Raw genomic sequence first — 139536 nt, 5'->3', positions numbered from 1 at the left:
CATCACTCTCTTCTGCTTTCTAAAGTTCCCTCTGGACCAGCATGGACTGGATCCTCTCTGTATTTCATATCATGTGCAACCTCTTGACCTCTTCATGTCCCCCTGAACGTGATCACACTATAGAGCGTATTCACTCACGTGACCACAACAACCTTTGGCGGCCATGTTGGGGTCCCACCACGGCATTGTTTTGCTTGTTTGTATGCCGCTCTTCCCTTAGAAATGACCATTATATCCTGAAGGAGACACGATTTCAGTTCAAAGCGGTGTGCCTTGTGATTATGGTCCTGTGCCTTATTGTTGGATGTTTATCAGCTCAACAAGAGGCTGTTACTTCAACTTGTCATGCATCTACTTCGGCTTCACTCGGCGTCTGAGCGTTAGGACTGTTCTCATGTGTTTCTGTTGATGCATCGGGTTGTGGGCACGTTTCCATTGACACTCTCGTCAATAATCTCTTTTTGCTTTTTCGCCGAGCGAAAATCAATGTTTCACTTGCGCAAAAGGAACTGTGGATGGAAACTTGGGAGGAAGCCATGAACATGGCAACTCCGTCGGGCGATGTCTGCCTTTACTCTGTGATTCATTTCAAGGTAAAATAAAACACTGTCTCCATGGGAACAGCATCAGCACGGCCACCAAACAGTCACTGCTGGTCCTGAAGGAGCTGGAAGCGCTTCATCAAACACTCGTCCTGGAGGCGGAGCTGCGACTACGGATCATATATGAACCAGACACGGGGCGCTTGATGTCCGACATTTGTGGTATTTCCACAACAAGTATAACGCAGAAATAGTTGTTAATGTCCCATGGTCGATAGCGGAAATGAAAACTGTTTTACAGGAATGTGACCGGGCTATGTGCTGGTAACGAGCGAATTAACCACAAAGTGTTGAGCGAGTAAAATCAGGTAAAAAAGCGTTGCAAATATTCAATTCCAACCGCTGAAATCTTTCTTTAGTAATGCAGAAGGACATGAGGTTGCTGGGCTCTCGCATAATCAAACAGAGGACACGATAGGTCAACTTCTTCTGACATTTAATAAGTGGACCCCAAGATGGCGCGATTGAGATTCTGACGTCACGTGAATACGCTCTATAGACTGTAACAATGTAGTGAAACAATGTAGTTCAACAAAGTAGCGCAACAATGTAGCGCAACAAAGTTCAGCAACAATGTAGTGCAACAAAGTAGTGCAACAAAGTAGTGCAACAAAGTAGTGCAACAAAGTAGTGCAACAATGTAGTGAGACAATGTAGTGCGACAGTGTAGTGCAACAATGTAGTGAAACAATGTAGCGCAATAAAGTAGTGCAACAAAGTAGTGCAACAAAGTTCAGCAACAATGTAGTGCAACAAAGTAGTGCAACAAAGTAGTGCAACAAAGTAGTGCAACAATGTAGTGAGACAATGTAGTGCGACAGTGTAGTGCAACAATGTAGCGCAATAAAGTAGTGCAACAAAGTAGTGCAACAAAGTTCAGCAACAATGTAGTTCAACAAAGTAGCGCAACAATGTAGCGCAACAAAGTTCAGCAACAATGTAGTGCAACAAAGTAGTGCAACAAAGTAGTGCAACAAAGTAGTGCAACAATGTAGTGAGACAATGTAGTGCGACAGTGTAGTGCAACAAAGTAGCGCAACAATGTAGTGCAACAATGTAGTGAGACAAAGTAGTGCGACAATGTAGTGCAACAATGTAGTGAAACAAAGTAGTGCGACAATGTAGTGCAACAATGTAGCGCAACAATGTAGCGCAACAATGTAGTGCAACAAAGTAGTGCAACAATGTAGCGCAACAATGTAGCGCAACAATGTAGTGAAACAAAGTAGAGCGACAATGTAGTGCAACAATGTAGCGCAACAAAGTAGCGCAACAATGTAGTGCAACAAAGTAGTGCAACAATGTAGCGCAACAAATTAGCGCAACAAAGTAGCGCAACCATGTAGCGCAACAATGTAGCGCAACAATGTAGCGCAACAATGTAGTGCAACAATGTAGTGAAACAAAGTAGAGCGACAATGTAGTGCAACAATGTAGCGCAACAAAGTAGCGCAACAATGTAGTGCAACAAAGTAGTGCAACAATGTAGCGCAACAAATTAGCGCAACAAAGTAGCGCAACCATGTAGCGCAACAATGTAGCGCAACAATGTAGCGCAACAATGTAGTGCAACAATGTAGCGAAACAAAGTAGAGCGACAATGTAGTGCAACAATGTAGCGCAACAAAGTAGCGCAACAAAGTAGCGCAACAATGTAGTGCAACAAAGTAGTGCAACAATGTAGCGCAACAAAGTAGCGCAACAAAGTAGCGCAACCATGTAGCGCAACAATGTAGCGCAACAATGTAGCGCAACAAAGTAGCGCAACAATGTAGCGCAACAATGTAGCGCAACAATGTAGCACAACGAAGTAGTGCAACAAAGTAGTGCAACAATGTAGTGCAACAATGTAGCGCAACAATGTAGCGCAACAATGTAGCGCAACAAAGTAGCGCGACAATGTAGCGCAACAATGTAGCGCAACAAAGTAGCACAACAAAGTAGTGTGACAAAGTAGCGCAACAAAGTAGTGCAACAAAGTAGCGCAACAAAGTAGCACAACAATGTAGCGCAACAATGTAGCACAACAATGTAGCGCAACAATGTAGTGCAACAAAGGAGCGCAACAATGTAGCGCAACAATGTAGCGCAACAATGTAGCACAACAAAGTAGCGCAACAATGTAGCGCAACAATGTAGCGCGACAATGTAGCGCGACAATGTAGCGCGACAAAGTAGTGCAACAATGTAGCGCAACAAAGTAGTGCAACAATGTAGTGCAACAATGTAGCGCAACAATGTAGCGCAACAATGTAGTGCAACAATGTAGCGCAACAATGTAGTGCAACAAAGTAGTGCAACAATGTAGCGCAACAAAGTAGTGCAACAATGTAGCGCAACAATGTAGCACAACAATGTAGCGCAACAAAGTAGTGCAACAAAGTAGTGCACCAATGTAGTGCAACAATGTAGTGCAACAATGTAGCGCAACAATGTAGCGCAACAAAGTAGTGCAACAATGTAGTGCAACAAAGTAGTGCAACAATGTAGTGCAACAATGTAGCGCAACAAAGTAGCGCAACAAAGTAGTGCAACAATGTAGTGCAACAAAGTAGTGCAACAATGTAGTGCAACAAAGTAGTGCAACAATGTAGTGCAACAATGTAGCACAACAATGTAGCACAACAAAGTAGCGCAACAAAGTAGCACAACAAAGTAGCGCAACAAAGTAGCGCAACAATGTAGCCCAACAATGTAGCACAACAATTTAGCGCAACAATGTAGCGAAACAATTGAGTGCAACAATGTAGCACAACAATGTAGTGAAACAATTTAGTGCCACAATGTAGTGCAATAATGTTGTGCAACAATGTCGTTCAACAATGTCGTTCAAAACGTAGCGCGACAACGTAGCGCAACAACGTAGTGCAACACTTTAGCGCGGCAATGTAGCGCGGCAATGTAGCGCAGCAATGTAGCGCAGCAACGTAGCGCAGAAACGTAGCGCGGCAACGTAGTCACTTCAGTTGTCGGACCTTGCTTGTTCTTCTTCGCCTCTTCTGTCATGTGACCTCTGAACCTCAACATGCATCCCTGTCACTCTCCTTTGCTGTGTCTCCTACCTCACTATCTTCTCCTTCCTCTACCCTCCTTCTCTTTCTCTTTAGTCTTTTCCATCCATCATTTTACTTCCTCTGTTCATTTCTGCCTTCCGACAGACTCCTTATTGAATATTATTTCACCTTCTCTCCGTTTGTAGGCCTACTTCTGGTTGATTTCCATGATAACACCCTCCGCCTCTCTCCCTTTCTCTTTATTTCTTTCCGCATATTTTTAGCTCAGTGGTCGTCAGGAATGTGTATTTCATTGTGCCCTGTGAACTTGATAGCACTTTGTGTGTGTGTGTGTGTGTGTGTGTGTGTACCATCATTGTGAGGACATTGTGACATTTTGGCTGGTCCTCGCTTCTTCAAAGGCCAAATGGAGGATTCTGATTTGGTTTTAAGGTTCAGGTTGTAATTAGGTGACGGTTAGGTTAGGGTACGGTTTGGGGTTAGGTAATTGGTTGTGATGGTTAAGTTATGACATCAGAGGCTAGGAAATGAAGCATTTCAATGAGGGTCCTCACTCAGATAGAGGTACAGGAATGTATGTGTGTGTGTGTGTGTGTGTGTGGTCTTCATGCTTTCAGACATTCAGACCAAGTGGTTCACATACAGTCATACAGAACACACACACACACACACACACACACACACACACACACACACACACACACACACACACACACACTTAGTGAGTCTGAGTATGCAGTGGAAGTGAATGGGCGCCTTTCTTCTGTATCCTGGTAGGTGGTCACTTACTGTACCACACACACACACACACACTCACACAGATGCCACCATATGAACATGGTTATGCATGGTTATGTAACTATTAATATCATCTCCAGAGGATCCAATCAGCTTTACTGAAACATAAACTCTAGATTTGTAATCTATGTTGTTGATTTTATATATTTAGTTTGGTTTGAAACTCTTATTTCTATAACTTGCGTCCTACTTCCTGTGGACTGGATCATAGTGTGTGCAGCTGCTGCTGTAGAGCTCACAGTGCAGGTAATACGGTATTCCACCGGGAGCCAGCGGTTGTTGTGTCATTATTTCCCCTTGAAAACGGGCGAGCGGGTCCGGCTGCGTTCATTAGAAACCACGTGAGCTGCAAGCCGTGGAGCAGAGTCCATCAACGGGTCCATTAACCCCTCCTGTGCTGGTCTGCTTTGACAATGTGCTGGGAGACGGGTTCATTATTTTGTGTTTGGAGTGAATATTCAGTGATCTGAGAACAGAGCGGACTGGAGGGGAAACTTCTCTCCGTCTTCTTAAAGTCCGCTCACGGTTTGACGGGAGTCTCTGCGGCGCTCTCCGACACGAGGACGGTCTGGTCCGTGTCCTGAGGTTCACCGGCATCTGGCTGGGGCCGGTTTTCCACCCGAGGGTCCTTCCAGTGGCTGAAGGACGGCTTCCAGGAACCAACCCCAGAAATACTGGTAACATCAGGCTGGACAGACGGAGGAGAAGGAAAGGAAAAGAAAGAGGCGGGGTTCCTACGGTCATGGAAAAGCTGGACGTCATGGAATTTTTAAATGGTTATTTTCAGGCCTGGAAAAACCTTGAAACAAATGAAATCCCCAAAAGTTTTGGAAAAGTCATGAAAATGTGTTATATATATATTAATATGTTGATTTACGCTGAGTTTGAAATAAGTAATATGCTTTTAAAAGAAAGATGCTCAAAATATAAGCCGGCCTACACTCTCATACCAGTGAACACACCCTAACTGAAGTTCAGGGTTCACTACAGATTTAACCAGGCTACAGATGGAAAAGTACTCATTGTTAGTTTAAATACTAAATGTTCTCACTTTTTCGTGTATACATTGAGATTTCACAAAATATTTGGTCCTGGAAATCCATTGGTCAACATGTGGATGAACCCAGAAGGGAGAAAGAGGCCGGAGGTTATTCACATTCATCTTTTTGTGAAATAGTTTATTATAAATTAACAAAACAAAGAGGCAAACGTGTGTTAAAGCAGTTTAAATCAACCTTGTCTTGAGATTTCCTGAAAGGAGCAATGTTTGAAAATGGTCGTGAATGAACGTCAATGGTCGATGGAGCATTACCGGCTTCCACGCGATCAATGTCGGCCTTTTTGTCGGTGGTCAAATAAATTGGCTGCAGAAATGTTGGCAACACAACATTCTTCTTCTTTCCAATCCTTTTCAATGACGGTAGACATGAAAAGTAAGAAAAGGAACAGACTTCGTTGCGAAAATTTACAGCAACAGTCACATTGATTTTCACTAAATATTCATTAAGTTATGTTTTTGTGTGAAATTCGCTTTTTTGTTGCTTTTGTTATTTGAACACAGTGATTTTGTGCACTAATAAAATATATACCTGTGTTTTGAAGAAATCATATTTTATTTTTCCAATTACGAAGGGTTCGGCATTGATGAAGCTTGCAGGGTTCAGTTCCTCCAATAAGGTTAAGAATAATAATAATAATAATCATTTATTTTATATAGCGCTTCTCAAGGCATGCCGACATCCCGAAGTCGCTTTACAGAGTCCAGTAGTCACACACACAGTCATCCCGGTGGTGGTAAGCTACATCAGTAGCCACAGCTGCCCTGGGGCAGACTGACGGAAGAACCACTGTGTACACACACACGTACCTCCACTCTACAGCGATCGCCCTTCATGACAAATAAACGTGTGAGCCGGTGTGCTGTGAGCTGGTGCTGTTGAATCTTTCAGAATGGGATTATTAAACGTCTTCAGAAGAGTCGGTGTTCACATGGAGAGGTGGGCAGCTGGGAACTCGTCATACTCATCAGGTCTGGATAGTGGAATATGCCTACTACCAACTACGCCATGGCCCTGCTGAGACTCCGCCCACTCCTCCTCTCTACCTCCATCTGCCTGATGGATCGTGGAGATCATCGTGGAATATGCCGACTACCAACTCTTCATCCACTCTGTGGTATTCATTGTGTTGTTACTGTGTTTTAATTTGTGTGTAATGATTCCTTCTGGTCACATGACATCTATTGTTCTGTCCATCCTGGAGAGGGATCCTCCTCTGTTCTCTCCTCAAGGGTTCTTCCCATTTTTACCCCTGAAGGGTTATTTGGGAGTTGTTCCTGATCCAATGTGAGGTCAAAGGTCAAAGGTCAGGGATGTCTATGTGTACAGATTGTAAAGCACTCTGAGACACATTTGTAATTTGTGAAAATGGGCTCTACAAATAAACTGAATTGAATTGAATAGTCATTTCTCATCGGCAGTCTAATTATGCAAAGCATCAGGAATGCATCGTTTTTTTTACCAGAGCAAACTATCCATTTGCGAAAATAGATAAATATGTGAATACATTTATTTTTACAAACATTCATATGACTCCTGGGGTTTCGTCTTTTTCCAAATATCAACATATTTTCCGTTAAGCGTGACTTTGGTGTGTATAAAAAAAGCAGCAGGTCAACATACAAACACATTCAGACTGATCCACAGTCGTTCTCTCACTTCCTGGGAGATGCCCGGTATCCGCGGACGTCTCCTCTCAGTAAGCGAAGATGACGTCGTACGTCATCTGACGCCCGTTGTCCCACGCGTACAGCTTCTTGTCGAGCGGGCAGTAGGCCAGCTGGGCGGTGTGGGCGTGCGCGTTGGTGAACGCCAGGCTGGGCACGGTGTGCGTGAGCGTGTGCGTGTCGAAGGCGTAGGTGACGTTGGCGTCGCGCCGCTCCATGCTGTTCACGGCGTAGAGCACGCCGCACACCAGGAAGCTGTTCCCGAAGCGGCCGCGCCGGAGTCCCGTCCGGAAGCTCTGGATGGGCTGCAGGTCTCGGTGGCGCAGGTGGATGAGGAGGGTCACTTCCTGGTGGAAGCCCTCCGTGTCCAGAGCCGGGTAGAGCAGCCACAGGCCGGACTCGTCCACCGCAAACTCCAACTGAAAGACAGAGGCGTCGCTTCAGGTTTAAGAAACTAAGATACAATCACATGGAATGTTTCATTACCGGAACATCGACAAAAAAGTTTGGGGTCACCCAGACAATTTCGTGTTTTTCATGAAAACTCACTTTTATGTTTCAAATGAATTTCAAAATGAATATAAAATATTGTCAAGATATTGACAACAATAGAAATAATGATTTTTACTTGAAATATACATTTTGTTCTTCAAACTTCAAGCTCAAAGGAAAAAATCAGTTCAGCACCAAATGACAGAAAGGGACTATATGAGCGACTAGCTAAACCAAAAACAGCATTGATCAACTCAAGAGCCTCAGCAGGAGGTGGAGACCAGGCACGTCTCTAGGATTTGGATATATCCGGGGCTTAGCCAGTGCGAGGGGGGGGGGTGCTAGTGAGTTTTTCTCGTGAGAGTGTGCTCACCTGTGTGCGCGGATGTGTCGGCGCGTATCACGGCAGAGCGATGCGCGTTATGGGAGCGGCGGCGCTGGGTTTAGCCCAGAAGAGTGAAGCAGCGAAATTTGTAGACATAGAAACACTCTCAGACAGCAGCTTGCTGTTACGTGCGCCTGCTGCCAGCCTGACTCCGCTGCTTTGGGTGAATGACGTCACGTGCGACCTGGAGGTGTTAACCACTTGTGTACCAAATCGTTTTTTTTTTTTGGTTGAAAACATTCGGGGCTAATGAAAAAACATCCGGGGCTTTAGCCTAGGGACGCCACTGGTGGAGACCAAAACGGAGCTAAAGGACGGTGAATACCGGGCGTACGTTCATCAGGTGGACAGAAACTCCCCTAGAAATTAATGATAATAATACTCTAAAATAGCTAAATATGCTAATAAGTTTGTTGTTTAAGTTCCTCTTATCAACTTAAAGAAGATATGTCTGTGTTATGTTCACATCTTGTTTCTGCTCCCCCCTACTGGACAAAAAGAGTAGTTTTTGCACGTTTTCTTCAATTTTTATTTCCACGTTGGGTCTGTAGAGAAACTGAAACCTGGGCTCGGCAGCTGTGTCTGGCAGCCCACGCTGTGAACACGCCGTTGTTCCTACTCCTTCTCCACTTGACCTTTTGAACTCTCATGATTTGCAGTGTTTTTGTTCCCCTCCCTGACCTTTCAAAGGGTCCCGAGTGAACATTCCACTCGTAAATCACCGTGCAGTGTTTTCCGTACAGTTGAATCCCAGTTCAGGGTCTTACTTCCGTCTGTGTCCGGTGAGCCTGCTCCTCCAGGATGGCGTCATGCAGCGTGGTCCAGGCCGCCACGTATCTGTGTCTCAGGTCATATCGGATGACGTCCCTGCTGAAGGCCCGGTTGTAGTAGAAAGCTCCATTGAACACGACGTGGCCGGTCCCAGTGAAGCTGTAGGGCAGCTTGTATGAATTACTTGCCTGACCTGAGCAGGAGGCACACACAGAGAACATCCATGCAACTGGTCAGGCTCGCAGTTCACAGCATGACCTTTGGAACTCGTGTAACCGTGGCTGTGTCTCAAGGTGTGACCATCCAGCAGCTATTGAAAGTATTTTTGTCGTGATATTTATCTGGCTCTTTTTTTAACGGCTGTTCCAACTTTAGAGCGGATATAAGAAGTGGCAACATCGCTCATTGGTTTGTGGACTGACGTTCTTGAAGCCTTGAGTTCTGCATTTTGCCGGTCGCCATCTTGGTTTTTGCAACCAGAAGTGACACGAGAGGGCGGAGCAAAGTACAACTGATCGCTGAGTCAAAACATTTTAAGTGGCAAAATTGTTATGCTTGTTATGTTAAGAAAAGGACCTTAAATTACTTCTGCTGTAATCTGGCGCGATAGAGAAAATTACAGGGGGGCGGGCGGAGATATATATTTTTTCAACTCAAAATTGTCTGGGAGCCATCTGCCGTCACCGGAAGAGCCAGATATGGCTCGCGAGCCATAGGTTCCCGACCCCTGCCCATACTCTATGGTCTATTTGTCTCTAAATGGACAATAAATAACTAAATGATGACATCATGCTATATAGAAGAAGACTTGAAACTAGAGATTGTTTACAATGTTTACTGAGGGAATACATCAAGAGAGAAGTAGAGTAACTTTCTCTATAGACTTCTATACAACCAAAGGAGTCGCCCCCTGGTGGTCAGGAGAGTGAATACAGCCTAAAGGCACTTCCTTGACTTCACTTTCCAGACCCAGACATTGCCTTCCAAACACACAGTCATACACACACACACACACACACACACAACTCCCATACCTGATTTGAAGGTGTCCATGTCTCGGAACTCTAAGAGAGTGTTTCCATAGTATCCATTAGTCAGGTAGATGACGTTGCCATGGCCGCGCCCATCTCTCATCCAGGCTCCGTCACTCAGGCCGTAAGAGTTCCTCTGAACTGGTTCAGAGATGCTGGCTACTGTGTCCTTACACACTGCTGAAGAACACACATGGAGGTGACACTATGAATACGGACTTGGCTGTAATACGTGCATCTCTATCAGATAAATGACAGTACGACATGTATCTCTACCAGGCTTTCTCGTGGTCTTTGGTTGGTCAGCGGGGCTCTCCGTCCAGCTGAGTCGACTTTTGGGTCCCGAGTCTGCTATGGAGGACTTATCAATGGGTGGAGCGGTACTGGTATCTGAGAGTGAGGTGGTATGCTGATTGACATGCGGGGTGGTAGCCCGAACAGTAGGAGAAGTTTCGTGGGAAGTAGTTATCGGTTTGGTTGCCATTCGTTTTGGAGCCGTCTGTGGGATGTTCGTGGTGGATTCAGTCGTTAGTTTGATGGTGGTGGGAGGTGGGTTGGTTGTCGTTGTGGTTCGTTGGGTGGTGGGAGGTGGGTTGGTTGTCGTTGTGGTTCGTTGGGTGGTGGTTGCCAGTTTGGTCGTCGTTGGTTTTGAAGTTGTCGGTGGTAAATTAGTGGTTAATTCAGTTGTTAGTTTGATGGTGGTGGCAACTGGTTTGGTTGTAGTTGGGGTTCGTTGGGTGGTGGTTGTTGTTGGCTTTGATGTTGTCGGTGGTAAGTTGGTGGTTGATTCAGTCGTTAGTTTGATGGTGGTGGGAGGTGGTTTGGTTGTAGTTGTGATTCGTTGGGTGGTGGTTGCCAGTTTGGCAGTCGTTGGTTCTGAAGTTGTCGGTGGTAAGTTGGTGGTTGATGTGTTCTTTAGTTTGATGGTGGTGGGAACTGGTTTGGTTGTAGTTGTGGTTCGTTGGGTGGTGGTCAGGGGAGCAGTTGGTTGCTGGGTGGGTGCAGGTCTGCTCAGTCTCCTCGGTAGTTCCTCTAAGTCTAGCTGTGTGCTCACGTTGGTTGAAGGTCCTGGACTCCTGGTGGGGGAAGTCCTGGTAGGGGGGAGTGACTCAGGAATTAGTAAGTCCACTGAAACATTTGTTGTTCCAGTTCCTGCAAAAGAAGCAACAAGAGAAGTAGAAGTGAGGACATGTTGTGGACAGTTAGAGAGGATCTGTGTCTGAACCTTGTCCTCTCACTACTGGGGTCCCTCAAGGCTCCGTCCTGGGTCCCCTCCTCTTCCCTCTGTACACTAATTATCTCGGCTCCTGCTTTTTGGTTTTTACTTTTAATTTATTCATCTGGTTGATGAACATGTTTTTGATTTGGTAGGTCATAGCTATGCTGATGACACCCAACTGATCCTCTTGTTTCCCCAATCTGAGGGGGGGGGGGGGGTAGTTCAGGTTGTTGCCATCAGGTGGACACAGAGTGATACAAAGCATCACAGTAATGTGGGTATGCTCGACTTACTACTCTTCCCTTTTCCTTTCTTGTCCTCCTCTTCGTAGCCCTCTCCCTCCGCCTTGTAGAAGGTCACGCCCCTGATGGCCATGCCGCTCTTGTCTGTGATAGGCTGCTTTGGCTCGGGCTTGTCTCTGATTGGCTTTTGAGTCCCCGTCTTGTTCCTGGTTGGCTGCGGCTTCAGTCCATCTCGCTGTTGGTCGTTCTTCAGCGGACCGTCGGAGCTCTTCTGCAACGGAACACGACATTCATTCCCGTCTAGTTCCTAAAGAATACAGGGTTTGCAGGTGAGATCATGTCTCTGATATTGATAAGTAAGACCTCATATTTTAAAGGTGGTTAATACCTGCTTGTTGCCGTGGGCAACGGCTCCACTTTTTGGCCCCGAGCGCTCCAAATCATTCGCTTTCTTTTTCTTCTGCTGGGCCTTCCTCTCCTTCTCCTTTTCTTTTGCTCTTTCCTTTGCGCGTTCTTTCTCTCTTGCTCTCGCAGTCAAATTACGGGCAGACTGGAGAACACACACACACACACACACACACACACAAGCACAAGCACACACTCCATCCTAAGCTGGATTCACAAAGGGCTTACTTCATTGCAAACTACTTAAAGAATATATTTTAGAAATATAACAAATACTATAATTTATATAGTTTTTTTAAATTCCACGTACTTGTTAAAGGCACCAGTTCCAAAAATGTAAACAAATATAGGAAAAGAAGCTTTTCACTTTACCAATACACAGGATGTGTTATCATAAAAGCCCACAGTGGGTTTCTCCTAAACTCCAAAAGTACATCCATTGTCCAATTTAGCTATAATTATGAAAATGACAAGTATGCATTCTGGGAGGAGCTTCAGTCGTTGGCTGAAGGAAAGCATCCGTTCAAATCCTTTAGTCTTCCTCAAACAAAGCAGATTTGTTCTAAAGTGACATTAATATAAAACCATTATAGCGGATGACTATGGGGTCAGATCAGTCTCAATAGTTGCAAATGCACCCATCTGATTGGCTACAGGTAGGTCTGTGTTAAAAGAAACGCATTTGCGAATAGAGGGACAGGGGAGTCTCAAAAACCCAAACAAATGTGTAGCGATCAACAAACAAACACATGGTAATGTATTCATGTGCATTGGAATGTATTTGTGAATCTGTTTTTTTGCATTTTTGAGTCTCTCTGTGTGCATTTTCAATTATTGAAGCTGATCTCACCCCGTAGAGCAGGGCTGTCAAACTCATTTTCACCGTGGGCCACATCAGCATCATGGCCGCCCTCTTAAAGGGCCGGTGTAACTGAAACACGGTATCAACTACTACTGCCAAATATAATGTTAAATAACTCTATTTGGATTTTATTATTGTTATTTAAGTGTAGAAATATTACATATTAAGAAAATGTCTCTAATATTACAAAATAAATCCATTTAATTTGAAACCTTCAAAATAAAAGCACATGAAAATATGTCTTTTCAAGCTGTCAGGCGCCACATAAAATGACGTGGTGGGCCGAATTTGGCCCGCGGGCCTTTTGTTTGACACCTGTGCCCTAGAGGATTGTCCTGTGGATGTGAGTATGAGTGTGTGAGTGTGTGTGTGTGTGTGTGCTGACCTTCTCCATGTTGTCCACCCTGGTGAGCAGCTTTGTGGTGACTGAGTGGAGCTTTAACAAGTCCATTCCGTACAGAGAGCCCTCCAACAGGTCGATGATAGTCGCCAGCTGAAGGGTCAGAACCAGGAAGTGACACACAGACCAACAGGAAGTGACACACAGACCAACAGGAAGTGACACACAGACCAACACGAAGTGACTCATAGACCAACAGGAAGTGACTCATAGACCAACAGGAAGTGACTCATAGACCAACAGAAAGTGACACATAGACCAACAGGAAGTTACACATAGACCAACAGGAAGTGACAAACAGACCAACATAAAGTGACACACAGACCAACAGGAAGTGACACATAGACCAACAGGAAGTGACACACAGACCAACAGGAAGTGACACATAGACCAACAGGAAGTGACACACAGACCAACACGAAGTGACACACAGACCAACAGGAAGTGACAAACAGACCAACAGGAAGTGACACACAGACCAACAGGAAGTGACACACATACCAACAGGAAGTGACATACAGACCAACAGGAAGTGGCACACAGACCAACAGGAAGTGACACACAGACCAACAGGAAGTGACACACAGACCAACAGGAAGTGACACACAGACCAACAGAAAGTGAAGCACATGGATTGGTCCTCTGGGAGTCGTCTTTGCCCAGAGGTCAAAGCTCGTGGAGAACCCGTTGTCCTCGACAACAGGAACACTCGTTGTGAAGCCGCTCCCACCTTGACGTCGTCTCTGCCGGCCTCCTGCAGCTTCTTGAAGCGGTACTCTCCCTCACAGGGGTTGACGGCGGACGCCGGCGCCATGCACACACACGTCTTGCAGTCCGTCCCCTTGGTTACCGTCTCCACGGTGTAGGAATCCCAGGACGGCGGGCCGGACGCCGCCGGGTCGGCGTCGTGGACGCGGCTGCAGTCGGAGCGTCTCATTGGCCGGACGATGCAGCGGCACAAGCAGTCGGAGCCCGAAGACACGGTCTTCACTTTGTCGTAGTCGCCCAGCAGCTGCAGGACAGTCGAGTTAGACTGAAGCGTTAATGAGCGAACACACACACACACACACACACACACACACACACACACACACACACACACACACACACACACACACACACACACACACACACACACACACACACACACACACACACTTCACCTCCACGTCTATTTGATCTTATTAGTCCTAAATATTAACAGACAAAGCGTGGCAGCGTTGGTGATGGAGAGCTGCCTGAGAAGAAGATACAGGCTCTTTGAGGCTGGAGCACTTACACACACACACACACACACACACACACACACACACACACACACATGCACACAGACAAATATACACACGCACACAGACACACACACACACACATGCACACACACACAGACACATATACACACGCACACACACACACATGCACACACACACAGACACACACATAAGCATACACACATGCACACACACATACACACACACGCATATAAACATGCACACACACAAATATACACACACACATAAACATAGGCATACACACATGCACACACACACATGTCCACACACACATAATCATACACACATGCGCACACACATACACACATGCACACACACACATGTACACACACATACAGGACTGTCTCAGAAAATTAGAATATTGTGATAAAGTTCTTTATTTTCTGTAATGCAATTAAAAAAACAAAAATGTCATGCATTCTGGATTCATTACAAATCAACTGAAATATTGCAAGCCTTTTATTCTTTTAATATTGCTGATTATGGCTTACAGCTTAAGAAAACTCTAAAATCCTATCTCATAAAATTTTAATATTTCCTCAGACCAAGTAAAAAAAAGATTTATAACAGCTGAGTGTTTGTCAAGGCTCAGGAAACCCTTGCAGGTGTTTCGAGTTAATTAGACAATTCAAGTGATTTGTTTAATACCCTACTAGTATACTTTTTCATGATATTCTAATATTTAGAGATAGGATATTTGAGTTTTCTTAAGCTGTAAGCCATAATCAGCAATATTAAAAGAATAAAAGGCTTGCAATATTTCAGTTGATTTGTAATGAATCCAGAATGCATGACATTTTTGTTTTTTTAATTGCATTACAGAAAATAAAGAACTTCATCACAATATTCTAATTTTCTGAGACAGTCCTGTAATCATTCACACATGCGCACACACATATACACGTGCACACATTTACACACACATGCACGCACAAGCACATGTACACACACACATGTACACACACGTGCACACACGTCATCTGACCGGAAGTGATCAGTTTATTGAAAGCGTCTCAAAGTAAAACTAGAACGGGCACTCGGTAGAGCGCATACCTTCGCATATCACAAGATTGGGCATTGAATTATGAACATTTTGGCATTAGTTGCATGCCAATTGGACAAAAATGTATCGTGCTTTGGTAAAAAAAGATGTTGACCTTTTCATGACCTTGACCTTGACCTTTGACCCGATTGAGCCCAAAATATAATCAAATGGTCCCCGGATAATAACCATTCATCCCACCAAATTTAAAGCGATTCAAGAAGATTTTGACCTGTTCATAACCTTTGACCTTGACCTTGGACCCGATCGATCCCAAAATCTAATCAACTGGTCCCCGGATAATAACTAATCATCCCACCAAATTTCATGCGATTCGGTTTAATACTTTTTGAGTTTTGTGAATAACACGCATACAAATAAATAAATAAATAAACTAGAATGGGCACTCGGTAGAGTGCATACCTTCGCATATCACAAGATTGGGCATTGAATTATGAACATTTTGGCATTAGTTGCATGCCAATTGGACAAAAATGTATCGTGCTATGGTAAAAAAAGAGTTTGACCTTTCCATGACCTTGACCTTGACATTTGACCCGATTGATCTCAAAATCTAATCAAATGGTCCCCGGATAATAACCAATCATCCCACCAAATTTCATGCGATTCAAGAACAGTTTGACCTGTTCATGACCTTTGACCTTGACCTTTGACCCGATCGATCCCAAAATCGAATCAACTGGTCCCCGGATAATAAACAATCATCCCACCAAATTTCATGCGATTCGGTTCAATACTTTTTGAGTTCTGCGAAAGATTTTGACCTGTTCATGACCTTTGACCTTTGACCCGATCGATCACAAAATCTAATCAACTGGTCCCCGGATAATAAACAATCATCCCACCAAATTTCATGCGATTCGGTTCAATACTTTTTGAGTTCTGCGAAAGATTTTGACCTGTTCATGACCTTTGACCTTTGACCCGATCGATAGATTGCATTCAAAATTAAATACAAATAAAGAATGTAAATAAATAATAATGATCCACTCCTGGGTGTAGTATTGTTCTGAGTGTGCAGGTATGACGTCACCCACCTGGCTGATGATGTTCTCCTGGTTGTCCAGCTCCTCGTCCAGAGGCTCGGCGGCGGCAGCAGGAGCGTCCCTCCCCGGGGACTGCTGCTCCGCCCCCCGCCGGCCCTCCGGGTCTCTAGCCCCGCGGGGGGCGTCCCGGTCCGGCTCCAGAGCCCCGAGTCCGGTCACCGCCCAGCAGGCGACGAGCAGCGGCAGCCGGAGCCACATGTCTGCGCCTCGAGGAGTGAAGACGCACGGCCAGACAGTCCAGGTTTATCCAGAGGTCCTCAAACGCGTCTTGACGTGTCGCTCAGTGAGTTGAGCCTGAACACAACAGACTCCACTGGGATGGAGTCTGTCAGGGGGAATGAACAATGTGGTAATTGCAAAGTTTAAAAACTATTTGGTTCCATGTGACGTGTCACGAGGTGGAGTCACGAGGTGGAGACGGACGGGACTTGGACCTCCACACGGGACCCGGTCCAATGCAGGACTGGCTGTTGAGAGAGAGAGAGAGAGAGAGAGAGAGAGAGAGAGAGAGAGAGAGAGAGAGAGAGAGAGAGAGAGAGAGAGAGAGAGAGAGAGAGAGAGAGAGAGAGAGAGAGAGAGAGAGAGAGAGAGAGAGAGAGAGAGAGAGAGAGAGAGAGAGAGAGAGAGAGAGAGAGAGAGAGAGAGAGAGAGCCAATCATCCCTTAAAGCTACAGTCGCCCACATTTTAATTCTCCATCATCCAGGCACACCGTACAAAGCCCAGTTGGAGATATAGTGCCACCTAGTGGTGAGTTTCAGATTGCACCCAACTGAATATCCTCCCTATGGAAGGCTGTTGGAGTTCAATTTACTTTACAACCTGGTTATAAACATAATCTATTGACTTTTGTTTTCTTTGAGTGAAACATCCGAAGCCAATAACATCATGAGGCATCACGCATCATGACAATCAATCATATTTATTCTTTTTAAACACCCTTCAGTGGACCTTGATGGAGTTACCACCCAGTAATAATATAATAATAGCACCACCCGTGCTTCCTCTATATCAGGGGCGTCAAACTCATCTTCACCGTGGGCCACATCAGCATCATGGCCGCCTCTTAAAGGGCCGGTGTAACTGAACATACTGTTAGATAACTCTGCATTTGATTATTGTTTATTCAAGAGTAGAAATATTGTACACAAGAACATTTCTCTAATATTATAACACAAATCCATTTAGTTTGTAACCTTCAAAATAAAAGCACAAGATATAAAGGTGATCATATGTCTTTCAAGCCGTCAGGGGCCGCATAAAATGACGTGGTGGGCCGCATTCGGCCCGCGGGCCTTGTGTTTGACACCTGTGGTCTATATCATCACGGCCATCATCATTCACCTCAACCCTTCCCAAACTCTGGCTCGTGACCCACCGGTGGGCCAAAGGAGCTTGTATTAGGGTCGCTAATAAGTTTGAAGAATTTCTATCATAATCTTTTTATATAAAATGTGTATCTGCAGTTCTCCTTTGAGCCACACGAGGAACCCTGGATGTTTGGATTGTTCCGATAATTGTAACCCGTACGTATGATATTGAATCGAATATAAAAAGGCTGGCGTACATTTTGGTTGATTTATTGACGTGGAGAGGAAACAATGGATCTTTAACTCTAATTTATATCTATATATTTATACAAAATAAACTGAATATCTGATAAGTATTGACCATGTGACAAAGTGATCACAGCTGCGTGCCATTGAAAGTTATGAGTAATGTCTTGATATCATTGGGTGACTGTGGGTCGGGGGTTAGCAGGTCTGTCTTTCAATCGGGGTTGGCGGTTCAATCCCCGCCCTAATCAATGTGTCCTTGAGCAAGGCACTTAACCCTGAGTGTCTCCCTGTTTCTGGTGTATGAATGTCACATGACTGTAACTCTCTTTGGTTGTATGTGTTTTATTGTTTAATTGTTAACTTCTCTTTATACATAGAATCTGAACAATTGAAATATGTGGATGTGAGATTCTGAACACTAATAAAATATAATAAAAAATAAAAAAAAGTAAACAAAACAAAAAAGCAGTTAACATTAAAGTCCTCCTCCATTAAAAATAAATAAAAATAAAGTCTCTTTGAATTAAAAGCTTCAGCTAAATGTAAAGTAAGACACAAAGGTTACATTTGACACATCTTAACCCATCCGAGGCCTTTTATTGTTTTTTACCTGTATTTTGGTTAGGCCGCCTCCCCTTGTTCTGAACCACCAATGAGCCTCCAAGCAACCAGTTGACGTCCTTGTGGGTTCTCGGAGGCCTTTGCCTGGATGCTCGGGCACCATCATTTCACCACAGGTAAAAACAGAAGCCCTGGCACATCGCTCGTGTCGAGCGTCGGGCCTCGCGGTTCGGTTCTGTCCTTCCTTCTCGTGGACAGAGAGGTTGACCACGACAATGACGAGTCAAACACGGGGGGGGGGGGGGGGGTGGCCACAAAGAGCGTTTATTCAGAGGACGGAACCACCTCATGCACGCCGGCGGGGGGGTTTACACTTCTGGTTCATCTCTCAGCTCGACCACTCAAAGTATTCAAGAAGAAAAACTCCCGAAACAAATATTCCTTTTTACTTTTTTACATCTTCTTCAGGTGACAAACCCGTCCTACGCGAGTTCACATTCGCCCAATCAAACGATCCGCTTTGCAACCACGAACGCAACGACGAGCGTCTCCTGTGAATCCGTCGATACAACGCGTGTCGGGTTAGAACATGTCAAGATTATTCAGTTTGACACATTCCATGAAACGTAATGGAGACCTGGGGGCGTCCATCCTGGAGTGAGTGGGGTCACATTGCTGGTTCACTTTTAACCGTGGTAGGGTGGTGGTGGGGGGGGGGGTTGGCACGGTAACCGTGTGCCGCATGGCTCCGGAGCGGATTCAGTTTGTGAGGATCCGATGTAAACGACGTCTGATTGGTCGTGCTGCTGTCCATGTCTACAGGATGCAGGACCCGCCCCCCTCGGCTTCTGATTGGCTTGCGCTTGATATTCTTACACTAACCCACTACTGCTTTAGTCCAGTCACACAACGCCCCCAAACAAGACGAGGGGCCAAGGCCACGCCCACTTCAGGACAGGAAGTGGACAGTGTAATACGTCATCTTTGTTCCAGAGCAACTTTGACCTCACCCAACACATGTTGCTACGAGCCAATCAGAAGCAGAGGGAGGCGGGTCATGACTTGCTCCATCCTCAGAAAAAGAAATGTACTGACAAAATATGCAGATTTTACAATAGAGTGAAGAGTAATGAAGATCAAAGGAGAGATTTAGAGTTCCATGATAGGTGTCACATCTAGTTGGACACTGATCTCACTGATTTCACCGATTTAGCTCCCAGTAAATCAAAACATTGCCAAATTGATGTTGGTCAGAATACCTTCGTAAAAAATATATCATCTCCACTTTTTGCTGTTTATTTAATTGTTAACTGTCTTTTAAAAATGAATTTCAGCTGCATATCTCCTGGTCTTCTTCTTGTCCTTTATGAATTAATCTGCCATTTTCTGGAGCTCAGCGCTGGATCAGTTAACCAACAGCATCCAGTCAGAGCTTCAGAGATCAGTGGAACACAAGTTCATATTTACAGACCCACAACACAAAGGAAGCTGCTGCCGCTTCAGTGTCTTTCAGCTGAGTTGAAAAGTCAGCATGCAGGAAACAGGAAGTGATCCGTTACTTCTTGCGTGGCACCTTGTCGCCGAGCGGCACTTCATCCATCAGTTTCTGCAGAGGGACACGAAGAGATATCAGTGTATAATATATATATATATATATTTCTATATAAATATATATATATATATATTAGGGCTGTCAGCGTTAACGCGTTAATCTATGCGATTAATTTGGCCGCGTTAACGCACTAAAATATTTTAACGCAATTAACGCAACTTTGTTTACTTCCGGTGTTCGTTGACGTTTTTTCACTCCCCTGAATTTCAAAACGCGGCAGTACGGTTTGACACCGTTTCCGTTTTTAAAACAATTATTTCTCCGCGAAAATAAGGATCATAAATCAGTTTAACTCGTGGATGAATCAGTCGGGTTTCCTCCTGCTCCTCCTTCCTCCCGTCTCCCCCTCCGATACACAGAGGAACGAAGGGGCGACGTGTCGGGTGACGCGGCGCGGAAAGAACGCGACACACGAAACCTTCAACGTGATTTGTCAATCCGTTTGTCTGTCAACATTTTGCGAAAAAAACAACCAATGAACACTCAGTAAATCACAAGGACCTCCCACCTCACAGGTGAGGCTCATTAGCAGCCTGTCAGTCAGAGAGCAGAGAACACGACACCAGGACAACTGAGCCTCATTGAATAGAGCTGAGATTGTTCTGGAATGTTTGATGTAGAACACGTGGGTATGTCTCATATGCAAACGCCTTTAAAAGGTGAATTTAATTTTTTTTGTAAAATGTATAAAATGAGCCCAGCCTGTGAATGTCAGTCAGTTACCAAGGCCACTGGTTCTGCTGTTCAGTGTTAAAGATGACAGGACCAATGGGGTCTCAATATACTTCTTTTTTTTTACTAATCTGATGTTTCACTGAAGAAACAATTTATCATCCACGATATTAAATACCTCGCTGGCACTTTATAGGTAGGAGCCTCTTTGAAAACACAGCTCTGTGTGAAGTTTGGTCTTTAAAAAGAAGGAAAAATTCATTCATCGCGATGAATGAATTTCAAAATGTGCGATTAATTAGTTAAATTTTTGTAATCGATTGACAGCCCAAATATATATATATTTCTATATCTATATATCAATATTAAAGTTCCAGAAATCCACAACAATTGTAAAAACAATATATGACCATTTAGGAAGAAGATCATGAAATCATTATCGAGTGCAGAAAACGCCAGAGAATATTCAGGTTTTTAAAAATATTTTTACATTTGTTTATGCTGAATTCTCTCTCCTGACCACCAGGGGGCGACTCCTCTGGTTGTATAGAAGTCTATGCTTCATGTGTTAAAGCTGCATTCTCTCTACTGACCCCCAGTGGTTGACTCTTCTGGTTGTATAGAAGTCTATGCTTCATGTGTTAAACCTGCGTACTCTCCACTGACCACCAGGGGTTGACTCCTCTAGTTGTATAGAAGTATATGCTTCATGTGTTAAAGCTGCATTCTCTCTGCTGACCACCAGGGGGCGACTCCTCTGATTGTATAGAAGTCTATGCTTCATGTGTTAAAGCTGCATTCTCTTGAACTGACCACCAGGGGTTGACTCCTCTGGTTGTATAGAAGTATATGCTTCATGTGTTGAAGCTGCATTCTCTCTCCTGACCACCAGGGGGCGACTCCTCTGGTCGTCTAGAAGTCAATGCTTCATGTGTTAAAGCTGCATTCTCTCTCCTGACCACCAGGGGGCGACTGGTTGTTGTAAAGACATTCCCGTGTGACCCCCCCCACTGACCTGGAGCAGCTGGCTGCAGTAGGTGGCGCTGTCCTCCCCGTCCCGCCGGCCGTCCTCCACCTTGTACCTCCTGCAGGCCAGCAGCAGCTCGTTGGAGCTGAAGAGGCGGGCGGGGTCGATGGAGTGGCTGTTGATCAGGCTGACCAGGTACTCCCGGTAATGCTTCCTGGACGCCAGAACAACGCCGCGTTAGCATGATGATATCTAAAAATATATGTATATATATATATATATGTATATATATATACATATCTATGTATATACAGTATATACATAGATATAAATATATCTTTGTATATATACATATACAGGGGTGCACATAACTGGTACGCAGGGGCGAAAATAATCAACAATGCGTAATGCCACTTGTGTTACTTTGCGTACTGACCGATCTGATGTTGGTCGTCTCTAACCAGCAGCATGTCACTGTCTCTACGTGTCGCGTTAAAACTTCTCGGCTCTCCGTTTCGCGCGCCGCATAGCTCCGATGCCGGCGTGTGCGGGCACATCGGGACTAAAAAAAGTCACTAGCACCCCCCCCCCCCATCAACAACTCCTCTCAGCCGCGATGCTCGCACACAGGTGAGCACACTCTCACTGTATATATATACATAGATTAAATATATCTATGTATATATATCAGGCATGAAAACGGGTCAGGGGTGAAAAAGGTGAGGAGGATGGGGCGCGGGGGGGGGGGGGTGCTGGTGGTGACTTCCACGAACATCGATGTTGGACGTTGTATGATAATCTGTAGGTCCTCCATTCTGACACCAAGTCAGTGATCGGGCCCTATAATACTATAATAATAGTAATATTGTGTATAATATGGTCATTCATGAACCAACTTCCTTTTTGTTGTTTTTGGCGTGAACAAGTCTTCAAGTCTTGAGCTCTGCTGAGCCATGAGTCTGTTCCATGAGTCTGTTCCTCGAGTCTGTTCTGCCTCTACCTGGTTGTCACGATCTTCTATACCATACCTGCCATAAATATCATGATACAATACCATAAAAACAGTATACCATAAATACGATACTGGTATATTTATCTATAATAGTAATAAATAAAATATCTGTATGGTTCACTTTTTACCAAATTTTTCAACACTTAACAAGTGACAGTAATATTAGTATGAATACAGCAAGATATTAATGAAACTACATGGAGCCGTCATAGCATTGATCAATGATTATACACTATGAGGCCGTTAGTCTCTGACCAGAGGATACAGAGTTCATCAGGAAGAGCAGCTGGAGAGTTACACAACTTTACAGACTGAACTTAAACATTTCACTTCTGGCATCTTTTTTTAATTTGTATTTTTAAAGCCGAAAATTCCGCCACTTAACGCCCCTCGCTGTGAGCGCTGCGCTGCGCGTACAAACAGCTCGATACGGAGCAGCGCGTGCGCTCTGATCGCTCTTTTAATGAAGTATTGAGACTAAAAATATGCTAAATCACATCGCTCTTAACGTACGGGTACTTTGTTAGCATCGCTCCACCGTGCAGCGCGACAGCAGCAGAAGTAGCGGCTAACATTCAAGCTAACCTAAACCACCAAACGCTGAAGACATCTTGACGCTGATTGGCCGAGACGCGACACGTCCCATCAAAGTTGTTTTATTGCGAAGAGCAACACTTCACACTTTCTCCGCGTCCCACTCCAATCTCATAAACGCCGGCCGGCCAATTGATCCCCCTACCCCAAAACAAAAACTCTTCGGATCTACACGATTCACGTAAGTCACCTATTTTGGTTTCAAAACGGCGAATTTCACCGAAAGGTGAGGGATTCTCATGCCTGATATATATATGAATATATATGTGTATATGTATATATAAACATATATATAAATATATACGTTCATATGTATATATATATATGTATATGTACACTACCGTTCAAAAGTTTTGGGTCACTTAGAAATGTCTTCATTTTTCAAAGAAAAGCACAGTTTTTTCAATAAAGATAACATTAATCATAAATACCCTCTATACATTGTTAATGTGGTAAATGACTCTTCAATGTGGAAACGTCTGGTTTCTAATGAAATATCTCCAGAGGTGTATAGAGGCCCATTTCCATCAACTATCACTCCAGTGTTCTAATGGTACATTGTGTTTGCTAATCGCCTTAGAAGACTAATGTCTGATTAGAAAACCCGTGCAATTATGTTAGCACAGCTGAAAACAGTTATGCTGGTGATTTAAGCGATACAACTGGCCTTCCTTTGAGCTTGAAGTTTGAAGAACAAAATGAATACTTCAAATATTAATCATTATTTCTTACCTTGTCAATGTCCTGACTATATTTTATATTCAATTTTCAATTCATTTGATAAATAAAAGTGAGTTTTCATGGAAGACACAACATTGTCTGGATGACCCCAAACTTTTGAACGGTAGTGTATGTGTATATATATATATATGTATATACAGGACTGTCTCAGAAAATTAGAATATTGTGATAAAGTTCTTTATTTTCTGTAATGCAATTAAAAACAAAATGTCATGCATTCTGGATTCATTACAAATCAACTGAAATATTGCAAGCCTTTTATTCTTTTAATATTGCTGATTATGGCTTACAGCTTAAGAAAACTCCAAAATCCTATCTCATAAAATTTTAATATTTCCTCAGACCAAGTAAAAAAAAAGATTTATAACAGCTGAGTGTTTGTCAAGGCTCAGGAAACCCTTGCAGGTGTTTCGAGTTAATTAGACAATTCAAGTGATTTGTTTAATACCCTACTAGTATACTTTTTCATGATATTCTAATATTTAGAGATAGGATATTTGAGTTTTCTTAAGCTGTAAGCCATAATCAGCAATAAATCAGAATAAAAGGCTTGCAATATTTCAGTTGATTTGTAATGAATCCAGAATGCATGACATTTTTGTTTTTTTAATTGCATTACAGAAAATAAAGAACTTCATCACAATATTCTAATTTTCTGAGACAGTCCTGTATATACATACATATAAATATATATATACATATACATATATATATGTATATACATATATATATATATATGAATGTATATATATATATATTTATGTATATATATATATGTATATACATAAATATATATATAAATATTTATATATATATATATATATATATATATGAATGTATATATAGAGGAGGTTTTCATAGAGGAGAAGGACTTTTATATAGCAGTTAAAAATCAAAGCCACAGAGAGTAAAATGTGACCGGAACAAAGAGAGAAAGAATAAATAAACCACTTGAGGGTCAGAGGGTCAACCTGGCTGGAGCGGTACCAGAACACAATGCATGGAAACCAGCCCGTATCCATGGTACCTCGTTATTCCACAGCCTTCCCTGAAGCCCTAATGACTGAGGGTTGATCACCATGGAAACAAGTGGAGCGTCTTCTAAAGGTCTACAGCAGGGCTATAGGGCTGCCACAAGGAGAGATACAGGAGAACATTCCTGCCGACGGCTATGAGGCTCTACAACAGTTCACCTCTTGCCAGATCACCCTAACCCTTCTTATATTTTGTGTTTTGTTCTTTTTATTCTTGTGTGTTGCTGCTACTGACTCGACAAATTTCCCCTTGGGGATTAATAAAGTATATATCTATCTATCTATCTATTCAACTTCAGTAGCAAGTGGGCCGAATAAGAAAATCACGGGGGGTGTGAGGGCCGCACAGGGGGGGGGGGGTGCTAGTGAGAGTCGCGCGCGAGCCGAGAAGGATTGTTGACGGGGGAGGGGGGGGGGGGAGTGAAACTCGATGGCTCTGGATTAGATGTCTCAATGTATAAAAGAGGCGTGTCCGTCAGTTTTATTTTTTCTTACCAAGCTATAGTGATTTGCAGGCAGTCTTGCGGGCCGTAGTTAAACTCAAACGGGCCGCTAGTTGAATAGGCCTGGTCTACAGGAACACATCAAGCCCCGCCCTGTCTGGACATGCGGTGCCGATCATAGAGCATAAAGTGTGAAGTGGTCTTACTCGCACAGTTCGGCGTGTCCGGGCTGGGTCTGAGCCCCGCAGGCCGAGTCCGGCTGCTGGCCGCCCTCATCCTTCTGCTCCACGACGCCACACAGACCTGCAGACGGGGACCGGCAAGAATAACAGAAAGACATATACATTTACATATATATATACCGTACATATATATAAACATATATAAATATATTTATATAAATATATATATACATAAATATATATATATATATATATATTGTGTTTCTAATTGTTGTTTCAAAGAGACTTGTGTTCACTGTTTCTATTGTTTCTATATCTATACTCTGTGTTCGTCCTTTTCATCCTGACACAGTGAATGCAAAATGCATGAAATGAATTACATATTGTACATACCATGTGTTGCATCTCACCTCATTTGATTCTTCATTTGGGCATTTTAAATACTCAATATGGTCACGTGTACAACTGAATGTCTGTTAATGTGTGTCCATGTGACTCTAGAGGGCTGAACCAGGTTCACCTGGTCCAGGTCTAGAGATGCTGCTGCAGGCTGAGAGGCTGAGGGGGACGCTGAGGATACACTGAGCTCCTCTCTCCTCTCTCCTTATGGACGCTGAGGATACACTGAGCTCCTCTCTCCTCTCTCCTTATGGACGCTGAGGATACACTGAGCTCCTCTCTCCTCTCCTCTCTCCTTATGGACGCTTAGGATACACTGAGCTCCTCTCTCCTCTCCTCTCTCCTTATGGACGCTTAGGATACACTGAGCTCCTCTCCTCTCTCCTTATGGACGCTTAGGATACACTGAGCTCCTCTCTCCTCTCCTCTCTCCTTATGGACATTTAGGATACACTGAGCTCCTCTCCTCTCCTCTCTCCTTATGGACGCTTAGGATACACTGAGCTCCTCTCTCCTCTCTCCTTATGGACGCTTAGGATACACTGAGCTCCTCTCCTCTCCTCTCTCCTTATGGACGTTTAGGATACACTGAGCTCCTATCTCCTCTCCTCTCTCCTTATGGACGCTTAGGATACACTGAGCTCCTCTCCTCTCCTCTCTCCTTATGGACGCTTAGGATACACTGAGCTCCTCTCCTCTCCTCTCTCCTTATGGACGCTTAGGATACACTGAGCTCCTCTCTCCTCTCCTCTCTCCTTATGGATGTCTAGGATACACTGAGCTGCTCTCTCTGTCTCTCTCCTTATGGACGTTTAGGATACACTGAGCTCCTCTCTCCTCTCCTCTCTCCTTATGGACGCTTAGGATACACTGAGCTCCTCTCCTCTCTCCTCTCCTTATGGACGCTTAGGATACACTGAGCTCCTCTCTCCTCTCCTCTCTCCTTATGGAAGCTTAGGATACACTGAGCTCCTCTCTCCTCTCCTCTCTCCTTATGGACGCTTAGGATACACTGAGCTCCTCTCTCCTCTCCTCTCTCCTTAGGGACACTAGGATACACTGAGCTCCTCTCTCCTCTCCTCTCTCCTTATGGACGTTTAGGATACACTGAGCACCTCTCTCCTCTCCTCTCTCCTTATGGACGTTTAGGATACACTTAGCACCTCTCTCCTCTCTTCTCTCCTTATGGACGCTTAGGATACACTGAGCACCTCTCTCCTCTCCTCTCTCCTTATGGACGTTTAGGATACACTGAGCACCTCTCTCCTCTCCTCTCTCCTTAGGGACACTAGGATACACTGAGCTCCTCTCTCCTTATGACGTTTAGGATACACTGAGCACCTCTCTCCTCTCCTCTTTCCTTATGACGTTTAGGATACACTGAGCACCTCTCTTCTCTCCTCTCTCCTTAGGGACACTAGGATACACTGAGCTCCTCTCTCCTTATGACGTTTAGGATACACTGAGCACCTCTCTCCTCTCCTCTCTCCTTATGACGTTTAGGATACACTGAGCACCTCTCTCCTCTTCTCTTTTTGGATGAATTTTGCACATTACTAACTCTGCTTCCTCCCCGGAGTCTTTGTGACTCCAAGTTGGCTGGGTGAGTTGGGTTTTGTCGAGCCAGCTAACTTAAAGGAAGCCTGACTTTGTCCAACCTGCTAGTACAACGTACCCGTCTGTGTTCCAGGAGGCGGTTCAGTGTTGAAGGCCACGCCGTTATTCTGAGAGACACAAAGAAAAGGAGAACACAGTTAACACAACAAACCAGAAGAAAACACATTTTGGAAAATATGACCACAAAACAGAAAACACAGGAACATAATAAAATATTACAAAAAATATTAAATATTAAAACAAAACAGAAAACACAGGGACATTTTATAAAATAAAATATTACAACAACATATAAAATATAAAATATTATAAAACAAAACAGAAAACACGGGCACATTTTAGAAAATAAAATATTACAACAAACTATAAAATATTAAATATAAAAAAACAGAAAACACAGGCACATTTTAGAAAGTAAAATATGATAACAAAATATAAAATATTATAAAATAGAAAACACAGGGACATTTTAGAAAATAAAATATTACAACATATTAAATATTAAATATTGCTACAAAACAGAAAACACAGGCACATTTTATAAAATAAAATATTATAACAAAATATAAAACATAAAATATTATAAAACAAAACAGAAAACATGGGCACATTTTAGAAAGTAAAATACAACCAAAGATAAAATAAAAAACATTACAACAAAAAACAGAAAACACAGGCACATTTTAGAAAATAAAATAGTACAACAAACTATGAAATATTAAAAATTAAAACAAAACAGAAAACACAGGGACATTCTAGAAAACTAAATATTACAACAAAATATAAAATATTACAACAAAACAGAAACAGGCACATTTTTTGAAAATAAAATATTACAACAAAATATAAAATATTACAACAAAACAGAAAATGCAGGCGCATTTTAGAAAATATTACAAAAAATATAACATATTAAAACAAAACAGAAAACAAAGGAACATTTTAGAAAATAAAATATTACAACAAAATATAAAATATTACAACAAAACAGAAACAGGCACATTAAAAAAAATAAAATATTAGAACTAACTATTAAATATTATAACAAAACAGAAAATGCAGGCACATTTTCTAAAATGAAATATTACAACAAATATTAAATATTAAAAGCAAACCGAAAACACAGGGACATTTTATAAAATAAAATATTACAATAAATATAAAATATTTGTAAAAAAATTTAAATATTACAACAAAATATTAAATATTACAACAAAACAGAAAAAACAGGCACATTTTAGTAAATATAATATTACAATAAAACAGAACACAAAGGCACATTTTATGAAATAAAATATTACAACAAAATAAAAAATATTACAACAAAAATGAAATTTCAGGGACATTTTATAAAATAAAATACTACCAAAAAATATTAAATTTGTTTACAAAACAGAAAACACAGGGACATTCTATAAAATCAAAATAATACAAAGAATATTTAATATTAAATATTACAACAAAACATAAAAACACAGGGGCATTTTATAAAATTAAAATAATACAACAAATATTTAATATTAAATATTACAACAAAACAGAAAACACAAGGACATTTTATAAAATAAAATATTACAAGAAAATATCAAATATTACAAAAAAACAGAAAACACAGGGACATTTTAGAAACCACAATAAAATAAAATCTAACAAGTTGTGTTATTGTGACATAAAAAAAGTAAACTAATGCATCTACTTTGGAACAGTTTCCAACTAGTTTGTTTTACTAGCAAGAAGTATTCATTCAATCAAACCCATTATACTGGGTGAAGGTTATCAAAATCACCTAAAAATGACAGCATATTTGTAAAAAACATTTATTCAAATATCAATAATTGCACCTCATGTCCATGAGTGTGAGTGAAGCAGCACTCTGTGTGTATGTGTGTGTTTATGTGTATGTGTGTGTGTATGTACCTGTAGTAGAGCCTGCAGTCTGCTGGGTTCCCAGTCTCTCAGGTAGAAGAGGCAGTCTCTGGGATGATGGGCGTGTAGTCCAGACACACTGCACTCGTCCACCGCACACGTCTGATTGGACGACAGGAGAAGAGACAGCATCGCTATATATTTATATATATATATATACACATATATATATAAATATATTTATGTATATATATATTATAAATATATTTATGTATATATATATATATATAAATATATTTATGTATATTTATATAAATACATATTTATATGTATTTATATATATATATACATATAAATATATGTATACATAAATCCTTTTTTTAATGAAAAAAAAAATATATAGGAGTTTATAAATCATCCAACCCAATCGAGCCCAGTGTTTTCCAATTAAATTAGCAGGTAGGTTGACATGTATGACAAATATTTTATTGATTGCTGTCTGGATGTAACGAGAATTTAAAGCATCACAACATGTTGAAGAAGAGTATCTACCCTGCCTTAAAGTCATAAACGGGGCAGAGGTCAGATTTAGGAAATCTCTTTTTTTATTTTCTCCTTTGCCTCTCTGGGCTTCCGTAGTATAGTTTTTTGGGGATTTGACACTTATTTGAGACTTTCATAAATAAATGAATGCATTCTATGTGATATTTGATGATAACCTCTACAGGCAGAACATTGTTAGTCCAACACATTGTGATAACGGCCTCTGTGTGGGGGATTCAGGCATTTTATTATGCTGGTTATCAATCGACTGAAAGGCATAATAATATTCTCTGGGTAGTATTAACAGTTCTATATGGACCACTATGACATCTAATGACACCAGAGTGTATATATATATATATATATATATATATATATATATGTGATGCACTCACCGTGTGGAAGGGATTGTTGCAGCCGCTGCAGAACTGGTAACGACACTGAGAGCAGCAGAAGTGCATACAGCCTCCTTTAGACAGAGCATACTGGAAACGACAGTTAGGACAGGCTGGAGGGAGGAGAGGAGGAGAGGAGAGGAGAGGAGAAAGGTTGAATGGTGAGAAAGAGGAAGAGGGTAAACAGAGAGGAAGAGAGGAGGAGAGGAGAGGAGAAGAGGAGGAGAAGAGTAGAGGAGGAGAGGGGAGAAGAGGAGAAGAGAGGAGAGGAGGAGAGGGGAGAAGAGGAGAAGAGAGGAGAGGAGGAGAGAGGGGAATGGTTGAATGATGAAAAAGAGGAAGAGGATAAACAGAGAGGAGGAGAGAGGAGAAGAGGAGAGGAGGAGAGGGGAAGGGTTGAATAGTGAGAAAGAGGAAGAGGATAAACAGAGAGGAGGAGAGAGGAGAGGAGGAGAGAGGGGAAGGGTTGAATGGTGAGAAGGAGGAAGAGGATAAACAGAGAGGAGGAGAGAGGAGAGAGGAGAGGAGAGAAGAGGAGGAGGAGAGGAGGAGAGAGGGGAAGGGTTGAATGGTGAGAAGGAGGAAGAGGATAAACAGAGAGGAGGAGAAAGGAGAGGAGGAGAGGAGAGGAAGGGTTGAATGGTGAGAAAGAGGAAGAGGATAAACAGAGAGGAGGAGAGAGGAGAGAAGAGGAGGAGGAGAGAGGGGAAGGGTTGAATAGTGAGGAAGAGGATAAACAGAGAGGAGGAGAGAGGAGAGGAGGAGAGTAGAGGAGGAGGAGAGGAGGAGAGAGGGGAAGGGTTGAATGGTGAGAAGGAGGAAGAGGATAAACAGAGAGGAGGAGAGAGGAGAGAATGAGAGGAGAGAAGAGGAGGAGGAGAGGAGGAGAGAGGGGAAGGGTTGAATGGTGAGAAGGAGGAAGAGGATAAACAGAGAGGAGGAGAGGAGAGGAGGAGAGGAGAGAAGAGGAGGAGGAGAGAGGAGAGGAGGGGAGGAGAGAATGAGAGGAGAGAAGAGGAGGAGGAGAGGAGGAGAGAGGGGAAGGGTTGAATGGTGAGAAGGAGGAAGAGGGTAAACAGAGAGGAGGCAGTACATGGAACATGTCAACATGGAAGCTCATTTCTGCCAGGAAAAGAAATGAGAGGAGAACCTTTCTTTATGGTAATAAAGGCATCCCAATGTAAAGTCATAATTATGAGATAATACGACATATTATGAGATGAAAAAGTCAAAATGATGATATATTGACTTTATGACAAAAATGTGATGATTTAATTATTGTACTGCTTCCATAAAGCCCCGTGTGCATTTCAAACTTTCAAGACATCGTACAAACCCTGCATCTTGACTCCGTAAAAGGTGGTTGATTGTTAATCAGCCCCAGCTGGGGCTAATCTGTGTGTGTGTGTGTGTGTCTATCCTTTATGGGGATATACACACAAACACACTCCTCCTCCTCTCCTCTTGTACTGTTTTGTTTCCTCTCCTCCTCCTCTCTTCTTGTAGTGTTTTGTTTCCTCTCCTCTCCTCTTGTACTGTTTCCTCTCCTCCTCCTCTCTTCTTGTAGTGTTTTGTTTCCTCTCCTCTCCTCTTGTACTGTTTCCTCTCCTCTTGTACTGTTTCCTCCTCTCCTCTCCTCCTCTCCTCTCCGTTCCTTTCTTGTGTGCTCATCCTCAAAAAAAAAGCACCAAAGGATGAGCACTCAAGGAAGATATTTGGTAATATCTCTTTATTTATTTGCAGACTGAGCCTTCCCCCCCCCCCACTCCACCCACTCTGCAGCTGAGCCTCACCACCCCCCGCGGCCACACACACATGAGCTAACGTAGAGCCGAGCGGCTAACGGATGACTGATGGCGGGTCAGAGCGCTCACTGATGCCATTGTCTCGCAGGTATCCGGCCAGGCCCTGCCTCTGGTACTCCGGATCGTTCTCTCTCTTCCAGGACTGGTACTGGTCACATGACAGACCTGCATGCTGGCACTCCCACTGCAGAGACCACACACACACACACACACATTTACACCAATCACCATGGTTACCAAACATCCTCCTCCAAAAGGGTAACTCAATTTAAAGTTTTAAGTTTAGTATCATTGTAACAACTCTAACAAACTATTCAGTGTAGTTCAGTTGACTTGACATGAATGAACTGAAGAGTTGTTTACACTTTGATCATCAAGGACAACAATCAACAATCAACACTTTATACTTACAGGCTTTTTACACTGAGCACAGAAACTGTTGCGGCACTGAAAACAGGTGACTTTAAGCTGGTCTCCATCATAGATGAACCCATACGAACACTGAGGAGAGGAGAGGAGGAGAGGAGGAAAGGAGAGGAAACAGTACAAGAGGAGAGGAGAGGAAACAAAACAGTAAAAGAGGAGAGGAGAGGAAACAGAGGAGAGGAGAGGAGATGAGACAGTACGAGAGGGGAGGAGATGAAAGGAAACAGTACAAGAGGAGAGGAGAGGAAACAAAACAGTACAAGAGGAGAGGAGAGGAGACAAAACAGTACAAGAGGAGAGGAGAGGAAACAGTACAAGAGGAGAGGGGAGGAGACAAAACAGTACAAGAGGAGAGGAGAGGAAACAGGACAAGAGGAGACGAGAGGAAACAGAGGAGAGGGGAGGAGAAGAGAGGAAACAGTACAAGAGGAGAGGAGAGGAAACAAAACAGTACAAGAGGAGAGGAGAGAAGAGGAGAGAGTACGAGAGCAGAGGAAAGGAAACAGTACGAGAGGAGAGGAGACAGTACAAGAGGAGAGGAGAGGAAACAAAACAGTACAAGAGGAGAGGAGAGGAAACAAAACAGTAAAAGAGGAGAGGAGAGGAAACAGAGGAGAGGAGAGGAGATGAGACAGTACGAGAGGGGAGGAGATGAAAGGAAACAGTACAAGAGGAGAGGAGAGGAAACAAAACAGTACAAGAGGAGAGGAGAGGAGACAAAACAGTACAAGAGGAGAGGAAACAGTACAAGAGGAGAGGGGAGGAGACAAAACAGTACAAGAGGAGAGGAGAGGAGACAGTACAAGAGGAGAGGGGAGGAGACAAAACAGTACAAGAGGAGAGGAGAGGAAACAGTACAAGAGGAGAGGAGAGGAAACAAAACAGTACAAGAGGAGAGGAGAGAAGAGGAGACAGTACGAGAGCAGAGGAAAGGAAACAGTACGAGAGGAGAGGAGAGGAGACAGTACAAGAGGAGAGGAAAGGAAACAGTACGAGAGGAGAGGAGAGGAGAGGAGACAGTACAAGAGGAGAGGAAACAGGAGGAGAGACAGAATAATTATTTTTAGCTATGAATACTGCAGCTTTAAGAACACACGAGTGATGTCATTGAACCTGACGACAGAATAAAGCGTACAGGAAGTGAAGGAGTTCAGGTTCCTGTAGCTCGGAGAACAATAGAGAAACTATACTGGATGAACTGTTATCCATTGATGAACACATGTAGTGGGAAGAAGAAGATATCTGGACATGGTAGAACAGTGTAAACACTCGGAGCGCTGCCGACTGCACGGCCACGGAAGAGAGACGTTATCTCTCTCGAAGTGTGTGAAGTGTGTGAAGTGTGTGAAGTGTGTCTCCTCGTGTCCTTACATGGCAGCACCAGAGGAACTTGGGGTCCTTGATGAGCGCCTGCTCCGTCAGCTTCTTGTGGAACAGCTCGTAGACTTCAGGCTCCAGACACTCTCGCAGCTGAAGAGCACAACAACAACAACTAGAACGGGCACTCGGTAGAGCGCATACCTTCGCATATCAAAAGATTGGGCATTGAATTATGAACATTTTGGCATTAGTTGCCAATTGGATAAAAATTGCTATGGTAAAAAGAAGATTTTGACCTTTTCATGACCTTGAACTTTGACCCGATCGATCCCAAAATCTAATCAGATGGTTCCCGGATAATAACCAATCATCCCACCAAATTTCATGCGATTCAAGAAGATGCTTACCTTTTCATGACTTTGACCTTTGACCCGATCAATCCCAAAATCTAATCAAATGGTCCCCGGATAATAACCAATCATCCCACCAAATTTCATGCGATTCGGTTTAATACTTTTTGTATTATGCGAGTAACACGCATACAAATAAATAAATAAATAAATAAATACACGGCAATCAGAAAAGGTAACAACAGCAGGGCCCAGAGGTCCAGCCTGATCAAGCCGTTCACACCTGAAGTGCTGCACATTCTCATAAAGCAACACGGACGAACAGAGGAGAGCGGTTGATGGACTGAAGTGTCGCCTCTTTCACCTCAAGTTGAAATATTTAAACGAGTTGTGAGAGCCAATCAGCATCGAGCTGCTCCTCCGGTGGTGAATCTATCTGCTGCTCTAGTGGAGCTGAAGAGACATTCAGACTAGAGGTGGAAGTCACCGAGCTGTGTGAGCCTACGGGTGATGTCATGTATAAATATATATATATATATATTAATGGTATGAACCCAGACAAGAGGGCATTAGATGTTCCTGTGTGTGACGTCCTCAACAAGTATGAAGCAGAACTAGTGGTTAGTTCTTCATGGTGGATGAAGGAGATGATAACCGTTTGAAGCCACAGAGATAAACCCCGCCCCCTCTAAGCCCCGCCCCTCGCGCGAGTGACGCGAAAAGCCACAAAGAGTAAAGCTTTGAGAATATTTGCAACGGTTTTGTTGTGAACGCAGCTTGAGAGGCAGCAAGAACCCAATCAACATAAACATGTATGTGAAGTAGACGGGAACGCAAGAACACAGGTTTTATGAAACTACTTGTTTATGATTAATAATGAAACTACTTGTTTATGATTAATAATGAAACTACTTGATTATGTTTAATAATGAAATTATGTGGTTATGTTTAATAATGAAATTATGTGGTTATGTTTAATAATGAAACTACTTGTTTATGTTTAATAATGAAACTACTTGTTTATGTTTAATAATGAAACTACGTGCTTATGTTTAATAATGAAACTACTTGTTTATGTTTAATAATGAAACTACTTGTTTATGTTTAATAATGAAACAACGTGGTTATGTTTAATAATGAAACGACTTGTTTATGATTAATAATGAAACTACTTGTTTATGTTTAGAAATGAAATTACTTATTGATGTTTAATAATGAAACTACTTGTTTATGTTTAATAATGAAACTACTTGTTTATGATTAATAATGAAACTACTTGTTTATGTTTAGTAATGAAATTACTTATTGATGTTTAATAATGAAATTACTGATTGATGTTTAATAATGAAATTACTTATTGATGTTTAATAATGAAACTACTTGTTTATGATTAATAATGAAACTACTTGTTTATGTTTTAAAATGAAACTACGTGGTTATGTTTAATAATGAAACTACTTGTTTACGTTTAATAATGAAACTATACTTGTTTATGTTTAATAATGAAACGACTTGTTTATGATTAATAATGAAACTACTTGTTTATGTTTAATAATGAAACTACTTGTTTATGATTAATAATGAAACTACTTGTTTATGTTTAATAATGAAGCTACGTGGTTATGTTTAATAATGTAACTACTTGTTTATGATTAATAATGAAACTACTTGTTTATGTTTAATAATGAAACGACGTGGTTATCATTAATAATGAAACTACTTGTTTATGTTTAATAATGAAACTACGTGGTTATGTTTAATAATGAAACTACTTGTTTATGTTTAATAATGAAACTACGTGGTTATGTTTAATAATGAAACTACTTGTTTACGTTTAATAATGAAACTACTTGTTTATGTTTAATAATGAAACTACTTGTTTATGATTAATAATGAAACTTCTTGTTTATGTTTAATAATGAAACTACGTGGTTATGTTTAATAATGAAACTACTTGTTTATGTTTAGTAATGAAACTACGTGGTTATGATTAATAATGAAACTACTTGTTTATGTTTTATAATGAAACTACTTGTTTATGTTTTATCATTAAACTACGTGGTTATGTTTAATAATGAAACTACTTGTTTACGTTTAATAATGAAACTATACTTGTTTATGTTTAATAATGAAACGACTTGTTTATGATTAATAATGAAACTACTTGTTTATGTTTAATAATGAAGCTACGTGGTTATGTTTAATAATGAAACTACTTGTTTATGATTAATAATGAAACTACTTGTTTATGTTTAATAATGAAACGACGTGGTTATGATTAATAATGAAACTACTTGTTTATGTTTAATAATGAAACTACGTGGTTATGTTTAATAATGAAACTACTTGTTTATGTTTAATAATGAAACTACGTGGTTATGTTTAATAATGAAACTACTTGTTTACGTTTAATAATGAAACTACTTGTTTATGTTTAATAATGAAACTACTTGTTCATGTTTAATAATGAAACTACTTGTTTATGTTTAATAATGAAATGACTTGATTATGTTTAATAATGAAACTACTTGTTTATGTTTAGTAATGAAAATACTTGTTTATGATTAATAATGAAACTACTTGTTTATGTTTAATAATGAAACTACTTGTTTATGTTTAATAATGAAACTACGTGGTTATGTTTAGTAATGAAACTACTTGTTTATGATTAATAATGAAACTACTTGTTTATGTTTTATAATGAAACTACGTGGTTATGTTTAATAATGAAACTACTTGTTTACGTTTAATAATGAAACTACTTGTTTATGTTTAGTAATGAAACTACTTGTTTATGTTTAATAATGAAACTACTTGTTTATGTTTAGTAATGAAACTACTTGTTTATGATTAATAATGAAACTACTTGTTTATGTTTTATAATGAAACTACGTGGTTATGTTTAATAATGAAACTACGTGGTTATGTTTAATAATGAAACTACGTGGTTATGTTTAACAATGAAACTACTTGTTTATGTTTAGTAATGAAACTACTTGTTTATGATTAATAATGAAACTACTTGTTTGTTTTATAATGAAACTACGTGGTTATGTTTTATAATGAAACTACGTGGTTATGTTTAATAATGAAACTACTTGTTTACGTTGAATAATGAAACTACTTGTTTATGTTTAGTAATGAAACTACTTGTTTATGATTAATAATGAAACTACTTGTTTATGTTTAACAATGAAACTACTTGTTTAGGAAACTAGGTTCTTTGACATGGTTTATTGTTGTCTTATAATTGCAGGTTAAAAATGTCATATCTGTGACCATGTTCAACTTTCTGTGAAGTAGTCGTTGGCTAAAGGTCCAACGCCACCTCTCTCAAGAGAAAGACACATCCTTTGTGTGACCTGCTCCTTCCCTTTTCCTCCCTTGTGCATTGCGTGGTTGCCGTCCTACCTGGATGTCCAGGGTGGAGAAGTAGCTGTTGAGGTGTTCGGGGTCGTTGATGTCCGGCTCCCAGCAGACCGGACACACCATGTCTCTGATGTGTTTGTCCCTCACAGCGATGGTGAAGTGCTGCTGGAAGCAGCCGCAGCACACGGAGCACTGGCACGACGTCAGAGACTGCATCTGAAAGAGAGAGAGAGAGAGAGGGCGAGAGAGCATGGCGTGACATGAGAGAGATGCTTCACCGCTGCAGCGCTCACAGACATATGGGCGCCGCCTCGGTACCTTGCTGTGGGGGAAGACGGAGAGGCAGATGGGACACTCTTTAGCCAGCACTCGCTTGATGAACTCCCGGTCGTGGGACTCTCGCACAGCCTGCACCACGTCCTCCAGTGAGTAGGGGGCGCTGTGCTCCAGGAGCAGCGACAACGCCAGCTCACAGCGGCCCCAGCTGGGGAGGTCGTACACCGCGAGTAACCGCCGGCATATGCGCTGGAGGAGAGAAGGAAGGAGTTATGGAGGAGAACGTCAACGAGGCCAGAAGAAGATGCTGAAGACTTGAAGCGGGATGAAAGGATAATCACACGGAAGGATGAGCGTGGAGCCGCTTAATGAACACGTTTTCCTCTGGGTCTGGGAGGATGTGGGTAAAACTCAGCAAAATACATGACATCCGTCGCGTCGTTTTTAGAAATTGTAATGCAGGTTTTTTTTCTCAAATTTCCCAAATGTCTTTTGTGCAGAAAATAGCATACATCCTAAAAAAAAAAAGTTTAATTCCTTAAAAAATTGGAAATCAATGGACTCTATATCCCACATGTTCCAAGTGTTCACAAGTGTTTATGTCATGATTTTGTCAATCAGGTCTCCTGATCTGGTTTAACGTAACAATTTATTTATTTAAGTGGGACATGTAGAATAAAATGTTCAGAAATTAAACATCACAATGTATAGCTTCGTTTTGGCGTTTCTAAAAAAAGTGAGCTTTATACATGTGTTCAAGTACTGTCGGAAAGATGGCAATCTGACGTCAATGACAGTTTTCACAGCATTTAGCTTGAAAAATGTGTCATATTTGCCATCGTTGAAAGGAAACAAGCATTTTTATTTTCATAAATTAATGAATGTCCAATAGAGAATAGATCACTCCGTAGGTATACATTGTTTTCTTTGTTTCATTCTGTCTCTTTTTGTTGTTGTTTATCCTATGTTGTTTTACACTTCTCGCTCTTAATATGTAAAACTAAAATGAGCATCATCTAAAAGTCTGCACATGCAATGTCAACTGTCTGAAGGACATCTGTAAATGTCTAATTGATGCCAACATTCAATAAAATAAAATAAATCAATGAAAGTAAACATGCTTTTAAATCCAGCCGGCAGGTTTTTGGGGAAGTTACCATGATAAAAGAGAGAAAGATGAAGAACTATTCATCACTCTGCCAGACTCATTGAATGTGTTGTAACTCTGAAATGATTCCTTCTGGTCACATGACATCTATTGTTCATCTGGTCACATGACATCTATTGTTCATCTGGTCTCATGACATCTATTGTTCATCTGGTCACATGACATCTATTGTTCACCTGGTCACATGACATCTATTGTTCATCTGGTCACATGACATCTATTGTTCATCAGGTCACATGACATCTATTGTTCACCTGGTCACATGACATCTATTGTTCATCTGGTCACATGACATCTAGTGTTCATCTGGTCACATGACATCTATTGTTCATCTGGTCACATAACATCTATTGTTCACCTGGTCACATGACATCTATTGTTCATCTGGTCACATGACATCTATTGTTCATCTGGTCACATGACATCTATTGTTCATCTAGTCACATGACATCTATTGTTCATCTGGTCACATGACATCTATTGTTCATCTGGTCACATGACATCTATTGTTCATCTGGTCACATGACATCTATTGTTCACCTGGTCACATGACATCTATTGTTCATCTGGTCACATGACATCTATTGTTCATCTGGTCACATGACATCTAGTGTTCATCTGGTCACATGACATCTATTGTTCATCTGGTCACATAACATCTATTGTTCACCTGGTCACATGACATCTATTGTTCATCTGGTCACATGACATCTATTGTTCATCTGGTCACATGACATCTATTGTTCATCTGGTCACATGACATCTATTGTTCACCTGGTCACATGACATCTATTGTTCATCTGGTCACATGACATCTATTGTTCATCTGGTCACATGACATCTAGTGTTCATCTGGTCACATGACATCTATTGTTCATCTGGTCACATAACATCTATTGTTCATCTGGTCACATGACATCTATTGTTCATCTGGTCACATAACATCTATTGTTCACCTGGTCACATGACATCTATTGTTCATCTGGTCACATGACATCTATTGTTCTTCTGGTCACATGACATCTATTGTTCATCTAGTCACATGACATCTATTGTTCATCTGGTCACATGACATCTATTGTTCACCTGGTCACATGACATCTATTGTTCATCTGGTCACATGACATCTATTGTTCACCTGGTCACATGACATCTATTGTTCATCTGGTCACATGACATCTATTGTTCACCTGGTCACATGACATCTATTGTTCATCTGGTCACATGACATCTATTGTTCTGTCCATCCTGGAGAGGGACCCTCCTCTGTTCTCTCCTGAAGGGTTCTTCACTTTTTTCCCTGTGAAATGTTTTTTTCTATTTCTTGAGAGTTGTTCCTGATCCGATGTGAGGTCAAAGGTCAGGGATGCCTATGTGTACAGATTGTAAAGCCTTCTGAGGATAATTCAGAATTTGTGATGTTGGGCTATATAAAATAAACTGAATTAAAATGTGATTGAATGCTCAGGATGGTGACAGCTGATGAACCTGCCGGTACGGCCTCACCTGTTTGTCCGGGTGATGGATGTCCACGGCCGGCTCAGGCTTGTCACTCCAGATGTGCTTGTGGAAAGGCTCCAGCAGCGGCCTCTGCAGCAGGGCCAGAGCCCCCCTCACCTCCCCGCCGCTCTGCCTCAACACCTCGTGGCAGCGGGCCTCGTCGCTGAAGCCCAGCGCACACAGCTCCTTCACCTGAGAGGAACACACACACACACACACCATCTCTAGAGGCGGTCACAACCTCGCCGTGATTCTGGGAAACGGTTCGCCGCGCTGACCTTGGCGAGTCGGTCCCTCAGAGCTTGCCTGGCGGCTCGCTCGGTGGCGCCCGCTGCTGCCAGCCAGGCCTGCTTGGCCTCCGCTCTGGACAGCTGGACGGCGCTCGCGGTCGTCTCCGCTTCTTTCCCGGCGTCCTCGGCGGGAGCTTCACGCGGCCTGCTCTGTGTTGGAGGGAGGTCAGTACGCGGACGGAGGAGCAGAGCTGCCTCGTGACGGCACGCAGAGACGCAGACTGACCGCCAAACAGGATTTTGAGTTTATAGAAAAAGTTAAACTACCGGTCAAAAGTTTGTGGTCACTTAGAAATGTCCTTATTCTTCAAAGAAAAGCAATGTTTTCTCTACTTTGTTAATGTGGTAAATGAAATGTCTCCAGAGGTGTATAGAGGCCCATCTCCAGTGTTCTAGTGGTACATTGTGTTTAAAGAACAAAATTAATATTTAAAAAAAGATGATTATTTCTAACTTTGTCAATGTCTTAACTATATTTTCTTTTCATTTTGCAATTCATTTGGTGAATAAAAGTGTGAGTTTACATGTAAAACACAAAATTGTTTGAGTAACCCCAAACTTTTGAACGAAAATATATTAACAATAATTTTAAATTAATAGAAATTGGGAACAGGGATAAATAATCGCAAATTATCTAATAAACAAAGCAATTGGTAAAATACTTAGAATTAACGATCCGACATGGGAAATGGGGGCGGAGCTAAAATGCCACCGGAAGTAACGGCGGGGCGCTTTTTAAACCAGACCAGGGGAAAGGAGCTTTGCTTCGCTGTCTGGTTGATATGAATGACTCGGAGACGGCAAGTTGTTGTGTCGTGAGTGGAATCCAGTTTTAAGTCTGTGTCGATCACTCATGTCCACCGTGAGCCACATAGCATCATGGCCGCCCTCTTAAAGGGCCGGTGTCACTGAAACGCTGTGTAAACTACACTGTATTTAACATATTGTTAAATAACTCTTTTAGCATTTGATTATTCGTGTGTAGAAATATTGTACATAAGACAATTTATCTGATATTATAACATAAATCCATTTCGTTTGAAACCTTCAAAATAAAAACACAGGATATTTTTCGTGGTTTTCTTTAAGAATAGGTGATCCGTGATGTTTTTCAAGCCGCCAGGGGCCACATTCACCGGATTTGGCCCACGAGCCTCGAGTTTGACAACTGTGATATAGAAGGATCAATTCCTCTCAAGTTGGGAAATTGCAGCGGTTTATAAAACGTAAACTTGACACTGACTGTGCGCTCGCAGGCGGACTGAAGGGCCGCCGCCGCCGTGCTGATCTGGTCCAGCAGCAGAGGGAGCTCCGTCTTCAACCACTTGCACGGCAGGGTGCTGCTGTGGCCCGCGACCGTCCTGCTGGTGTACACCTCCTCTGGACTCACTCCTTTCTTCTCCCCGTCCTGACACACACAAAGGACAGACGCAGTAGAATACAAGACGCGGGGTCTAGTTGCCATGGCGATGGACGAGGCGACGGAGGTAACTTGCTCTGATCAGCTGAATGAGCTTCAGTCCCTCGTCCTTCATCAGCCTCTGCCTCCAGGAGTCCAGGTCTTCGGGGGCGGGCTGTTTGGGTTTGATCGGCAGCGCCGGGACCCGTCGGACGGGGGAGGGGGGGCGGAGCTTCGTGGGCAGGGGGGCCGGCTCCGGGCGAGCCAGGTCACACATCTCACACACCGTAGCGGGAGAGTAGTTCAGATAGGTGCAGAACTGACACACCCACTGGGCAGAGAGAGGAGAGAGAGAGAGCAAGGGGGACAGGGAGAGAGAGAGAGAGAGACAGAGAGAGCGAGAGAGACACAGAGAGAGAGACAAAGAGAGAGAGAGACAGAGACAGAATATCCAGATATTATTTTGAAGTCATAACTAACTAAAAAAGACCAAAATCGATGACCATCACTCACACGCACACGCACACACACACTGACCTGGCTGTCAGGGTCACCGGGCATGCCCAGTACTGGTGCTGGAGGTCTGGGGGGGGTGATGGGCGGGTGTGACGGGGTCACTGGAGGTCGCGTGGCCAGACGAGGTCTCTCACACACGTTGCACAGAATACTGCTGGCTGCGTTCACCATGGTGCAGCTTTTACACTTCCACTCTGTGTATGTGACACACACACACACACACACACACACACACACACACAAAAGGTCATATGAGCTGAAGTGGTTTATTCAAAGAAAAATAAAGTATGGGCTATTACGCTCATTATGATGTTGGAAATGAGAGTCAGTTCATTCTATACAAATTATCATCAGTAACAAGCTTGTCCTCAACTTAAAAGTACATATATATATATACAGTATATGTATATATATATACATTCATATATACACACATTATAAAAATATATATACGGTATATATATATACACAGTCTATGTATAACGTTATATCTACACACAGTATAGGTATATATATATATATATGTATATATATATACACAGTATATGTGTATATATATATATACATATATATACACACAGTAAATGTAGACTTTTATATACCACTTGGCTATCACAGCCTCTGTACTTTTAAGTACATGTGTATATATATATATATATATATATATATATCACTTAATCTAGTATTCATGTGCTTTTATTGCAGTTTCCATGCTAGTGATAAAACTATAAAGTAGTAGAAGGAGTGGGGTTTGTTATTCTGGGAATGCTGTGGGATGCACCGCGACACAACACAGACCAGTGATGGTGGCGGGCTGAGATTCATCTGCTTTGGAGCTGCTCAGCTCCAGCCGAGGCCGCTCACACTCCTCACACAGCACATCCTGCAGGGAGTTGACTTTGGTGCAGTGAAGGCAACGCCAGGTGGAAGAACTGACAAGAGGGGACAAGACTGAATGAACTGCATATCCAAACACAACCAATGTGTCCACACACTTATCATAGTCACACTAGCACTTTGACTTGCGCTGCATTGCAACTGCGACTAGATTTTGTTGTGATCAGCTTCAACATCGACCACATTCCTGACTAGCAGTGTTTATATATTATGTGACAAAAAAAAATATTACATATTTTAAATGACTTCCTAAAAAGTGCTTGATTGAGGTATTTAATTGCGGCAATTCAAAAGATCAGTTGCATTTTGCTTTACAATTGACGACCTTCAAAAGTCCAGACTTTTGAAAGTCCCGCCCTACGAAAGTCCCGCCCTTCGAAAGTCCTGATTTTCGAAAGTCCCGCCCTCTAAAGTCCCGCCCTTGAAAGTTCAGATTTTCGAAAGTCCCGCCCTCGAAAGTCTTTCCCTTCGAAAGTCCCGCCCTCGAAAGTCCAGATTTTCGAAAGTCCCGCCCTCAAAAGTCTTTCCCTTCGAAATTCCCGCCCTCGAAAGTCCCGCCCTCTAAAGTTCCGATTTTCGAAAGTCCCGCCCTCGAAAGTCTTTCCCTTCGAAAGTCCCGCCCTCGAAAGTCTTTCCCTTCGAAATTCCCGCCCTCGAAAGTCCTGATTTTTCAAAAGTTCCACCCTCGAAAGTCCCGATTCTTAAAAGTCCCGCCCTTTGAAAGTCTCGTCCTCGAAAATCCCGCCCCCGAAAGTCCCGCCCTCAAACGCAGACTAGCAAATCGTAGCGTAGCATCGGTCATATCTGCTCCATAGACTCTCATTAGTGGTTCCAGATGTTCTTCAAGCTGCTTCAGTGCATCTGAAGCTCGTCGTGGTCAAACATTGTGTGATAGTGATGCTTGTTACCCAGAGAGGGTGGAAGGAGAAATACGTTTCTAAAACGTTACGTTTTTACTAGGGCTGTGAAACGATTACAATTTTTAATCAGGTTAATCACAGGTTTCTGTGGATTAATCATGATTAATCCCATATATACATTCAGGGTTTTTCCTGGGTCAAAATGGGTCTTCGGTGCACCGTCTGTTCGTTGAGTGAGTGATCAGCAGCTGGCCGCTCGGTCCATTCGCGCACCTCACAGTTGCGTATTGATCAGACAAGAAGACACGCTTATCAACTCCAGTGTTTCCCCTCCTATTATAACAGGGGGAAATCTCCACCCGTCACCCTGTAATTTTCGTCTACCCCCCCCCCCCCCGTCAACAAAAGCGATGCGCGCGCCGGCATCGAAGCTCTGCGGCGACCACGATCGACATATTGAGCACCCCTGCATATTGAGCACCCCCTGACTTTTTTTCGTCCCGATGTGCGCGCACACGCCGGCCTCCGAGCTCTGCGGCGCGAGAGACGGAGATCGGAGTCGTGTTTACGCGACACTAGAGACAGAATGACATGCTGCTGGTTAGAGACGACCAACAACAGACGGATTGGAAGCTCATTCTGCGCATGCGTTAAATGCGTTAAAAAAATTAAACTAGTTAAACCTGTAATTTAATGAACTGAGTTAACGCGTTATTTTTCACAGCACTAGTTTCTACATTAAAAACCTGTGTAGCTAATGTTAGCAGAGTATGTTAGCACATCATTAACACACTTTAACACTTCTTTGCTCCGCTAGTTGGACATCCTTGATGTATCCTTCAAATGCATATTATAGACCCGTATGTCTGCTTCTCTCTGAATCACTCTTTCCAAAATGTGAAAATATTTGGAGTGCAATTAGTGACAGTGTGGCTCTACGGTAGCTCTGACAGCTTGACAGAGTAGCAGCACGGGGGCGGGGCTTAAGACAAGGGTCAATTGAATGGAAACACAGCTCCTGTCGGAGAGTCTTGGCAGGTTGTTTCCACCGTTATTTAGTAGAAATCAGCAATTTTCATTTTATTTTCATCTATCTGAGCCTACATGAATATAATTGAATGATTAACTTCCTGTCTGATCAGCAGAGAAACAAAAACTGATCTGCACCAATCCACAGCTGAGTAGCAATGCTGACCTACACCTGCTGAGAACCTTTAGCTCAGATCAAGTATTCAGAACCATCCCTGGCTCTGGACCAATGGGATCAGAGTATTCCTATTTTATATGTCCCACCTTTGACTCCTCTTGTTCTGGGACGAGGTCGTCGACGATGACGACGACGACGACGACAATGACGATGACGAGACGGCTGTTCGCCGGTGGTTGGCCCTCTCGGGGTAGGAGTGGTACAGCCGGTCACACTCTGAGCAGAGCCCCTGGAGGCAGGTGAGGCAGTGGGCAGAGATGCGGAAAATCCCACAGATAGTGCAGTTCTCTGAAACAGAGAGATTCATTTGCGGAACCGAACACTGGTCATCATTATGAAGTTGTGCCGAATCACAGATTATATTATCACAAAATAAAGAGACTTTTCTGGATGCCAATTAGGTGTTCCACAACTCTATGTCTACAGTACGTCGTCGAAGTGTATCACAAACTGAAAAAGTGCATTTTCTGAAGACAATTTGTTTGAGAAACATAATGTAGAGGCCCTAACACTTTAAAGCCACTAGGGGGCGAACGGGAGAACATGTTCTGACTAGGTTTGGGTACCGGAAACCGGTGCCAATGTGGGCACAGGTTCCAATACAACCGGTATTACCCGGACCGAAACGCAACGCACATTCCGGTGCTTCCTTCCGGTGCCTGAGCAGATTAAAATTGAAAAAAACTATTGTTGTGAACTCCTCTGGTGACTCCGCCCTGTCAGCAGGTTACGAGCCTCTCATATGTAACTCTGACAGCGGAGGCTGCGCCGTGTGTGACTGTGAGGCCGTGTGGAGCACACCAGCGTCAGGCTGGGCGCGACGGGGAGACGTCACCGGTCCCCTGAACACGTGGAGACCAATGATGACGAGCAGCCTGAACTTAGATTAGTACTGGAACGTTTATTGCAAGTCTTGCATTCATAAAAGTAGCCCAAGAAATAATAAATTAGCCATTATAACCATGTTTAAACTAGCTCGTAGCTAACACGAGCTACGAGCGTGACAGTCTGCTAGCAGATGTGTTGGTGTCCAGCGGTCCCGGCTGTATACTCGGTGTTACCGGGAATATAATGACGGAGGAATAAAGACCGTGGGGCATCACTTTGTTTCAGTGTAACTCTCGCTGTCAGAAGCAAAACTGTATTTGTCACGTGTCATCTTCAGTCCCTCTGATTGGTTGTTCTCTTTGCCCATCAATACAGTGACAGGATTAACCCTATAAGGTCTGCACATGACTACATATCACATCATATAATGGAGAACATGTATTGTGTATGTTAACAGTCTGATATCCGTTGTGTGTCGGTGCTCCATGATAACGGCTTCTACAGGGAATATGGCCAAAGAGGTTTTTAATGTCCTCATTGTGCGTTTAAAAAAAAGTATCGGTTCAGGCCCCGTTTAGGCACCGGTATCGTTTTAAAAGTGCCGGTTTAGTATCAGAAAAAAAACAAACGATACCCATCCCTAGTTCTGACGCGTGTTCTGCCACAAACAAAGTTCACTGTCCAGTGCGCTGTCTCTTTCAATGCTTTTAATCCTGGCTCTGAGACACCGTAGCATAACATTAGCAATGTCCAATACTGTTGCAACACATTACATGTTGGTTACGGCACATAATTTATACATAAACAAGCATATATCAATATATCGCTAACCACGATAGTCAACGCAGTGGAAGTGTGTTTTTCTCTCCTCACCTGGGTGCTTGTTCGAGGAGGTGGGCAAGACCTGAATGGACTTGAGACCTTGGTGGTTGGAGGACAGGGAGAGGCCACGGCCGCTCTCCCTGGAGGAGTGATGGTGGAGGGGGAAGGCCAGAGACTTGGTCTGGCCGCCTGAGTGGCACGGGGGCGTCGGGGAGAAGTGGCAGATCACAGCATCGGTGTTGAGACCCACATCCTAAGAGAAGAGAAGAGGGGGGGAGAGAAGCTGACCTCTGAACAATCGGTCCTACGGGTCATCGGTCACTTCAAAATAAGAGAGGGCTGTGTTCAGTGTGATGTAACACTATTTCCAACATTTCACCGGACATAATCGTCTTTTTCCCCTGACTGACAATTTTGTATGTGAAATTGTATTTTGCTGCATTATCTCTCCTGACTACCAGGGGGAGACTCCTCTGGTTGTATAGAAGTCTATTCTTCATGTGTTGAAGCTGTATTCTCTCTACTGACCACTAGGGGTCAACTCCTCTGGTTGTATAGAAGTCTATGCTTCATGTGTTAAAGCTGCATTCTCTCTGCTGACCACCAAGGGGCGACTCCTCTGGTTGTATAGAAGTCTATGCTTCATGTGTTAAAGCTGCATTCTCTCTCCTGACCACCAGGGGGCGACTCCTCTGGTTGTATAGAAGTATATGCTTTGTGTGTTAAAGCTGCATTCTCTCAACTGACCACCAGGGGGCTACTCCTCTGGTTGTATAGAAGTCTATGCTTCATGTGTTAAAGCTGCATTCTCTCAACTGACCACCAGGGGGCGACTCCTCTGGTTGTATAGAAGTCTATATAAATGACTCTATTTCTCTCTTGATGTATTCCCTCAAAATAAGAGAGGGCTGTGTTCAGTGGGATGTAACACTATTACCAACATTTCACCAGACACAATCGTTTTCCCCCCAATTTTAAAAGTGAAATTATATTTTTACGGCTACAGGACAGCGCTTGATCACCTGAAATGTAGACAACAATAAATCTTAACTTTAATATAAATGGAACATACTAATCAGTCGTGGACATTATTGGGATCTGACCCCTCAGATCCTCAGTGGTACGTTCAACAACTGAAAACAAGCAGTAGATAAATAGATAATGAAAAAAGCCAATAAAAATACATTTTTATGATGTATTATAGGTGTAAGTACACAATTCCTGGTTAGATTTTACTGCCCATGTGATTCAGTTTTGATTCATCCCGTAATCTGATGTATTCTTTACGTTAAAGATGGAACTGAAGATAGTTATGATGGTAATGTGAAGGACTCTACCTTGTGTCTCAGTGTGGGAATGATTCTCTCGTAGAACTCAGGGTGGGGATGAGCCTCCTGGGATCAGAGCAAATACGTTATCATGAATGCAGAATACGTTATTATTAATGCAAAATATGTTACCATGAGCGTAAAATATGTTATCGTGAATGTAAAATACGTTCTCATGACTGTAAAATGTTATCATGAATGTAAAAGACGTTATCATGAATAAAAAATATGTTATCATGATTGTAAAATTCGTTATCATGAATGTAAAATACGTTATCGTGAATGTAAAAGATGTTATCATGAATGAAAAATTTGTTATCGTGAATGTAAAATACGTTATCATGAATAAAAAATATGTTATCGTGAATGTGAATTACGTTATCGTGACTGCAAAACACACACACACACACACCTTAATAAGCATTTCGAGCTCCATCCTCAGACTCATCACTTCTAGCGTCACCGCAGCAACGCAGCCCACGTTAGGATCCATGACATCATCGGGGAAGCTGAGCCCATCTGGCTGCTGATTGGAGTAGCCATAGAGACAGAGCACTGCTCGTCCTCCCTGGAGTGGAGAAAGAAACGATGGAATGTGACCCAAACCGCCTTTTGGTTTCCAGTTCCCACGCAGTGCAGCGGGCAGGCTCAACACTACAAGTATGGAGTCACTGAGGACGGCGAGGAGGATGCTAGTATCACGCAACAGAATCATATGCGTTATCTAATGGCATCGTAACCCTCAGAATCAGAATCATAGTGTAGAAACCATAGACTGTGACTAATAGTACGAGGTTGTAAACAGGTTTATTTCTGCAGGACAGGTGAGCATTTTAACATTCAGGTATATGGGTTTTAAATGGGCGGCAACCTCCATGTTGTAAAAAGTCCAACGACGAAGTGCCTAAAGCTGCATTCTTTCTACTGACCACCAGGGGGTGACTCCTCTGGTTGTATAGAAGTCTATGCTTCATGTGTTAAAGCTGCATTCTCTCTCCTGATCACCAGGGGGCGCCTCCTCTGGTTGTATATAAGTCTTTGTTTCATGTGTTAAAGCTGCATTCTCTCTCCTGACCACCAGGGGGCGACTCCTCTGGTTGTATAGAAGTATATGCGTCATGTGTTAAAGCTCCATTCTCTCTACTGACCACCAGGGGGCGACTCCTCTGGTTGTATAGAAGTCTATGCTTCATGTGTTAAAGCTGCATTTTCTCTCCTGACCACCAGGGGGCTCCTCTGGTTGTATAGAAGTCTATATAGTGACTCTACTTCTCTCTTGATGTATTCTCTCAGTAAACATTGTAAACATGAGTTTATGTCTCAGTCTCTAGTTTCAAGTCTTCTTCTATACAGCATGATGTCATCATTTTGTACTTTATGGTCATTTAGAGTCAAACAGACCATAAAGCAGGGGACGCTTTAGGGGCGGGGCTAGCAGGTGATTGGCTTGTTGCTGTCTCTACATAACTCCTCCCCATTCCAAATTTGGTCCCTTCCCTTCAAAAAGTCCAGATTGCTGTGGCCGTTACCCAAGATGCTGATGGACAACTTGCCGATCTTTGGGCTTCATAACGCCAGTCCACAAACCAATGGGTGACGTCACCACGACGACATCCACTTCTTAGGTTCAGTTCACAGCCCTCTCCTGTCTCCTCCACACATCACACCTCCCAAACACCTCCCCCTCTGTCCCCCCTGCTGAGCTGCATCCACGAGCCCTCAATAGCAATGGGCTCCTCAACCCTCCCAGCTCTCTCTGTGACGACTGACCAGGTGAGAAGACAGCTGGAGAAACTACACCAGCGCAGAGCTGAAGGTCCTGATGGCATCAGCCCCAGGGTCCTAAAGACCTGCGCCACCCAGCTGTCTGGTGTCCTGCAGCGCCTCTTCAACCTCAGCCTGAGGCTGGGGAAGTCAGTGCTGTGGAAGACGTCGTGCCTGGTCCCTGTCCCAAAGTCAACACCATCTGGCCTCAACGACTACCGACCGGTCGCCTCACCTCCCATGTGATGAAGGTGCTGGAGAGGCTGGTCTTGGCCACCTCCGGCCGCAGGTGAAATCGTCGCTGGACCCTCTGCAATTTGCTTACCAGCCTCATGTGGGAGTGGCGCGCCATCATCTACCTGCTGCAGAGCTCAGTCGCACCTGGATGGAACCGTGTCTCTGTGACAGTCACTTTCTTTGACTTCTCCAGTGCATTTAACACCATCCAGCCACTGCTGCTGAGTGAGAAGCTGCGGTGGCGTGTGGCGCGTCCACCATCTCCTGGATCACTGACTACCTCACAGGCAGACCACAGTTTGTCAGAATGGGGCGTGTGCTGTCTGGAACGGTGGTCAGTGGTGTTGAAACCCACAGGAACTGTTCTGTCTCCTTCCTCTTCACCCTGTACACCAGTGACTTCCAGTACAACACGAGTCATGCCATCTGCAGAAGTACTCTGATGATTCTGCAGTGGTCGGTGTATTAGGGATGGACGGAGGAGGAGTACAGGGCAGTGGTGAGTGACTTTGTAAAGTGGGCGATGAGAACCACCTGCGGCTGAACGTGGCCAAGACCAGAGAGATGGTGGTGGACTTCAGGAGGAAGGCGACAGCTCCTACACCTCTGAGTGTCCTGGGAGTGGGCGTGGACATGGTGGAGGAGTACAAGTACCTGGGCGTCTCCATCGACAGCCGACTGAACTGGAAGGCCAACATCAACGCTGTGTACAAGAAGGGATGAGTCGACTCTTTTTCCTGAGAAAGCTTGATCCTTCAACGTGTGCAGCAAGATGCTGGAGTTATTCTACCAGTCGGTTGTGGCCAGTGTGCTGCACTTTGCCATTGTCTGCAGGGGAGCAGCATCGGCCGTGACACCAGCCGTCTCAACAAACTGGTTAGGAAGGCTGGCTCCATCATCGGCTGCCAGCTGGAGCACCTGGAACAGGTGGTGGAGAGGAGGACGTTGAAGAAACTGGTGTCCATATTGGACAACCCGGACCACCCTCTCCACCACCTCCTACAGGGACAGAGGAGTACTTTCTCCAGACGTCTCCTCACGCTCCGCTGCCACAAGGAGAGATACAGGAGAACATTCCTGCCGACGGCTATGAGGCTCTACAACAGTTCACCTCTTGCCAGATCACCCTAACCCTTCTTATATTTGTGTTTTTTATTTTTATTTTTATTCTTGTGTGTTGCTGCTACTGGCTCGACAAATTTCCCCTTGGGGATTAATAAAGTATATATCTATCTATCTATCTATCTATCTTATCGTACAGTCTGTGGGATTGACTCACTTCTGCCAGCCAGCCTCAAGTGGCCATCTGAGGAACTGCAGTCTTTGGCACTTCCAACATTGGCACCAAAGGGAACATGTGCTCGATAGAGACGCATTGGGGACTCAAGTCTCTGGTAACTATCGTAATTTATTACTGTCAGTCAGTCAGTATAGTTGACTTGGGAATACAAGCAGCTGGTAGACTGACTTCACATGCCACCAACGTGTGATGAAGGCTTGTCCATAAAGGTGTACTCAGTTCTTGGAATGACTTCCCTGCGTTGCCAGTTCCTTTGACCCCCGGTATGTTTCCACAGAGCACTTCCTCTACTCCACTTGTTACTGTATATTACCTGAATGGCGTCGACGGTGGCCCTGAACACAGGGTTGTTGTGCTTCACAGTCCTCCAGTACTTTGGCCTGTTGGGATTTGTCAAATTACAGCCATACTTCTCCAGGATGTTCAACGCTGTCGACAAGTGCTGGAGAGATGCCAGAGTCTGAGGAAGAAACACAGGAGTCCACAAGTTAAAAAGATGTATGGCTCCAATTCATAGAATAGAAGCATGCAGTAGTGCCACACTGAAAAAGGAAGACAATAGTTATAACCCCGGTGTCTTGTACAGGACATATTGTACAGTGTATTACTATTGAATTGGGATACCTCCAGTCAGACAGAGTGACTGTAGTTGTAACCGACCATCAGAGGTTGAGCGATGTGGGATTTCCAATGTTGAGAGGCACAAAGCAGCCAATGGCCATGTGGGATGCCAACTTCAGGTTTTTATTTTTATTAAATGTGTATCTGATGATATTCAACATTGACGTGAAATTCGGAAAAATTGCTAAATATTATTTATCTGAACTGTCGTCTGTTTGCTGAAGTAGATCTGCACACACTGTGCAGTGGTCTTATTTGACATGAATTAAAATGTAAAAACTAAATGTCATGAAGTCATCAAAAAAATGCTTTACGGAAAAAAGAAAACGTTTGAAAGAAAGAGAGTATACTTTAATTTAACCCTGTTAGTTATTAAGGAGCAGTGGGCAGCAGTGAAGCGCTCGTGGAGCAACTGGGGGTTCGGTGTCTTGCTTAAGGGCACTTCAACATGCAACTAAGTGGGAATCGAACCGGCTACCTTGTGGTTAGGGGATGACGACTCTCCCCCATGAGCTCCAGCTGACGCCTACTACAGTCGGCAGATAGGAGCATCTCCACCTCCACACATATATTAAAAATGTAATATACTGAATAAATAAACACCTCCTTCCTGTTGCTGCCCAAGCTGTTTTCCATCACCATGGTTTCCGCGGTGATGTGGCAGTATTTGGAGCAGGGCGGCAAGGGCAGATTTGCCATCGCCATCACCCCGACCCGCACCTCCACCACCCTGCCGCCGGAGTACAGACACACTTCAGTCCGACTCCGCACCTCCTGCAGCTGCTCCGACAGAGATGGCATTCTACACACTCACACAGACACACACACACACACACAAACAAACAAACACATATCCATCAGTTAGTCACACGCATTTATAAAGGTTCATGTTATCCAAGGCTACATCCACATTCATGTTTTCGTTTTAAAACCAAAACGGGGCATTTTAGCGTTCTTGGCTCGGACCGACCACACGGTGGAACTGTCGCTCGGTCATGTGATCGGGGCGTGACGAATCAGGGAAGGGCACGTCATGACTGCGAAGACCCAATCGAGGAGCGAATGCGGGCGTCTACGTCATCGTTTCCTAACTTCTATGTTCTAGGACGTAACCCGAAGTTTTCAAACGTATCCGTCTACGTCATTATTTCCAAATTCCTTGTTTTCCGGTGCTCTAAAACTCCGACATAGCAAAATATTTGCATATTGAAATGGGAAGCGGTGTCGACGTGGCCGAAATGTCAGAGAAATGAGAGTTCTCACATCAAGCATGCCGATGTGCACACAACAACAACAACAACAAAAACACACAACTGTGTAATTAGTTTTGCAGGTTGTTTGGTCGTAACCAATCAAATTGAGATTTTGACCTGAGGAAATGTTAAAGGCGTGCTTCTGTATTTCACAACCACGGGCGGGCGGTCCGTGATCGTGTTGAGAAAGAGTATTTACTGTCAGAATAATAGGGGTTAAAACCAGAAACTCGGTTTAAAAAAATCTCCGCAATAATAACACATTTTAATTGTATTTTATTTTTAAATTGATTTCTGAAAATAAATATGAAATATTATTAAAAAGATGATATAAATATAAACAGGTCAAATTCCACGTACTAATAATAATAATGTGAGGTGTGTAAACCAGCAACTCGGTTGAAAAAATCTTCCGAAATAATATTTTTTCATACTATCAATAAAAGATATGATTAGAATATTTAGAAATTGATTTATAAAAATACAAATAAAATAAAAAAATTATACGATCAAGCAGCAAAATGATAAAAAAATATAAACAGGTCAAATTCCACTCTCTAAATAATAATGTGAGGAGTTAAAACCAACAACTCGGTTTAATAATATTTTTTCATATGATCAATCAAAAATATAATTTTTATATTTATAAATTGGTTTCTAAAAATAAATATAAAATAAAAAGATTATATGATCAAGCAGCAAATCAATAAAAAATATAAATTTAATATTTATAAATTGATTTCTAAAAATCAATATAAAATAAAAAAACTACATGATCAAGCAGCAAATCAATAAAAAATATAATTTTAATATTTATAAATTAGTTTCTAAAAATAAATATAAAATAAAAAGAGGATATGATCAAGCAGCAAAATAATACAAACTATCATTTTAATATTTATAAATTGATTTCTAAAAATAAATATAAAATAAAAAAAATTATATGATCAAGCAGCAAATCAATAAAAACTATAATTTTTATATTTATAAATTGATTTCTAAAAATAAATATAAAATAAAAAATATATATGATCAAGCAGCAAATCAATCAAAAATATAATTTTAATATTTATAAATTTGTTAAAAATGAATAAATTATACGATCAAGCTAAAATTATCAAGCTATAAACAGGTCAAATTCCACTCTCTAATAATATTAATGAGAGGGACACGTGTCTAATAGATGAGCCCCTCTGCTAGGCCCGATACCTGCGCATCATGACACGGCATGTGATAAAGTGGCCCGAACACAGCGTTCACTTGTCCAGGTACCACCGGGCCGTGCGCGTGACCGGAAGGAGGGGTTCTTCTTTCTTCTCCTTGAACGCAATGCGTTGTCATCATATATACCTGAGATGACGTGTGTCAGTCATCGCTGCCGGACCACACGTCCCCGCTGCCCGATGCGGACGCGCCTCGCGGGGACACGCTGGACCAATCATTAGCCGCCTAGCTAGAAACCGCGGAACGTTAGCCTCGCGACCGACACTCGCGTGCACGCGACGCTCACCGGATCCCGGTCGGTTGTGTTGTTGTTGCCCACCTCTGGTCTGCGGGGACGCAACGCTGAAACCCCGGGGCCGCTCTGCGCCGGTCCTCCTTCGGGCGCGCCGGTTTCATTCACGCCCAGCTCCGGCGAGCTCCGGTAGAGATAACGGGAGCGTCATGCGAGGCGGCGCAGCGGCAGTAACGCGACCACCGAGCGGCGGTGGAGGATGTCCCGCGTACGTGAGTGAGGAGCACCGGGCTCTCTCCCCTCGAGCTGGGGCCAAACATGGTCGCAGCGAGGGTTACGTCACCCTTTAGTTTATAAAGGGACGTTTGTATTATGATGCCACTTATCAATGTGAGCTTGTTTAATTATATTTAGCCAAGCTAAAACATCTGCGACATGTAGTTATATTGGTCGTATTTATATTTTTATATTTTAGATATTGTTTAATGAGTTATAACTGAATACTACAAACAAAAAAGTACAAAATCATACATTTTCTTTAATTTAAATAAAGAATATAATATTAGATATATAATATTTTGTATTGTACAATATCATGAACCTTATATTTTTTTATTTATATAAAAAATATTATACATATATATACTCTTTTATTAAAATTAATTGACATATAATATATATATATATATATATATATATATTATTTATTTAATTAAAATTAAAGAAAATTCATGATTTTGTACTTTTTTTGTTGCAAAATTATATTAAATTAATTTTGTTTAGCCCTAAATCATAGATTTGCCTCAGTCAGCTTTACAATCTTCATACTTATGACATCTTCTGTCCCGGAGCCTCACATCAGTACAGGAACACATCTTTAACCAGGAGGACATTGTCGGAGTTTAATCTTTTCACGATTTATCATTTTATATACTCATCGTAGGTAGTCTATGTAAAGTATGAAGTAGTGGCCTATACTTTATTCATGTGTGTCCTTATAGTTTACTGAAACAAATATGAATAAATGTGTAATCAAATCTAATTACCAACACTATAGGGCCCACGTTGTCAAGTTTCCTGCATCCACACGCACACACACACACACACACACAAACAAACACAAAAACACACACACACATACACACACAAAAAGTAGGTCACATGAACACATTTATTTGTCTTGGTGGATGAATCAAAAGTCCCTCTCATTCACTATCATTATGTTGTCTCACAAATAATGTCACTGACTAATCAGCGCACAGTCTACTGTTAAACAAAACAAAAGTAGATGAGGATGGAGGAGGAAGAGTGGAACATTAGAGAAACCATGAAAGAAGGAGAGCAGGCCAGAGAGATGGAGACACGTTTTTAGAGTCCGGTTTGTGTGAGTGTGTCTCACTGTACAAAACCCAAATAATTACAACCAATACAAAAGGGGGGGGGGGGAATTTTTTGGATTTTGATGAGGTTTCTCAAAGGAGAGCCACAGCAGTGTTCATAGAAACAGAGACAAAGACCCCTATTGACTTCATGTTGAATGAAGGTTCGTCCGCTGTAGTATGTGACAGAAAAAGGCCTAAAAAAAGGCGTCTATGGTTGCAATCATCCACCAACAGAGCAAAGGACCCGGATCTAAGTTTAAACAAGCCCCCGAACCAAAGAACTGAGGACACGGGCAATAAGACACGAGGCATCATCATCAGAATGGGAGACGCTGGAATCCCGACACTCGGCATGCAGCGAAGCGTCGCGTCCCAACAGGACTTTTAGCCTAACTGTATTTCCGTGATCATTTTGACAACATATACGACTTGTGTCATCGGGGATAACGTCACGGTAGAACGCCATGCAGTTTGGTGTTTGCCAGTGAATTAACCAACTGTTACAGCACAAAGCTAACCTGTCACCATCATCCTTTGAAGGTCGACATATTGAGCTAAAATAATCCTTTGACGTGCTGAAAGGGCTCATTCTGGCAGTCGTTCCCCCCCCCCCCCCCAAGCCCCCCCCCACTGAGTACGATGGTCTCTGTCTCTATATCCCCTGGCTTGTGAGAAAGCGACACGTTTTCCGTACCACAGAGCCACATCCGATCAAAACAAAATGTCGTGACCCCCCATGGAAGAATTTATTAAGCTTATTTTCTGGTTTTCCGCGTTTTGTTTGAATGTGACAATAGCCGTCAGAAAGGGTATAGCATTTCTCACTCTTAGCTACATTGTGCTTCACAATGTCAAAATTATTCCCCATTGTCATATGAAGGGATTTCCAGTGAGGACTCCCATCTCATCAACAGCCTCCACCGACCTGCACAGTGTGAATACAATTAGGGATTCGCGCTCCTCAACACTTCCACTTACAGGACCTATGAGAAAAGGAGTCATGTTTTTATGTTATGCATCTCTAAAGCTACTGTACAGAAGCCGATGTGGTTCGCAATCGTCCCTATCGTGATAGTTTTCCACATGTGGCAACTTTCTTAGTTGTGGTTTCCAAACACCTATTAAATGCCACTGTGTCCATTGAGTTCAGCGCTGCCGTATATGCAGTATGGATCCAAGCTGAAGTCGCTACGAAGCTTAACCGAAGACACCGCTTTCCACAAAAACTTTCATTTCCTGAAAAAGAAAAATGACATTGTGGCACAGTGAGGTTAGAACTGTCAGCTATGTTGCATGAAAACTAGATGACTGACTGGAGTTGATTAGAGAACCCAAAGCAGTAAAGGTATGCAAAACCTGAGGACCAGAGGATTTGCATATCAACATTTCATCTAAACAGAGATAAACGAGAGAAAATAAGAGAAAAATTAAACAAAATCTGGCCATATTGTACAGGTTTTTCTTCATCTTCTCATAAATTGTCTTTTTATGAAAAGGCACCCTTTTTTTATAAACTGAGATGTTAACAATACACAGCTCCAAGTTTCTCTTATAAAAGTGCAATTAATTTGTTTTAACTACAAACAAGAATATGACATATTCAACTAGAAAGAGTAAGTATACTTGGGAACACAGTTAGAATTCATGTTTCACAAATTCCCATGACTGGTCTCTCTGCACTGTGTGTGAAAAATTGACCTCCCAACTAAATGCTTGTTTGAACCTGTCAGCATGCATTCAAATTAATGCACAACAGATCAAATACAAATATATTCATTAAATAAGATTACACAGTGCTAAAGAGGCGTCGGTCTTTTCATTCAAGTGCCTGAAGGATGCCTGTAGAGGGCACTCTTACACTACCATCACAAGATAATCAGCAGCCATACAAGCCACACAGACACACTCCCCCCCCCCCTCACCCAGTCCTCATATGTGAATATACGCTGGAAGGAGCAGTACAAACTGTGTGGAGTCCCTTCAATTCAGAGGCCACCTCCCTCAGTGGGTTCAAAAGGTGTAGACTGAATGGCAATCAGATGAACCTGCACCTCCTCCCTCAAAGGATAGTGTATTTGTGTACCACGTGGTCTTATATCGGTAGTTTTATCCATCTTTTCTTTTGGTTACAATAACATACTCACCAAGTTACTGGGAGCATGGCGACACTGCTAGAACTAAGTCTTGACAAGTCGATAAAAACACAGATGTCCCACTTTATTTGGAGGTCAAACTGAAAGCGAAAGTCCTGCTGAAATCAAGCTGACAGTCCTTTATTGTGCAGGAGAACCGTGTGCGCACGGTGACGGGTTCATGAAGTATTGCCTGGAAGAAACGGGTTTGTACAACAAAAGTGTTTTCTCCTGTTCTGAATGGTCACACTAGAAGGCAGGGGGGTAAAGCCAGCCAAGAACTCTTTCCTTTTCAGGTCTTTTTCTATCCTCACTGTGGAAGTGATTGTCGGGTTGACAGTGAAAGAAAAGTTACCAGAATGGTTGGATGCAGCCTCCCCCTCGTTTAAGTCAGACGGGTACTCTGCTTGAAGCATACCGAAGGCCTAAAGCTGATCTTGTGCTTGACGCATCCGCAAGTCAGTACGCAAAGGGTCTGCTAGGGTCGCTGTGACGTGATTTATATTACAGTCTGCGGGGATATCCGCTATACCCCCAATGTACAGCGCAGACGCGACACTATGCTGTAGGTGGTAGCCTAGTGACCTTTAGAAAGTAGCATAAAGAGAACTACCACGCGTCCGATTGGGAGTATAACCAAGGCTTACACGTGGTCTGTGTTTGTGTAATATCTTGTCTTTGTTTCTAGATCCAAATAAGTGTGACGAGAATGTTGGTTTATTTCCATGATGATAGTTTGAATCGCTCGTGTTTCTCGTCCCGTTGGTCTTTTTCATCAATGTCACCGTGTTCCTAGATCTCAGCAATTGAAATGGAGAGTGTCGTGTTTTATTGTTACCGATAGAAATTAAGGTCAAAACAAGACCCGAGTTGTATTAAACCTGAATTATCCTTTAATAAGACAGCAGTCTCACAGAGACTAAAACAGATTGTGCATTGGGGCGCTCTTCGCCAACCTCCTGAATTCAGGAGGGCTGCCTGAACACACCATTAAACAAGAGGCCATTCAATATTTCAATGAACGATGACCAAAGAAGGTCACATGTTTGGAGGTTCCTTTGGAATGGTCAAGCCACATCGGCCTATTATGACACATTTAGTGTATAAATACATTCCACTGAAGGAGGAGGCTCTGGGCTGGGACTTGAACTTGTCCACTGTCCCCTCTGTCTTTATATCTGATCATTCCACCTGTCTCCCTATGAGTATATAGGTCTGCTTCCTAAGCTGTTTTTTTTGTTTTTTATTCAAATTCTAGAAGTGTGTGCAAACAGTGTTCTCACAGTAGATAGGATAGCCTTTGCATCTCTATTCTATTCCCTTTTCACCTTCAAGATCCTGTTTCTGGTATTGTAGAAAAAGGAGAGAACATCCAAAAATGGGAACACATTGAAGCACTGAGACACACATGAGTGTTTTGGATACAGCAGATGCATATGTCCTCTTGCTATATGTCTCCAATGAAGTGATAAGAGTGCTGTGTTTGACCGGGGTGGCATTACAATGACGTAATACCTAGATTGAGGGAATGGTGAGTAAACCATAATCATAATACAGATTAAAGACTAAAGAATTGTTTTTTTCAAAGTCAAATTGGCTAAGATAATTAGAAGAAATGTGACTTCTTTCCACCCTCTGCCTTTCCTCAATGTTATTCGTCCATCATTAGAAATATCCTAAATATCAAGCAATAGGAAACTACCGAGCTGTACACAAAAACTCTCAGGATAGTCGTCAATATCCTCATTCATACAAGGCTTCGTCTATGCCCACATCTGAGCCCTAGAAGATGTATCAGTTGTCACTGTTTTGCACTGCAGCATATCAGTCTGGTCTAAAAAGAATATGTCCATTATTACTGACACGAGACAGTGTCTTTCAGATAGTACCCAGACAGTGGGCATGTGCTTCTGACTTCCTCTGCAGAGATGTCTACGATACTGGACGGCAGTGCTTGTCAAAAAAATAGATGAGAGCCCAAAAGTCTTGTGGGATGAAGTGCATTGCTCCAGAAAAACAATAACAACTGTTTTTGTGTGTTTCCAGTTTCCACATTGTCTTTGTCAACAGGTACAGTCCCCACACTAGGCAATCTTGGTTGCGGTTCATTCTGGATAGTTGCTGTCATCCATCCCGTCAACCTTTTCCTCAAGTTAACTATTTGGCGTCCCGGTCTGTGAGCAGTTCTCTGGCTCACATGCTTGTTTCACACGGTGGTGTCACACTTCTTTCCAGAACAACGTGGTTTTCTCCACTCTGTTCTCCAGCCCCCCTTCCTTCTCCTTTCTCCCCAGCTTCCGTAGTTCCTTGCTCCTGGGTGCAGTTGAGCGGGCTGGTTTTAGACGACAGTGGGCTTGCACTGCTACCTGACCCGACAGCAGACCTTTCCTTGTGATTCTTCCCCTGGTGGCTTAGGCCCGTGAGCTGCCCTTCACCTTCTAAGCTCCTGGCTGCTAAGCCCTCACCTCCCCCCTGGGAGTTAGGACTTGGGCTGACAGATTGCTGGGCCAGAAACGGAGATTGCAGGATTGCCTGCGGAGACTTAGCTTCCTGGGTTACTGAGCTAGGAGAAGGAGAAAACCTGGGAACGATGTCTTCGGAAAGGAGTTGAGCGAGCTTGGCTACGCCAGCGGAGGTTGGGGTTGCTACAGGTGTCATCACCGCCATAAGCACATCATCTTTGGATCCAATGACGTCAACTTTGTGGGCTCTGTTCTTTTGAGAGCTACTATCATTTTGCAAGGTCACTCCTAAGCCTTCCACGTTCTGTTGCATTAAACTCACATCTCCAGCCACTCTTCCTTTAGGACTGGGCGCACATTCATACAAACCTTTAATAATGTCCATTGGCTGGAGGCTGTCAGTGAACCTATTCACCTCCATTGTGCTGATCTGACTTAGATCCAAGGGAGGAGGGATACGCTGATATCTCGCACCAGTTTCACCTCTTTCAGCACTGGGGAGCAGAGAGCTTCTTTCTCCTTTTTCCATTGTACTGGCAGTGCTCACTTCAGGGAACGTTTTCTTTGCTTGAGTGGAAGTCAATGCTTTCATCTCCATCTGCTCATCAATAACTTTCTCTTGTTTCTCCTGGATGCCTGCTGTCCTATTGTAAGCATCTTCCAGCTGTTTTGCATTGAGCTTTTGAGGGGTAGTTTTATGAGACAAAGACTTGACTCTCTCATGGGAGCCTTGCTGAGCCACATCCAGGTAATGAGGGTGTTGGGACCTGCCTGGGCTAACCCCTTCCGTATTGGAGTCGTGTTTGTGGTAGCTCCAGCGGCTGGGTGACAGGTTATTGTCCACAGGACACTTACCGTCCTCTCTCTTTTCCACCAACACATCTGTAAGTTCCATACTGCGTGCAAACGCATCCTTTAGGTTAATGGAAATAATGCTTCCACTTCGTTTTGCTCTTTCAAGAGCTTCCCTCCTCTTGACGGCCTTCTCTTGCCTCTTCTGCTCTCGGTAGAACTCGGAGAAATTGTTGACAATGATTGGGATAGGAAGGGCAATGACCAACACGCCTGCGATGCAGCAGAGTCCTCCTACAATCTTGCCAAGCAGGGTTTGAGGGTAGATGTCTCCATAACCAACAGTGGTCATCGTAATAGTAGCCCACCAGAAGGAGGCGGGGATACTGGTAAATTTGGTGGCGTCCTCGTCCTTCTCAGCAAAGAACACCAAGCTAGAGAAGATCATAATGCCCATGGCTAGGAAGAGGATCAGTAAACCCAACTCATTATAGCTTCTTCGTAAAGTGAAGCCCAAAGACTGCAGTCCTGTTGAGTGCCGGGCCAGCTTCAGGATTCTCAGAATTCTCATAATTCGGAAGATCTGAACCACACGTCGCACGTTCTGGAACTGCATTACATTCTTGTTGGACTCAGTTAGGCAGAGGGTCACATAGTAAGGCATGATAGCCAGTAAATCAATGATGTTCAGTGGTGCTTTGATGAAATCCCACTTGTTGGGTGTTGAAAGCAGGCGTAGCATGTACTCCATGGTGAACCAGGCGATGCAGACAGCTTCCACATGGGCTAGGCTGGGGTTGTCATTGAACTGGCCAAATTCATCTACCACCTGTAGCTCTGGCAGGGTGTTCAGGGACAACGAGATGGTGGAAATGATGATGAACATGATGGAGATCATAGCCAGAACCTGCAAGACAAAGACAATAATGTGGGTTAATATATCATACTGTACATACATATATATGTACAAAGATAAATAAAAGAATGCACAGCATGTGGTTCTTGGTCAAATCTGTTTGCCTTTATGGCATGCAACAAGCTAGTCATGTACTTGTTTTGTGCTAGCTCTATTGAAGGCCATGCAGGCCGACCGGTCCATGATTCAGATTGGAATGTCCCAACAACTGTTGAATGGTTTGTCACGTTCCCCAGAAGATGAGTCCTAATGACTTTGGGGATACCCTGACTCTTCATCAGATTTGGTTAGAAGTCAAATATCATTACAATTTTAAATGGTTTGCAATCTAATTTTGTACAGATGTTCCTGTTCCCCAAAGGATGAAATGCGATTGCTTTTCATCTTGTGTCACATCTAAATGTAAATAGCAATTTGCTTCACACTTTGGTTTATGACGAAAAAGCTCCGAAACTAATATAAAAGTTTAGTGACACAGAGTAACCAAATCAGAGCCTCAAACCAAAAGTCCTACAATGTGCCTCTGGTCTTCTGTGTTATCATTATCATTATGTGAACCAAAATGGCCAATAATTATATGAAAAAATTTATCTGCCCCAGATATTTGAGACGTAGTCTTTCTAAAACCAGATGTAAGCTTTTACAAGTGTTTTTATAAAAGAGTTAGTTGATAATAATTTGAAAAGGAAAACATTTCAGCCTTGTTGTCTTACAGTTAAATGGAATTTACATAATAGTCACTCAAGGAATAAGTAGGTTCTTACTGAATTGAGTGCCCTGTTAATCTCACTGCTCCTAGTCTAATTGGAGAAGAGCAGGGGGTGATTCACTGGAACAAAGCCGACGTTTCCACACTGCCCGAATGGTATAACAAGTCTACCCAAAACTTTTTGCCTGGCCAATCAAATCGAAATAATTCCACATTGGTGGAAAACCATCCAATCTAGCAACACTGCAAGCATAGCTGTAGTCTTTTTGTGACACCTTTGCTACATTAGAGTGCAGCGCACAGTATATAGTTGTCTTATCTGCAGATACTTATCTCTAATTAAATGATAACCCGATGACAAACATCCTAAACACAATTTAACCCGTAGTTGTTTATAATTATAAACATTTTCACTTTTCACAGTTGCTAACAAATAATGTTGTTGTTCATGTTTACAGGGGGCTTTAGTGCATGCTTTGGGATGTGGTTGTTTGATTTTATAACATCATCACTAAAACTCAAAGGCAAGCAGGTGACTATCAACTGCCTCATATTAAACTTATACATTTTAAAGAAGATAGGGTTTGGATTCTTGTAGTGTCCTTTTCCCCCCTACAAGCCTGCAAAGCCAATTGATATGAGATGCTCATAACGTATTCATTATTTATGTTGCTCTCCTGGTCTCCTGGCACTATGATGTGCGTCGTACACACAGGGACTTATGATCAGGAGTCATGGCTGCTTTCAAGACTGTTTTTAAGGGTCAACATGACAAAGCATTGCACATAAAAAAGAAGAAAACTTGAGTAGCTGCAGTGTCGCCGTAGAGGTATATTGGACATGATCGACAACATACAGATGATTTATCTTTACTTATAGAGCACCAACAGTGCGGCTAATACAGTTGTCCTGAAGGTGGCACTAGAGGAAAGGTCACCAATGGTCTCTTTTCATCCAGTGCTCTTCAGATGATTTGGCTGTGCTGTTATGCACAGTGACATTGCCTCCAAGCCATCTTCTACTCGTGGCCTTTGATTGCTCTTTAGCTGCAAACCTCACATTCCGTTGGCAATATACTCGCGAAAATGGTTTGTGTTAGTCGAAGCTGGACACAGCATGTTCTCGAGCAAGCGTTCCATACAAAGTGCTTTATGTCAATCAAAAACAAAAACAAAGTCACAATTGGGGCCATTGTGTCTATCGTGATCTGCATCTGAATGTGTAAATGCTGCAAAGAACAGGAGGCGTATTCATAAAGCGACCTAAGGCTAAAATGATCTGTTAATTGGCCCAGTTGAGACAAACTCCAAAAATGAGAGCTGTATCAGTCCTAGGTGTTTGGTCTCAGAGTAATTCACAAAAACGTTGAATACTAAGAAAAGTCTGAGCAGTCCAGGGGAGTCCCATGGTGTGATGATGACCATCTGATAAGGCCAACCTGTTGGACAATCCATGAGACGACAATCTGCACAGCTCTATGATACTGAGCTAATAGCACTGATATAATTTAAGAACCTTTGGGAATATGGCCCCATTATAGTTAGTACTCCTCATCCAGGGAAATATAATGTAGAATATGTTCTGTGTCACGGCTTGGATGGTCTAATCTAATACAAGTGTAGGACTCAGCTTTTTGGAATTCATTAACAGTGTTTTTTTCCGGCCTGCTGTCTTTTGTGAGTCCCTTGAATTAATGTAATAACAATACCTAATCCCCAGAATATCTCTTTAGAATACAATCTACCAATAGTGACCATTTAAAATGAGATTTTGGTCGGAACTATTGATTTATGTGAGGTCATCATTCCCTTCTCTGTCTCTTGTGTGTCAACTGCTGAAACAGCCTATTTACATGATTGGTTTATTTTTTCCACAAAGTGCACTCAAAAGAATTGGTCAGAAATATTTTACAAGTTGCTGAGTAAAACAAGACCAGAGTGAGTTTTAGTTTTACTACATATTTATAGCGACAGCCAGTAACTTGGCTCTGATTGGTGTTTTTTCTTCGGGGTGTGGTGGAATCTTGTAAATGTCATTAGGAGTTATGACACACGTCTCAAGTACTTCTGTCAAGATATAGTGGCAATTTAAGCAAACATGACAAAAACTCTTTTTTTGTGTGACAAACTGCAACCCTATTTGTTTCTGTTGTGGCCGATTGGAGGCCCCAGTAGTCCTACTTCTCACAGGATGGCTTCCTTGGACTTCTGTTCAAAAAGCTCAACTCGGATGTCCTCACTTAGCAAGGTAGCTGAAGCATGTGAGTCTTCTCTCTGCAGCCCTTGCTAGGACATTTCAGGATAATTGTAATAGGATTGTGTTGCTATCTATAGAACGGATAGAGAGAGGTTAGAAGTGTTTACTCATTCTTTCCTCCCCCAACAGGAAGAATCAAGCAATAGGTGGACACCTGCAAGAAAAGCTTTAAACCAAAATAAAATAATAAAAATAAATGTCAAGAGACGACGACTGACAGGGAACACTGAGACATGCTTTTTCAAAACAAAACTGTAGCCTCATGCTCTGTGTGGCTGGTGACTCATTGTGAAAACATGGTGAGTCGATTACAACTGAGCATGATCGTATTATGAATTTAAAGAGACTCCATGATTTTGTCAGAACGTCTGATTGAGTGCTTACGAACAGAGTCTGAACTAGAGGAAACAAGTATTAGCAATAAAATGAGCATTACACTGAAAAAAAAGTTTTCCAGACAAGATGATATGTTTAGCGATGTAATACAATTACGTAAAGATATAATACAATTACGTAAAGATATAATAAGGACAGCCCTCTCGGCAGAATGTTTTTTTTCCATTTTGCTTTTCCAAAAATCATTAATACATTGAACAAGGACTTTCTTGTTGGTTTGATCGACGACATTTTGCTTGTGCAAAACTAAATCCAAACATTGACATCACGCTTGTCACATAACAATATTACGTTTGCTACTTTATATTATAAAGTCGTCCAAGGGACTATGTTATGTATTTCTGTTTTATACGCTACGTTGTTGCGCTACGATGTTGCGCTACGATATTTTGCTACAGTATTTTGCTACAGTATTTCACTACGCTACATTGTTTCGCTATGGTACGTTGTTTTGCTTCGCTATGTTGTTTCACTACGCTACGTTGTTTCACTACGCTATGTTGTTTCACTACGCTACGTTGTTTCACTACGCTACGTTGTTTCACTACGCTACGTTGTTTCACTACGCTACGTTGTTTCACTACGCTATGTTGTTTCACTACGCTACGTTGTTTCACTACGCTACGTTGTTTCACTATGCTACGTTGTTTCACTATGCTACGTTGTTTCACTATGCTACGTTGTTTCGCTATGCTGTTTCGCTACGTTGTTTCACTACGCTACGTTGTTTCGTTGTTTCACTACGCTACGTTGTTTCGTTGTTTCACTACGCTACGTTGTTTCGCTACGTTGTTTCGCTACGTTGTTTCGCTACGTTGTTTCGCTACGTTGTTTCGCTGCGTTGTTGCACTAGATTGTTGCACTACGCTGTTGCCCTATGTTGTTGCCCTATGTTGTTGCACTAGATTGTTGCACTACGTTGTTGCCCTATGTTGTTGCACTAGATTGTTGCACTACGTTGTTGCCCTATGTTGTTGCACTAGATTGTTGCCCTACGTTGTTGCACTAAGTTATTGCCCTATATTGTTGCACTAGATTGTTGCACTACGTTTTTGCCCTATGTTGTTGCACTAGATTGTTGCACTACGTTGTTGCACTAGATTGTTGCACTACGTTGTTGACCTATGTTGTTGCACTAGATTGTTGCACTACATTGTTGCCCTACGTTGTTGCACTAGATTGTTGCACTAGATTGTTGCACTACGTTGTTGCACTACGTTGTTGTCCTATGTTGTTGCACTAGATTGTTGCACTACGTTGTTGCCCTATGTTGTTGCACTAGATTGTTGCACTACGTTGTTGCCCTATGTTGTTGCCCTATGTTGTTGCACTAGATTGTTGCACTACGTTGTTGCACTAGATTGTTGCACTACGTTGTTGCCCTATGTTGTTGCACTAGATTGTTGCACTACGTTGTTGTACTAGATTGTTGCACTACGTTGTTGCCCTATGTTGTTGCACTAGATTGTTGCACTACGTTGTTGCCCTACGTTGTTGCACTACGTTGTTGCACTGCGTTGTTGCAATAAATTGTTGCACTACGTTGTTGCACTGCGTTGTTGCAATAAATTGTTGCACTACGTTGTTGCACTGCGTTGTTGCAATAAATTGTTGCACTACGTTGTTGCACTATGTTGTTGCATTACGTTGTTCCGCTACGTTGTTGCAATAAATTGTTGCACTATGTTGTTGCACTACGTTGTTACATAATTATTTAATTTCAAGCCATGATTTTTTCTAACTTTAATTAACCATGTGGTTTTCTTGCCTAAAACTAACAAATTGTTGACGTAAACCAAATGGTATCGTTTCTACAAGCGCGGTATGAGGCTGATATTAAACTTATTTTTGTATTAGAAAACGTCCACACTCGTGCCCTGTGATTTGCAGAAACATACAATGCCAACAATCTTGAGCAACTGTAGTTAAGTTATATCTATAATATACAATATAATTTTGCATTTTCTGCTATTCATGAAATATTTGTATTTCCACTCCTATCACAGTTCACTTCACAATTAATTTCTGACAACCTCTACTTTCACATTTAGATTTCATTCTGTGATCATTTTAATGTCAAGAATGCATACGTCATTAAGTAACAGCGGAATATGCAGAACTTGTGTATCTTTTTCTTGTATTGATACAATCACATGTTTTAGCGTTTTCAACGTATTTATCAAACTGTGATTAATCAGAATAAGTTACAACCAGTACTTTGTTTCTTTAATAAATATGCCTTTGATTAATTTAAAGACATGCTCATAATGTACCACTCAAACCTGCAGGAGGAATCAAGTTATTTATTTAGATGCTGCGGTGATATTAAATACTGTGTGTGACTGTCCAGGAAATGATCAGTGAACAAAAAAAATCAACATTGATGAAGTTTATTTAATCTTTATATATTTGTATTCTGCTATGACGTCCCTCTCAGAAACTCCAGAGACTTCCTGTGAAATCATGTGATGGAAGGATTGTCTCGGGTCATTTCCGGACTGGCCGGTCTGGCCTATCAGACTCATGTCAAAGGACACAGCGCATTACGGCATTACACCATAACACCATTACACCGTGTACAGTATATTTCTGATGCTTCATAATCCTCACCAATGACTTTGACCTTTGTTTTAAGACAAATTAAAAAACACCAGGATTTTTAGGCAAAACGGCAACGCCAGCAAGAAAAAGAAAACCGACCGAAACAAAGTAAAAAGCGCGAGAGAGAGAAAGGACAAACGGACGTGGAGGGCAGAGTGTAACAAAGTGTGTCCACCTGCAGCGTCTTAATGGCTTAATGGCTGCCAAATGCTGCGACCTTGGCATCCGGGGGGGCAGATTTAAAGCCGTACCAGGAACACACAAGCTGCTTTAGAAGCTGCGCAGTGGAGGAAGAATTAATGGAGGCTCCCACATTTAAGATTCTACCGCTCAATAGCAATTGAGTTTGCATCGCAGTGAGTCACCAACAAAGGAATGAACTGGACTCGGCTGAAACGCGTTCAGGCGTCGTGAACCGGCTCTGGGAGCGGAGGGCAGTCGACGCTAACGGAGCTGCGTTCACCCCCCCCCCACACTGCCTCACAATCTACTGAGGACGTCTGCGTGACTTTGGTGACCCTGTGACCTCTGGATACTGTCTGGTTGTGAGAGAATAAATCATGCTGTTTTTCTGGACTAAAGAAAACTATTAAGCTGATATATATTTTCCAACCCAAGGACCAGTGCTTGGACTGAAATGCAGCCTTATTCTTTATTATGTATTCTTTATTTTTTATTTTTTGGAAACTAAAAAACTTCTGCCAGAAATTAAAAACACATCTTTTCCGACTATACCTTGAATAAAAAGAGATTAGCACTTCAGTGGCTCTTAAATGACACGTACTCATGGTATTACTCATGGTATTAATCATGGTATTACTCATGGTATTACTCATGGTATTAATCACGGTATTACTCATGGTATTACTCATGGTATTACTCACGGTATTACTCATGGTATTACTCATGGTATTACTCATGGTATTAATCATGGTATTACTCATGGTATTAATCACGGTATTAATCACGGTATTACTCATGGTATTACTCATGGTATTAATCACGGTATTACTCATGGTATTACTCATGGTATTACTCATGGTATTACTCATGGTACTACTCATGGTATTAATCACGGTATTACTCATGGTACTACTCATGGTATTAATCACGGTATTACTCACGGTATTACTCACGGTATTACTCATGGTATTAATCACGGTATTACTCATGGTATTACTCATGGTATTACTCATGGTATTACTCATGGTATTACTCACGGTATTACTCATGGTATTACTCATGGTATTACTCATGGTATTACTTATGGTATTAATCGTGGTATTACTCATGGTATTACTCATGGTATTTTTGTAGTTTGGCTTTCTTGAATAAACGTTACTTTCTTGATTCTTGTTGTTTTGAGGTTGTACTCGTGGTTGAATTAATTTATTGTAAGTCTCTTTAGATAAAGCGTCTGCTAGATGTAATGAAACTTCATATGAACCAGCCGTCTTGTATACAGTCTCTTGTGTATATTCATAACTTCCTTTTATCGGTGCGATTGCTCAAGGTCACGGCGTGTTAAAAATTGGAAATTGTGGTTCATAGTCTGGGGAGCATGACTGTTGATGTTATTGTAAAGATCAACAGGGGGGTCAAGAAAAAATTTCTTCATCCTCCGGGGACAATGAAAAACCAACTGTGAGAACCTCTGAACCATAGACTGCTTATGAATCAAAGACATGTGGGGGGGGGGGGGGGGGTCGAGAAGATCAGAGAAGAGGCGAAATCTGAGAAATCGATGGAGAGAAAAACACAAGAAGGAATGAAAGAGCGACTTGGCAGAGAAACCCAAGAGCCATGATCAATACGCGGAGGTATTTCTGGAGCGACGGGAACTGTCGGACCGCCGGCGTTCTCTGCAGCGCCGTTCATCTGCGAGGCGGTGGCGGCTTTCATCCGGTGTTCACTCACTCATTCCTCTATTGATCCAGATGTTTTGGATTCTCTGTGATGAATGTTTAAGCTGTTGGAAGTCCATTTAGTAGCTGCGCTGCAGCTCTTGGTTACATTACGTGATTTGAATTTGCCCAGTCATCAGATTTTTAGATTCCATTTTTTGGGGGGCAATTTTACTCCTTTATGTTTGGCGTCGGATCAGTCTCAATAATTGCAAATGCACACAGAGAGAGTCACAAATACATTCCAATGCACACATGAATACATTACAGTTTGTTTGTTTGTGGATCGCTACACATTTGTTTGTGGGTTTTTTGAGACTCCCCTGACATTTTTTCAACATAGACCTATCTGTAGCCAATCAGAAGTCGCCCTCATTTTCAACCAATACATTTGTGAACCCTTGTGTTTGCATGTGTGAGTCTCTCTGTGTGATTGAGACTGATCTGACCCCGTGTTTATGGACTTCTCAAACATGTTGGTTTTATTGTGGACCTTGAAACAGTTGAGGTAATAGTTGAGAGGAACCGTGGGGTCACTGGGAGCGGGCCGGTTCCCATCTCCTGTGTTTTGATTAAAAACCCAAGACAAGCTAAAAAAATTGATTTTGCTGGGATTATTTTGAGACTTCTCAAAATCTGTATGAATGTATTGGAGCAATTAAAAAAACATAATTACAATCTAGCTAGTGTTTCAGATATTTGGATCTGTTCTTTTTTTCCGACTTAATTTGGTAGTTTCTTTATTTTGTTTTAACAAGTTACTTTTTAAAATCCCAATAGAAGGTCTTGTTTACTTGAGTGTTTGATTCCGGCCATATGTCCAGTTCTTTTGTTCGTTTCAAGGGAGGTACTGTCAGTAATGTAGACGGCATTGGTATCAGTTTATGGATTTTGCACCGGCACCTCAGGATTCTGAAGTTGTCGGGACTATTCTAAACATGCTGGATATTGCAGTAGTTCTATAGCAACGTGGGGACTCAGTTGCACTGACGTCATTCAGAGCTGGATTAAACTGAACATGTTGGCTTCCGCTCAATCAAGCTCTCAGGTAAGTCCTTCAAGACTTTGAAGTATCTTGATAATTAATAAAAACATGTTTTTTTGATCCGATGACAAACTTTTTTCCCAATTCTGAGATAATATTCTCGCTAATTCAGAAAAAACAATCAGATCTTAACAATAAAAATGTTTTCTCTCAAGTGAAAGCTTTTGGCTTCCAAAGGTGAGCAAACAAAATGAAACACGTCTTTTTGTACTTAATTACATAATAATACATAATTTTCAGATAACCTCTCAGTTCCATCGTAGTATTTCAGAAGTGTTATTAATCTGATTTCTGTGGGGACTCGACAAGGTGTGCAGATGAACTATGGACTGGAAATGTGCTCTTATTGGTCTTACTGGTTTTATAGCTACTGAGGGAAATGGAGACTACATGGAAAATGTTGAGACTCGAGTCGTTGAAGAAGAAAACCAACTCTGTGTATCATTAGGATATGAACGCTGCCCCGGTATTCAGTTTTAGACGGAGCAGAATAAAGACAGAATTATAGTAATTACTCCAAAGCGAAGCTTCTGGCTGGTCTTTGTGACACACGGGGCTGTAATTAGCGACTCATGGTATGTTATTATCCATCCAGGCGGGGCCGTCACGGCTCCCACAGCTGCCCTGAATCACAATGGAAGCTGCTCCACTCCGGTCCTGTTGGTTTAAGGTCATTTAATGAATCTTTGTTGCTGCGTCACAGAGATTTATTTTTGTGATCTCCAGGACAATGTTTGATTCCAAAGACAAAACAAAACATGGGGTCATCGGACCCTATGAGACGACATAGATCCTATCTGCCTGATGGATCATCGAGGTCTGGGTCGTGGAATTCCTGCCACCAACTACGCCACTGGCCTGTTGAGACTCCGCCCACTGTTGAGACTCCGCCCACTCCTCCTCCCCACCGCCATCTGCCTGATGGATCGTGGAGGTCTCCATCGTGGAATATGCCTACTATGAACTATTCATACACTCTGTCATATTCATTGAATGTATTTAAACTCTAAATCTGTCCTTCTGTACACATTACATCTATTGCACCTGTCCATCCTGGAGAGGGATCCTCCTCTGTTGCTCTCCTGAAGGTTTCTTCCCTTTTTTCCCCCCTGAAGGGTTATTTGGGAGTTTTTCCTGGTCCGATGTGAGGTTTTGGGGCAGGGATGTCTATGTGTACAGATTGTAAAGCACTCTGAGACAAATTAGTAATTTGTGAAATTGGGCTATACAAATAAACTGAATTGAATTGAATTGAATTGAAAACAATATTTTACAGGGCAGAAATCAGTCATTTTTACTAGAACTAAAATATGTTCTGACGAAAAATGCTTTCAGCAACTATCTGTGCTCTCTTCAAAGCCGGTAAACTGCCATGACAACAACAGCACCACCAGGGGTTGTGCCTGGTGGAATGAGGGTTGATGTGGCTCCACAAAAGATGTTTTTATTTATCAGCAAGACTAAAAACACACTGAATCTAGTCTGTTGCAGGCCAGATTTTGGCTTTTTTGTGGACATCTCTAGTAAAATGTGGTCTGGTTTGTTCAGTCAGTTGGAATGAACTTTGCAGATAGCTGTAAGTACCCCTCGAACAAAGAAAACCCCCAAAACATACTAAAACTAGAATGGGCACTCGGTAGAGTGCATACCTTCGCATATCACAAGATTGGGCATTGAATTATGAACATGTTGGCATTAGTTGCATGCCAATTGGATAGAAATTGACCGCGCTATGGTAAAAAGAAGATGTTGACCTTTCCATGACCTTGACCTTTGACCCGATTGATCCCAAAATCTAATCAAATGGCCCCCGGATAATAAGCAATCATCCCACCAAATTTCATGCGATTCAAGAAGATTTTTACCTTTTCATGACCTTGACCTTTGACCCGATCGATCCCAAAATCTAATCAAATGGTCCCCGCATAATAACCAATCATCCCACCAAATTTCATGCGGAAGGTAATGAACCATTATGCTCAGTGAGCCAGTTATAGTTTGACGTATATAATACACGTTTAAAATATCCCTGATGCCTGGAGACAGAGGAAGTGAACAACCAGGGAGCTGCAGTGCACTCACACCTCCAGAGCAGTCCGACATGGAGACACGCGCCAACAAAAGATTTACAGTCGGCAGGACGAACTTTGCTGTAGACAGCGAAGCACTTTGGATCCGCCTCTGTGCTGCTGGAGTGATGCATCATTCTCATCTCAATGGAAGCATTCGTTCTCGGGGCGCTCCAGTCCATCAGTGCGCAGACATCATTGTACGCAGACCAAAGACCTCCGAGGAGCCGCTTACTGCTGAAGACACGACCAATGACTCATTGTGGACTTTACCATGTCCTGAATTTCACTCAGGATTTCACAACGAATTTTAAAACTTGTGCAAGTGTTGGAATTATTGTTGATTAGTAAATTAACAAAGAAAGAGAGAGAGAGAGAGAGCGAGAGAGCTCAACTCCAACTTTGGCCGCTGCCATGTGCCAGAGAAGGTTGCTTTGTCTTCCACAGCTAGTCGTGGATCATTCCCGAAATGAGGGGAAACCACACTGGATCATAGGCCAATACTTCTTTGAAAAAATGGTATTCACCATGAGTACATAAAAAGTACTTATTGTTTACTGTACAATGTAATGGCTTTAGAATAATGTTTATTGGTTCCCGATAAGCATCTCTTTCTCGATGCAAATACCGTCTTTTTACTAGTTTGACTCATAGCGTTGAGATTGGGGTTTTCTCGTTCAAACTGGCCTTCTTATCGTGTTTCCTGCTTTCGACGGTAGCCCGGCTGCTAGCGGCGGACATGTTGCCAACGCTAACAAATGCAAGGAGCCAGAAAACAAGCCAGGAAGAAGCCGGGACCGGCCAGAAACCAACATTGACTCTTCATGAATCAACGCTAGCCATAACTCACAGTAGCAGCCAGAAACACACGTTTCACTCATGGTCAGTTTCAGAACAGGCAACCTCCTCAGCCTGCCAAGTGAGCGGTGCCTTACACATGCATGTTCTCTAATCGCCACCAGGGGGCGAGAACATGACAACTCTTGATGTATTCCCCCAGTAAACATTGTACACATGAGTTAATGTCTCACTCTCTAGTTGTGAGTCTTCTTCAATACAGCATGATGCTCATTTAGTAAAGTATGGTTCTATTTAGAGTCAAATAGACCATAAAGGTAATAATAATGTTTTAAGGCGGGGCTACAAGGTGATTGACAGTTGTCAGCATTTTTTTGTCTTAGAGCTTTAAACCTTTCACAGTGTGTTTCAGTTCATGGACATGTCTTAACTCCACCCCCTCATGTCATTGCTGGTTGCCAAAGATGGCGAAGGCCAACATGCCAAACTTGAAGCACAACTCATTGTGAGATGTCCCCTCCAGGACTTCCTCATCTTAGTTCTAGTCTATGCAAAGAACTGATTTTATTGCAGGGGCCTTTCTAAGATGAGCAGTGGTGTGTGTGTGTGTGTGTGTGTGTGTGTGTGTGTTCTGACGCGACATTTACTGCCTCATCTGATTGCAACATAGTTTAATAGGGCAAGCAAGTCAGACCGTCACACTAATCCCTTAATTTAACCACATTACATAAACTGCTTATGTGTAGATGAAAATGTAAGCAGAAACCGTGGCGATAATCACCCTTTGTTCAAAGATACGAGCACTAAATGATAGTATGAAGTGAAGCATAACAAGGTCAAGCAGGAAGTGGCCTTCTGACCTCTCAGGGACCTGTTGACCCGGTGTTGAGTTCTCAGTCATATCTATAACTGGATTGAACATGCACATAAGTGGTTTGAATGTCGTTGGAGTCGTTCACTGCCTCTCGCTGGCGTACCGATGCCCTCTGTTGTAGAGCGGCGTTCAGTCGAGCCACTCTGCTCCCAGGCTTCAGTCATACAGCTTGTGGCTCTCGTAATCAATAGAAACCATGTGGCCGAAACTCTTTAAAAAAGCCCTGCAACATCATATGAACAGATGCAGAATGGACGAGATCATAGAGACCATACGTACACAATGCGATTCCCCCACAGCTAACCTCTCTCATTCTCATAGTTATCAACATTTAACAGTTAAAGGCCTTTGTTAGCTAAATTATATCAAGCTCATAAAACTAGCCGTAGCATCGGCTCCTCAGCCCCTCCCCCTCTACTCCATACGCAGTGGAGATCACTAACACCTCCTACGTCACTCCCACCCCACACCCCGAGCTTAACCCCCACCCAGAGACACACACCACCACACTTGTATGCACACAATTAGGCCCGTTAACCCTTACATTTGATTTATTTCCCCAAAATCCATCGAGTTTCACTTTTTTTCCTTCCTTTCTTTACTCTTTTTGTTCGGTTTTCATTATATAGCTGATTATTTTGTGACTCTTATGTCTTTCACCACCATGTTTTGTATTCAATTTAAATAAGAGTAAATAGATCAAACTAGTTGGAGCCTGAAACACGTCTTTCAGACTTCTTTCAACAAGTGTTTTTTTATATTGTCAATTTCTTCAATCAGTTTCTTATTCGGTGGATTTATTTTAAAGTTATACCAGAGAACCGTTGATTCTGATTGGCTGGAGAGGGTTCTGATAACTGGCCAGCTTCTGCCTATGTAGCATTCCCATCATTCAAAATCAATCGGTAAACAGTAAACATAATACAAAGGGGAAATTCTGTATAATAAGCATGATATTCTTTATCTTTCGGTAAGTTTCTGCAGGTCAGAAGGTGGACAGGACAGACTATCTGTCTAACCTGCAAACAGTTAGTCTATTTGTAGCAGCAGCAGTCCTGGTAAAAGCCCCAAAGGAGATTAAGCCATACTCCTAAATCATCCTGTGTGGGTGTGTGTTCCTGTATTTGCGACTTAGTGAGGACCGGTGCTTTTCTTAAACCAATGCAGTGAGGACACTTTTAAAAAGTGAGGACATTTTGTCCGGTCCTCACTTCTTCAAAGATCTGTTTGAGGGTATAACACTTGCTTGTAAGTTCCAGTGTAGAATTAGGTTACGGGAAGGGTTCGGCATTTAGTTGTGGTTATGGTTAGCGTGAGGGGCTCAGCAAGGCATGACGCCAATGTGGGTCCTCACGAGTCACTAGTATAGGTACATGTGTGTGGCGACACTTTTTTCAGGTGACTGTGTAGACAGGCGTGCTGCCATAACTCACTGCTGGTTTCATCCAAACCTCACTTAGAGTTTGAAATCATAAAGTTATAAAGTGTATACTATTGCTTTGACCAGCATTTGACTGACATTACGAACATGTTCAGCCAGAAGCATTACATATGTTTGAGTCACTGTTTGAAAAGGACCTGAAAATAAACAATCCAGTTTGCGTATGTGTGCCTCAACACAAAAGAAGAAGAAAAAATCTGAGCTAAAAATAAGAAGATTACACGGATTATGTAAAGTGTACGGAACTAATCTCTATTATTGGAACATTTGAAACTCATATTATCTAATAAAACTCAAAACTATCACGACGAGTTGCCCATCTGGTCTGTGTGTGTGTGTCTGGCAGCCCCATGTTTTCCAAATGGCCAGGTAATGCTTCTGCTCTAATAGCAGCACTGAGCTGTCCATGTCACCATGAAAGAGGCGCTCCGATTGGTCGAGAGCTGAGTGGTGTCACTGGTTGGTGTCAGAACTCGTGGCTTAAGCAGCTTCCCTCCTGCTGACACCACGGTTCTGACGCAGTCACATGGCCTCTGAAGGCCGCGGCGAACTATCCGTAAACTCACATTATCACGTAGCGCACACATATGGACGCCGTGAACGTGGCATATATCTCTGGTTGTAATATTTAACTCTCAACACTTGGTCACATTTAGTTTGGTGTCTTCCACTGCAGTAAATGTCGAGAAAAAACCCGCCCCATCAGCCTCTGTGTGACATCTCAGTTTTATTGATTTGACGTAAACTTAATGCTCATGTTTATTAAATGTCGTTTGTTTCCAAGCAGAACGAATAGAAATGTAACGTATACAAGCGGAAATGGACAATTCCTTCTTCATGACCGAAATGCAGCCACACAGGTGTCAGATCTCTTCTGACTCTGTAAACTCGCTTCTGCTTTGCACACATAGGAAAATGTCATATTTTAATATTTTATTATAAAGGTCTACTTGTTGATGAAGCCGCCATTAAAGCCCAAAACTAAAGATCATGCAGCTCAGTTAAACGTTGGCATTGACCGTTTCGGAAAAAAACACGGATACTTTTTTATGTTGGTCGCGTTTTGTTTTAGGATACACTGAGCTCCTCTCTCCTCTCCTCTCCTTATGGACGCTTAGGATACACTGATCTCCTCTCCTCTCTCCTTATGGACGTTTAGGATACACTGAGCTCCTCTCTCCTCTCCTCTCTCCTTATGGACGTTTAGGATACACTGAGCTCCTCTCTCCTCTCCTCTCTCCTTATGGATGTTTAGGATACACTGAGCACCTCTCTCCTCTTCTCTCTCCTTATGGACGTTTAGGATACACTGAGCACCTCTCTCCTCTTCTCTCTCTACTTATGGATGAATGTTCATCTCTCCATCACACATTACTAACTCTGCTTCCTCCCCAGAGTCCTTGTGCCTTCACGTCTCATCGGGTCCATTGGACCTGGTGGTTCTGATGCCTCCTGTCATGGCCCTGCTGATTCGTTATTAAAATATATCTGGTATAATGATGAGGATCAGAAGCTGAGAAGGACATCCAAAGGTGGTTGAGGTCAAACCAACTCAAGACCTCGACCCAGGAGGTCAACGCTGACTTCACGCCTGTTGCCTGGTGAAACGTGTTTGTGTCTTTTATTCAGAACCGGATCCTCTGGTCAGCAGATAATAAAGTTATGTGATTAAACCCAGAGCCTCAGCACAACTAGCCCGGACTGCTCTCCGGTCAGTCCTTTACGAGGTATTAATGACCCACCCCCCACACACACACACTCGCTGTTGTTTCCTTCACTCCGGTTCATTTACACTAGTACACAAAGCTGTGTGTACTAGTACACAAAGCTCAGAGAAGTACACCATTTAACAATATAACATCAACTCATGTATACAGAAAGTATAATTCGTCATTCTTTTCTTCAGATACCAAAACTAATTTGGACCTCGTGGGCTCCAAGAGGAACAATGTCTTCAAATAATAGTTAATATCGGACGAAGACTCGGAGGACAAAGACATAGGAGTCTTCCGTTGGAGTCTTCGGGGGTGGCTGAGTATTTCCCCATTTTTTGAATATGTGTGTCTTTTCCATACCTGTGCGTATCTCTACTCGTAGTTACTATAGGACTCGCTCATTCATGTACCGGAACCCCTCCTCTGTTATCCTTCCTACCCGTTCTACTCACACCCAGCACCTGGTCACAGGAGGCCTCTGGAACTGTCAGTCAGCCAACCGCAAGGCCGACTTCATCTCTGGCTTTGCTGTGGAGCAGTCGCTTGACTTCCTGGCTCTCACTGAGACCTGGATCACAGCAGACAACACGTCTACCCGGCTGCTCTCTCCTCTGCCTTCTCCTTTAGCCACACACCCAGACCCTCTGGTCGGGGTGGAGGTACAGGTTTACTCATCTCACCCACATGGTGTTTCTGTCCCTACCCGCTTCCACTCTTTATCCCACTGACTTTTGAGTTTCATGCGGTGACCGTTACTCATCGGTTCAACTTCACATTGTTGTTCTCTACCGTCCCCTGGTTCTTTGGGAGATTTCTTGGACGAGCTAGGCGTCCTCCTATCGAACTTCGGAACACGGCCCCCGCTCATCCTTCTGGGTGACTTTAACATCCAGACAGAGAAGTCATGTGATCTCTTACTCTTACTGTCTTCCTTTAACCTCTCACTCAGTCCCTCCCCTCCTACTCACAAAGCCGGCAACCACCTTGACTACATTTTCACAAGAAACTGCTCTACCTCTAACCTCACTGTGACTCCTCTCCATGTCTCTGACCACTTCTTCATCTCTTACTCTCTCTCGCTCTCTGGTACTGACAACCCACCCATATCTACAGACTCTGCACCTGTACGCCGCAACATTCGCATCCTCTGCCCCTCCTCTCTGGCCTCCTCTGTCCTATCTGCTCTCCCCTCAACTGACTGCTTCTCACTCATGCATCCTAACTCTGCCGCAGACACTCTCCTCTCTTCCCTGTCTTCATCTCTTGATTCTCTTTGTCCTTTTAAGACACGACCGGTTCGGAAATTCTCTCCGGCTCCGTGGTTGTCGGACTCGGTGCGCGCCGAGAGAGCCACCCTGCGAGCGGCGGAAAGAAAATGGCGCAAATCGAATCAAGCGGAAGACTTGCTCTTCTATCAATCTCTCCTCTCCTCCTTCTCTTCCTCTATCTCGGCAGCCAAAAGCTCGTTCTACCTGACCAAAATTCAGTCTTCCTTCTCTAACCCCAAAAAACTCTTCTCTATCTTTTCCAACCTCCTTGATCCCCCTGTCCCCTCCTCCTTCCACCTTTTTGCCGAGCCACTTTGTCGACTACTTTACAAACAAGATAGTCGACATGCGCTCCTCCATTACAAATCCATCTTCTATCACCTCACCAACACTAACTTCTTCATCCCCTCTTTCCTCTTTCACCCCTTGTCTCCCAATCAAGTTCTTAGCTTGGTGACCTCCGCCCGACCGACCACCTCGCCCTTGACCCCGTCCGTCTCCCATTCTCCAGGCTATTGCTCCTGACCTTCTGACCTTCCTCACCCATCTTATTAACAGCTCCCTCTCAACTGGCTGTTTCCCTAACTCTCTGAAGGAGGCGAGTCAACCCTCTCCTGAAGAAACCCACGCTCGACCCGTCTGAAGTCAGCAACTACAGACCGGTCTCTCTTCTTCCTTTTCTCTCCAAAACTCTGGAGCGAGCTATCTTGAGCCAAGTGTCCTCCTATCTCCACAGTAACAGCCTTCTTGACCCTCACCAGTCTGGATTCAAGGCCGGCCACTCGACAGAGACTGCCCTCCTGGCTGTCTCTGAGCAGCTTCACACTGCTAGAGCAGCCTCTCTCTCCTCTGTCCTTATCCTTCTCGACCTTTCTGCAGCATTTGACACCGTGAACCACCAGATCCTGATCTCTTCTCTTCAGGACCTGGGGATCTCAGGCACTGCACTCGCTCTTTTCTCTTCCTACCTTAAAGACCGCACCTACCGGGTAACTTGGAGAGGATCTGTGTCTGATCCTTGTCCTCTCACTACTGGGGTTCCTCAAGGCTCCGTCCTGGGTCCCTCCTCTTCTCTCTGTACACAAATTCTCTCGGCTCTGTCATTCGTTCGCATGGCTTCTCCTACCATAGCTATGCTGATGACACCCAACTGATCTTCTCGTTTCCACCGTCCGAAACACAGGTGGCGGCACGAATCTCTGCCTGTCTGACTGACATCTCTCAGTGGATGTCTGCTCACCACCTGAAGATCAACCCTGACAAGACTGAGCTACTATTCCTTCCAGGAAAGGCTCCCCACCCACGACCTGACTATCACCTTCAACAGCTCTGTGTTGGCCCCTACCCGGACTGCCAGGAAGCTCAGGGTGACACTCGACAGTCAACTCTCCCTGACGGCCAACATCGCTGCGACGACGCGTTCCTGTAGGTACATGCTGCACAACATCAGGAGAATCGTCCTCTTCTTACTCAGAAGGCGGCGCAGGTTCTGATCCAGGCTCTGGTCATTTCACGCCTCGACTACTGCAACTCCCTCCTGGCTGGTCTACCTGCTAAGGCCATCCGACCCCTGCAGCTCATCCAGAATGCAGCAGCTCGACTGGTCTTCAGCCTCCCGAAATTCACCCACACCACTCCGCCTCCGCTCTCTCCACTGGTTACCGGTGGCTGCTCGCATCCGCTTCAAAACACTGGTCCTGGCGTACCGTGCTCTAGACGGATCGGGCCCCGTCTACATTCGGGATATGGTCACACCGTACACCCCTGCACGTTCGCTCCGCTCGGCAACAGCCAATCGACTTGTGACTACTGCACCTCGAGCTAATCACTCGAAATCCAGACTGTTTGCTGTCCTGGCTCCTCAGTGGTGGAACAAGCTCCCCACTGACATCAGGACAGCAGAAAGTCTCTACATCTTCCGTCGGAGACTGAAAACACACCTTTTCCGACTATATCTGGATTAAAACACAGATTAGCACTTCAGTGGCACTTAGATAGCACTTACTTATGGTACTTTTGTAGTTCGACTATGTTGAGGAAATGTTACTTCCTGTATTCTTGTTGTTCTTAGTTTGTACTCTAGGTTGAAATGCACTTATTGTAAGTCGCTTTGGATAAAAGCGTCTGCTAAATGACATGTAATGTAATGTAATGTTAATAATAAAATCTGGAAACTGAACTAGTCGGATGTTGCAGGAAGGTTTATTTGTGTGTCGCAGAAACACGAATATCTGAAGGATTTGAGAGGGCGTTTATGAATTATGAAGAAACAGTTGGTTATCATAAATTACCTGATAACTGTTTACCAATCAAGTTATGGCCAGACCACAACTTGTGATTAGGACATTGTTTCAGATTTAGGCGTCACGTTATCATGTTATTATGTCTCTAAACATCCTTAGAATGAGTTATAATCGGTTTATGACAATATTTAATGTAGTATGGGAATGATAAAACTCTATGATCCTGGACAAATGTATATGAATGGCCTTATAAGTCCTCATAACACGCTGCAGAATGTGTTATGATTAGGTGATACGATGCATATTCAAGACGCTGAGATAATGTGACACTTAAAGAATATGTTGGGATTCTTTCAATCTTATAGTGTCATAAACATGGAGTACAGGTTTACTGTTCAACGCCTTCATGATTACATTCTTCACTTTCAACATCACAGCACATCTCAGCAAAGGAAACTAGAATGGGCACTCGGTAGAGCGCATACCTTCGCATATCACAAGATTGAGCATTGAACTATGAACATTTTGGCATTAGTTGCATGCCAATTGGATAAAAATTGACCGCGCTATGGTAAAAAGAAGATTTTGACCTTTTCATGATCTTGACATTGGCCTTTGACCCGATCGATCCCAAAATCTAATCAAATGGTCCCCGGATAATAACCAATCATCCCACCAAATTTTAATGCGATTCGGTTTAATACTTTTTGAGTTATGCGAGTAACACGCATACAAATAAATAAATAAATACACGCCGATCAAAACATTCCCTTCCGCATTTTCAATGCGAAGGTAATAAAGAGTTTATGGAAAATAGTGCTTTTGAGACAAAACACAACACAGCGCTAATCGATAGCTGATCATTGTTGTGATATTAGTGCCTTATGTGGTAGACGTGGATTTTAATGTAGCATCTCAAACGATGGTCGAATAAAACCCAAATCTTCGAGGAAAGTTAAAGTATATTGTTCCATTTTGTGTGATTTGCAATTGACTCGTAAAAAAAACCCACTCTCAGGACCAAAGGCCCGTCTGATGCAGTGCAGGGCCCGAACGCACAAGAATAATGCAACACTAATCCTCCTCCTCCTCCTCCTCCTCGCAGGTGAAGGAGTATTATGGTCCATCGTGGCTCCCTAATGGCCTCTGATGCTCCTCCTTGGACCTGCGTGAGGCCGCTAATGACAGAGCAAGTCGCCGCAGCCCGCCGCCTGAGAAGAGGACGTCGTCCCCGTGACGTCACCGATTGGTCTGAAGCCTCCAGGTTTGGCCGACTCACAAGAGAGTGACACGGGAGGGTGCAGCGCAGGACACACGGACGAAGAGCTGGCTAAGGATGTTGACGTTAGAAGTGCACTCCCTCCACTGTCCAGCAGGGGAGGAAAACAAGTCTTTGCTTCATGTGTTAAAGCTGCATTCCCTCTCCTGTCCACCAGGGGGCGACTCCTCTGGTTGTATCGAAGTCTATGCTTCATGTGTTAAAGCTGCATTCTCTCTCCTGACCACCAGGGGGCGACTCCTCTGGTTGTATCGAAGTCTATGCTTCATGTGTTAAAGCTGCATTCCCTCTCCTGACCACCAGGGGGCGACTCCTCTGGTTGTATAGAAGGCTATGCTTCATGTGTTAAAGCTGCATTCTCTCTCCTGACCACCAGGGGGCGACTCCTCTGGTTGTATCGAAGTCTATGCTTCATGTGTTAAAGCTGCATTCCCTCTCCTGACCACCAGGGGGCGACTCCTCTGGTTGTATAGAAGGCTATGCTTCATGTGTTAAAGCTGCATTCTCTCTCCTGACCACCAGGGGGCGACTCCTCTGGTTGTATAGAAGTCTATGCTTCGACTGGTCTTCAGCCTCCCGAAATTCACCCACACCACTCCGCTCCTCCGCTCTCTCCACTGGTTACCGGTGGCTGCTCGCATCCGCTTCAAAACACTGGTTCTTGGTACCGTGCTCTAGACGGATCGGGCCCCGTCTACATCCGGGATATGGTCACACCGTACACCCCGGCACGTTCGCTCCGCTCGGCAACAGCCAATCGACTTGTGACTCCTGCACCTCGAGCTAACCGCTCTACATCCAGACTGTTTGCTGTCCTGGCTCCTCAGTGGTGGAACGAGCTCCCCACTGACATCAGGACAGCAGAAAGTCTCTACATCTTCCGTCGGAGACTGAAAACACACCTTTTCCGACTATATCTGGATTAAAACACAGATTAGCACTTCAGTGGCACTTAGATAGCACTTACTTATGGTACTTTTGTAGTTCGACTATGTTGATGAAATGTTACTTCCTGTATTCTTGTTGTTCTTAGTTTGTACTCTAGGTTGAAATGCACTTATTGTAAGTCGCTTTGGATAAAAGCGTCTGCTACATGACATGTAATGTAATGTAATGTAATGTGTTAAAGTTGCATGCTCTCTCCTGACCACCAGGGGACTCCTCTGGTTGTATAGAAGTCTATATCGTGACTCTACTTCTCTCTTGATGTTTTCCCTCAGTAAACATTGTAAACATGTGTTTATGTCTCAGTCTCTAATTTCTAGTCTTCTTCTATACAGCATGATGTCATCATTTAGTACTTTATGATCCATTAGAGTCACACAGGACATAAAGCAGGAGACGCTTTCGGGGCGGGGCTTACTGTGATGGGCAGGTCGCCATCACGACCAGAGCCGTGTACGGCGTCACGACATCACTCATCCACGTTCTGGAAACTTCTGTTCACTGGCGACCCTCGTCTTTCAAACCATTCCATTCTGGAGTGTGTGAGTGTGTGAGTGTGTGCGTGTGAGTGTGAGTGTGAGTGTGTGTGTGTGTGTGTGTGTGTGTGTGTGTGCGTGTGTGTGTGTGTGTGTGTGCGTGTGTGTGTGTGTGTGTGTGTTGGCTCACCTTGGCGGCCACAGACGAGCTGGGCTTCTCCAGCAGGTCCCAGAGCTTCTGCCTCTTGTCGGGGCAGCAGCCGCGCTGCTCCTCCTCGCCGTCCTTCTCCCTCAGCGTGTCCGCCTCCCTCCTCAGCTCCTCGTTCATCTGCTCCTTCTTCTGGTGGTAGCGCGCCTGGCAGCACGACTCCAGGTAGATCTCGTCGATGCCCCAGTAGTCCAGCTCCTGGCCGAAGGACAGGGCGCACATCTCCTCCATCATGTGCAGCTTCCCCGTGCGGTAGAAGTTGAGGATGGAGGAGAAGGCCACCGGGTGGCGGTCGAAGAAGTACTCGTTCTCCGGGAGGCTGTAGTCGTCGCAGATCTCCAGCAGCGACTCGTGGGTGTTGCAGTCCCGCAGGCGTCCCAGGCGGGTCCGGGGCAGCCGGTCCAGTGTTCTCCACAGGACCTCGTGCGTGAGACCCCCGACGTTGAGCCGGACCCGTCTGGAGCGCGCCTTGATGCGGATGATGTCGATGGGCTCGGGGGGGAGCGCGGGGGCCGCGGCGTTGACCTTGGGCCCGGCGAAGTTCCCTCTGTCCGACATGCTTGTGGGGCTGGGTCACCTCGAGCTGGTGGCTGGGGTCTCGTGAGTGTGTGTGTGTGTGTGTGTGTGTGAGTGTCTTTGGAGCTCGTGAGGCTCAACGGGGCGGCGGTGGTCGCTTTGGGGGGACGCTGCCCACCAAGCTCACCTGGCGCTGTTCAGACCGCTAGACTCCTGGTTGGATCCATGGCTGGAAAAACGAGACATCACACGTTAGACGCCGTAGACCAAGGTCATAAAGGTCATGAAGGTCATGAAGGTCATGACTTAAACAACCACAGTGAATTCCTTGTATATGTATATATTCATATATTTATATTTAATTATATATATGTATATATTTATTTATACAGTACATATATTTATATTTATATAAACAGTATATATAAAAACATATATATTTACTGCTATATATATAAATACATATATATATGTATTTATATATACAGTATTTATATATATATATATATTCATATATGTATAAATATATACATTTATCTCTATATATATTTATTTATAAAGTACATATATTTATATATACAGTATATATATTTATATATATATGTATATTAATATATATACTGTATATATATATAAAAATTAATACTTTATATATAAATATAAAATATATTTATGTATAAATATATATATATATATATGTATATAACTGAAATAACCTTGTGTCAGAATCAAGTTCAAAAGCTACGTTATTTTAGTCACAGCATCAAGAATAAAGTGACAGTTCACCCCAAAGTCAGAACTACATGGACCTCTCTGCTCAGTATTCATCAACATGGTTCTGCTGCTGCAGAGCGTTGACGACGTTGCTCTTAGTTTTCCCTCTGAAATAACGAGTCTAGAACGTTGATCAAAGCTTCTCCATGAATATATCTGAGAAGTTCAACAGCAACGTCTGTTTCCAAATGTCACGACCAGATTAATTAAGATAATCATGGGAGAGTTACATGTCGGAACTATGAGCATGTCAGCAACACAGCAACACAGCAACACACAGCAACACACAGCAACACACAGCTACAGAGCAACACAGCAACACACAGCAAGACAGCAACACAGCAACACACAGCTACACACAGCAACACAGCAACACACAGCTACACAGCAACACACAGCAACACAGCAACACACAGCTACACAGCAACACACAGCAAGACAGCAACACACAGCAAGACAGCAACACACAGCAAGACAGCAACACACAGCAACACACAGCAACACAGCAACACACAGCAACACACAGCAACACACAGCAACACAGCAACACAGCAACACACAGCTACACACAGCAACACACAGCTACACAGCAACACACAGCAACACAGCAACACACAACAACACACAGCAAAACAACAACACAGCAACACACAGCAACACACAGCTACACAGCAACACACAGCTACACAGCAACACACAGCAAGACAGCAACACACAGCAAGACAGCAACACACAGCAAGACAGCAACACACAGCAACACACAGCTACACACAGCAACACAGCAACACACAGCTACACACAGCAACACAGCAACACAGCAACACACAGCTACACACAGCAACACAGCACAGCAGCAACAACACACAGCAACAAACAGCAATACAGCAACACACAGCAACACACAGCAACACACAGCTACACAGCAACACACAGCTACACAGCAACACACAGCAAGACAGCAACACACAGCAACACACAGCAACACACAGCAACACACAGCTACACACAGCAACACACAGCAACACAGCAACACACAGCAACACAGCAACACACAGCAACACACAGCAACACACAGCTACACACAGCAACACACAGCAACACACAGCAACAAACAGCAACACAGCAACAAACAGCAACACAGCAACACAGCAACACACAGCAACACAGCAACACACAGCAACACAGCAACACACAGCAACACACAGCAACACACAGCAACACACAGCAACACACAGCAACACAGCAACACACAGCAACACACAGCAACACAGCAACACACAGCAACACAGCAACACACAGCTACACACAGCAACACACAGCAACACACAGCAACACACAGCAACACACAGCAACACAGCAACACACAGCAACACACAGCAACACACAGCAACACAGCAACACACAGCAACACACAGCAACACACAGCAACAAACAGCAACACACAGCAACACACAGCAACACACAGCTACACACAGCAACACAGCAACACACAGCAACACAGCAACAAACAGCAACACACAGCAACACACAGCAACACACAGCAACACAGCTACACACAGCAACACAGCAACACACAGCAACAAACAGCAATACAGCAACACACAGCAACACACAGCAACACACAGCAACACACAGCAACACAGCAACACACAGCAACACACAGCAACACAGCAACACACAGCAACACACAGCAACACAGCAACACACAGCAACACAGCAACACACAGCAACACACAGCAACACACAGCTACACACAGCAACACACAGCAACACACAGCAACACACAGCAACACAGCAACACACAGCAACACACAGCAACACACAGCAACACAGCAACACACAGCAACACACAGCAACACACAGCAACACAGCAACACACAGCAACACACAGCAACACACAGCAACACACAGCAACACACAGCAACACACAGCAACACACAGCAACACACAGCAACACACAGCAACACAGCAACACACAGCAACACACAGCAACACACAGCAACACACAGCAACACACAGCAACACACAGCAACACACAGCAACACACAGCAACACACAGCAACACAGCAACACACAGGAACACACAGCAACACACAGCAACACACAGGAACACACAGCAACACACAGGAACACACAGCAACACACAGCAACACACAGCAACACACAGCAACACAGCAACACACAGCAACACACAGCAACACACAGCAACACACAGCAACACACAGCAACACAGCAACACACAGCAACACAGCTACACACAGCAACACAGCAACACACAGCAACACACAGCAACACAGCAACACACAGCAACACACAGCAACACAGCAACACACAGCAACACACAGCAACACAGCAACACACAGCAACACACAGCAACACACAGCAACACACAGCAACACACAGCAACACAGCAACACACAGCAACACACAGCAACACACAGCAACACACAGCAACACACAGCAACACACAGCTACACACAGCAACACAGCAACACACAGCTACACACAGCAACACATCAACACACAGCTACACACAGCAACACAGCAACACAGCAACACACAGCTACACACAGCAACACAGCAACACACAGCAACACACAGCAACACACAGCAAGACACAGCAACAAACAGCAACACAGCAACACACAGCAACACAGCTACACACAGCAACACAGCAACACACAGCAACAAACAGCAATACAGCAACACACAGCAACACAGCAACACAGCAACACAGTAACACATACACAGCAACAGCAAGACAGCAACACACAGCAACACACAGCAACACAGCAACACACAGCAACACACAGTAACACACAGCAACACACACACAGCAACACACACACAGTAACACACAGCAACACACACACAGCAACACACACACAGTAACACACAGCAACACAGCAACACACAGCTACACAGCAACACAGCAACACACAGCAACACAGCAACACACAGCAACACACAGCTACACACAGCAACACAGCAACACACAGCAACACACAGCTACACACAGCAATACAGGAACACACAGCAACACACAGCAACACAGGAACACACAGCAACACACAGCAACACAGCAACACAGCAACACACAGCAACACACAGCAACACACAGCAACACACAGCAACACACAGCAACACAGCAACACACAGCAACACACAGCAACACACAGCAACACACAGCAACACAGCAACACACAGCAACACAGCAACACACAGCTACACACAGCAACTTTAGTCCAGTATAGGAGGACCTGCTCTCTCTAGGGGTTATACCCGACTAACTTTAGTCCAGTATAGGAGGACCTGCTCTCTAGGGGTTATACCTGACTAACTTTAGTCCAGTATAGGAGGACCTGCTCTCTCTAGGGGTTATACCCGACTAACTTTAGTCCAGTATAGGAGGACCTGCTCTCTCTAGGGGTTATACCCGACTAACTTTAGTCCAGTATAGGAGGACCTGCTCTCTCTCTAGGGGTTATACCTGACTAACTTTAGTCCAGTAAAGGAGGACCTGCTCTCTCTAGGGGTTATATCCGCCTAACTTTAGTCCAATATAGGAGGGCCTGCTCTCTCTAGGGGTTATATCCGCCTAACTTTAGTCCAGTAAAGGAGGACCTGCTCTCTCTAGGGGTTATACCTGACTAACTTTAGTCCAGTAAAGGAGGACCTGCTCTCTCTAGGGGTTATACCCGACTAACTTTAGTCCAGTAAAGGAGGACCTGCTCTCTCTAGGGGTTATATCCGCCTAACTTTAGTCCAATATAGGAGGACCTGCTCTCTCTAGGGGTTATATCCGCCTAACTTTAGTCCAATATAGGAGGACCTGCTCTCTCTAGGGGTTATATCCGCCTAACTTTAGTCCAATATAGGAGGACCTGCTCTCTCTAGGGGTTATATCCGCCTAACTTTAGTCCAGTATAGGAGGACCTGCTCTCTCTAGGGGTTATACCCGACTAACTTTAGTTCAGTATAGGAGGACCTGCTCTCTCTCTAGGGGTTATACCTGACTAACTTTAGTCCAGTAAAGGAGGACCTGCTCTCTCTAGGGGTTATACCCGACTAACTTTAGTCCAGTATAGAAGGACCTGCTCTCTCCAGGGGTTATACCCGAATAACTTTAGTCCAATATAGGAGGACCTGCTCTCTCTTGGGGTTATACCGCCTAACTTTAGTCCAGTATAGGAGGACCTGCTCCCTCTAGGGGTTATACCTGACTAACTTTAGTCCAGTATAGGAGGACCTGCTCTCTCTTGGGGTTATACCTGACTACCTTTAGTCCAGTATAGGAGGACCTGCTCTCTCTAGGGGTTATACCTGACTAACTTTAGTCCAGTATAGGAGGACCTGCTCTCTCTAGGGGTTATACCGCCTAACTTTAGTCCAGTAAAGGAGGACCTGCTCTCTCTAGGGGTTATACCTGACTAACTTTAGTCCAGTAAAGGAGGACCTGCTCTCTCTAGGGGTTATATCCGCCTAACTTTAGTCCAATATAGGAGGACCTGCTCTCTCCAGGGGTTATACCCGACTAACTTTAGTCCAGTATAGGAGGACCTGCTCTCTCTAGGGGTTATACCCGACTAACTTTAGTCCAGTATAGGAGGACCTGCTCTCTCCAGGGGTTATACCCGAATAACTTTAGTCCAATATAGGAGGACCTGCTCTCTCTTGGGGTTATACCTGACTAACTTTAGTCCAGTATAGCCCGCCGTCTCGTGCGCCGCAGAGCTCCGACACCGGTTTGCGTGCATCGGGACGGAGCAGAGCTCTGATGCTGGCGCGCACTGGTGAGCAAGTTATGTGCCCCCCTGTGTATAAATGTATATATGTGATTAATCATGATTAATCCACAGAAACCTGTGATTAACCTGATTTTTTTTTTTAATCGTTTCACAGCCCTAATATATATATATATATATGTATATATATATATGTATATATATATATATACATATATATATATACTGTATATATACACACTATTTAGTATTTAAAAAAACGTTTGTAATTCACAATATACAGTATACATATATATATATACATATGTATATATATAAATATATATATGTGTATATATATATACATACATATATATACATATATATATATGTATATATATAAATATATATATATATGTATGTATATATATATATATATACATATAAATAGCAGATCTCAGTATTTTCCTTGGTGCAGCTCTGATACCCGGTGAACCCTTCGGGGACTCGTCAGAACGCAGGGAATTTTAATTAGAAATAATCCTCTAATTAAACTCCTGATAATGAAAGTGTTCGGGCTCGCTGACGCAATGAATACCAAGCGGCCCCTCTCGGAGAGGACGGGGCGCGAGGAGTCCTGTTGGACCAGCGAGGGCCCGGATACCGCCCCGGGTCCTCTGACCGGTATCTGGTTGCGTGACGGAGTTCCCCAAATCCCAGTATTACCAGTATTAGGCTTCTGCTCCCCGGGCTCAGTTAATTATAGCCCGTCTATCTTCACCCGGGACACACATGGGACACACGGCTCCGTCAGGAGCCGAGCTGCTACATCACTAAGACGACTTCCCCTCCAAAAAGTTCATTTCTGCAATGCCGGACATTCAGATCCATAAACTGTTTTTGCTACAGGACGTTTATATTTATATATATATATATGTATATATATAAATATATATATGTATATATATATATATATAAATATATATATATATGAATATAAATATAAATGTATATATATGGATATAAATATATATATATTTATATATATATTTATATATATATAAATATATATATAAATATGTATATAAATATATATATGTATATAAATATATATATATATATATGTATATACATATATATATATATGTATATACATATATCTCTCTATATATATAGATATATATATTAGTTTGTCTTTTGACAAACGTGATTCACTTAAATTGTCACACATAATTGTGTGTGTGATAAAGTACATTTATGGCAGTCACAGACACACACACACACACACACACACTGACAGACACACACACTTTCTTCATGAACCACATGCAGAGGGAAGTTGAATCCTTCCTGCTTCAGAACAGAGTCCGGAATGAGAGTCCAGCTCCTCCTCAGGAGATTAAGGCGACGGGGCTTAGCCCGTGATTACCTGAGCGCTCAGTTTAAATAGATCGATAAGCAGCATCTCGGTTCGTTTACGTCTAATTCGAGCTCGATGGCAGCCGACGCCGGTATTCAGACACACATCTTGAAATGGGAAGTGGAGTGTTGCCCACCTCTGGTGAACTGCAGGTCTTTGGGAGAACTGGACTCTGGCCCCTCCAGGAGGTCCCACCATAGCACCGCCTCGGGGACTTATCCCAGCCGCCTCGTCGCCCCGCCGGCCGCCGATCCGCCGAGCCTCCCGGGGGCACACGGCCCGATGGAGAGACACATTTTGACCCCAAAGAATAAGAAAAAAAAGAAAATCAATAAATATAAATATATAAATGAGATAATATATCTATCAGCGCAGGAGAGGAAATCTCCTGGGAAAACGTGTCCGCAGAGCCGGGAGCCACGAAGAGACACACGGAGAGAGGGAGGGAGTGTGAACCAGCTGGCCCGGACTGCTACCGGCCCGGAGGAAGAGAGAATAGAGGGATGAGAGAGGGAGAGAGAGAGGGACAGAAGGGGGGGGGGAGAGAGAGGAAGGGAGAGAGACAGAAAGGGGGGTGGGAGAGAGAGAGAGAGTGAGATAGGGAGGGAGAGCGAGAGAGAGAGAGAGGGGAGAGTGAAAGAGAGAGGTAATTGGATTGAGGCTTTCAGCACCGAGGACAGATCCACTCCAACAGTTTGTTTAGAGCTCTGTTAGTTTATGTAAACGGGACATGTGTCAATATATATATATATATTTATATATATATATATATATATATAAATACATATATATTTTTTAAATATTTTTATTTTTATTTTGGATCATTTCAAGCGTGGTCGCCCCTCGAAACATGAAACATGTAAAGTGAAACATGAAACATGAAACATGAAACATGGAACATGAAACATGAAACATGAAACATGAAACGTAAAGTGAAACATGAAACATGTAACATGGAACATGAAACATGAAACATGTAACATGGAACATGAAACATGTAAAGTGAAACATGTAACATGAAACATGTAAAGTGAAACATGAAACATGTAACATGAAACATGGAACATGGAACATGAAACATGAAACATGGAACATGAAAGATGAAACATGGTACATTGAACATGAAACATGAAACATGTAACATGAAACATGGAACATGAAACATGAAACATGGAACATGGAACGTGAAACATGTAACATGAAACATGAAAGATGAAACATGAAACATGGAACATGTAAAGTGAAACATGTAAAGTGAAACATGTAACATGAAACATGTCAAGTGAAACATGAAACATGTAAAGTGAAACATGTAACATGAAACATGTAACATGAAACATGTAAAGTGAAACATGTAACATGTAACATGAAACATGGAACATGGAACATGAAACATGGAACATGAAACATGAAACATGTAACATGGAACATGGAACATGAAACATGAAACATGTAACATGGAACATGGAACATGAAACATGGAACATGAAACATGTAACATGAAACATGAAACATGAAACATGTGACATGTAACATGTAACATGAAACATGGAACATGGAACATGAAACATGGAACATGGAACATGAAACATGAAACATGTAACATGAATAATGTAACATGAAACATGTAAAGTGAAACATGGCACATGTAACATGAAACATGGAACATGAAACATGAAACATGTAACATGTAACATGAAACATGTAACATGTAACATGAAACATGTAAAGTGAAACATGTAACATGTAACATGAAACATGGAACATGAAACATGAAACATGTAACATGAAACATGTAAAGTGAAACATGTAACATGAAACATGAAACATGTAACATGTAACATGAAACATGTAACATGAAACATGTAAAGTGAAACATGTAACATGTAACATGAAACATGAAACATGGAACATGAAACATGAAACATGTAACATGAAACATGTAAAGTGAAACATGTAACATGAAACATGGAACATGGAACATGAAACATGAAACATGTAACATGAAACATGTAACATGTAACATGAAACATGAAACATGTAACATGAAACATGTAAAGTGAAACATGTAACATGTAACATGGAACATGAAACATGGAACATGAAACATGGAACATGGAACATGAAACATGAAACATGTAAAGTGAAACATGTAACATGTAACATGAAACATGGAACATGGAACATGAAACATGAAACATGTAACATGAAACATGAAACATGTAACATGTAACATGAAACATGGAACATGAAACATGGAACATGAAACATGGAACATGGAACATGGAACATGAAACATGTAACATGGAACATGAAACATGGAACATGAAACATGAAACATGTAACATGAAACATGAAACATGTAACATGAAACATGGAACATGGAACATGAAACGTGAAACATGAAACATGAAACATGAAACATGTAACATGAAACATGAAACATGAAACATGGAACATGAAACATGAAACAGGAAACATGAAACATGGAACATGAAACGTAAAGTGAAACATGAAACATGGAACATGAAACATGAAACATGTAACATGGAACATGAAACATGTAAAGTGAAGCATGTAACATGAAACATGTAAAGTGAAACATGTAACATGAAACATGGAACATGGAACATGAAACATGGAACATGTAACGTGAAACATGTAACATGAAACATGAAAGATGAAACATGTAACATGAAAGATGAAACATGTCACATGTAACATGTAACATGAAACATGTAACATGTAACGTGAAACATGTAACATGAAACATGTCACATGTAACATGTAACATGAAACATGTAACATGTAACTTGAAACATGAAACATAAAACATGAAACATGAAACATGTAACATGAAACATAAAACATGGAACATGAAACATAAAACATGTAACATGAAACATGGAACATGAAACATGGAAAGTGTAACATGAAACATGTATCATGAAACATGGAACATGTAACGTGAAACATGAAACATGGAACATGTAATGTGAAACATGTAACATGAAACATGAAAGATGAAACATGGAACATGGAACATGGAACATGTAAAGTGAAACATGTAAAGTGAAACATGTAACATGAAACATGTAAAGTGAAACATGTAACATGTAACATGAAACATGAAACATGGAACATGGAACTTGAAACATGAAACATGTAAAGTGAAACATGAAACATGTAAAGTGAAACATGTAAAGTGAAACATGTAACATGAGACATGTAAAGTGAAACATGTAACATGAAACATGAAACATGTAAAGTGAAACATGTAACATGTAACATGAAACATGGAACATGAAACATGAAACATTTAACATGAAACATGTAACATGTAACATGTAACTTGAAACATGTAAAGTGAAACATGTAACATGTAACATGAAACATGGAACATGGAACATGGAACATGAAACATGTAACATGTAACATGAAACATGTAACATGAAACATGTAAAGTGAAACATGTAACATGTAACATGAAACATGGAACATGGAACATGGAACATGAAACATGTAACATGGAACATGGAACATGAAACATGAAACATGTAACATGAAACATGGAACATGGAACATGAAACGTGAAACATGAAACATGAAACATGAAACATGTAACATGAAACATGAAACATGGAACATGAAACATGAAACAGGAAACATGAAACATGAAACATGGAACATGAAACGTGGAACATGAAACATGTAACATGAAACATGAAACATGAAACATGTGACATGGAACATGTAACATGAAACATGGAACATGGAACATGAAACATGAAACATGGAACATGAAACATGTCACATGAAACATGTAACATGAAACATGTAAAGTGAAACATGTCACATGTAACATGAAACATGGAACATGAAACATGAAACATGAAACATGTAACATGAAACATGAAACATGTAACATGTAACATGAAACATGTAACATGTAACATGAAACATGTAAAGTGAAACATGTAACATGTAACATGAAACATGAAACATGGAACATGAAACATGAAACATGTAACATGAAACATGTAAAGTGAAACATGTAACATGTAACATGTAACATGAAACATGTAACATGAAACATGTAAAGTGAAACATGTAACATGTAACATGAAACATGAAACATGAAACATGAAACATGTAAAGTGAAACATGTAACATGAAACATGGAACATGGAACATGAAACATGAAACATGTAACATGAAACATGTAACATGAAACATGAAACATGAAACATGAAACATGTAAAGTGAAACATGTAACATGTAACATGAAACATGGAACATGGAACATGAAACATGGAACATGGAACATGAAACATGAAACATGGAACATGAAACATGAAACATGGAACATGGAACATGAAACATGTAACATGGAACATGGAACATGAAACATGGAACATGAAACATGAAACATGTAACATGAAACATGAAACAAGTAACATGAAACATGGAACATGGAACATGAAACGTGAAACATGAAACATGAAACATGAAACATGTAAAGTGAAACATGTAACATGTAACATGAAACATGGAACATGGAACATGAAACATGAAACATGTAACATGTAACATGTAACATGAAACATGGAACATGGAACATGGAACATGAAACATGGAACATGACACATGAAACATGTAACATGAAACATGAAACATGTAACATGAAACATGGAACATGGAACATGAAACGTGAAACATGAAACATGAAACATGTAACATGAAACATGAAACATGAAACATGGAACATGAAACAGGAAACAGGAAACATGAAACATGGAACATGAAACGTAAAGTGAAACATGAAACATGGAACATGAAACATGTAAAGTGAAGCATGTAACATGAAACATGTAAAGTGAAACATGTAACATGAAACATGGAACATGGAACATGAAACATGGAACATGTAACGTGAAACATGTAACATGAAACATGAAAGATGAAACATGTAACATGAAACATGAAACATGTCACATGTAACATGTAACATGAAACATGTAACATGTAACGTGAAACATGTAACATGAAACATGTCACATGTAACATGTAACATGAAACATGTAACATGTAACTTGAAACATGAAACATAAAACATGAAACATGAAACATGTAACATGAAACATGTAACATGAAACATAAAACATGGAACATGAAACATAAAACATGTAACATGAAACATGGAACATGAAACATGGAAAGTGTAACATGAAACATGTATCATGAAACATGGAACATGTAACGTGAAACATGAAACATGGAACATGTAACGTGAAACATGTAACATGAAACATGAAAGATGAAACATGGAACATGGAACATGGAACATGTAAAGTGAAACATGTAAAGTGAAACATGTAACATGAAACATGTAAAGTGAAACATGTAACATGTAACATGAAACATGAAACATGGAACATGGAACATGAAACATGAAACATGTAAAGTGAAACATGAATCATGTAAAGTGAAACATGTAAAGTGAAACATGTAACATGAGACATGTAAAGTGAAACATGTAACATGAAACATGAAACATGAAACATGTAACATGTAAAGTGAAACATGTAACATGTAACATGAAACATGGAACATGTAACATGTAACTTGAAACATGTAAAGTGAAACATGTAACATGTAACATGAAACATGGAACATGGAACATGAAACATGTAACATGTAACATGAAACATGTAACATGAAACATGTAAAGTGAAACATGTAACATGTAACATGAAACATGGAACATGGAACATGAAACATGAAACATGAAACATGAAACATGGAACATGAAACATGTAACTTGAAACATGTAAAGTGAAACATGTAACATGTAACATGAAACATGGAACATGGAACATGAAACATGGAACATGGAACATGAAACATGAAACATGAAACATGTAACATGAAACATGAAACATGTAACATGAAACATGGAACATGAAACATGTAACATGAAACATGTAACATGAAACATGGAACATGGAACATGAAACATGGAACATGAAACATGAAACATGGAATATGAAACATGAAACATGAAACATGGAACATGGAACATGAAACATGGAACATGAAACATGAAACGTAAAGTGAAACATGAAACATGTAAAGAGAAACATGTAACATGAAACATGAAACATGAAACATGTAACATGTAAAGTGAAACATGTAACATGTAACATGAAACATGGAACATGTAACATGTAACTTGAAACATGTAAAGTGAAACATGTAACATGTAACATGAAACATGGAACATGGAACATGAAACATGTAACATGTAACATGAAACATGTAACATGAAACATGTAAAGTGAAACATGTAACATGTAACATGAAACATGAAACATGGAACATGGAACATGAAACATGGAACATGAAACATGGAACATGGAACATGGAACATGAAACATGAACCATGAAACATGTAACATGAAACATGAAACATGTAACATGGAACATGGAACATGAAACATGGAACATGAAACATGAAACATGTAACATGAAACATGAAACATGTAACATGAAACATGAAACATGAAACATGGAAGATGGAACAAGAAACATGAAACATGAAACGTAAAGTGAAACATGAAACATGTCAAGTGAAACATGAAACATGTAACATGGAACATGAAACATGTAAAGTGAAGGATGTAACATGAAACATGTAAAGTGAAACATGAAACATGAAACATGGAACATGAAACATGTAACATGAAACATGGAACATGAAACATGAAACATGTAACATGAAACATGGAACATGGAACAAGAAACATGAAACATGAAACGTAAAGTGAAACATGAAACATGTAAAGTGAAACATGTAACATGGAACATGAAACATGAAACATGGAACATGAAACATGAAACATGGAACATGAAACGTAAAGTGAAACATGAAACATGTAAAGTGAAACATGAAACATGTAACATGGAACATGAAACATGAAACATGTAACATGGAACATGAAACATGTAAAGTGAAGCATGTAACATGAAACATGTAAAGTGAAACATGAAACATGTAATATGAAACATGGAACATGGAACATGAAACATGTAACATGAAACATGAAACATGGAACATGGAACATGAAACATGGAAAGTGAAACATGTAACATGGAAAGTGAAACATGTAACATGAAACATGGAACATGTAACATGAAACATGGAACATGGAACATGAAACATGTAAAGTGAAACATGTAACATGGAACATGAAACATGGAACATGTAACATGAAACATGTAAAGTGAAACATGCAACATGAAACATGAAACATGAAACATGGAACATGAAACATGAAACATGTAACATGGAACATGGAACATGAAACATGAACCATGAAACATGTAACATGAAACATGAAACATGTAACATGGAACATGAAACATGGAACATGAAACATGAAACATGAAACATGTAACATGAACCATGAAACATGTAACATGAAACATGGAACATGGAACAAGAAACATGAAACATGAAACGTAAAGTGAAACATGAAACATGTAAAGTGAAACATGAAACATGTAACATGGAACATGAAACATGAAACATGTAACATGTAACATGGAACATGAAACATGTAAAGTGAAGGATGTAACATGGAACATGAAACATGTAACATGGAACATGGAACATGAAACATGAACCATGAAACATGTAACATGAAACATGAAACATGGAACATGGAACATGAAACGTGAAACATGAAACATGAAACATGAAACATGTAACATGAAACATGAAACATGGAACATGAAACATGAAACAGGAAACATGAAACATGGAACATGAAACGTGGAACATGAAACATGTAACATGAAACATGAAACATGAAACATGTGACATGGAACATGTAACATGAAACATGGAACATGGAACATGAAACATGGAACATGGAACATGAAACATGAAACATGGAACATGAAACATGTCACATGAAACATGTAACATGAAACATGTAAAGTGAAACATGTCACATGTAACATGAAACATGAAACATGAAACATGAAACATGTAACATGAAACATGAAACATGTAACATGTAACATGAAACATGTAACATGTAACATGAAACATGTAAAGTGAAACATGTAACATGTAACATGAAACATGAAACATGGAACATGAAACATAAAACATGTAACATGAAACATGTAAAGTGAAACATGTAACATGTAACATGAAACATGTAACATGAAACATGTAAAGTGAAACATGTAACATGTAACATGAAACATGAAACATGGAACATGAAACATGAAACATGTAAAGTGAAACATGTAACATGAAACATGGAACATGGAACATGAAACATGAAACATGTAACATGAAACATGTAACATGAAACATGAAACATGAAACATGTAAAGTGAAACATGTAACATGTAACATGAAACATGGAACATGGAACATGAAACATGGAACATGGAACATGAAACATGAAACATGTAACATGAAACATGAAACATGGAACATGGAACATGAAACATGTAACATGGAACATGGAACATGAAACATGTAACATGAAACATGAAACATGTAACATGAAACATGGAACATGGAACATGAAACGTGAAACATGAAACATGAAACATGAAACATGTAAAGTGAAACATGTAACATGTAACATGAAACATGGAACATGGAACATGAAACATGAAACATGTAACATGAAACATGTAACATGTAACATGAAACATGGAACATGAAACATGGAACATGGAACATGAAACATGTAACATGAAACATGAAACATGTAACATGAAACATGGAACATGGAACATGAAACGTGAAACATGAAACATGAAACATGTAACATGAAACATGAAACATGAAACATGGAACATGAAACAGGAAACAGGAAACATGAAACATGGAACATGAAACGTAAAGTGAAACATGAAACATGGAACATGAAACATGTAAAGTGAAGCATGTAACATGAAACATGTAAAGTGAAACATGTAACATGAAACATGGAACATGGAACATGAAACATGGAACATGTAACGTGAAACATGTAACATGAAACATGAAAGATGAAACATGTAACATGAAACATGAAACATGTCACATGTAACATGTAACATGAAACATGTAACATGTAATGTGAAACATGTAACATGAAACATGTCACATGTAACATGTAACATGAAACATGTAACATGTAACTTGAAACATGAAACATAAAACATGAAACATGAAACATGTAACATGAAACATGTAACATGAAACATAAAACATGGAACATGAAACATAAAACATGTAACATGAAACATGGAACATGAAACATGGAAAGTGTAACATGAAACATGTATCATGAAACATGGAACATGTAACGTGAAACATGAAACATGGAACATGTAACGTGAAACATGTAACATGAAACATGAAAGATGAAACATGGAACATGGAACATGGAACATGTAAAGTGAAACATGTAAAGTGAAACATGTAACATGAAACATGTAAAGTGAAACATGTAACATGTAACATGAAACATGAAACATGGAACATGGAACATGAAACATGAAACATGTAAGAATCATGTAAAGTGAAACATGTAAAGTGAAACATGTAACATGAGACATGTAAAGTGAAACATGTAACATGAAACATGAAACATGTAACATGTAAAGTGAAACATGTAACATGTAACATGAAACATGGAACATGTAACATGTAACTTGAAACATGTAAAGTGAAACATGTAACATGTAACATGAAACATGGAACATGGAACATGAAACATGTAACATGTAACATGAAACATGTAACATGAAACATGTAAAGTGAAACATGTAACATGTAACATGAAACATGGAACATGGAACATGAAACATGAAACATGAAACATGAAACATGGAACATGAAACATGTAACTTGAAACATGTAAAGTGAAACATGTAACATGTAACATGAAACATGGAACATGGAACATGAAACATGGAACATGGAACATGAAACATGAAACATGAAACATGTAACATGAAACATGAAACATGTAACATGAAACATGGAACATGAAACATGTAACATGAAACATGAAACATGAAACATGAAACATGAAACATGAAACATGAAACATGAAACATGAAACATGAAATATGAAACATGAAACATGAAATATGAAACATGAAACATGAAACATGAAACATGAAACATGAAACATGAAACATGAAACATGAAACATGAAACATGAAACATGAAACATGAAAAATGAAACATGAAAAATGAAAAATGAAATATGAAATATGAAACATGTAAAATGAAACATGAAATATGAAACATGAAACATGAAAACATCAAAAATGAAACATTGAAACATGAAATATGAAACATGTAAAATGAAACATGAAACATGAAACATGAAATATGAAACATGAAACATGGAACATGAAACAGGAAACATGAAAGATGAGACATGGAACATGGAACATGAAACATGAAAGATGGAAGATGAAACATGAAACATGTAACATGGAACATGAACATGAAACATGAAACATGAAATATGAAACATGTAAAATGAAACATGAAACATGAAATATGAAACATGAAACATGAAATATGAAACATGTAAAATGAAACATGAAACATGAAACATGAAATATGAAACATGAAACATGAAATATGTAAAAGGAAACATGAAATATGAAAGTGAAGGATGTAACATGAAACATGGAACATGAAACATGAACATGAAACATGGAACATGAACATGGAACATGAAACATGTAACATGAAACATGGAACATGAAACATGAAACATGTAACATGAATCATGGAACATGGAACATGAAACATGAAACATGAACATGAAACATGAACATAAAACATGAAACATGAAACATGAACATGAACATGAACCATGAAACATGAAAATGAACCATGAACCATGAAACATGAACATGAAACATGAACATAAAACATGAAACATGAAACATGAAACATGAAACATGGAACATGGAACATGAAACATGAAACATGTAACATGTAACATGAAACATGGAACATGAAACATGTAACATGAAACATGAACATGAAACATGAAAGATGAACCATGAACATGAAACATGAACCATGAAACATGGAACATGAACATGGAACATGAACCATGAAACATGGAACATGAAACATGAAACATGAACATGAACATGAACCATGAAACATGAAAATGAACCATGAACCATGAAACATGAACATGAAACATGAACATGAACCATGAACGTGAAACATGAACATAAACATGAAACATGTGAAACATGAAACATGTAACATGGAAACATGAACCATGAACATGAAACATGAACATGAAACATGAACATGAACATGAACATGAAACATGAAACATGTAACATGAACATGAAACATGAACATGAAAAATGAACATGTGAAACATGAAACATGTAACATGAACATGAAACATGAACATGAACATGAAACATGAACATGAACATGAAACATGAACATGAAAGATGAACATGGAACATGGAACATGAACATGAAACATGAAACATGAACATAAAACATGAACATGAAACATGAACATGAACATGAACCATGAAACATGAAACATGGAACATGGAACATGAACATGAAACATGAACATGAACATGAACATGAAACATGAAACATGAAATATGAAACATGAAACATGAAATGAAACATGAAATATGAAACATGAAACATGAAACATGAAACATGAAACATGAAATATGAAACATGAAACATGAAACATGAAACATGAAATATGAAACATGAAACATGAAACATGAAACATGAAACATGAAACATGAAACATGAACATGAACATGAACCATGAAACATGAAAATGAACCATGAACCATGAAGCATGAACATGAAACATGGAACATGAACATGAAACATGTAACATGAACATGAAACATGTAACATGAACATGAACATGAAACATGAAACATGGAACATGAAACATGAAATGAACATGAAACATGAAACATGTAAATGAACATGAACATGAAACATGTAACATGAAACATGAACATGAAACATGAAACATGAAACATGAACCATGAACATGAAACATGTAACATGAAACATGTAACATGTAACATGAAACATGAACATGAAACATGTAACATGAAACATGAACATAAACATGAAACATGAAACATGTAACATGAACCATGAAACATGAACATGAACATGAAACATGTAACATGAAACATGTAACATGAAACATGAAACATGAACATGAACATGAACATGAAACATGAACATGGAACATGAAACATGAAACATGTAACATGAAACATGTAACATGAAACATGGAACATGAACATGAAACATGAAACATGTAACATGAACATGAACATGGAACATGAAACATGAACATGAAACATGGAACATGGAAACATGAAACATGAAACATGAACATGAAACATGAACATGAACATGAACATGAACATGAAACATGAAACATGTAACATGAAAAATGAAACATGCAGCATGTAACATGAAACATGTAACATGTAACATGAAACATGAACATGAACATGAATACATGAAACATGAAACATGTAACATGAAACATGAAACATGAACATGAAACATGAACATGGAAACATGAACATGAAACATGGAACATGTAACATGTAACATGAAACATGGAACATGAACATGTAACATGAAACATGTAACATGTAACATGAAACATGAAACATGGAACATGAAACATGAACATGAAACATGAAACATGTAACATGAACATATGAACATGTAACATGAAACATGAAACATGTAACATGAAACATGTAACATGAACATGAAACATGAAACATGGAACATGAAACATGAAACATGTAACATGAAACATGGAACATGAACATGACATGAAACATGAAACATGGAACATGTAACATGAAACATGGAACATGAAACATGAAACATGAAACATGAACATGAAACATGTAACATGAAACATGAAACATGAACATGAACATGAACATAACATGAACATGAAACATGAAACATGAAACATGTAACATGAACATGAACATGAACATGTAACATGAAACATGTAACATGAACATGAACATGAAACATGTAACATGAAACATGAACATGTAACATGAAACATGTAACATGAACATGAACATGAACATGAAACATGGAACATGAAACATGTAACATGAAACATGGACCATGGAACATGAAACATGGAACATGAAACATGAACATGAACATGAAACATGAACATAAAACATGAAACATGAAACATGAACATGAACATGAACCATGAAACATGAAAATGAACCATGAACCATGAAACATGAACATGAAACATGAACATGAACCATGAACGTGAAACATGAAACATGAACATGAAACATGAACATAAAACATGAAACATGAAACATGAACATGAACATGAACCATGAAACATGAAACATGAAACATGTAAAATGAAACATGAAACATGAAATATGAAACATGAAACATGAAACATGAAACATGAACTATGAAACATGAACCATGAACATGAACATGAACCATGAACATGAAAGATGAACCATGAACATGAACCATGAACATGAAACATGAACATGAACCATGAAACATGAACATGAAACATGAACATGAAACATGTAACATGAAACATGAAACATGAACATGAAACATGGAACATGAAGAACATGAAACATGTAACATGGAACATGAAACATGTAACATGAAACATGAAACTGAAACATGTAACATGAACCATGAACATGAACATGAAACATGTAACATGACATGAAACATGAAACATCAAAAATGAAACATTGAAACATGAAATATGAAACATGTAAAATGAAACATGAAACATGAAATATGAAACATGAAACATGAAACATGAAACATGAAAAATGAAACATGAAACATGAAACATGAAACATGAAACATGAAAAATGAAACATGAAACATGAAACATGAAACATGAAACATGAAACATGAAATATGAAACATGAAAAATGAAACATGAAACATGAAATATGAAACATGAAACATGAAATATGAAACATTAAACATGGAACATGGAACATGAAACATGAACATGAAACATGAACATAAAACATGAAACATGAACATGACATGAACATGGAACATGAACATGAAACATGAAACATGGAACATGAACATGAAACATGTAACATGAAACATGAAACATGTAACATGAAACATGAACATGAACATGAAACATGTAACATGAACATGGAACATGAAACATGAACATGAACATGAAACATGTAACATGAAACATGTAACATGAAACATGAACATGAACATGGAACATGAAACATGAACATGAAACATGAAACATGAACATGAAACATGAACATGAAACATGAAACATGAAACATGAAACATGAAACATGAAACATGAAACATGAAACATGAAACATGAAACATGAAACATGAAACATGAAACATGAAACATGAAACATGTAACATGAAACATGAAACATGAAACATGTAAAGGAACATGAAACATGAACATGAACATGAAACATGTAACATGAAACATGGAACATGAAACATGAAACATGAACATGAACATGAAACATGAAACATGGAACATGAACATGAAACATGAACATGAAACATGTAACATGAAACATGAAACATGAACATGAAACATGTAACATGAACATGAAACATGAAACATGGAACATGAAACATGGAACATGAAACATGAAACATGGAACATGAAACATGAAACATGTAACATGAAACATGGAACATGTAACATGAAACATGGAACATGAAACATGTAAAGTGAAACATGTAACATGGAACATGAAACATGTAACATGGAACATGAAACATGTAAAGTGAAGCATGTAACATGAAACATGTAAAGTGAAACATGAAACATGTAACATGAAACATGGAACATGGAACATGAAACATGTAACATGAAACATGAAACATGGAACATGGAACATGAAACATGGAAAGTGAAACATGTAACATGGAAAGTGAAACATGTAACATGAAACATGGAACATGTAACATGAAACATGGAACATGGAACATGAAACATGTAAAGTGAAACATGTAACATGGAACATGAAACATGAAACATGTAACATGAAACATGTAAAGTGAAACATGCAACATGAAACATGAAACATGGAACATGAAACATGAAACATGTAACATGGAACATGGAACATGAAACATGAACCATGAAACATGTAACATGAAACATGAAACATGTAACATGGAACATGAAACATGAAACATGAAACATGTAACATGAACCATGAAACATGTAACATGAAACATGAAACATGGAACATGGAACAAAAAACATGAAACATGAAACATGAAACATGTAACATGAAACATGTAACATGAAACATGAAACATGGAACATGGAACAAAAAACATGAAACATGAAACGTAAAGTGAAACATGAAACATGTAAAGTGAAACATGAAACATGGAACATGAAACATGAAACATGTAACATGTAACATGGAACATGAAACATGTAAAGTGAAGGATGTAACATGAAACATGTAAAGTGAAACATGAAACATGTAACATGAAACATGGAACATGAAACATGGAACATGAAACATGAAACATGGAACATGAAACATGTAACATGAAACATGAAACATGTAACATGAAACATGAAAAATGTAACATGAAACATGGAACATGGAACAAGAAACATGAAACATGAAACATGAAACGTAAAGTGAAACATGAAACATGTAAAGTGAAACATGTAACATGGAACATGAAACATGAAACATGGAACATGAAACATGAAACATGGAACATGAAACGTAAAGTGAAACATGAAACATGTAAAGTGAAACATGAAACATGTAACATGGAACATGAAACATGAAACATGGAACATGGAACATGAAACATGTAAAGTGAAGCATGTAACATGAAACATGTAAAGTGAAACATGAAACATGTAACATGAAACATGGAACATGGAACATGATACATGTAACATGAAACATGGAACATGAAACATGGAAAGTGAAACATGTAACATGGAAAGTGAAACATGTAACATGAAACATGGAACATGTAACATGAAACATGGAACATGAAACATGTAAAGTGAAACATGTAACATGGAACATGAAACATGAAACATGGAACATGTAACATGAAACATGTAAAGTGAAACATGCAACATGAAACATGAAACATGGAACATGAAACATGTAACATGTAACATGAAACATGGAACATGAAACATGAAACATGGAACATGAAACATGTAACATGTAACATGAAACATGAAACATGTAACATGTAACATGAAACATGAAACATGAAACATGTAACATGAAACATGTAACATAAAACATGAAACATGAAACATAAAACATGAAACATGAAACATGAAACATGAAACATGAAACATAAAACATGAAACATGGAACATGAAACATAAAACATGAAACATGTAACATGAAACATGGAACATGTAACATGAAACATAAAACATGAAACATGGAACATGAAACATAAAACATGAAACATGAAACAGATTTGTTTTAATGGCTGTTGACCATCTTTGTTTGTGATTCATGGAGTCATACAAAGACTACACATTATCTTTGTTTGTCCCCAGACGTCCCATATATTGATTTCATGGATCATGGAGGTCTGGATCGTGGTCCATGCTGACGACCAACTATTATACACTCTGTCAGACTCAGTGAATGTGTTCTTACTCTGTAATGATTCCTTCTGGTCACATGACATCTATTGTTCATCTGGTCACATGACATCTATTGTTCATCTGGTCACATGACATCTATTGTTCTTCTGGTCACATGACTTCTATTGTTCATCTGGTCACATGACATCTAATGTTCACCTGGTCACATGACATCTATTGTTCTTCTGGTCACATGACTTCTATTGTTCATCTAGTCACATGACATCTATTGTTCTTCTGGTCACATGACATCTATTGTTCTTCTGGTCACATGACTTCTATTGTTCATCTGGTCACATGACATCTATTGTTCATCTGGTCACATGACATATATTGTTCTTCTGGTCACATGACATCTATTGTTCATCTGGTCACATGACTTCTATTGTTCATCTGGTCACATGACATCTATTGTTCTTCTGGTCACATGACATCTATTGTTCATCTGGTCACATGACATCTATTGTTCATCTGGTCACATGACATCTATTGTTCATCTGGTCACATGACATCTATTGTTCACCTGGTCACATGACATCTATTGTTCATCTGGTCACATGACATCTATTGTTCACCTGGTCACATGACATCTATTGTTCATCTGGTCACAAAACATCTATTGTTCATCTGGTCACATGACATCTATTGTTCACCTGGTCACATGAAATCTATTGTTCATCTGGTCACATGACATCTATTGTTCTTCTGGTCACATGACATCTATTGTTCATCTGGTCACATGACATCTATTGTTCATCTGGTCACATGACATCTATTGTTCATCTGGTCACATGACATCTATTGTTCACCTGGTCACATGACATCTATTGTTCATCTGGTCACATGACATCTATTGTTCATCTGGTCACATGACATATATTGTTCACCTGGTCACATGACATCTATTGTTCACCTGGTCACATGACATCTATTGTTCATCTGGTCACAAAACATCTATTGTTCATCTGGTCACATGACATCTATTGTTCACCTGGTTACATGACATCTATTGTTCATCTGGTCACATGACTTCTATTGTTCACCTGGTCACATGACATCGATTGTTCTGTCCATCCTGGAGAGTGGTCCTCCTCTGGTCTCTCTTGAAGGGTCCTTACTTGTTTTCCCCATGAAAGGTTGTTTTTCTACTGTTGGAAGTTCCTCCTGATCCGATGTGAAGTCAAATCAGTAATTTGTGAAATCAAAGCTGAGATCTTCTTTAGTTGCTTCATCAGGAGCCGTTTGCTCCACCACCGTGTCGGCTTTGGTGAGATGCTATTACCTGCAAATGATTCAAACCTGTCATCTTCATAATATCTCACCAACATCTGACTGATATCTGACAGACACAAAGTAACCTCAAGAGTAGACTTAAGATACAAAATAAACTTAAGATACAAAGTACATGCAGTACTTGTGTGGCTAAAGTAATACTCGTAGCTCTTCAGCTTATAAATATTTCATAATGGTTCTCAGTGGTTTCTCCCCCCCCCCCCGATGATCATGACCCATTCAGACGTGTTTCCGCATCCTGAAAACAGGATGAAACTCAAGATTTATTGAATAACAAAGTACACACACGTCCTTCTATGTCCATATATCATTTATAGAATGCCTTCCTCTGTGCATCAGGATGCAGCTTCAACATTAAGACTCGACGTCGACAGGTGTACATGCACAATTAAATAGACAAAGAAAAACAAAGGAAAGAAAACACGTTGTTCAGAACATATAAAATTGCATAACTCATCCTACCAGCGTTGTATTTTTATTTTATAAAAAAGTAATTATTACTAAGAAGGGGTTAGACAAGCAGTAAACAGGGGGGGGGGGGGAGCTTCTGTCATTTTATACCCACATTAAAAAAATAATAATCAGCATCAAATGCAACACGCAACACTTTCTCTTTTTTTACTATTCAGATGGAAAAAGCCAAATTCATGCTTTGTTTTCTGAATGCAGTGTGTGTGTGTGTGTCGTAACACAGACTGAGTGGAGTGCATCATGGAAGGTGTGTGGGTGGGGGGGGGGGGGGGGTCATATACATCAGAGCAATACTGTGGTCCCAAACACTGAAACAATAACACCACCCTGAGCGACGAAACGAGGACGGCTCAACTTCAGAAACACATTAACAAAAATGCATAGGAAAAAAAAGTCTGCGTCCGAATCCTGGGAATCGAACCGCCGGGGAGCCAATGAGAGTCAGCGGGGGGGCGGGGGAGGACGTGGGGGGGGGGACACAAACCTAGGTATGTACATCCAAACAACAGGAGAGCACTATTATTACATTGTTGTTGTTGGTTCTCCGCCTCCTCTTCTTCTTCCCGCTCCTCCCGAAGCTCAAGTGTGTTGCCGGTTGTGCCGAGGTAACGCTTCTCCAGCAGGGGGCGCTGTCTGTCTGTCTGTCCGCCCGCCCCCCGCCCCCCTCACTTCTGCTCCAGTCGCAGCAGCTGCTCCTTGCCGTTGATGGTGAGCGACCGCAGCTGCCCGTCCTCCTCCACCTCCACCCGCTCCTGGCCGTTCTCTATGATCCTGGGGGGGAAAGGGGGCGGGACCAAACCAGACGTTACTCTATTGGCTCACATGATCCACTAATAAGAGGCGAGTAAAGAACATGTCAGAGCCACAGTGAGTCCCTTTTATCTGGTCTTAATTAATTAAAATAAGTAAAAATATTCTTGGTTGTTAGTGTGTGTGTGTGCGTGTGTGTGATCCCTCCATGTTGGACATTGGTATCTACCGTCAGCTCCGCCTGAGCCATCCTGAGCGTCTCGCTGCTGTTACACCGAGCGGCCACTAGAGGCATCTGACGTGGGCTTTGATTGGTCTAGGTTCGGTCCATGTCCTCTAACATGGAGGGGCGGAGCTTATGACCTCTGACCTTGTGGTACTCTGCAGCCACCTGGAGGATCTCTGTATTCGGCTCATGGTTCATGCTCCATGTTTGATGGATTATTAAACATGTTTAGAACACAATGTGTGACTTTAGAATGACGTTAACTCTGATTAAATACACACACGTGTATGTTTATACACACGTGTTTGTTTATACACACGTGTATGTTTATACACACGTGTTTGTTTATACACACGTGTATGTTTATACACACGTGTATGTTTATACACACATGTTTGTTTATACACACGTGTATGTTTATACACACGTGTTTGTTTATACACACGTGTATGTTTATACACACATGTTTGTTTATACACACGTGTATGTTTATACACACGTTTGTTTATACACACGTGTATGTTTATACACACGTTTGTTTATACACACGTGTATGTTTATACACACATGTTTGTTTATACACACGTGTTTGTTTATACACACGTGTATGTTTATACACACATGTTTGTTTATACACACGTGTATGTTTATACACACGTGTAAGTTTATACACACATGTTTGTTTATACACACATGTATGTTTATACACACGTGTATGTTTATACTAGTGCTGTGAAAAATAACGCGTTAACTCAGTTAATTAAATTACAGGTTTAACTAGTTATTTTTTTTAGCGCATTTAACGCATGCGCAGAATGAGCTTCCAGTCCGTCTGTTGTTGGTCGTCTCTCCAGCAGCGTGTCATTCTGTCTCTAGTGTCGCGTTAACACGACTCAGAGCTCCGTCTCGCGCGCCGCAGAGCTCGGATGCCGGCGTGTGCGCGCACATCCGGACGTCACTTGCACATGTATGTTTATACACACATGTATGTTTATACACACATGTTGTTTATACACACATGTTGTTTATACACACATGTTGTTTATACACACGTGTGTGCGTACATACATAGATATATACATATACGTATGTATATACATACGTATATGTATATATCTAGATATACATACATATATATGTATATACGTATATATATATATATACATACATATATATACAAATATACATGTACTGTGGTGTACTGTGTGTGTACTGTGTGTACTATGGTGTACTGTGTGTACCGTGTGTACTATGGTGTACTGTGTGTACCGTGTGTACCGTGGTGTACTGTGTGTACCGTGTGTACTGTGTGTACCGTGTGTACTGTGTGTACCGTGTGTACTGTGGTGTACTGTGTGTACTGTGGTGTACTGTGTGTACCGTGTGTACTATGGTGTACTGTGTGTACCGTGTGTACTGTGGTGTACTGTGGTGTACCGTGTGTACTGTGGTGTACCGTGTGTACTGTGGTGTACTGTGGTGTACTGTGTGTACTGTGTGTACCGTGTGTACTGTGGTGTACTGTGTGTACCGTGTGTACTATGGTGTACTGTGTGTACCGTGTGTACTGTGTGTACCGTGTGTACTGTGGTGTACCGTGTGTACTGTGGTGTACTGTGTGTACTGTGTGTACTGTGTGTACTGTGTGTAGTTCAGCGGTGCCGGCTGCCCCTCAGGTGAAGGTGTGTGTGGCGTTTACCTCTTGGTGGTGATCTTCCTGCCGTTGATGATCTTGGAGGAGGAGGACACGGAGCGGAAGTTGCCCATGCCTCCTCCTCCGCCCCCGAAGGAGGAGGAGGAGAACGAGGTGAAGCCTCCGCCCCCCAGGCTGGCCATGTGACCCATGTGACCCATGTGGCCCATGTGGCCCATGTGACCCATGTGGCTCATGGAGCCGAAAGAGCCGAAGCCTGGAATGACCCGGGAGAGAGGGAGGAGATTAAAGCGGTGGCGTGGGGGGGGTCACGGAGTCACCGGTGCCGGGCCTACCTGGGTCAAAAGGTGAGAAGCCGGCACCGAACGGGGGAAACCCGACAAAGCCCCCAAAAAACGTGCCGCCCGTCCGGCTGCGGTTGGCCCGGCCTTGGTGCCGCCGGCCGCTGCCGAAGAACGGATCGTCGCTGAACGGGTCTGGACCTGCGGCGCCGGAGAGAGCCAGGAGCGTTAGTTATAAAGCCCCCTGGGGAGCGGCCGGGCCGAACCACCACGGCAGAGTCCGACTCACCGAAGAAGTCCGCGAACGGGTCGCTGCCGCCGAAGAATTCCCTGAAGACGTCCTCCGGGTTGCGGAATGTGAACTGGTCGTGGAAGTGGTCCCCGTTGTGGAAGTGGCCCCCTGGAACCCAAAGAGGGACAGTCAGCACCATCCAACCGGACCCCCCCCGCCCCACGGCTCTGGACTTGGACCGTCCCGGCGGACACGAGGAAGTCCATTAGAGACGAGCTCCTTAGGATGCGGTTAAAACAATGAGGGCGACATCTGATTGGCTACAGGGAGGTCGCATTTGCGAATCGAGCCACGGCGAGACGGCGGGGGGGGGGGGCTCAAAAACCCACAAACAAATACATCCACATTGAAATGCAGAAATATATTTCAGATTTTTCTTTTACATTTATACAAGTCGTAATTTGTTTACGTGCATCGTTATGTATTTGTGAATATTGAGACTCCTCTGACCCCGTAACTTACTCGAGTTACGTCATGATGCGTTCATGCTCTAGTCGGGGAAATGGAGTACTGGGCCAGAGGTTCATTGTGAGGCCGTGTTCAGAAGGTAATCTTCGAAGAATGTAATATACAATTCATATTATGAGCCGATTGACTTCCTAAACATCCTTGAGATTATTTAATCAATATAAAATGCAATCTTTTATTTCTTAATCATTTCTAAGTGTGTGGTTCTACAGAAATAACCACGAGAAATGACGATAACAAAGTAAAAGGATGTCATTTAGAATCTGTCAAGGTTTTTTCTCAGCAATAACTAAAACGATCTTGGCAAAATAATGATCTCCAAATCTTTGACTTTCTCCCTTTGATGATTCTTCATTCAGCTTCTTAAATTACATTTCATTGAGCTGACGCTTTTAAATCATGTTGCATTCACACACCGTAGACACAGCCACAGGCAATGCAGGGTTGAGGGTCTTGCTCAAGGGCAGATCGACTAGGGCGGGGATTGAACCACCAACCCTCTGATTGAAAGACGGCCCTGCTGACCCCTGACCCATCAAACCCGGTTTTTGGCAGTCAAAAACAAATTGCCGACTGCGGCTCAGTGGTGAACAGGGTCGTCCTCCAATCAGAGGGTCGGTGGTTCCATCCCCGGCTCCTTGGGCAAGGCACCCCCAAAATGTGTCCCGTAGCTGTTCTACGGGGTGTGAATGTTAGTTAGTCCTGTGCAGGTGGAGCTGTAGCTCCTCCCATCAGGGTGTGAATGTGAGTTAGACCTGTGCAGGTGGAGCTGTAGCTCCTCCCATCAGGGTGTGAATGTTAGTTAGTCCTGTGCAGGTGGAGCTGTAGCTCCTCCCATCAGGCTGTGCATGAGGTCCCTGTGTCACTGACCTCGGCCTCCGTTGGTGCCCGTCAGCCCCTCCTTGCCGTAGCGATCGTATATGGTCCTCTTGTTGGCTGCAGGAGGAAAGAGAGGACAGTCAGACACAGAGGACAGTCAGACACAGAGGACAGTCAGACACAGAGGACAGTCAGACACAGAGAACAGTCAGACACAGAGGACAGTCACAGAGGAGTCAGACACAAGAGTCAGACACAGAGGACAGTCAGACACAGAGGACAGTCAGACACAGGACAGTCAGACACAGAGGACAGTCAGACACAGGACAGTCAGACACAGAGGACAGTCAGAGGGCTTAGTCTAGACTCTAGGCCTTAGTCTAAGCTTAGTCTCAACCTTTTCAGTCATGTACCTCCTGAGAATTTATTTTTTTCAGCCGAAATTATTTTCTACGTCCATGCTGAGAACCTTTTGAAATGGTTCCTCCTAGACTAGACTCATCCCGGGACGCATTCGGCGCCCGGGCGTGAACCTTGTGAAGGGACCAGGTGTGAACAGGGGGGTCGGGGGTCAGGGGTCGTGATACAAACCATCTGACAGGACTTCGTAAGCCTCCGACAGCTTCTTGAACTTGATCTCGGCCGCCTCCTTGTTCTCGGGGTTTTTATCAGGGTGCCACCTCAACGCCAGCTTCCTGTAGCTGCGGGAGGACAGAGGGGAGACGGCCGGTGAGTCGCCCCGACAGATAACACGCTGCGCTCTTATCCCATACGCCTGCCGACTCGTGGCGAGAGCAGGCGGCCATGTTCTCGTGGACGTCGGCCGCTTCCAGTCGGGGTGTCGGAAACGGGAGTTCAACAGACACGCGTCTCACAGCGAGGTCGACACGGACTCAATTAAGAGAACACTTCAACTGATTACCTTCACATTGAAAATGCAGAAGGTAATGTTTTGATCGCCGTGTATTTATTTATTTGTATGCGTGTTACTCGCATAACTCAAAAAGTATAAAACCAAATCGCATGACATTTGGTGGGATGATTGGTTATTATCCGGGGACCATTTGATTAGATCTTGGGATCGATCGGGTCAAAGGTCAAGGTCATGAAAAGGTCAAAATCTTCTTTTTACCATAGTTTTTTTAGAATCAGTTTTTATCCAATTGGCATGCAACTAATGCCAAAATGTTCATAATTCAACGCCCAATCTTGAGCTATGTGAAGGTATGCGCTCTACCGAGTGCCCGTTCTAGTTGATATTTGTAATGATCTAAACTCCATGCAGCAGTGCACGACTTCGCCCCTGTGCGGTCGGTTATCGAGTTACAGTAAAACACTGGAGAGGAGCGCCGTGTAATCACGCCGTAAAACATCTAAACTACCCTCTGAATGACTTAAACGGTTCTGGTGTCAAACATAATTCAATTATCTGTATTCCCTTTCAAGTTGTTCCTTAAATGATATTTTGTATTTGTTTCATCAGGTGAATCCCGTTGAGATTAAAAACCTCTTTTCCGAGGGCGACCTGGACAAGACGGCAACATAAGAAACACAAAGTCACAAACAAACACAGAACAAGACGAGTTAAAAGAAAACAAGAGTTAAGAGATGGTTACGTAACAGTCAATTTAAGAAACAAGGACGTGTTTGGGAACCTGCCTCCATTTCTTTCATTTTTATATTTGAAAGCAGTACGCGTTATCAGTTCTTTGAGTTTTAAATTATTCTGCTTTCTGATATCAAACATCAAAACACACAAGTACAGCTCAGCTCCTCCAGAAGTACAAAGCACCCAGTTTAACTGCTCCGTGTATTTTGCAATTCCAATTTATTTACGCTCATCACGACCAGACTCCGATGCAGTGGCGTTAGCTCCCAGGTGGAGTTTACACGGAGCGATGAAGTTTAACTCTCGGTCCCACCGCCCGACCAGGCTCCTCGATGCAGAGCGGTGGTTCCGTCGGCGGCCGTGCCGTCAACCCGCCACGGAGAGCCATCGGCGGGCTGAATGGCAGCCTGCTGCATTCGGGGGAGGGGGGGGGGACAAGATGTCTGCCGAGGGGTCCAGAGGCTCACAACAGATGAACTCACGCTTTCTTTATGTCTTCCGCGGACGATTCTCTCCGTACTCCTAAAACCTGGTAGTAGTCCACCATGACGAGTGAGCGACGGGAGGAACTTCTGTGAGCCCGGGGAACCTGAGAGGACCAGTGGTGCAGAATATACAGATTAAAAAATTTACAAAGCATCAAATAAACATATTTGGTTGGGAGCAAAAATCAGACCCCGAAACACAGCAAGTTAATTTGCTTTTGCCGTTAGAGCCCCTCGACTTTGGAACGACCTGCCGGAGGGGATGAGGCTCGCAGAATCAGTGACTTCTTAAAACACATTTTTAAAGAACAGCTTTTAAGTGATCTAGTCTTTTTATGCAGAACTTTGGTTCCCCTCATTTAGTTTGTCTGTTTTTAATTTATTTTTTAATTTAAATATATACTTTTAAATGTAATATTGGTTTCTTGCTATTCCACTTGTTTTGCTTTGACTCTCTGTGGAGCACTTTGTAAACATTGTTTTTAAAGGTGCTATATAAATAAAGTTATTATTACTAATTTAAACCGAGCAGCAATAATGGAAAGGAATATGTGTACATGCAAAAGAATATCCTCTCTTTTTTTTAAAGTGTTAATATTGTGTAACACTGATTTTCAACATAAAGTACCCTGCCATATTTATTATCAAGTGTTTTTGTGATTAGTATCCTCTCGAAGTTTTATGTTTATTTGACAACAAATGAAATAGCTCATATTTTTTACAAAGACAAAAACAATAATATAAAACCCACAAATGAACTGCACATTCCTACATTAATATTCACCTCCAATTATTATTTTCTAATTGGTAAATTGCCGGAGGTTTTATCGTCACATGTTGGTCATCAAAACAAATGACTCGTAAAATAGATAAATAAGTAAATAAAATGAAAAAAATTATTAAAAAGATCATAAACATGAGAAGCATGTTCCTACACTCACATGGCCCTCTAAACAGGTTGTGACCTTGGGGGCCAAAAGGTTTGTCTTGTGATCTTTTCTCGCTGAAGGCCCCCCCCTCCCCCTCATCACAGGTTGCACATGTCCGTGAGCTGTGAGCGAGCAGCTCTCGCCTCAGATGGTTTCGCTGCGATGTGCATTCACATGTGCTTTGACAAAGAGCCGCTTTGTGGCTGCCGGCGGAGGCCGGAGCTTGTGGCTCAGAGTCTCCAGCAGCAGCCAGGAGGAAGGAGGCTTCAGGCGGGACAATGAGGACATTCAAGCACCCTCTGGAGGACTTCGTCAACATCCTCAAAGTCCTATGAGATTCTTGTGGAGGAGCGCAACGGCCTTTCTTATAGCAACTGTATATAATATGAACACAAAAAAAACAGTCCCATACACACACACACACACACACACATTGCATTTCGGTCTCTGTAGACTGACACTGGTCCTGTGTGCAGCACTCTATGATAACACAGCGTCGGGAATACACAAGGGAAAAACTTCCCTAAAGAAATATAATGTTGCCCCCGATACAGCTAGGAGGGGCTAAAAACACCCCCAGAATTTCCTCTAATAATTATGATAATTTAATGAAAACATCATAGCCTATATGACCCCGTCCAGAATCTATTACTGCCTAATAGTCTTATTATTCCCATTTGATGACAGTTGCACAAACTAAGCCTGAATAAGTATATTTATTATTTTGAACAACGGTTAAATGTTATTTCACAAGTTTCAAAAAAGTGACCCTGGATTTCAGTCAGTGGGGGAAAACAAGCCCCCCAGAAATATGTAAATATCCTACCCTATGACGTCATTATGAATGAGAGCTGACGTAAACTCTTTGTATGAACACGATCAACACCCCTCAACCAATCAGCAGCTCAGCAGAGCGCTCGCGAGGAAACACTTCCTGTCCCGAGCACTGAAATATGAATATCAGGAACACAATGGGGAAGAAAGGGGAATCCATCACGTTATAAAACACTCCGCGCGATCACACATTCAGATCCACGCAGGCGGAAATTATCAATAAATAAGATTTTACACGATATTCTGCTCCTCGCCTTGTTATTTACCAGCGAGGAGCATAAAGGAACATACGTACTTATGAACACCGGAGCCGCGGTGCGTCTCCACGGCTTCCGTCCGAGGGGACCCGCGGGGCCGGGGACGCTCGCGCGAGGGCTTACCTGAATGCATTTGCCGCTAAACGCCAACCGGCCACCGTTAAACCGGACCCGCGGTATCGGTGCCGCGAGCTAGCTTGTTTGCCCCCCCCCGGCTCGCTGCTGCCGCTACCCGGCAAAACATGACCGAGCAACGGCGCGGAACACTTGAAAGGACCCAGTCCGTCCACCCCAGAGAAGACCACCCCCCCCCTCACCGGAGCGGTTGTTGTTCGCGGCGGTAGCCCCCGGTGCTAGCCGCTCACTGTCGCGAGCCCACCGTTAAGCTGGTTTGAGCGTTAGCCGAGCGGCGGCGAACAAACGGTCCGCCGACTCGGTTGCCCCGTGAAACACGTCCAGCACTCACCCGATTCGAGTCCAGCTGTCGGTGATACGCGGACACGCAGGACAGACGGACAGTTGTTCAGAAAGCTAGACAGGGTTCGGGTTTATTGATGTTCGGCAGTCCGCAGGTTCCCAGATTAGACGCAACGTCCTGTTTCTGACTCCATCTTCTTCTTCGTCTTCTTCTTCGTGGAATCAACAGCAGCTCGCGTCGCCTGTGTTGCATTACTGCCCCCTGGTGGTGAGGGAGTGAAATGCCACAGTGCCCGGATGTTCCCCCCACAGCCTTTCCCCCTGATTTCGAAAGCGTCCGTTTTCTTTATTTTGCCTGCTCGTTTCAATAGTTTAACCTCCCCGATATTAAAGAGTAACTAAATCCAGTATTATTTGGGGCTTAAAAAAACTCATAAGAATGCAAGAAAACATTACAAAATCCGACACTGGCACAACTTGTGTGTGGTTGAAGCATTAGCTAGTTAGCTAGCTAGCTAATTAGAATGAAAATGCATTACACTAAATATTAGGACCCGAAGCCACACAAATTACACAAACATTGTTTTTCAGTGAACACAATTAGGTTTAGTTTATCTTCTTACCCTTATGAGCCCAAATAAATGTGATGTCATGGCCTTATTTTTGTATTCTTAAATGTATTGCTGCTAATTCTGAATAGTTCAAAAATAATCATGCCCAAAGACATTGTCAATACTATACATTTGAACATATATATATGTATATATATATATATATATATATAACTAACCCTGAAGACAAACCAAAAAAAAGAAAAATACAATCAAATTATACTCTTAAGGCTGCAATAAAGGTATATTGACCTTATCGCTAAATGTTTTACATCTAATATGTCATCTGATTAATAGGCAGCTCAACTACCACGGACAGTTCCAGTTGACTCCCACAGCCATGGCTGTCTGAGGATCAGCACCTTGGACAGCAGTGGTGTGGATACAGTGACATGTTGTATGTCAGAGGACCACCGTATCTATAATATCTATATCTGTCGTCACAGAGACGCCACGTGTTTAATGCTTTAAAGTCATTCCTTCACCGCCACATCTTGTAAATACACCTGGGTCTCGTGATAAAATGAACACGGCAAATTGTTTCAATGACAAGAAGTCAAGCTCCTCCTCTTTTATGAAGCAGCTCCACCTTCAGTCCTGGAGGAGACTCCGCCCCCTCATGGAGACTGAAGACTTTCCTCTTGATGGTCTGATAGTTAAACCTGAACCAGGTTCACCTGGAGAGACCTAGAGACGCTGCTAGAGGCTGAGAGGCTGAGGGGGACGAGAGGAGACACTGAGCTCCTCTCTCCTCTCTCCTTATGGACGCTTAGGATACACTGAGCTCCTCTCTCCTTATGGACGTTTAGGATACACTGAGCTCCTCTCCTCTCTCCTTATCGACGTTTAGGATACACTGAGCACCTCTCCTCTCCTTATGGACGTTTAGGATACACTGAGCTCCTCTCTCCTCTCCTCTCTCCTTATGGACGCTTAGGATACACTGAGCTCCTCTCTCCTTATGGACGTTTAGGATACACTGAGCTCCTCTCTCCTCTCTCCTTATAGACGCTTAGGATACACTGAGCACCTCTCTCCTCTCCTCTCTCCTTATGGACGTTTAGGATACACTGAGCTCCTCTCCTCTCTCCTTATGGACGCTTAGGATACACTGAGCTCCTCTCTCCTTATGGACATTTAGGATACACTGAGCTCCTCTCTCCTCTCTCCTTATGGACGCTTAGGATACACTGAGCTCCTCTCTCTCCTCTCTCCTTATGGACGTTTAGGATACACTGAGCACCTCTCCTCTCCTCTCTCCTTATGGACGTTTAGGATACACTGAGCTCCTCTCTCTCTCCTTATGGACGCTTAGGATACACTGAGCTCCTCTCTCCTTATGGACGTTTAGGATACACTGAGCTCCTCTCTCCTCTCTCCTTATGGACGCTTAGGATACACTGAGCTCCTCTCTCCTCTCTCCTTATGGACGTTTAGGATACACTGAGCTCCTCTCTCCTTATGGACGTTTAGGATACACTGAGCTCCTCTCCTCTCTCCTTATGGAAGCTTAGGATACACTGAGCACCTCTCCTCTCCTTATGGACGTTTAGGATACACTGAGCTCCTCTCTCCTCTCCTCTCTCCTTATGGACGTTTAGGATACACTGAGCACCTCTCTCCTCTCTCTCCTTATGGATGAATGTTCATCTCTCTATCACACATTACTAACTCTGCTTCCTCTCCAGAGTCCTTGTGACTTCACGTCTCATTGGGTCCATTGGACCTGCTGGTTCTGATGCCTCCTGTCATTTTAGAAAAATGCAACAATGACTGCACTGAACTGATGGGTGTGCACTGTTGAGCTACTCTGACAAAGCATCACGTCTGACCTACTTTGATACAGAAGTTTTCCTCCGAGCTGTGTGAGAGCCAACATAATGTTGGATGTCTGGTTTAAAAGATTCAAATAAAACATCCATATATGTATATTATATGGAATGTGTATGTGATCTATCTGAGCTCTTCATAGCTAGAGATCTGCACACCGGTCAAAGTACAGTCGTCACAGAGCAGCAGCAGAATAAATGCATCCTGTGATGCTTCATCCTCCAAATAATAGTCCTACCACACAATATTACAACTATTACTGTATTATTTATTGATGCAGATGTGATCAGGATACAATTAAAACCAAGCTTCAGCAATCAGCACTTCACTCATGTGATGGTGAGAACAGTGTCGAGGCGTTTGTCCTCATTTGAGCAGCTTGGCGGTGGCCATGGAGGTCATAGTATTCATGGTGGTCATGGTCATGGTGGGCACCGTGATGTCTTTGAAGATGGGCTGCGTGAGACCGGAGTAGGACACTTTGTTCTCGCTGAGCGTCCCGATGATCATCTGGCGCATCTCCCTGCTGGCGTCGCCGCGCACCGCCAGCAGCGCCTGGATGTGCTCCTCCCTGTGGAGAGACCTCAGCGTTACCGTGGCAGCGGCAAACCTGCTCTGATATGTAAACTCATTACAATTAATTGCATTCTAAAATGGCTGCATTCCATTCAGGTGTGCCGGTTCATGGCCCTGGTACTGGGAATGCTGCACACCGGTCGTGGCTTACTGGGACAAAATGAAGCGCTCCGAAGACAACCATGTCAAACGGTGTGTCGGGTGTAGTGCCACCTAGTGGTGTGGAAGCAGATTGCAACCAATACAAAACCACACTCTTTCCTTTCTAATGCCGCGTTCACACTTTACCCGCGTGACTATTTGTGGCTTTTCGAGTCACTCACTTCGTTCGCGCCTTAGAGGGGGCGTGGCTTATCTCTGTGGCCTATCTCCATGGAAACAGTTATCATCTCCTTCATCCACCATGAAGAACTAACCACTAGTTCTGCGTCATACTTGTTGAGGACATCCCACAAACGTCAGAACATCCAACGCCTTCGTGTTTGGGTTCATAACATTACTATCATATAAATGTCTATATAAATATATATATAAATAAATATATATATATAAATACAGTGCATCCGGAAAGTATTCACAGCGCTTCACTTTTTCCACATTTTGTTAGAGTTAGTTAGGCCTTTGTATTCCTCTCGGAACATAGGCCATTGATGAATTGTTTCCACCCTCATCTGTCCTGAGCCGTCCTCTCCAGCTGTTTCCACGTCAGCCCCTTCTTCTTGAATTCCTGCTCTGTGCTCCTTCTCCAGGTGTTTAAAAAAAAAAAATAAAAAAAAATACACTTTTATTAATCCCCAAGGGGAAATTAGTTCTCTGCATTTAACCCATCCTTAGTTATTAAGGAGCAGTGGGCTGCGGTGAAGCGCCCGGGAAGCAACTGGGGGTTCAGTGCCTTGCTCAAGGACACTTCGACTTGCAGCTAATGGGGAGAGCGGGGATCGAACCCACGACCTTGCGGTTGAAGGATGGCCCTCTTACCCCACTGACTTACCCGTCCTCTACCCCGTTTGCCTTGTGGGTTCCATGTCAGTGCCTGTTTTGTTATTGCTGTTGTGTTTCTTCGTAGTGTGTGTCCAATCCAGCTCCATTTTCTCCTTAAAAGCTGTATATCTACCGTTTCTTGTTTTGTGCATTCCCATAGGTTGATGTTGCTAATTGTGTTTGGCCAGAAGACTCCAAGGATGCGTCTTAGACAGTGGTTTATGAAGGTTTGTAGTTTGTTTGTGATGTTAGTTCTCCAGGTTTCGGAGCCATAGAGCAGCACGGTTTTGACGTTGAAGATTTGAAGCTTCGTCTTGAGGGAGATGTTTTTACTTTTCCAAATTTTGTTTAAGATATTAAATGCTGTTCTTGCTTTCCCAATTCTTGTCTCATTTTGTTATGTTACAGCCTTATTCCAAAATGGATTAAATTCATTATTTTCCTCAACATTCTACACACAACAACCCATAATGAAAAAGTTAAAACTGTTTTTTGCAAATTTTTGCAAATCTGTTAAAAATAAAGAACGAAAACATAACATGTACATAAGTATTCACAGCCTTTGCCATGACACTCAACATGTAGCTCAGGTGCATCCTGTTTCCACTGATCATCCTTGAGATGTTTGATTGGAGTCCACCTGTGCTCAATTCAGTTGATTGGACATGATTGAGAACACACCTGTCTATATAAGGTATCACAGTTGACAGTGCATATCAGAGCATAAACCAAGCCATGAAGTTCAAGGAATTATCTAGAGACCTCCGAGACAGAATTGTATCGAGGCACAGATCTGGCGAAGGGTACAGAAAGATTTCTGCAGCATTGAAAGTCCCAATGAGCCCAGTGGCCTCCATCATCCGGACATGGAAGAAGTGTGGAACCACCAGGACTCTTCCTAGAGTCGCCCAGCCAGACTGAGCGATCGGGGGAGAAGGGCCTTCGTCAGGGAGGTGACCAGGAACCCGATGGTCACTCTGACAGAGCTCCAGCGTTGTTCTATGAAGAGAGGAGAACCTTCCAGAAGGACAACCATCTCTGCAGCACTCCACAAATCAGGCCTGTTTGGTCGAGTGGCCAGACGGAAGCCACTCCTCAGTAAAAACACATGACAGCCCGCCTAGAGTTTGCAAAAAAGCACCTGAAGGACTCTCAGACCATGAGAAACAAAATGCTCTGGTCTGATGAAACAAAGATTGAACTCTTTGGCCTGAATGCCAAGCGTCATGTCTGGAGGGAACCAGGCACTGCTCCTCACCTGGCCAATACCATCCCTACAGTGAAGCATGGTGGTGGCAGCATCATGCTGTGGGGATGTTTTTCAGCAGGAGGAACTGGGAGACGAGTCAGGGTTGAGGGAAAGATGAATGCAGCAACGTACAGAGACATCCTGGATGAAAACATGCTCCAAAGCGCTCTGGACCTCAGACTGGGGCGACGGTTCATCTTCCAACAGGACAACGACCCGAAGCACACAGCCAAGATAACAAAGGAGTGGCTTCGGGACGACTCTGTGAAGGTCCTGGAGTGGCCCAGCCAGAGCCCTGACTTGAACCCGATTGAACATCTCTGGAGAGATCTGAAAATGGCTGTGCACCGACGCTCCCCATCCAACCTGATGGAACTTGAGAGGTTCTGCAAAGAAGAATGGGAGAAACTGCCCAGAAGTAGGTGTGCCACGCTGGTGGAATCAGACCCAAGAAGACTTTAGGCTGTAATTGCTGCCAAAGGTGCTTCAACAAAGTATTGAGCAAAGGCTGTGAATACTTATGTACATGTTATGTTTTCGTTCTTTATTTTTAACATCTACACTACCGTTCAAAAGTTTGGGATCACTTAGAAATGACTTTATTTTTCAAAGAAAAGCATTGTTTTTTTCAATGAAGATAACATTAAATCAATCAGAAATACCCTCTCTACATTGTTAATGTGGTAAATGACTATTCTAGGTGGAAACGTCTGGTTTCTAATGAAATATCTCCAGAGGTGTATAGAGGCCCATTTCCATCAACTATCACTCCAGTGTTCTAATGGTACATTGTGTCTGATAATCGCCTTAGAAGACTAATGGATGATTAGAAAACCCGTGCAATTATGTTAGCACAGCTGAAAACAGTTATGCTGGTGATATAAGCGATACAACTGGCCTTCCTTTGAGCTCGAAGTTTGTAGAACAAAATTAATACTTCAAATATTAATCATTATTTCTAACCTTGTCAATGTCTTGACTATATTTTATATTCATTTGATAAATAAAAGTGTGAATTTTCATGGAAGACACGAAATTGTCTGGGTGATCCCAAACTTTTGAACGGTAGTGTATATAAATACATACATTTATATATAAATCTTTATGGATATAAATAAATATATTTATAAATCTTTATATATGTATATTATAACATCACCCATAGCCTCACACAGCTCGGTGACTTTCACCGACTTTGTCTGAATAACTGGTTTGATTCACTAACGGCGGAGCATCTCAACGCTGATTGGCTTTCGCAACTCGGCGTCGGACGAATTTTTCATAAATAATAATAATTCAACTTGAGGCGTAAGAGGCGATTTTCTTTCGTGGCCAGATGTGCGAGTGTGTGTACCTGATGTCGGGATACTTGGACACCAGCGTGGTGACCTCCAGGAACAGCAGCGTGGGGTCTGTCAGCTTGAAGACTTCCGCGATGGCAGCGATGGCGCCGCAGAGTCGGTCCGTGTCTTCACCCTACGCACAGCGAATCGACCTGTCGTTACCATGGCAACGGTTTCACTCGGTCTACTCTGACCAGGCAGTGTGGACGTTTAGTTTGTAAAGCACATAATCACAGATTAGTCTCAGAGTCTGTACATGTACAAAATCTGACTCACATCACAGATTTGTAAAGTATTAGTTATGAAGATGATCCGATATCATTTTTCCGACCAATTTCATTCCCCAAAATAAAAGACACTGATCAATTAAAAAAACTTGGCATTTGTAGTTTTAATCATGTATTATGAGCTGAAGTGTCAGGGAGTCAAGCAGCTCAGAACTCCTTCAGACGACTGGATATCGTGGAGGTTCTCGCCAAAAATTTCATTTTACAAGATTACATAGAAACACATGGGGACACTCAATGCAACCTTAATGCTAACCGTTAGCGCCGCCCGCTAACGACTAACCTCCACTTCTCCTGAGGGCGATGTCTTTAACACAGATTTGTGGTTCTCAATGTAAGTGTGTGTCGTACTAGTTACTGTCCTGGGTGGAGACACCGTGACACGGGGACTCACAGCGGCCAGTTTCCTGAAGAGGAACTTGAACTGCTCCGCCTCCTTGATCATCCTCTCGGCCCCCTCCCTCCTCTCGTCCGCGTTCTTGAAGGTGATCCTCTTCTGCATCACCGCCTTGATGTACTCCACCACCACCCTGCGCAGGGCCTCGCTCGTCATCTCCTGCGCACACACACACACACACACACACCTGAATATTCGGACCCGAAGCCACCAGATTACACAAACATTGGTTTTAAAAGTTAAGGGTTAGTTTATATATATATTATATATATATAAGATAAGATAAGGTATATACTTTATTAATCCCCAAGGGGAAATTAGTTCTCTGCATTTAACCCATCCTTAGTTATTAAGGAGCAGTGGGCTGCAGTGATGCGCCCGGGAAGCAACTGGGGGTTCAGTGCCTTGCTCAAGGACACTTCCACTTGCTACTAATGGGGAGAGCGGGGATCGAACCCACAACCTTGGGGTTGCAGGACGACCCCCTTACCCCACCTGAGCTACAGCCGCCCCTAAATCTAAAAATATACACACACACACATATATACATATGTTCTCAATAGTATGTTTCAAGTCGGCTACAGCCGAACCCTCGTTCTGATTTGATCAATAGTAATCGAGTTGATAAGTGTGTCTTTTTGTCTGATCAATACGCAACTGTGAGGTGAATGGACAGAGCGGCCAGCTGCTGATCACTCAACAGCCCCACGTGCACCAATACACCTGGACTAATGCAAATCTATTAGCCAACCTATTTTAATCTAAAGTGGAAGCAAAATGATTTCCTCAAGCATAGCCTCCATTATTTATGGAAAAAATAAATAAATTTGGGGAGCACCGAAGACCCATTTTGACCCAAGAAAAACCCTGGTATATATATACACACACACATATATAAACTACATTTACAGCCTCGCTCGTCCACACACACACACACACACACACACACACACACACACACACACACACACACACACACACACACACACACACACACACACACACACACACACACACACACACACACACACACACACACACACACACACACACACACACACACACACACACACACACACCTGACTGAAGGGCTTCTTGATCTTGTTGAAGTCGTTGAAGTAGTCCTCCACGGTCACACAGATGGTGTCCACGGCGTGCGAGCCCGTCACCCACTTCCTGGTCAGCAGCTCGTTCAGGTGATGCTGCTCAACGAAACGCACCGGAGGCTTTCATTGGTCGTCATCGTTTCCTCACAGGCGTTGTTCTGCTTTTTCATGACTTGCTCTGTGTTCAGTCCACTTGGAGGAGATGGTTAACGGAGTGACTTGTAAAGCACTTCAACGCAACATGTCACCCGTCACCATGACAACACAGTCAGCCACCTCGTCCTCTGGACCTCAGTGGTAGTATAGGAGAAGTACCTCAGTAGTAGTGGTAGTAGTAGTCGTAGTAGAGGAGTAGTAGTAGTAGAGTAGTATTAGTATTATTAGTAGTACTAGTAGAGTACTAGTATAGTAGTAGGAGTAGTAGAAGTGGTGGTAGCAGTAGTAGTAGTAGTACTAGTAGTGGTGGTAGCAGTATTAGTACTAGTAGAGTAGTAGTAGTACTAGTAGAGGAGGAGTAGTAGTGGCAGTAGCAGTAATAGTAGTATTATAGTATAGTAGTAGTAGTATAGTGTAGTAGTAGTATTATATTATAGTAGTAGTAGTATAGTGTAGTAGTAGTATTATATTATAGTAGTAGTAGTATTATAGTATAGTAGTAGTAGTATAGTGTAGTAGTAGTATTATATTATAGTAGTAGTAGTATAGTGTAGTAGTAGTATTATATTATAGTAGTAGTAGTATTATAGTATAGTAGCAGTAGTAGCATTATAGTAGTAGCATTATAGTATAGTAGTAGTAGTACTAGTAGAGGAGGAGTAGTAGTGGCAGTAGCAGTAATAGTAGTATTATAGTATAGTAGTAGTAGTATAGTGTAGTAGTAGTATTATATTATAGTAGTAGCAATAGTAGCAGTAGTAGTATTATAGTATAGTAGCAGTAGTAGCATTATAGTAGTAGCAGTAGTAGCATTATAGTATAGTAGTACTAGTAGTATTATGGTGTAATGCGTCCCACATACCTCGAGGTCGAGGAACACCTCGTCCAGCAGGAACTGGCAGCCCTGCTTGGCCACGTCGCTGAGCGTCCTCTCGATGGCGGCGTCGCTGTCGGTGGGCTCCGAGGCCTGAGAGTACTTCCTCTTCAGGCTGTTGATGGACTCTCTGAGGACGACGGACACGCGTTACCACCCGGAGCCCCGCCTCTCTGAGGGCCCGCGGCGGTTCTTTACTAAACTACGCGTCGCCGCCATCGAGGCCATTCTGTTCCACGATGAAGCACCGCTGACGTTACAGAAATAAAATGATTCATATTTTGCCGAATAGCTAGTAGAGATCCAGCCGGTGACATCGAGGCACGCTCGATGGAGCCGCCGACACGTTCGATCGGAGCCGAGTTTCAACCGCATTTATAGCTTAGGTCGGCGTTTCCGCGAATTTTCGCCAGGCGCGAATGACGCGACGCAACAAATTCACCTCAAGTTGAAATATGTAAACTGCTCCGCTGTTGGTGAATCTAACTGCTGCTCTCGTGGAGCTGAAGAGACATTCAGACCAGAGGTGGAAGTCACCGAGCTGTGTGAGCCTACGGGTGATGTCATTTATAAATATATATATATATATATAAATATTTACATATTTATATATATAAATAAATAAATAAATATTTATATATATAAATATATATATATTTATGTATATATAAATATATATATATACATATTTATATATATAAAGATGTATATTTATAGATATAAATATATATATTTATTTATAGATATAAATATATATATACATTTATATGATAGTAATGTTATGAACCCAAACACGAGGGCGTTAGATGTTCAGACGTTTGTGGGACGTCCTCAACAAGTAAAATGCAGAACTAGTGGTTAGTTCTACATGGTGGATGAAGGAGATGATAACTGTTTCCACGGAGATAAGCCCCGCCCCCTCTAAGGCACGAATGAAGCGAATGACACGAAAAGCCACAAATAGTGAATATTTGGTGTGAACGCAGCATAGGACGTCACCCATTGGTGACGACCACAAGGTAGCCCCGCCCTCAGGAATAAGCTGCCCTTTGGTCTCTAAATGGACCATAAATAACGCTGATTAGTCTCTCAGTAGATCCGTGATCTGGTTCTGGTTCTGTTCTTTCTAAGGAGACTAATCACAGCGTCACGTAGGATATATAATCTTACTTGAATGTCTGGCAGTTGTTGATGATGGCGATCATGTACTGAACGTAACACTGAGGCAGCTGTCTGTCCCTCAGGTGCTCCTCTTTGTAGGTCATCGCCTCCTCTCTGTACCTACACACACACGCACACACAACCACACACCACTAATTGCTGTAATTGTTCTTTTGAGTGATGTTTACAAACCAATATTTACATTTTGTTTACAGAAAACAGAAGAAAAAAATAACCCAGGTATATTTTTCATTTGACCTTAAATCTAGAAATAATCTGACATTATTAATTGCTGGGCTCTTGCTGTGTGTGTGTGTGTGTGTGTGTGTGTGGTTGCATGTGCGTGTGTGTGCATCAGATCACCTGACGAGGAACGTGTTCATCTGCTTCAGGCACAGCTTCAGAACCTGCTCTTTGAACTCCCCGTCGATCTGCGCAGCGACCTGCAGGTTCTGCTCGAACATCTGAGGAAGAGGAAGATGCGTTCACAAAGTCTTCTGCACCTCATTTACAGGTCGGACCTCACGCGGATCCAGTGTCCCTGTCCGTCACGCATTGAGAGGTGCTTTATTTGGCCACTAGGGGGCAGCGGGAACCAGCTAAAGCACAACACTGACATCTTCTGTCTCCTTGTACATCCAGCAGACACTGATCAGCAGTGGTGCCGCTCAGTGTCCACCGGGTTCATTAAAGTCCATTTTGGGCTCCTCCCACTTCCGAGTGGAAACATTAGTCGTCCAATCAGGATGCAGTAATCGGAGAGAATAAGTAAAACACTGTCTGGTTTGAGGAGGCAAATCTGGCCTGAGAGCAGAATCTGGTGTAGAAAGAAAAGCTCATGAGCTAAATGGTGTAGTGCGAGGGAGAGAGGGGGGGGGGGGGACTACACCTCCCTGAAACCCCTTCAGGGTAAGTCCATGAATGCTGCCTTCAGGGACCCTCTTGAACCGGCACTGGACATCTGCTGACTCACCGTCAATGTCTTCTCATTCCTGTTTAGGGTCAGAAGTGGCTGCGTGTGTGAGTGTGTGTGTGTGTGTGTGTGTCACCTGAAAGACGATGGCGGGCAGCGTGGTCTGGTAGTACCCGTCCTGGTCCGCCTCGGGCTCCGTTTCCTTCTGCCAGTCCTTCTTGTCCGTCTCCAGGGCCTTACGCAGCCAGCCTGTGATGTTGGACTGGAGACATGCCGGGTCAACCGGGGGGTCCGGAGCACCGGTTCTGTAACCGGGGTCACTCTTGATCGAGGGACCACACCAGGTGAAGGTACGCTCCACCCTTCAGGGATGGTGGAGGAGGACCAGCGCGACGCCGGGGGTTGTACTGTGATTGGATGTCGGACCAGCAGGTAGCCAGAAAATGACGTAATAACAGGTGGAGTGTGTGTGTGTGTGTGTGGGGGGGGGGGGGGGGGGGCTATGTATTCTTTGTAGCTTTCCAGAAGAACAAAACGATTTCAGCACTATTCCCACATCGAAGGACCAAACACAGATTGACAGGAGGGGTTCAAAATGATCTTCATCCGACTAAATATTGTGGAGCCAAATCGAAGTTCAACCTCCGTCACTTCCTCTTCCTGTCGATGCCTGTTGGCCTGAAGCTAGTGCGTCGTCCAGGAAGATGAGATGCGAGTTCACAGGTAGCTGCTTTCCCTCCACGGAGACACAGTGGAGTGTAAAGGCTGCTTGTCTGTGTTCAGATCTCTGGGTTTGTTAAACTAAATCTTTAGCGCTCCTGTTAAACTTCCCATGAGACCGAGAGCAGAGCGCTTTGTGATGATGCGTACTCATCAGAGGCCCTGAGCTCAGGAAGGACTCGGTTAGCATTCGATGTCGCAAATATCCCAGAGTGTGTGAAACGCCATCGTAAAAAAAAAAAGCCTCCATCGGCAGATTTGACAGACAAGACGTGGACGCGTGTCCGAGGCCGACGCCCAGAGCCGGCGGGGAGGGAGGGACGCGGGCTGAGAGCGGCGCACAGCTGACGACACGTATGAGACACACTAAACAAAACGTGAACGCCCAATTTGTATTCCACGGGGGCGTCGACGTGTGTGTGTGTGTGTGTGTGTGCCGCGTACCGTGAACGTCTGGACGTATTTGCTGAGCAGCTCGTCCACCACGTCCTGAGGCAGCAGAGGCTCCAGCTTGTTGATGTCACACTCGGAATAGAGCTCGGCATGGCCCATCATCTCCTCGCTGAAACACACACACACACACAGATCTGAATGAGCAGCAGCTCCATGGAGCTGAACGACGGAGGGAGAGCCAGACTGATGGTCACCACGGCCGTTTATATCTGCTCTAGCAGCTGATTGGTCGAGCTCCTCTGAGAGGGGGTTCTCACGTGAAGAACGACATCGCTGCCGAGGGTAACTATGACATTTAAATGAAGAACCGGCATCAGTGGCGGCATGGTGACATTTCTTTGGGGGGGCGCAGTTGGGCGACGCGGTTTAAATAGCACTCAGCAATGAGAAGAAAAGAGGTTTTGAGTAGAATATTGCAAAAAACAAAGCTTTATTTAAAGAACACAGCGTGCTCAACACTGTCCAGCAACAACTATCAACAAACTAACCTTGGGCATGAGGTTTAGAGCAGCTTTAAGAAACATTGGGTTGGGTTTCAGAGGTTTACAGAATAGAAGAGGTGCCCTCCGCGCCATACTAACATAATCAAAGTCTCTGCTATATGTTGCTCGCGTAGCTCCGTGGAGCTCTCTGGGCTGAGAGGGAACGAGAACGGTCTCTGATTCCACGAATAGTCCAATCATAAATAAAATAATGAAATAAGAAACAATGTCATTGGCCAGGGCGCACAAGATTCACGTTTGTCGCTGCCATAGACTCACGTAAAAGGGGGAGGGGCTTCTCTCAGTGACCATGAATGGCGATATGTTATTTTTGGTCACATTTAACTTAAGTGGTTGTTGACAGGGGCTGACGGTCTCCCACACATATGTAGCGCGTCAACACGGTTTATTTATTATTTAAATTATTTGACCTGAAGTCGGACTAGAAACAGACAGGAGCACCGGAACGGAGAGAAGAAGCCCTGTGCTGCCGTGTGCCTGCGCATATGAAGCGTCTCTGGGCTTTTATTTTGAAAGGTAAGAACATTTTTTTCTGCAGTGTCGTATTTGCGCTCAGAACAGAAACAGTAAAAAAAGAACACACGCACTTCCAATACGCTTTGAATCATGTGAACGGAGAGATGCCGCTGGGAAATTAAAGTAGAGCAGAAAAGAAAAAAAGAATCTAATAAGAATGGAAATTGTCATTTTAAGGAGCTTTTGGATTCAGGACCAGTGGCGGCTCGTCCATAGGGGGCGCTAGTGCGCCGCCCCTCTTAAAATTTGGAGATGAAAAAAAAAAAGAAGAAAAAAAAAAATCCTGTCAAAAAACATTATATGCCAAATCATTTAAATAGTAAATATACCGTGTTGACGCGCTAAATGTGTGTGGAGACCGTAAGCCCCTGTCAACAACCACTTAAGTTAATGTGAAAAATATAATATATCGCCATTATCACGGAGAGAAGCCCTCCCTTTTCGAGGCGCTGGTCTAACGTGTGTGTACGGCATCGATACAACATTTCAGTCGTTTTGGCAATGACCGGCTTCACATTGGCGGATGAAACCGGGAATCTTGGGGCGCACAAATGTGCGCACGCGATTGGATTATTCGGCAGATCAGAGACCCGTAGAGCAGTGTTGCCAGGTCCGCGGTTTTCCTGCGGAATCGGGCCACTTTTGAAGTGTTGCGCGGGTTGAATTTGTTGTCCTTGGTTCGGGTAGACCTATTTTGCATGCAAATTACATGAATATCTTTAAATAAAAATCCATATTTTAAATGAAATAATTTATTCATACCCAAATCCTACCAAACTGACTCCAGATCAGCACGTACACATTTTATTTATGATAATATACTGTATCTAATTACACAAGGCCATTTTAGGACCTAGGTGAAATAACTTGAGGAAAACTGCTTTTAATGCTGGCAAACTAAACATATGTTGTTACTTTGTAGATATTACAATACATTTGGCAATGATAGCAATGCTGTTGGACTTTAAAAGCAGTGTATATGGTTTGGCACGGGCATATTTTTTTTTGTTTGCCAACTTGAAAGAGAGGCGGGCTAAATTTCTTTACAAGTAGTGGGGCCAATGTACAATGTGATGCATCTCTTTCTGAATCCAAGGTTTCGTTTGTTTCGTTGTTGTGGACAGTGTTGAGCACTGTGTTCTTGAAATAAAGCTTTGTTACAATATTCTACTCAAAACCTCTTTTCTTCTCATTGTGGAGTGCTATTTAAACCGCGCCGCCCAACTGCGCCCCCCCCAAAAAAAATTTCACCAGCCACCACTGTTCAGGACCCATTGCTACAAAACTGGGGCTGAGCCTGTTGACTCGTCACATACAGTCGTATGTAAAAGTTTAGGCACCCCTCTGAGGCTGCATGATAATTTACTCTGTCTTCACCAAAAAAAGATCACAGTTGTGTAATATTCATTTTCTAGTTAACACTGAGTGCTGGGGTGTTTCCCAGACAAAGATATTTAGTGTAGCAGTATTTAGTTGTGTGCAATTAAATCAAATGTGAAAAATAGGCTGTGCAAAAGTTTGGGCACCCTTATCATTTTGTTGATTTGAATACCTGTACCTACTAAATCGCTGATTAACTGCAACACATAATTAGTCTGATTAACTCGTTACGCCTTCAATTCCATAGAAAGGTGCATCCAATCATTAGAAAAGGTATTTAAGGAAGCCAATTGCAAGTTGTGCTTCTCTTTGATTCTCCTCTGAACAGTGGCAACATGGGGGCATCAAAACAGCTCTCGGATGATCTAAAAACAAAGATTGTCCAGCAGTATGGTTTAGGGGAAGGCTACAAAAAGTTATCCCGGAGGTTTCAGCTATCAGTTTCCACTGTGAGGAATGTTATTAAGAAATGGAAGGCAACAGGCACAGTTCTTGTTAAGGCCAGAAGTGGCAGGCCAAGAAAAATATCGGAGAGGCAAAGGCGAAGAATGGTCAGAATGGTCAAGGACAACCCTCAGACCACCTCCAAAGACCTGCAAGGTGATCTTGCTGCAGATGGTGTCACTGTGCATTGCTCCACCATTCAGCGCACATTGCACAGAGAACAGCTGTATGGGAGAGTGATGCGGGAGAAGCCTTTTCTGCACACACGCCACAAACCGGCTCGCTTGAGGTCTGCAAAACTACATTTGAACAAGCCAGGCTCATTTTGGAACAAAGTGCTGTGGACTGATGAGACAAAGCTACAGCTCTTTGGTCACAACAAGAGGCGTTACGCATGGAGGCAAAAGAACACAGCATTCCTAGAAAAACACTTGCTGCCCACAGTCAAATTTGGTGGGGGGTCCATCATGCTGTGGGGCTGTGTGGCTAGTGCAGGTACTGGGAATCTAGTTAAAGTTGAGGGTCGCATGGATTCAACTCAGTACCAGCAAATTCTTGACAATAATGTTCTAGAATCTGTAACAAAGCTGAAGTTACGGCGGAGTTGGGTGTTCCAGCAGGACAACGACCCGAAACATCGCTCCAAATCCACTGAGGCATTTATGCAGAGGAACAACTACAATGTTCTGGAATGGCCATCCCAGTCGCCAGACTTGAATATAATTGAAAATCTATGGGGTGACTTGAAGCGGGCTGTCCACGCTGGCACCCATCAAACCTGACTGAACTGGAGATGTATTGTAAGGAAGAATGGTCCAAAATACCTTCATCCAGAATTCAGACACTCATCAGAGGCTATAAGAAGCGTCTCGAGGCTGTTATTTTTGCAAAAGGAGGCTCTACTAAATATTTATGTGATTTTTCTGTTGGGGTGCCCAAATTTATGCACCTGTCTAATTCTCTTATGATGCATATGGCATATTTTCTGTTTCTCAAATAAACCTTATTTCACTGCTAAAATATCACTGTGTCCATGAAGTATTATATATATGACAAAGAAGTTCCTGATCCAAATGCCCAACAATTTATAGATGAAAGTAATGGAGATTATCAGGGGTGCCCAAACTTTTGCATACGACTGTATAGAGGTTACCATGAGGAGGAGGAGGAGGAGGAACACCCCCCCCCTAGCCAATGACTACAAGTTTCACCTGAGAGCTGTTAACAAAGAAAGGGACAGACAGGGCAGGTGTGTGTGTGTGTGTGTGTGTGTGTGTGTGTTACCTCTTATATGTGTTGAGGACCCAGGTCAGCATGGAGACGATCTCATTGGCCTCCAAGTCCTCGGAGGCCAGTTCTGTGACACGAGCCGACACAGCATTGTGGTAGAGACCAAAAAACCTGCGCACACACACACACACACACAACAAACACACACAGGCACACCGAGACACACAGAGAGACACACACACACACACACACACAGACACACAAACACAATCATATACACAACCACCCACAAGATCATACACGCACACACAAATGCATACACAACCGCACACAACCACACACACACACACACAAACGCACACACTTTGAATGCATAATCCTTGGCTCGTCATGCGGGCGGCGGGCGGCGGTGTGCGTTACCTGTTGAAGGTGTCGTAGTGCTGGGGGAAGCACTGCACCATGAGGTTCTTGACGATGATGAGGTCGTCCAGAACGTACTTCCTGGTGATCTCCAGGAGGCGCACCAGCCACATTTTGTCGGCCTCTCTCGTCACGGACTGGGTGCCCTCGATGCGGGTGCCCACCGTGCCCTCCAACACCTGCGACAGGAACAAACCAACGATTAGAAAAAAGAAAGAACAGCTCTTCTCCTCTGCAAAGAGGATATTACAGAAAACGTACAAAGATGCGATAAAATAAATGAAATCGAGGCTTCGCTGTTGACTTCAAGAGCCGGCCGTGTGTTTGTTGACGTTTGCCGAGCGACCCCGGTACGGACTATAAAGGAGAATCTGTGTGTGTGTGTCTTTGGTTGTCAAACTGCACACAGCCATCACTGGTTGCCGTGGTGACAGGGCATGTGTTTCTGGAGCTTCCCCGATGAGCTCGTTGGAAGCAGCTGTGTCTCCCTGAGGGTACGCTGGGTTTTTATTGAAAAACGTGGAATTTCACAGATAAACATAACTGATGGTACGGGTGTCGTCATTGTGAGCGTCTCGGGGCTCTGGTGAGACGTGTCCTTGAATGTGTTTCTGGGTCGAGACGTGAGAGCAGAGTGCTCTCCTTTCTTTCGGAACGGGCCTCTGAGCCCGGCTGCTCGCCCCCAGATGGTCTCCGATGACTCGCCCCCCCCTCGTGAGGCACGTCCCCCTCAGAGGACAAAGAGGTCGTCTCCTTCACTCGTCCTTCCTCACCTGGAACATCTTGTCCTTCCAGCGTTTGGGTCTCCCCGGCGGGATGAAGCCCGTCTGCTTCTTGCGGTCCACCATGCGGCGGTCGATCTTCTCCTCCCGCTCGATGATCCGCACCACGGACACCAGCATGGTGGGGTCCCGCCGCACCGTGACGATGGCCCTCTGCAGCACCATCCACAGCTGCTTGGCCAGCTCGTCGGACAGCTCCTGCACCTGGAGGGGGGCGCCGAGACGGGACCGTCAGCCGCCGCCTCGGAGGGGAGAGACGCGCCGCCACGCGAGAAGACCGCTTGGTCACAGGGCTCATGCTGACCAATGGAGTTACAGGACTTTCCCTGACTTTTCCTTGAAATTTTCCCTGAATTTTCCTTGAATTTTCTCTGACTTTTCTCTGACTTTTCCCTGAATTTCCCCTGACTTTCCCCTGAATTTTCCTTGAAATTTCCCCTGACTTTTCCTTGAATTTTCTCTGACTCTCCCCTGACTTTTCCATGAATTTCCCCTGACTTTTCCATGAATTTTCCATGACTTTTCCATGAATTTTCTGACTTTCCCCTGAGTTTTCCCTGAATTTTCGCTGAATTTTTCCATGACTCAAGAAATGGCGGCTCCACCAATATATCGTCTAACGAGAGCTTTTCACTGTTAACATCTCTGAGAATATTACAAATATAAACAACCCCCTTTATAAAATGTCTTAAAAGTTTACATTTGAGAAACATATTTAAATCAAATTATTTACAGAATATTTCCTCAAATTGAAAAACCTTTTTCTTCTTCTTCAGGAAACCTTAACGAGAGCTCCGATCAATTGCAGCTTTAAATCACACAGCGATCGGATATGTGCACAAAAAAAAGAATAAGCGAATGTAAAGCAGTATTGCGCAATGCCTGGGCCGCACTGCATGTCAGCTGTGCGGTTCACAACAACAACACCGGACAGCGACCACGCTCTTCTGACAGCGACGTGGCCACCGTGCTGACGTCCCTCTGACTCACGTCCTCGAAGTAGATGGAGATGAGCGTCATGTCGCTGGCGTTGCGGCTGTCCATGCGGTACTGCTCGTACATGAGGTCGTCCCGGGAGCACTCCAGCTCCATCAGCTTCCTGTGCGCCTGCAGCAGCTCGCCCTGCTCGATCAGCAGCGTGGTGGCCGACACGATCTGAGGCACTACACACAACCAC

General features: G+C 42.4%; 5 protein-coding genes across 8 annotated transcripts in view; all 5 read right to left on the bottom strand.

The window, feature by feature from the left end:
- Nucleotides 1–5571: 5571 nt before the first annotated feature.
- Nucleotides 5572–16762, bottom strand: LOC130197696 (olfactomedin-like protein 2B). Of its 2 annotated transcripts, none has more exons than XM_056420520.1 (9): nucleotides 16336–16762; nucleotides 13677–13958; nucleotides 12932–13039; nucleotides 11668–11829; nucleotides 11331–11586; nucleotides 10095–10970; nucleotides 9822–9998; nucleotides 8784–8980; nucleotides 5572–7558 (listed from the first exon to the last, which is right to left on the bottom strand). In XM_056420520.1, exons 1-9 carry the CDS (start codon nucleotides 16540–16542, stop codon nucleotides 7169–7171), a joined length of 2655 nt encoding a protein of 884 aa, XP_056276495.1. In that variant the 5' UTR covers nucleotides 16543–16762; the 3' UTR covers nucleotides 5572–7168. The 2 variants fall into 2 exon arrangements, with proteins under 2 accessions (XP_056276495.1, XP_056276496.1); XM_056420521.1 differs by having other exon boundaries at nucleotides 11331–11550.
- A 1996-nt stretch (nucleotides 16763–18758) lies between these two features.
- LOC130197694 (E3 ubiquitin-protein ligase RNF31) lies at nucleotides 18759–55780 on the bottom strand. 3 transcript variants are annotated; one of them, XM_056420517.1, is made up of 24 exons: nucleotides 55586–55780; nucleotides 53426–53624; nucleotides 52515–52661; nucleotides 49313–49468; nucleotides 48910–48966; nucleotides 47624–47825; nucleotides 46009–46210; nucleotides 43757–43890; nucleotides 42980–43152; nucleotides 42540–42773; nucleotides 42287–42451; nucleotides 41032–41193; nucleotides 40760–40945; nucleotides 38128–38334; nucleotides 37852–38025; nucleotides 34142–34240; nucleotides 32756–32845; nucleotides 32414–32528; nucleotides 30540–30652; nucleotides 29653–29763; nucleotides 27794–27842; nucleotides 25744–25840; nucleotides 21762–21927; nucleotides 18759–20068 (listed from the first exon to the last, which is right to left on the bottom strand). In XM_056420517.1, exons 1-24 carry the CDS (start codon nucleotides 55693–55695, stop codon nucleotides 20018–20020), a joined length of 3399 nt encoding a protein of 1132 aa, XP_056276492.1. In that variant the 5' UTR covers nucleotides 55696–55780; the 3' UTR covers nucleotides 18759–20017. The 3 variants fall into 3 exon arrangements, with proteins under 3 accessions (XP_056276492.1, XP_056276493.1, XP_056276494.1); XM_056420518.1 differs by having other exon boundaries at nucleotides 55619–55780; XM_056420519.1 differs by having other exon boundaries at nucleotides 53426–53552; nucleotides 55619–55780.
- Nucleotides 55781–56688: 908 nt separating this feature from the next.
- Nucleotides 56689–93947, bottom strand: LOC130197697 (potassium voltage-gated channel subfamily B member 2-like). Its single transcript, XM_056420523.1, has 3 exons — nucleotides 93013–93947; nucleotides 85425–86187; nucleotides 56689–63206 (listed from the first exon to the last, which is right to left on the bottom strand). The coding sequence occupies exons 2-3, from the start codon at nucleotides 85998–86000 to the stop codon at nucleotides 61239–61241; spliced, it is 2544 nt and encodes an 847-aa protein (XP_056276498.1). The 5' UTR covers nucleotides 86001–86187; nucleotides 93013–93947; the 3' UTR covers nucleotides 56689–61238.
- A 17210-nt stretch (nucleotides 93948–111157) lies between these two features.
- On the bottom strand, nucleotides 111158–120635 carry LOC130197700 (dnaJ homolog subfamily B member 6-like). The gene is made up of 8 exons (XM_056420527.1): nucleotides 120477–120635; nucleotides 117988–118094; nucleotides 116488–116597; nucleotides 115948–116013; nucleotides 114607–114717; nucleotides 114372–114518; nucleotides 114082–114292; nucleotides 111158–112177 (listed from the first exon to the last, which is right to left on the bottom strand). Exons 2-8 carry the CDS (start codon nucleotides 118050–118052, stop codon nucleotides 112072–112074), a joined length of 816 nt encoding a protein of 271 aa, XP_056276502.1. The 5' UTR covers nucleotides 118053–118094; nucleotides 120477–120635; the 3' UTR covers nucleotides 111158–112071.
- Nucleotides 120636–123115: 2480 nt separating this feature from the next.
- The window catches only part of exoc3 (exocyst complex component 3), a 20623-nt gene continuing 4202 nt past the window's right edge, over nucleotides 123116–139536 (bottom strand). Inside the window, exons 4-16 of the mRNA XM_056420524.1 lie at nucleotides 139350–139522; nucleotides 138351–138563; nucleotides 137578–137756; nucleotides 137212–137328; nucleotides 133076–133193; nucleotides 132048–132173; nucleotides 131362–131462; nucleotides 131008–131118; nucleotides 129826–129967; nucleotides 128781–128903; nucleotides 127699–127860; nucleotides 127029–127150; nucleotides 123116–123439 (exon numbers count right to left, since the gene is read on the bottom strand). Coding sequence (XP_056276499.1) covers nucleotides 123235–123439; nucleotides 127029–127150; nucleotides 127699–127860; nucleotides 128781–128903; nucleotides 129826–129967; nucleotides 131008–131118; nucleotides 131362–131462; nucleotides 132048–132173; nucleotides 133076–133193; nucleotides 137212–137328; nucleotides 137578–137756; nucleotides 138351–138563; nucleotides 139350–139522 — 1892 coding nt within the window. The 3' untranslated portion in view covers nucleotides 123116–123234. The remainder of the gene's footprint in view (nucleotides 123440–127028; nucleotides 127151–127698; nucleotides 127861–128780; nucleotides 128904–129825; nucleotides 129968–131007; nucleotides 131119–131361; nucleotides 131463–132047; nucleotides 132174–133075; nucleotides 133194–137211; nucleotides 137329–137577; nucleotides 137757–138350; nucleotides 138564–139349; nucleotides 139523–139536) is intronic.

This window comes from Pseudoliparis swirei, chromosome 8 (genome assembly GCF_029220125.1).
Source record: "Pseudoliparis swirei isolate HS2019 ecotype Mariana Trench chromosome 8, NWPU_hadal_v1, whole genome shotgun sequence".
Classification (NCBI taxonomy): Eukaryota; Metazoa; Chordata; class Actinopteri; order Perciformes; family Liparidae; genus Pseudoliparis; species Pseudoliparis swirei.
The sequence above is the reverse complement of the archived record's forward strand: the minus strand, read 5'-3'. Positions and strand labels throughout refer to the sequence as shown.

What these genes read in the sequence shown, in the direction of transcription:
- LOC130197697 (XM_056420523.1), bottom strand. Translation starts at nt 86,000, where the DNA reads ATGTCGGACAGAGGGAACTTCGCCGGGCCCAAGGTCAACGCCGCGGCC. An exon ending in GCTCGTCTGTGGCCGCCAAG is followed by an intron (nt 63,207 to 85,424) that starts GTGAGCCAACAC and finishes TTTGTCTTGCAG; the next exon opens with GTTCTGGCTATGATCTCCAT.
- LOC130197700 (XM_056420527.1), bottom strand. Translation starts at nt 118,052, where the DNA reads ATGGTGGACTACTACCAGGTTTTAGGAGTACGGAGAGAATCGTCCGCG. An exon ending in CCCGTTCGCGGACTTCTTCG is followed by an intron (nt 114,519 to 114,606) that starts GTGAGTCGGACT and finishes CCGGCGCCGCAG; the next exon opens with GTCCAGACCCGTTCAGCGAC. An exon ending in CTTCTCACCTTTTGACCCAG is followed by an intron (nt 114,293 to 114,371) that starts GTAGGCCCGGCA and finishes GGGTCATTCCAG; the next exon opens with GCTTCGGCTCTTTCGGCTCC.
- LOC130197696 (XM_056420520.1), bottom strand. Translation starts at nt 16,542, where the DNA reads ATGTGGCTCCGGCTGCCGCTGCTCGTCGCCTGCTGGGCGGTGACCGGA. An exon ending in AGGAGAACATCATCAGCCAG is followed by an intron (nt 13,959 to 16,335) that starts GTGGGTGACGTC and finishes ACTGTCCTGCAG; the next exon opens with CTGCTGGGCGACTACGACAA. An exon ending in CCGGCAGAGACGACGTCAAG is followed by an intron (nt 13,040 to 13,676) that starts GTGGGAGCGGCT and finishes CTGACCCTTCAG; the next exon opens with CTGGCGACTATCATCGACCT.
- LOC130197694 (XM_056420517.1), bottom strand. Translation starts at nt 55,695, where the DNA reads ATGAAACCGGCGCGCCCGAAGGAGGACCGGCGCAGAGCGGCCCCGGGG. An exon ending in TCAGCCCGCCACCATCACTG is followed by an intron (nt 43,153 to 43,756) that starts GTCTGTGTTGTG and finishes TCACATACACAG; the next exon opens with AGTGGAAGTGTAAAAGCTGC. An exon ending in CCTGCGAGACAATGGCATCA is followed by an intron (nt 30,653 to 32,413) that starts GTGAGCGCTCTG and finishes TCCTCCCTCCAG; the next exon opens with CCTGTCCTAACTGTCGTTTC.